This window comes from Cebidichthys violaceus, unplaced genomic scaffold, assembly GCF_023349555.1.
Source record: "Cebidichthys violaceus isolate CVI_PGR_0920_01 unplaced genomic scaffold, fCebVio1.0.p SCAF_8, whole genome shotgun sequence".
NCBI lineage: Eukaryota > Metazoa > Chordata > Actinopteri > Perciformes > Stichaeidae > Cebidichthys > Cebidichthys violaceus.
Genome location: NW_027176964.1, coordinates 3,412,969 through 3,556,017, shown reverse-complemented (window position 1 = coordinate 3,556,017; position 143,049 = coordinate 3,412,969). Strand labels below are relative to the sequence as shown.

Here is a 143,049-nt window from a genome sequence, read left to right as displayed (position 1 = left end):
TGACAGATTGTTTCCCTTCACTTTGTCCATGGAGAAAGTGGGAACCGGGCAACCAACTATAGACCATGCAATTAATGGACGACTACCAGCTGACTCAAGGAGTTGGTAACACATTACCAACTCCTTGAATACCTCCGCTTGGTCAGTGGCCCTACACTTCAAACTATAACGCTCTAGGTTTCCCTTCTCACGTTAGTTTTGGACGTGTTTGTTTCCGCTTGTTACAGTGTCTTTTCAAAATAAACGTCCACTTGGTTAGGTTTAGGAAACATTGTGGTTTGGGTTTAAATAAGTATGTATGCTACTCAAAATAAGTTACAAAAATGACGTTAGTTGTGTACATAATTTACGGAACAAAGCTAAGGTAAAATAAGTCAATGTAGTCTCCTGGGTGAAAGTCCTGTGTTTGTTTGACCCATCCAACCCCCTACCCCACCCACAATAAGTGGACTTTCAAACTGTACACTTTAGTGTAAAACAACGTAGTCCAAACCAAGACAGCAAACTTTACTGGTCCTTTCAACCTTGTCAATGGCAGCGCAGACCAGAGCCACTCCTTCCGTTCTTTCCTTTCACAATTTTTAGTTTTGATTCAAATGTAGTCTAAAGTAGTAATATGAAGCAGATGGACTCGGACGAGTCTCTGTTTGGTCTAGAGGACGTTGTCATCAGTTCTATTATGATGAAGCCTCTTGGGGCATATGTGACAAAATTCTGCACTACAAGATATCCAGATGAGAACCTTTACAGAGATGATGCTGAATTTAATATACTGGGTAATTTTTTGCACGTGAATAATTGTTCCATACATAATTATTCCAGTGCCTAGGCCCGTACACGACCAATCCTTAGTCAACTAACCCTCATTTTGACGATACGTTGATTTGATCAACAGATCTGTAAAACTGAGTTTTTTCTCAAATAATTACACAAAAGCAGCACCTAAACTCGTGTGCTTACCAGATGTGAAATAGGTCATTCAGCATTAAAAGTCACAAAAATAAGACTTATCGACAAAAGAAAGCTTAGTCAACTACGACCACTATGACCGATTTACCAGTTTCTATAATATGCCGTTTAGTCTCAAAACCAGTGGACATAAAAACCAAGCTCATGCACATGATAGAAATGCACAGAACAGTGTACAAAAGAATAAAAAAGCATTTCTGTTCCAGGTGCATAAATGCCTAAATAATTATGACGTGCTTAGGACAAAGGGACACACCTCATGGTACTGGGGCTGTGCCAGGTAAACTAAGGTCATCCTACCCTTACCTTAATCTTGTTGTTCACAGTGTGCATGCAAATAATCCACCACAAGAATTACAAAGTCATCATATGAACATCCCCCACATATAGCGGTAGATGCACTGTATCCTGGCAAGTGGTTCAATCCTTTTTGGTGTCTAAACATTTGGGCATATATATGATAACAATGTGAGCCCAACACCAAGTGAGCGATTGTGCTGCGTAATGGTGAAATGGTGAATTAAAGTTTGGTTAAAATAGGGGGTGCTTGTGTAGGTGTGGCGCTGTCCATAGTGCTGAACTGGAGCAAATGAGATTGCTAAACAGAGCAGGTCTGGGTTTCTTAGCCTGCTTGCTTTTTATGGTTGTAAACTGAACTACTACCCCTAATTACGTTTTCCCCCATATGCAGCAATCTATTGACAGAAGGGAAACAGTGTGAAGTGAGGGGACAGTCAGAGAGAGAGAGAAAGAGAAAGAGAAAGAGAAAGAAAGAGAGAGAGAGAGAGAGAGAGAGAGATGCAAACCTGCATAAACTGTTTTTACGCCCCTCCCCCTGTTGATTTTGAGTGATTATTGTGAATGCTCTGATGAATGAATGTAAATAAAAGATGACAGTTTTTGAACAGATGCTTTTTGGATTTTTTATGTGTTCCATGACTTTTTGTTTTCCACTCACCTTTCACCTGAGTTTGAATTTTATTTCATTGCAATTTATTTGTCTATATTGTATTTTTTTGTATTGTCATACACTTAATAACGAAAGTGCTATACAACATAAGTTTAATATTTTCATTATCATCATAACTTAGCTATATGTATCTTCCAGTGAGCCATAAATGGCTCCCATCCCCTGCCCCCCACTGTGGCCAACCTTGGTATATATATCTGTGCAAACCCAGAAAACTGATTGCACCGATTCACTCAGAGATATTTCTGAGGCCATGAACCCCAGCAGAATAATCAAGGTGTGGTCCCATGTGGGCAGGCAGTTCTGTTTGCGGATAAACACATAGCTCAGGTCAGCCCGCACATTGTTCCAACGGAAAGCTGTTTCTACAACCCCCCCCTTTCTATATTTTATGATATGAACATGCAGTTGTCATGGTTACTGTTGTCACTCAGCCGTGGAGAGAGCGGCAATGTGTGTTACTGTGGGGCACGGGGGGGGGGGGGGGGGGGGGGGGGGGGGGGGGGCTGTAGTGCCAGAGAGGGGAAGTTGAAGAGGGAATCCTTTCATTACATAATATTTGGAGTTAACACAGAGGATTAGTCATGCCTTTCTCTATCATAGCGGGCCAGGATCTGTAGAGCAGCAGATTAACGAAAAATTTTGTTTACAATCACAACACGACCCTCATGTTCATAAACTCCAAACCATCTTCAGTTTCTGTCTCCTCTCCTCTGCCATCCTCTCTCTCTAAAACAGTAGCCTAGTCTGTGAAGCAGAGAGCCCATGGAGACTCATCAAAGCCCCTTTCATATCCTGACCGCCCCACACACACACACACACACACACACACACACACACACACACACACACACACACACACACACACACACACACACACACACACACACACACACACACACACACACACAGTAAATGTCTCCAGTTTGCCTTTGAAGTAGACATGGCATTGTTTGCCATTTTTTGTGGCTCTGCCGCCAATTCTGGGTCATCTGTCCTCTCATTAATATCATTTCCAGATTCATCAAACAGGAGCGGACATAGACAAGAAAAGACTGCAGGGAGGGGGCACCGTTAAAAAGACAGTATAGCAAGTTAGATAATTCCAGACTCATTATTTAGTTTTGCCCACCAGTTTTGATCATACAATGACCAGATAGTTTAACACAGAACCATATGCGAAGCCGTCATTGGAAGCTGTTTGGAAAAGGGCAGGCACTTTCAAAAAAATACTTGGCAGGTGATTGGATGAAACATCTGTCAATCAAACTTTTACCAAAGCCAATCTCACTTGGGCAGAAGTCTCCTTAGGTTTAGGCAACAGACTTACTTAGTTGGGTTTAGGAAAAGATCATGTTTTGGGTTAAAATAAACGGCAAACTTCTACCGTTGTGCGAGAAGAAGTTTAAAGATGATCAACAGTTCAGAATCTTGGAGCCTTGCCAACACAAACATTGTTTGTCATACAAAACAACTGGAAAAAAAACCTAAATATTTTTCATGGACACATTTTGTTTGTGATTTCGTCTTCTTTTTCTTAGTCTCAGACATCCTCTCTCCTTCCATCACTGCAGCTGAGACACTGAACAAGACTGTCAGAGACTGTTGAAGGGCCAAATGTCCAACAAAGACCATCCAGCTAATGGTTTGTGACAATGAGGACTCGCACAAAGGAGTCACAAACAAACAGCCAAACATTGTTACATAAGGCCATCACTAGCCAATATCACTCACCCCCCTTTCAAATGCGGCAGCACTGTCTTGCAAATTATTTCTAATAAAGTCGTAATTCATAATTAAATAATTAATTATTACAACAAAGCACCCCCATCCTCCTGCATTAAAGTTTTGTAATACCAGGTAAATTTCTTCACCTTAAAGGAAGTGATGAAACTGAACCAACATAAAGTTGTACTTTGGCATCTTTAAAAGGTATAAAATGTATTAATGAATTAATCAATGTGAAACGTTAACATGCTCACAATGGTAATGTTAACATGCCGATGTTTAGCAGATTACAGTTACAGTCATTTAGCAGACGCTTTTATCCAAAGCGACTTACAATAAGTGCATCAACATTGGTAATCAAAAGAACTATTAGTCACCAGAAGTCATAAGTACATTTCCTTTTCCAAACAAGCATCTAAGAGCATGAAGCAGAGCATAACTCAGAGCCAAAGTACAGTGCAGAAACAAGAAAAACAGTTAGTGCTATAAGTAATACGAATACAATAAGTGCAACAAGCTAGTATGAAAACAATAAGTGCTAAGTGGAAGGCTCAGGGTAGCACTTCCTGAAGAGGTGGGTTTTCAGCCTGCGCCAAAAGATGGGCAGCGACTCCGCTGTCCTGACGTCAGTGGGAAGTTCATTCCACCACTGTGGGGCCAGGACAGAAAACAGCCGTGACCGGGTCGATCGGCCGCCAGGACCTCTGAGCGACGGGGCAACCAATCGCCCCGAGGCAGCAGAGCGAAGTGGTCGGGCGGGGGTGTAAGGCTTGATCATGGCCTGGAGATAGGAAGGAGCTGTTCCTTTCACTGCCCTGTAGGCTAGCACCAGAGTCTTAAACTGGATGCGAGCTCTTACAGGTAGCCAGTGTAGAGAACGGAGAAAGGAAGTTGTGTGGGAGAACTTGGGGCGATTGAACACCAGGCGAGCTGCGGCTTTCTGGACAAGCTCCAGAGGTCTGATGGCCGACGCCGGGGCTCCGGCGAGTAGAGAGTTGCAGTAGTCCAGGCGGGAGATGACAAGAGCCTGGATGAGAACCTGCGCCGTCTCGTCAGTCAGGAAGGGACGAATCCTCCTGATGTTGTAGAGCAGGAATCTGCAGGAGCGTGTAACGGATGAAATGTTTGCCGAGAATGACAGTTGGTCATCCAGGGTCACACCCAGGTTCCTCGCAGTCCGAGTCGGCATCACCACGGTATCATCAATGGTGATGGACAGGTCCCGGTGCAGGCAACCCTTCCCCGGGAGGAACAGTAGCTCAGTTTTGTCTAGGTTGAGCTTGAGGTGGTGTGTCGTCATCCACTTCGAGATGTCAGCCAAACACGCAGCGATGCGCGTCTCCACTTGGGTGTCACCGGGGGGAAATGACAAGACCAGCTGGGTGTCATCGGCATAACAATGGTAGGAGAAGTCATGCGAGCGAATAACAGAACCCAGAGATGTTGTGTAGAGCGAGAAGAGGGCCCAGAACTGACCCTTGCGGAACCCCCGTAGTCAGCATGCGTGGTTCCGACACGGCCCCCCTCCAGGTCACCTGGTAGGATCGACCCGTCAGGTAGGATGCAAACAGGGAGTGCAGAGCCTGAGACGCCCATCCCCTCGAGGGATGAGAGGAGGATTTGATGGTTCACAGTGTCAAACGCCGCAGACAAGTCCAGGAGAATCAGGACAGAGGAGAGAGAGTTAGCTCTCGCGGCGTGAAGTGACTCTGTCACCGCAAGGAGGGCCGTCTCTGTCGAGTGACCCACTTTGAACACGGACTGGTGAGGGTCCAAAAAGCTGTTTTGGTGGAGATAGGAAGACAGTTGGTTAAAGACAGCGCGTTCAAGTGTTTTGGATAGAAAGGGTAGAAGAGAAACCGGTCTGAAGTTCTTGACATCAGAGGGGTCAAGTGATGGTTTCTTCAGAAGGGGGGTGACTCTGGCGGCCTTGAAGGCCGTGGGAAAGCATCCTGAAACAAGAGATGTGTTGATGAGGTGGGTGAGGAAAGGAAGGAGTTCAGTCGCAATAGACTGAAGAAGAGGGGAAGGGATCGGGTCAAGGGAGCACGTGGTGGGGCGGTTAGATGTAACAAGGTTGAGGACCTCGTTAGGGGAGAGAGGAGCCAGAAAGGGTAAGATGGGGCGTGGAGATGGGAGGGAGAGCTGTGGGGGCAGGATTGGACAGGGAGAGAGGGGCTGAGAGAAGGAGGATCTGATATCGTTTACCTTCTTGTCAAAGAAGTTGGCGAAGTCATCAGGGAGAAGGGAGGAAGTAGGAGGAGGGGGTGGGGGTTGGAGGAGTGAAGTGAATGAACTCAGCTTTCGGCACTGCCGACTGGCAGTTCCAGAGTCCCCCCGCCACCACTTGCTCGCCCCGAGCTGAGAGAGTAGGATAGATGAGGTTAGTGGGGTCGCGGCTCCTGAAAGCTGCCCAATGTCTACGTGACCGCCGGGCAGAGGACCGGACAGAGATGGGATGCAAACACATGGTAGTACACGCTCGAGAAGTCTTAGCTTGACGAAGTCGGGCTTGAAAAAGTCGGCCTGTTGCCTTTGTTTGCCAGACGCTTGAAAGCTGACGCTTCCAGCAGTGGTTAAGTACAGCTATCTACTGATTGCTCATTGTCTGCCAGGAGTGGAAGCTCCTCCTTTGCAATCAGTGAACCAGGCTTGATCAAACAAGCCGTTTCAAACAAGCAGAAACTCAGATAGCACTTCACAACTGAGGCCACTGAGACAGGCCTAAGTACAGCTATCGAGACAGTTCAAAGCAGGTTACTTTAAAACAGGCCTAAGTACAGTTTAAAGAGCAAGAACAAGATACTTATCAAATGCAGGTGAGTTTAGAAGTTCAGCTGGTCCACCAGGAGATGGATACACTGAAGTTAAAACTCAAACTGGATTACTTATATCCTTGAGAGGTGGAAGCTCCTCCTTTGCAATCAGTGAACCAGGCTTGATCAAACAAGCCGTTTCAAACAAGCAGAAACTCAGATAGCACTTCACAACTGAGGCCACTGAGACAGGCCTAAGTACAGCTACAGATCATGTTAAACATGTTAACTGTAACGGGTGGTGTATGGACCCAATTGCAGTACAAAGGACTCAGAAGACAGAGGTAAAAAGTTCAACGTTTTACTTAGACTCCGGCAGACAGGCAAACGGTTTAGAAACCGGCAAACAGGAATCAGGAGAGGAGAGGCAAAGTTCTTGGTCAGGGACGGAAGGCTAGGTCGAATAACCAGGAGGCAGATGAAGCAGGGAATCAGGGACAGGCGAGGTCGGTACCGGGAAGACAGGCAGGAGAACGCTGGAAAGACTTGCATGGCAAAGAACAATCTGGCAAAGGAGTGAGTGTGGAGCTGGTGACTATATGCTGGGCTGATTGCATGTGATGAGAGGCAGCTGTGTGCACAGGTGAGTGGAGTGAACTGACGAGGTGGGCGTGGCTGACAGGTTGAGTGGGGCAGAGACAGGATCAATGGAAAATTACTGATGGCTGGATGACTGAACTGTGACATTAACCATTTAATTTTTTACATTTGTACAGCTGAGGCTCGTTAGTTTTAGATGTTTGGTCATAAACCAAAGTATTGGACAAATTAAAAATGTTGATCTGGCATTCAGAGGAAGACCAAGGGCAACCAAATTACACGACAATCCATCAATGTGAAGACTTGAAACTAGCGATTGAGACCATAAACTTATGCTTACAATGTTAATAAATAAATCAAGTGAGAAGGAGGGGCCTATATCTCATAGACTTCTATACAATCATATTATATTAAGGCTAATATGTAATTATGAGTTGTGAGAAAAAAATAACACTCTCAGACATCTGCAAGTTATGAATATTTATTGATAAAATTATTTTCCATTATGACATGACAGATTCACAAACGGTTTGCACCGGTAATGTGACAGCAGTTTTTGTGTGACAAACTTCAAAGGGTTACAGCTATCTCACCATAACCCCACTCTAAAAGCTGATTGTTTCATAACATTGATATAAAAGCTAAAATAAAATAACATTTCGCTGGTCTCTTATGAATATCTGCGACTTCATTTAGATGGAGTGATGATTATAGACATTGCTGACAAACTATACAAATTTAATGTCAAAATCTGACCTATGTTGATACTGTAGTGTGGGTTAATCTATAGTCATAAATTGATTTCAGTTCTTTCTTTCCAACTTACAGCTTTGTCTTACATGAGTCTTAAAGGCAATGTTTAATGCACTGTGGTGATAGGTAGTTCAGTTGTCATAGTTTTTATAAAAAATGGACTGACACTTTTTCTGTAGAGTCACCAGAATGAGGTGAGCCATGACCACAGTAATGCAGATGTCTCAGTGAAGTTCTGGCTAATTTTTGCAACAACAAAAAAAGCTAAATTTTTCCAAATGGAATGGAAGGCCAACAACTGGTACATTCCAAAGCATTACCATCATGAGATGATCATAGTACTAAAAACCTTTCTGTGTACAAGTGCCTGCCAGATGATGGTTGGTGGCCACAGTACACAACTGTAGAGTCAACACTGCGAAATGTTACGCATCAAACTCAGCGTGATCACTTTGTTCCAAACTGACAAAATGAGGCATCAATAAAAACTTTAGCTTGAACAATCTGGCTGCAGCACAATTGTCATCACAATATAACGTATAGCAGCAAATCAGCTTCAGGAAGTTGATGAAGGCTTTTCAAACAAGGCAAAGCATACTGTGTATAAATTAAAAATAACTGAGGAAATATTCATTTATATTATGGGTAAATATTCCTGCATGTAATCCAGGCCTACATCCAAGTCCAATAGGCTAGGCGGCCTTTTGCCTATTACTGTACTAAATAGCACACATCATCTAATAATAGAAATCTGCCTAAGAAGTCTTTCTTTCTTTATTTTTACCTTAAGTGCATTAATGCTAACTTCTACTTTCAGAATATTTGATATCTATTTTGGATAGATTTTGTCTATCATAAAGCAGACTGTCTTGGCATCTATCATTAGACACTAGAAGTAAGAAAATAGCTAATTAGTTTGTTAGATCACTGGTGTGTTCAACCCAGCCGCCAAAAAAAAAAGTTAGCATTGTATGTCTTTACAAACCACAGGATACATTGAATTTGTATCTTTCGGAACCAAAAATATTCTTCATAAATATGAGCCTTGTGTCAAGCTGGTGGAAACGCACAATGTTAGAGCCGTGAAGATGATACAACTTTTGTCTCGCTTATAATTCATTAGTACGATTCATTCATGTGTTTGCGTTAGCTGATGGATAGTTGTTAGCTAACGTTAGCTAAACTGCAATTGCTAGAATTAAACGGCTGAAGTGCAGAAGATATTCTTCTCCCTCTGGACAGGAGGAGGGCCGAAACTGAGTTGCATGTTGCAGAGAAAACGAAGACGGATGTAATCAGATTTGTATCTGTGGATAAGTTTAAATGAAAGTACCCTAAATATCACCTGGATTTTATCTGGATATAAATGTGACCCATTTCTTAACAGTGTCAAAGCTTAAAAATGCCTCAAAGTTCTTTAATTCAAGATACATCCAGTTAGTCTATGTCATCAAAAATGTAAGCAGAAAGGCTTGTATTCTACTTTTCAAGTTAATATCAATAGGGCTAAGAGAAGCTGAGTAATATAAGCTAAGGAAAGACTGCATGTGGAGGAAAATGGCAGTAATACGGGACGGATAAGCAAAGGGGGCAAGGAAGCCACGTAGATGAAGCAGGGGTTTATTTGAAGGAGGCGCGGACCTGGCGGCCCTTCAGAGCCTGACAGGGCCGGTAGTTGTCCACCATGCAACATGGAGCTTCTCCATCTCCAGTGAAGAGGAGGCCGCGGAACTTGGCCATCTAATGAGGAAGGAGAGACAAGGAGAAAGAGGATTAAGGTAAAAGATTCCCATGGACTAAGTCCCATTAGCGGTCGCTGAAATCGAAAACGCTTACATTAAGTGAGGTATCACATGTGTTGTTTCTAACAAGTATAACTCCATTAATCACTGAGAGCACAGTAGAATTACCAGCCGGAGCAGATGCTCGGGACCGCATTCGTGCACGAGGAACAGAAAGGCTGCTTGACGAAGATGCTTTTCCGCTCGCAGATGCTGTTCTGTGCGCTCACATCACGTGCTAATTATACTCCATAGCTGGGCTAGCAGCTCTCCTACGAAAGGCTCTGTGCCGGTATAGTCCTGCTGTTTGTCACGGTTAAGTTAACGTTACTGTTTTGTTAGCAATATCTTGTTGAGCTCTGAACAAAATGTAGCAATCGCATGAGCCATGTGTTATGTTTACTGCCATTAAAGAGGAATACATCTCCTATGTTGTTGCTTCGCAGCAGGTACGTGTAAGAGCCTGGGCCTACAATCAGCCACTGCTCTGCTTTTATACTCATATATCTTATACTACTTTTATTGCAGAATTTGAGATTATGTGTACAGCACAAAAAAGACAGATGTCCAACACCTGCCGTTCATTCAGAAAAAAATATTTTCTGTGTCTGCAGAATCATTTCTCTATGGACATGGAGTGTGTGTTGCTTAGGAACCAGAATGATGATACGGTCCCATGAGCTCTTGTATCCTCAGTTGGCCAAATCATAGTGCACTTTGATATACGTAGGAAAAAACAGGTTGGCAATACAGTGGCGTTCCCTCGACTGCTACATAGTTGCTAGGACTGATGCATACAGTACCTGGATCATGTTAAAGGGGACATCTTTTGAAAAACACACTTTTTCAGTATATTTAATGTTCAAATAACAAATTATTTTTTTCAGTCTGTCTGAATACACCTGTATTCACCCTTTCTCTGAAGCGTTCCGTTTTAGCGCCTGTGTCTTTAAGACCCCTTCACAAAAAGCCCAGCCTGCTCCGATAAGCTTGCGAGAAAAATATGGTGTAGTTTATAAAAAAACTGATTGGGTTGTCTTATTTCACAGTTTGCGTGTTGGTGCACTCCAGATACTTAAAGCGTGTGAACATGTTCTAGTAGAAACCCCAAATACAAATATGAACCTGAAAATGAGCATGATGCAATAATCTGCTTCACTTCTGCCAGAATATCTTTAATCCGGTGTTAATACAGCACAGCCAGCCTCACAACCTCCTGTTGTGGTTGTTATCTAGCATGTGCACATGGTGGTGCAAAAGACAGCCCTGCTGACATTGAAACTAGTCCCATATCGGACATAGTGCCATTAATATGTAGAAGGAAATTATGCCACAGTTGAAACAGCCTTAATGCCCTCTGCAAATTAAGCCAAATCACTGAGCTACTGGTAACAAGTGCACATGTTAAGAGGAATGGTGAGATGAAAAAAGCTTATGTGTGTGTGTGTGTGTGTTTGTGTGAAGCGACTAGAGCAGCAGTGTGGCGTAAACAACAACTCCTCAGGGAGCCATTTGGCCTTTAGCTAGCTGGTGAGCCCGGATTAATTGTCCCTCAGCAGGCTCACTGTCCTTCTTCTTCTTCTCTACATAAGCACATGTCATAGATGAACATCTATCATTTATCTAGGGAGGTAAAACCTAGCATTAAACCTTTAGCGAGAAAAGTCCTAGTGGGTTTTATGTCACATGAGGGTATGGGGTGTTAGTCATGTTAAATAGGTAGAGTGCAAACTGCTCACTGGAGATACAGGCAGTCAGAGTAATCTAAGTGAAACACAAGGCCCTGAAGGGACAGACCCACCCTGCTCTAAAGCATGATATAACTTCTGACAGTTTTGATCTTTACAATGTTTGGACCAACATTCTGGCTCCTTAAACCATGTAGAAACACCGAATGAGTTGATTAGCAAATCAAAGTCTTAAATGCGTATGAGGGTATTTGAAAATACTGTCAATTGAGGAAATAACTCCTTACTTATGGCTCTCTTTATTCTACAGTAATTGGCTAGCTCTTTCTTTTGATTTCTCAGACTCCCTGAGGCTTGACACTTCATGCCCTTTATTTTCTCATTTTAAGTTGAACTCTTTCTGCTTCCCACTGAGAATCCAGCAGCAGTCTCTCCAGACGACATGATAAAAAAAGCCAACCCAGGTGGGCTGCTAAGAAAAATGTCTGTTTTTAGCACTGCCACAAATACACACAGGATAATGTGTGTACGTTCACGCACATAGATACATGTACTTTATACTTGCACTGAAACACCCAGAGCCATATGACCTTCCTATATTTAAATCATATCTAGTGTATAATCCAGTAAACTGTAATTCAGTTGAGTTGTTTTAATGTTTGGCCCTCACACTAAAGTTCAATACTACATGCATTTGTTACTTTATTTTGTTATACAGTGCAGAATTATGGAGGAATAAAGCTGCATTACAATCAAAAAAAGAATAAATACAAAAATGACTCAATGGACTAATTAAGCCTCAATTATCAAATATATGTGCAGATGAATTTGAAAATAAATAAATAAATATACACAGAAATAGAACAATTGAATAAAAAATAAAAATGTATTTCAATATTTGACAAACTACAAATTGTGTGCATTTATTTTCACATTTGTTTATTTTCAAATGTATTCATTTTTGTCACGTTTATATTTATGTCTCTTTTTATTATTTGTATTATTCGTTAAAGTAAATAAATACAAATACAGTTTACTTAATCATATCACGTATTAGCCTGGTGTGCACATGTATACATAGCCTTGCTAACTCTGCTGCTAATAATGTACCTCCTATTATTTATTTATGCTACTCTCTATGTTTTTTTTATGTCCTTGTACTGCTGCAACAACCGAATTTCTCTTCTGGGGATAAATAAAGGTGTATCTTAATTTTAAATTAACTTAATTTAACTATTTATTTTCATATTAACCTGCACATTTGTTTGGTGATTGAGGCTTTTCTCTCTTAATTTCTTTCCTTATTATTTTATTTATTTATGTAATGAGTCGTTTATTTACTGATTCATCCTATAGAATGCCTGCTTTAGTCCTCCATACAGATTTAATAATCAATTCTCAAAATGTGTAACTTGACAGGTGATATAACTCATTTAGATTTGATGAAGGTAAAGCGAGAGAATATGAAGCAAAGTTAAGTACTTGTGCAGGGCTGACACTGATTGGCTCCTTGAGGACAATCCAGGTGACACTTTCCAACAGGGGAGGTGTGGTCAGAGAGCCATCATAGGTCCAATAATCCAGAGAACCAGGAAGAAGAGTCTTTGAGTCAAAGTTAGGAAAGGTGGTCTGCTTTCCCTGCAGGTGTCAAGAAGCAAAGGATGGAAAAGAACGAGTGAGAGAGGGAAGCCATTGTTACTCCTTGTTAATCTTGTCTCCCAAGCATATAAATTGCTGTGCATTGACAATATTGGCACATTTGTCCTTACCTTGGTCTTAACAGCATCCAAGGCTTCCAGAACTTTCTGAAGCCTGGGGTTGGCAGCACCAATCTGGAGCACAACACAGACACTCACACATAATTATACATAATTATATACACAATTATAATATTCAAATACAGCAATCATTATTATGCTTATCTCTTTACCATGTCCCTCAGAGGGCATGAATACTTAAAGTATGTTCCCACCCCTAGACTGGAGTGCAGTCATAGACTGATGGTTTGTCAGTGATGAATCACTGGTGACTCACCTTGAGAAAGACCCCGACCACTGCGAGTCCATCGGGCTGGCTGGCTGCCTCTCCGAAGCTTGGATACTTAGTGTTCCAGTGCACCAGGTGAAGCTAACAAGAAAAGAGAATTTTGACTTTGAAGCAGTCAGTAACCTTCGGTTCTGAAAAGTGAAGCCGATGCAGAAGTGTCTTAAATTTGCATTCTTTCTAATGGCCATCACTGGGCGACTCTTCTGGTTGGAATAGAAGTCTTAGAGAAAATTACTCTACTTCTCTCTTGATTTATTATCTCAGTAAATATTATAAATATGAGTGTATGGTCTCAATCTCTAGTTTTAAGTCTTCCTCAATACAGCATGATGTTCATTTAGTAAATTATGCTCCATTTAGAGTCAAATAGACCATAAAGCAGGGTATGCTTTAGGGCACGGCTACCTTGTGATTGACAGGCCGCTACCCGAGCCGTCAACTGTGTCTTTACGTCACTACTTTGCATTCAAATATGGTCACTTGTGTTCTGGTTGCAAAAAGCCAAGATGGCGACGACCAAAATGCCGAACTCCAGGATTAAAAAAAAACACAGTCCACAAACCAAAGGGTAACGACGACTATGTCCACTTCCTATCTACAGTCTATGCTTTTATGGCACAGGCTAGACTGTGTATTCTCAACCTAATTCCCAACTTGTCACATACGGACTCTTGGTCAGGACCCCTTAGTGTCACTTAGGTTTAGGCAACAAAAGGATCCTTGTTTGGGTTAAGGCCAGCAAGTTTGTCACGTAACTTCAGTAATGTGGCCTATGTTACGTAAGTTAAGTGCTTATCGCAACGTACTAACGCAACTTGAAAAAAGTCAACGTTGACTTTTGGTTTCACATGGGACACGGACAGCAGCCTCCTGAGTGAAAGTCATGTGTTTGTTGAAGTACATTTGTTACGTAACTTCAGTTATGTGGCCTATGTTACATAAGTGCTTTTCTGTAAAATATTTACATTACATTAAATAAGTCAACGTTGACTTCTGGTTTCAAACAGGACACAAAAACGGTCTCCTTGGTGAAAGTCTAAGTTTAAATACATTTGTACATAACTTAAATTATGTGGCTTACGTTATTATGTGATTTAGTGACATTTTCTGAAAGGTCCAAAAATGTGGGAGAGAATAGAGTGGGAGAAGCATCTGTAATAATTTAGGACTTTATCTGAGCAATTCCCTTGCTCTTAAATGCCCCATAGTGGCAGAGCTCGGTCAGGATTGTAGAGATGCTGAGATCACGAGTTTCAGTTTTTATGTGTTGATCTGTAAATTCTGTCGCTACTTAAAAAATAAATAAAATGCTGTTAAAACCTTTTCACATTGCAAGGAATTCATTTATGGTGGGGGAATTCAGAGTTATGTATTCATTTACTTGTTTATTGATCTACAAATAGTTCAATTTGAATATTTCGGGACTAAAGATAATGGGAATCAACCAATTAATTACCGACTAATTGTTGTATGTAAACCCAAGAAGTTCCTCAAATACAGAATGAATGACTTCAGTCTGTCTGCCTCCAATTTCCCTGTGATTTTGTAAAATGCTCTGTATGAATTTTTTTTTAAAACATTATAGTTTACTATGTTACTTTCATATATATTCTACCTAAGCCTCTTGAAAAAGATAGGCTAGTACCACCATTAACACCACACGACGTAACCATTTATCACATAACATGAATTAAGGGCCTGTTACTGTATGTGGTAGTTGTTAGCAGAAGATCCAGTAGCCTCAGTACCTCACAGGGGAACTTGATGCCGTTGACAGTGTGTTCAGAGCCTCTGTCATCACTGGCTCCCCAGTGGAAATGAAACTGCTTCAAACGGTACGTTCCAGAAATAGGACCTCCGGTCAGGGCTGGTGACAGCAAAACATCCAAATCATTAGAGACACACTCAGGGAAAGACAGATTTAACATCAGGAATGAAGTACGTCTATGCTACTCAGTAACTTGTACATTAGCATGCAGTCAGTGATGACATTTTGGGACTTTGGTTGTATGTGATCCTATTAGTTCTACTTTACATTTTAATGCTTATATTCTTTCTATTTTATTTCAACTGTATAGCATTTGTTGTTGTGGTCCTGTTCATCAAAGCAATCAGCTTCTCTCATTCAGAGGTGCAAACTTAAATTATATAATTCATTTATTTTAACCATAAAACACAGAGAATCATGATCTGTGAAACATCACTTTCAAGACATCCTCTATCAGTGAAAAATGATGTCCATCACTGTGACGTCTTAATGAGGGGGCACTCCACTGACTCAGTAAAGTTAGTACTACTCAGCCTGTGAAAACAGTTGTGAAATATCTTTAGTGGCACTGTAGGAGCTTCGTCTTATGCAACAAGTCATCCAACCCAGAGCACCTCATTGATTGTTTCTTCCTACCCTCTATTAAGACAACAAAACTACTTGGTTAGTTTAGGCAGCAAAACTACTTGTTTAGGTAACAAAACTACTTGGTTATGTTTCAGCAGTGGCTCAGGGAGTAGGTAAAGCTGGTAGTCCTTTAAGAAACTGCACCCCAAGTTGCTCCCTGTGTGTTTTACAGCAGCCCACTGCATGGGTTAAACACAGAATCAAATTTCATGTATGAATAGGCAACTTTTTATGCAAACATGGAAATGAAGTCCAAAAAGACAGAACAGGAAATAACAGAAATTTATATTGATATACGCTGTTGGATGAATGTCGGATAAACAGAGTCAGTGCAGCAGGGTGAGGTGATGCCAATGTCCTGTTGGCCTCCAGATACGCTCTTATCTGCCACAGTACATACAGCAGGGGTGGAGGCACAAACCAGACTGATAGATAAAGTTTACCGCTGTAATACTGTAATACTAATGAGCTGAAGAGTCAATAGCATTTCCATTTAGTGTGGTTTTACCCATCCATCCAAAGATGCAGTTTTTGGTTTCCTTTGAGATCAGCATTAACTCATTATCTGTTAACAGGCTTGGGAATAGTGTTTGATTTCACTTCAAAACACATTTATTTTTAGTTTAGAGGGTATGATTGTTTGTTCATATTCATTCTTATTATCTACCCAACATCTTCCTCATTTCAGTGTTGTGGTTCATTTTGTTAAAAGAAAAAAAAAGGGTTCAATGAAATGAGGTAATCATATGTGGAAATGAAGTAAATATATGAGATGTATATATATATATTGTCTTCTCTCTCCATGTCTATGTAACACCAGGAGCTGAACTGTGCTTACTGGAGCTGTCTATGTCGTCCACATAGTCCACCTGGAAGGAGTGTCCATTGTTGAGAATGCTGTTGGCGTTGGACGGGTCATACTTGATTTTCAGCGGCTTCAGAGTGGAGTCATATTTGGCCTCCTTAGGGACAATGTTGATGGGAGACTGTCTGGGCCCATTAGCTATAGGAAAATCTTCTCCCCATTTGTCAGGTCCTGCAAATGCATATTCCAATATTAAATATGAAATAAGTATATATTAGTAGCAAGTGCTTTGTCCTATTCGTTTATGTCCTGTGTGTGGAGCACTTTTACACCAACCTCTTCAAAGTTTCCCTGTAGATTTATGACAAAAAAAAGTCAGTCTCTTTTCTTTTGCCTTCTTCGCCTTGCTTTATCAGGTAGCAGTGCAGAAACAAGTATTCAGCTGATTCACATGTTACCACAGTTGAAAATAAACAAAGGTTCTACATTCAAAAACATCTTCCCAAGTTTACTCAGCAGTAGTGGGATATCCAGATCCTTTACTCAAACAAAAGTAGCAATACTGTGCATCTAAAAGTAAGCAAATATCCAAAATTAGAAAAATGTACGTATCAAAAGTAAAAGTATTCAAAATGCAGAATGGGCTATTTCAGCATGATTTTGTAGTATTGCTACTGTAGTCAAATTTAAGCAAACTACTTGAGTAAATCATAAATGTACCTTATAGTGAATGTAACCACTGACAGCAGGTAATAATTCTATTTTTACTTCTGTTGCTTTATTAAAAGCCATGTTCACACCCTTCACACGATAGTTAAAAAAAATGTTTTCTTTTAGCATTACATTGATTTTGTTGCTACATTGTCTGTGTTGCAGCCAGTCCAAGTGATGTTAATTATATGGGGTAGTTCAAACTGTAGTATTTTTTAAAAGTTGAGTTTCATATACGTTTTGCACCTAGCTGGTGCAATGTTTGGCTGTTTAACCAGTGCAGTCATTTTCACTGAAGGTGTGCTTAAGTAGACTGCTGTCATGTAAATTATTTAAGTTGTTACATTGTTTTTGTGGAATGGCAACTTACTGACTGCAGCATACTGTCTACAATCGTGCAACACCGAGGTGAGAGTTTCAACCTGTTACATATATAACCTGTTCATCCGGTACACGCTGAGAGATCCTCACCGTTAGTTGGTCCGTATCCCCATCCGTGAGACATGGCTGCCCCCGCTGTGTGCTGTGCTGATAACACAATACAATGATTAATCCAGGGTCTGGTCGGAAAGAGGCTGATTATGGATGGTGATGATGATGATCAAGTGACAGACACTCAGCTGAAAGGCTGCTTCTGCTGGGCTTTATATATATGCAGGCTCACACCGTGTGGGTTTGGCTTGTCGTTCCTTCAGCGGGCCGGTCAATCAGGAGAACGGTGCAGCCATCCAGAGATCCGATGGTGGCGTCCTCCTCTCCTCTCCTCTTCTCCGCTTTCCTGCAGCCCTCCCTTTGTTTCGGAATATTCTGAATATTTTTGTTATTGTCTCATCCCCGAGTCTCTCCGCTCCCAGGCAGAGATGGACGCGCATTTCTCACATCCATCCTACAGCACCCGGTGCCCCGCGCTGCTCTCAGCTATTCCAGGATCAGCGCAGGTTCAGTGTTTGGAGCAGCGCCGCGTGAGGATGGTACGGTCCAGCGGATTTTAGCGCAATATCCTGAGGTCGACGTTTTTCTTTTCAAGTCTTGCCAGCCTTCTTTGACCTCGGCTATCCTGCTGGGCTGCTTTATGAAGGCTGCATGCGGGATGGGATGTGCGTGCCTGTGGATCTCTGCACGGCCGGACGGAGACATTTTAGGGCCTGATGGAGAACACCACCCCCACCCCACCCACCCCCAGTCCTGAAGTGTTTCATTGATTATTATTCAAATTTATTTAACCAGTAAAAAAAAGAGTTACAAACTCATGCTGGCCCTTCGTTAACGGTTTAGCATTGAAAAAAAACCCTGACCTATGTAACCCCCTTACATTACATTACATTACAGTCATTTAGCAGACGCTTTTATCCAAAGCGACTTACAATTCAGTATCTATCTACACACCATAGACGCAGCTACGGGAGCAATTTTGGGGTTAAGTGTCTTGCATGAGACTAGTAGAGCAGGAGCCGGGAATCGAAACCGCCGACCCTCTGATTGAAAGGCGGTCCACTTAGCCACGGTCACCCTTCTCAACAATATCACTGATGCTTGGTAGAGGGGTACCAATGATGTTACCGACATGTAACCACTTTCGGCGAAAGAATCAATATTTCTAATATTAACACTTTTTGTGTCAGTTATTTGACTGTACTAAGGTGAAGAAGGCCCATTCAACATGATTACCCGCAACAGCGACACTCGTGTTGTTCTCATCCTGTGAGTGTGTGTGTTAGTCATCATGGCAAAATGTTGTCCTGGAGACACCTAGTATGTACTTTGCCAGGTTTTTATATTTACGTCTGTCTGATCAAAATTAGGGCTGAGCTTGATGATGGGTGTGGTATACGAGCAAGGGCGCAGGAAGTAGAGGGGTAGGAAGTGAGGAAGGGCCATTCCCCCCCACCTACCCTCTACACACACACACACACACACTTTGTGCCCCTGGTCGGATTCGGCATCACCACTGATCCAATCACAAGATGTTCTCAAGTTTTTACTATCACTAAAAAAACTCCCCACCGACACACTCCTTGAAGGGACAGTTCACTCGAAAATCACAAATACGTATTTATCCTCATGCTATGGCATGCGGTGCCAGAAAAATATGTTTCTGAAAATATGTTCTATCTCAAATGCATCCCCCTTGTTGACCTGACATCCTTCCTTTTCCATCCCCTATTAGCAGAAGGTGTGCAGGGACAGCCTCAGTCAGGTAGATTAGATACATTGATATGTACAGTTGTGAGTACTTTTGTATTTTTACTTACTTCTAGCGAGTACTTTTGCACTGTATTGCTACTTTAATTTAGGGATAGGATCTGAATATCACACGGCTGCTGATTATATTGAATTTGGAACATTTGTGTGATATCATATCATCTGTGATATCATGTGAAGGATTGGAATACTTAACTTCCACCAGATAAAACAAGTTAAACAGGGCCAAAGTAAGGAGAATTATTTTCTCTGTATAAATCCAGTGAAACATTTTAAATATGTGGGCGTGAAAGGGCTCCACACTCAGAACATAATTGTCTGGAAGTCATCATATAGGACACGTCATACAATCTCACCAAAAACTAAATTAAACTCACAAAGCTGTCTGTCCGTGTAGTAGTGTCTGAGTTGGAGCAAGATACAGCACAGTTGTGTACTGGTAGTACCATTAGCTATTTAGTGGTTAGCCAAACACACCGTCCAAAACAAAAAAAGTGAGCCAATCTTATGTAGGTGTTGATGTTTCAGGATGTGTGAGGGCTGAGTGGAGGGCAGTGGAGACTGCACCACTCCTATAGTTGAGGTAACCATTAAAGGTGCTGATTATGACATGTCGTAATAGTGAGGTACAAATTAGCTGCTAATCAGCTACATTTTGAAGACAAGGAACCATCAACTCCACGTTTTCTTTGCACCATAACACATCCAGGTTTGTACAGACTCAGATTGATCATTCCTTTCTTTGGCCCCATCTGGTGGTGGCTTTAAGAGTGTTATTATGGGGCAGGGGGCAATGCACAGAGTATCCTGGCCATATGCACACATTAAGTACATGTTTTACATGTGGGGTTTTAATGTCTTCACGTGTGAAATAATCATGTGTGCTTGCAGTTTACATGTGAGATGTCCTGTTGAACTCCAGATACGTTCTTATCTGCCACAGTACATGCAGCAGGGGTGGAGGCACAAACCAGACAGACAGATAAAGTTTACTGCTGTAATAATACTGTAATATTGTAAAATTGTAATGCTGTAATACTGTAATATTGTAATACTGCACTGTTCTCAGATGTTACAGGATCGGAACGGATTCAAAGTCTGGAGCAGTGGCATGTGTATATAGGTCCAGTCAACATTTTTCTTGCCAGCCTTCATTGACTTCGGTTATCCAGTTTCCTGGTGTACACCTTTATGAAGGCTGCATGCAGCAGGGGATATGCTTACCTGTGGCTCTCTGCAGGGCCGGATGGAGACATTCTATCTTGAATTGCAGTAATAATACAATATTATAGTGAAATAGGGTGTTCTACACCTCTCCTATTGTTGCGATAAGTATTAAAGGTGCTGATTATGAATTGTTATAATACTGAGTTGCAAATTAGCTGCTAATCAGCTACATTTTGAAGATAAGGAACCAACAGCTCCACGTTCTCTTTGCACCATAACACATCCTAATGGCTTTAAGAGTGTCATTATGGCAGGGAGCAATGCACAGAGTATCCTGGCCATTTGCACACATTACGTACATGTTTTACATGTGGAGGAAAAACAATTGATGAAAAACATGTAGAAAAAAAGTTCAAATGTGTAGCCTACTCTTCACATGATGGATGTCCACATGTGGTTTTCAAATGTCACTGTATCGTAAAGGATTACGTTGTGTTTATTATATATCTTGTCATATTGTCTATTCATGTCTTATATGTAAAGCATGTCGTTGTACTAATAAAATTGTATTGTCATGTCTTTAAACATGCAAAGTATCATCATCCAGTCTGGTATTAATTGACATTATTGGTGTACATATATGTACACCAATAATGTCAACAATATTAAGAAAGACATCATATTTTTCACTTGGTGTCCATCTTAATCTTTATAATAACTAATTTAAAGCATCACAGTCATGCTGCCATCTTGTGGCCCAATCAGGTACAACTGTGACACTTCTCATTTCTGATTATCTAACATAGATTATAGCTATAAGAGTAGGAGTCCAGCTTTTCTTCATTCACAGATGTACAATAGGTAAATTTCTTGACAGACATTTATTGACTTAAATCACCAGAACATCTTTCTCTAAAGGCTTCTTGTCTTTGGCCTCATCTTCACAGGGGGAATAGGGAATTCTTTCCCTTCATCTGGAAGCCGAGCTTTCATTCACCTACACAGGGCAGACAAATAAGAGCTTGTTTCCACATAGCGCCAGCATCTTCTTTCAATGAATCAATTCATAATAGTCATTCGGTAGGAGTACTACTGACTGGGATAATCTGGACCACATGGTTGAGGAATTGGGGGGTCTTGTTTTCCACTTTGTTATTTAATTTGGTGATTAAATAGATAGATAGATAAATAGATATAAATAATATAAATAGATATGAAATAGATAGATGGACCTGCTGACACACACCTAATGTAGAAGTTGATATAGTTTATACTTCATAATTCATTTTTTCTGCTTTTAGTTTAAATTTACTTTATGCTCATTACATTCCAATGCATATACATAAGATAACTACGGAAGCCCTGAGAGGCAAGTGAGGAAAAAAGTCTGATTTAAATAGTTCTCTTTTCTGTTTCAATTTTTTTGTTCTACCCGTTTTCGAAGCAAACATTTTTTGAAAAAAAATTAATTATTTAAATAAAAACATTTCAACCTGTTCTTTTGTCATAAACACAGGACAAAATAAATTAGCTCAAACTGAGATAAGCTTTAGTTTCATACATGAACAATATGTGAACAATAATGAATGAAACATTATTTCAAAGTTTTCTGAATCTGCTCTTTTCATTTAAGGAATTTAAGGAAATTGATTTTACAGGGCAAACAATGCCAGAAAAAATTAAATGTTCAGACGAACGCTGTGATATACAATAAAATAATTATTTAACTACAGCAAGCCTTGTCTTTAAGCTTTTGGCTGTTATATGTCAAAGTAATGGTCTAAAAACATATATAATTGCATATGTTGAAGGCAAAACCCTTGAATGACCCCCAAACCTGTTAACTATAGCTTTTATTCACTGTAGAAATTCAGAATGTGTCTTTATCTTACTGCACAATATGTACAAATATCCTGAGTGGGACACTGCTGCTAAAAACTTCACAGCCTTTCTGTCTGGTTGGTGTTGATTCCCGGGTGCAGGCATCTTATAATATATTCTAACATAACACACAAAAGCACTTTAAGTATTAACACTGTGAATAAATAAACAAACACCATCTTAACCCTATTGGATTAAATAAGAACTGACACAATATGACATGCTTAAAGAAATGATAAATAAAGAGGAATCAGTAGCAAGAGATTGCCGATACACATGCCACCATGTGAAGCTACGGTGTTTCCAGAGTTAAAGATACAAAACAAAACAAATATCTATCAGGTGAACAGCAAAGTAGAGTTTTAAACTGTGTTCATAAACCAAACAAAGATTACAACCAAAAATTACATCTATTTGCCTAAATAAACAAAACCAAGACTGAAGTACAGATGGGGTTGAACCATTTAGCTCAATTTATTTGAGTGTGTTTTTTTACTATTAATATGAGAATGATGTAAGGTGGGAGCAGGTGCCATCTTTCATCAGGGTGAGGCCAGTCAGTTTTTTCTTGAAAAAATGTAACAATTACCAGAGAATTGAGAAGGAGGCTTTGTCGCTCATTTGGGCCCTACAACATTTTAATGTGTATGTAGGAACAGGAGGGCAGATTTTGGTGTACACAGATCACAATCCTTTGACTTTTTTACATTCCATCAGATTCCCAAACCAGAGGCTGGCAAGGTGGTCATTGTTCCTTCAGGTTTACAACCTTGACATTAGACATATTAAAGGAACAGACACCATTATTGCTGATGCGTTATCACGCGGACCTCTATATTGATTAGTCACCAGGGTGATACTAGTGTGACATTTCCAATTCATATATTGCCATGTTGTATTGTTTTATTCACCTGTCCTTCTTGTGTCCATCTTCCTAATTTGCTTCTCAGGTAACGGGGTTGCTGATGATGGGGTGGGGAGTTACAAGAAGGGTATTATGTACAAAGGCCTTATATTATTTTTGAAATTTTTTCCTGTTTGAGTAGTGCTGCTCTGGTGGCTTGGTAGAATGCCGGTGATCCTTTGGGACACCGACTTTAAGGGGGGGATGTATGGTTTTGTACCTGTGTCCCTGAAGGAGTCACAGGATCGTGGCAGATTACCTGATGCAGAACATCTGGTCCTGGAGCTCCTAGGGCATAAAAGCCCGCTCCAGTGCTACAATGGTAACTATTTCTTTATTTAGTTATAATAAACACTTTTACTTTACCATCATCCCTTGTGTCCTTTTCGTATTTGTCATAGCCTAGGAACCGGGTTGTGACAAATTTCAATAACACATGCATAAAACAAAGTTGTGATTAATGTAAACATATATGTCTTCTAAATGGCTGATTTACCTCTTCAAATGGCAGTAAAGATGGTCAGGAATATCCTTTTATGCACAAATTCGTTCGCCTCATGATGTCATTTTTAAAAAGTGAGTCGCTGCATTAAAGGGCTCAGTATTAATGTCAGTTTTTTAACTTGCTCTTTACAAATTGTTTTATTAATTATCATTAATAAGTGATCGGTTTTGATCACTTTTCCACAAGGTATGTTCCACAGATTAAAATGTAGCTTCCAGTGAACCAAACTGTTCCAGTAGCGTGTGGATTTGGCATTTTACTAAATTATTATTCTCACATTTTTTGTTTTATTTGCCGTATTCAACTCTTTTTTTGTTTTTGTTGTGCTAACAACCAACAGAAAAAGATGGGGAAGTCTCCAGTTAAGAAAGAGAAAAGCTCTCCTCAAGGGAGCTAACCGTATGAGATCACCGAGGAACTCCCTGTTGATACGCCTAAGAGGCAGTCCACCCTAACAGGTCAGGGTGGGAGGATTCCGGCCGAACACATCAACACCAGTGTGTGGACGAGAATATACAGACAACTCAGAAAATTGTCCTCCTCAGCCGGTAGAAAACCCCTCTCCAGAGCGGAACGAGTCTGCCTCGGGTAAGCGCCTGCAAGGAGACTCATACGCACACTGAGTGCTCAAACTTTCAACGCATAGTTTTAGAAATCTTCCCCCCTGAAATACAAGCTGAAACATGGTGAAGAAAACCAGCTCCAGTCTGACTTTTAGTCCTCTGTCTTTGTTTTGTTGAAGGTTCCCCAACCTGGCTCAGACCTGCTACATGAACTCCACTCTACAAGGCCTCCTGGCGCAGAGACCTTTTGTTCAGGAGATCCACAAGCAGCAGATGGTGTGGAGTCCTCACCCCTTATCTGACCTTTTCAGGTACAGCACATCCACACACACATACTCAATTTTACAGGTCTACAGGAAGAAACAACAGGATCTAAACAAAGCATATCTCTTTCCAAGGGGTTTGTGGAGGTCAGACTCTGCCACTTCAATGACAACGCGGTGGAGAATAGAAGCATCCTGACTGGTTTTAAAAGGACTGTCGCTGTTTTTAACAAAGAGTTTTCCATTCAGTCCATGCAGCAGGGGTCCTTCTCGACCCTGCCAAAGTGAGTAATATCATCCATCACCATAGTGCAGTCAGGTGTCAGGCAAAGCAGTTTCACCTTCTTCTGTCTTCCTCTGTCAATCTGAGATGTGACCCTCTTCCTCCACGTCTTTCCTGTCAATAGTGCTGATCCTCCACCTGAAGAGATTCAGATTCACCCCATCATTAATGACTGCCCCCGTCATGCTATCAAGGGAGCTGATGGTGAACTCCGGATCCAGCATCAATAATCAGGTAAAAATGATGTTCAGTAAAAGAAAATGCGACTTAGAAGAAAGATTCGAAGAAAAACACAGAAATCAAATATTCAGTGTTGTCAAATAAAATGTGGCTGCATGTGTTGCTAATTGTTGGTACCTGTGATCTTTTCTTGATGACAACTCACTACTCTCTGGTGTAATTGTAATTTTTCTCGTAGTATATATTTCTACATACTTAGTATATATTTCTACTCAGTATATTGTATTCATGCATAAGTAATTTTGCTCTGAACTTTGTTGAACTTCACCGTGTTGTGTGAGAATGTTCCACCGCCAAGGCCATCCTGCTGCTTGTTTTGGTTGCTGGCCGTTTGTTTTTGATAGTTGTTCTTAATCTGACACCAAAAGTCTGAGACCAAAATGTCTGTAACATTGGCCATCGGCCCCCACCGTTGCTCATTCTGTATAAAGAAAGTGCGTTCACTTTTTTCTGGGTTCTTCCTCACTGAGACTGTACGCAATCTGTTGTGATGATTGAACCTTCTCTGCGCAGAGAATAAATACTCTTTATATATTTTATAAATATTTTTTCCACCACATTGGTGAGCATCGTCAGCCATTTGGGCCCCACAGCTAACTCTGGTAAGTTGTTAGGCTGCGTTTGGCGGTCGCACTTGTTGTTGAAGATGAATCAAATTTCAAGGCTTAATAATCTATTCTTCTTCAGATGTACCATTAACACATGTTTTCTCTCCACAGGCCATCACATCTGTGACGGCGCCTACAGAGATCAAAGACCAGGTGACACAAAAGACCGCTGGCTCACCTACAATGATTTTCATATTTTAATATTTATTATTTTAAAAGTTGGTATTGTTACTGCCATTGTTGCTGTGTATCTCTATCTGTGTTTCTGTCTGTCTTTGTCCTTCTCTTTAAGCCCAACCGGTCGAGGCAGATGGCCACCAAGTAGAGCCTGGTTCTGCCCGAGGTTTCTTCTTCATAAAGGGAAGTTTTTCCTCGCTGCTGTCTCCCCCATGAGTGCTTGCTCATGGGGGAAATGTTGGGTCTCTGTAAATTGTTGTTTGTTTCAATGTTATATGTTGATTATATATATATATATATATATATATATATATATATATATATATATATATATACTGTTAAAATGTGGCATTTATCAATATAAAATGAAGTAGATGTTGGTTGACAATGAAATACTTTGAGGGACTTGGGGATGTTGGAAATGCAGAACTGTCAGCAGGCTGCCACACTCTCACACACACACACACACACACACACACACACACACACACACACACACACATGCTGGCACACTTTTGGAACAGCAGCCCCTGTGCTGTCTGAAACGTTGAGCAGGGCCGAAGAGAATGATGACATGAGACAGGACGATCTGTCGCAAGTCGATTCTAGTTTGAGTGTCAGTGAGACGCGATCATCCGGGGCTCAGGTTCATTCTGCCTCGCGGTCCTGTCAAGCATCCACCATGTCCTGCAGACGAGCCAGCTGCTAAACTGAGACAGTGCGGATGTGACTGTTCCCTCCTCCTGTTTGTTATCGCACCCTCTTTATCATCAGGAAGGGCATTCACAGCTTCGCTTCAGGTGAATCCGGCTCCGCACAATAAAGTGCTAATTGCAGTGCGAATCATTAGCGCACCCTGATCTAAACACCCCACTTCATTTACCCCCCTGCTGTCATCACAAGATAGACGCTGCATCCTGGATGAACCTGCAACAGATGCGAAGTGAATCTGACATGTATGAATTCAGTATGTTTTTTTAATTATATTATTATTATAGGTTGGGATCTAAATGTATGTTTGCTGCTACACCTGAAATATATTACATTACATTTGATGCTTTAATCCAAAGTGACTTCCAATAAGTCCATTTAACTGTTTGGAAACAACCCCACCAAAAAATGCATTAACTTTATCAAATAAAAAAGAAAGGGAGTTAGAATAGGAGGAACTGTTCTCAAACATAATACAACGGTTTGTATATCTACGAAAAGGGTACTCCTCATTTATTGTACGTTTTGCGTGCTCAGTAAAAGTACTGCATTACCATTTTATAATTTTAACAATGTTTTCCTCTGAAGTAGAAGTACACAGTAAGTAGTGTACAGTTGATTTTCATATTTTGTGAGGGCTTTTGGAGCCTTTTTTAAAGTTATTGGGAGTATAACATAATTCAATCATTTTCATTTTTCGTGCATTTTCCTAAAAAAAGTCCTCTAACACGTGTCAATTTCCTTTAATTACATGCATGCAGTCTTTTCAAAATAAATTTCCGTATACACAGGAAACAACTTCATTAGGTTTAGGAAGGTTTGGGTTTAAATACGTGTGGATGTGGCGTTACTAAAGTACGACAGTTACGTGACAAAAACAATCAATGTTGACTTCTGGTTTCACAAGAAGGGCGTGAGTAACAGTCTCTTGGGTCAAATACCAAATCCACAGTGTTCCGTGAGATATCTACAAATGACAGCGCATTCATTTTTCGTAGGTACAGCTACAAATGCTGTATGAGACCAGCCTGCGTTCTTACCCCCAAGACTTCAAATACAGCCGCTCGGTCAGTTGCCCTCCACGTCAAACTATGATGGTGCACATGGCCGCGGTTATGGTGGCAATTAAGGAGGAAGTCAGGTGACGTAGCATAAAGAGCAGTACATTCCAGGTCAGGATGAGGTTGGAGTGGATGGTTTGGTCCAAAATCTCAGGACTTTCTCCCAGAAGACCAGTGATTGTGTCCCACCTAAAACCAAAAGTCATCGCTGACTAATGATAAGTTATGTAACGTTACTACGTCGCTTACGGAACGTAACGTATGTTAAGGCATAATTACCATGAGAGACACAATGTACTTAACATTACTTAACATCTGTCCAAGGTGGAGCTTTTAATTCTATGATGCTGGATAGATGAATGAACAACAGTGCATCATATTTTAATTGTTGTATTCTGTGAGTATAATCTGGATCTGCAATGTGATCAGTAGCATTTTTTTGTCAGGTAGTACTACAATGTTTTCCTCTGAAGTAGAAGTACACAGGAAGTAATATATAGTTGAGTTTCACATTTTGTAAGTTCTTTTAGAGCCTTTTAGGAGTTTCTTTGAAGTACAGTGACTGAGAATAGTGACACAAATCAATCATTTTCATATCTTAACATCTAAATATGAAAGCAAGGAATCCCTGTCTGTCTGTCGGTCTGTCTGTCTGTGTGTATGTGTGTGTCTGTGTGCGTGTGTGTGTCCTTCTCATATCTCTAGAACCGTTCATCTGATCTAATTCACACTCGGTGGGAGTATTGCTGTGAACATAGGGATATGCAGTGTTGAAGTTGGTGCAAAGTGGACAATAAACTATACTAATAAATAAAACATACTAATAAACTAATAAACAAGTGACAGCAGAGCCCCCTTAGCTTCTGGGCTTCAGGACTGGGTCTAGTGTGTCCTCTCCTTCACAGGCGACTGTTCATTGATTGCAGCTCACTTTTGCTGCTGGATGCTGGATATACTAACGTTACAACCACAGACTGTATATAAGAAGTGGACGTAGTCATCGTGACGTGACCTATTGATGTGTGGACTGATGTTTTGAAGCCTCAAGTTTGGTGATTTCGCCGTCGCCATCTTTGATTACGGCCGTCACCATCTTTGATTTTTTGCACCCGATGAACAGAAGTTACCATATTTGGAATGCGGAGGAGTAACGTAGAGACGCCGTTTACAGCTCTGGTAGCAACCTGTCAATCACAGTAAGCCCGCCCTAAAGCATACTCTGCTTTGTGGTCTATTTGACTCTAAATGAACAATAATTTACTAAATGAACATAATGCTTTATTGAAGAAGACTTGAAACTAGAGATTGAGACCATAAACTCATGTTTACAATGTTTACTGAGGTAATAAATCAAGAGAGAAGTAGAGTCATTTTCTCATAGACTTCTATACAACCAGACTTCTTTTTGCAACTGGAGGAGTTGCCCCCCTGCTGGTCATTAGAGATAATGCAAGTTTTAAGACACTTCTGCATTGGCTTCACTTGGCAGAACTGGAGGTTGCTGCCTGGTTTCAACAAAACCCTTCTTTATTTTCTAAGCTATCGGCCCGCTCTCAACAGGGCCTGTGTTCCGAGGGGCCACGCCCTGACATGACCACTGTATTAGTGCGCTGGTGTAACGTTGCATGCTAGGTTTCTCCACCTGTATATATCTGGCCACTAAATATTGGACCACTTGCTATATTCCACCCATTCACTAACTAGCACAGGAAAGTCTCTTTGTTTAGGCTTCATTCTCCATCTTTGGTGGTTAATGCCATTACATAGCTGTAAGTCATTGTTGTTTACAAACTGTAAAAGGGTCTATACATTAAAAGGTAAAATGCAATAAAATGCATCTGACCCGACTCTCTCGTCCCTCAAAACATATAGAAGAGGAAATAAGAACAATGACAATACATTCTTCAATAAGGCTTATTAATGTGCTAGCTGTTCACCACTAGCCTGGTTGTGAAAAGTGTCTTTGAGGCAGCTGTCTGAGCTCTGAAGCTCTGTAGGTATTTTCCTGAGGGAAGAAAGGAGGACTTCCTCCGCCAGCAGGAAGTGGAAATGTCCAGAGTCCATGGCACACTGAAGTGGTACTTGAAGCTGTTCTTTCTGTCCTGTTTTCCTGTTTGTGGTTCAGTCATGTTGCCAAACCACACCAATGTGGGCATTCTACATGTTCTGAGGCGCCACAGACAGTGTAGTCTTTGTTGGGCCTTTCCTCACAACACAACTGATGTTTAGAAACCGGGGGACAGAGTCTGAAATGTGAGCGCCTTACAATCTGATGTCATTCACCATTTCGACAGAGCCGTTGATATAAACTGGTAGCTTAGCAGTTCTGGACTCCCAACATTGAGGTAGAGGATGATAGGTCTCTCTCCTCCATCCAATTGGCGTTGTCATTGTTGCCATTTGCCAGTCCAATCACTGTGGGGACATCAGCCAATTTCACAATGTTGTTATTATGATATTTGAGAACCCCACATCAATTGAGATGGTACATTGGCATAACAGCGCTATGATGTGGATGGACAACATTCTGACATAGAGGATGTTTTACCACGGCGTGCAGAGCCGGTGATAAGCTCCTACAGATCTATTTGACAAATATACAGTCTCTTGAGATGTGGGGAGCATCGATTCTAAATTCCCAGGATAATAGAGGGGCATGAAAAAAAGGCTGTAATGAGATTATTGTGTGACAGTCTGGTTCCCTCTTCCAGGAGCACCAATTTTACTGGGAGGAAAGTCTGATTTAGAAATACTACAGTACAAAAGAATGAATGCAAGGCACAATTTTTGTTGTTGTTAATTTGACCATAGTTCGTGAAAAAATTAGCCTCATATACTATTGTGATTTCCCCTCAAGCAGAACACATGCAGAACCTGAAATGAATCAAAATGATTCCATCTCTGTTCTCACTAGAGACATGACGAAGAAACGTCGCTCTCACGCCTCAAGCCTCTCTCTCAGTCGGATGAGTCGGCCAGAGTGAAGCCCGCTGTGGTGACGCAACTCTACTTCCGCTTTTTCTTTACAAATTAAATTGCATAGCATTATGTAGGCTATCTGTCGTAAAGAATAATGATAATTTTCGAACCAATGCCGAATGTGCCAATTAACAGAAGCCCTGGAGGTCAGATGGTCATTGCGTTATTTTAAATGATTTGATTTTTAATTGCAAATGCTTTTGGTAATGTGCCACTAAAGTACAGTGTTAAATAAAACAATAAGGTTCTTTTGGTGGCTCCTGCATTTTTTTTTTACTTTACTTATCTACTTACTTATCATTTTACTCGAAAATTTGTTGACATGGTCCATTTCTGTTTAACAGAATTACCGGCAACTAAGAGACAGAAGACCTGGAGCAGGTAGTATCACTGTGGGTAAAATCTAATGAAGCAGCAATATGTTGCTTGCTGTGTGCTCTGTCTCTGACAAAAGACAATACACAAAAGGGGACGGATGGGGCCTTCCCAGCTTAATCTGTCCCTGTTTGGACAACACTTCGGTTTGGAGAAATTTGTGCTCAAGCGTAGATATGCTATGATTAAAAAAAATGTAAAGATTTATAATTATACTTCAAACAACTATATTTAACAAGGTGTCAGCCAGTGCTGTACTAAGGCTCTTTGAGGGGCAGGGGCGAAACATTTTTGGGGCACCAGCGGCCTGTAGGGCGGCTCATATCGCACTTCATCACATTAGCTCTTTAAGAGCATCCAATAGGGCACTTTATATTGTTTTATCTATCAGGGGGCATCAATCAGGGCACTTTTGGTGCGTTTCTTCCCGAGTCCACCAGTGCTGTCAACATATGAAACAAATCTGACAGCTACATATTTGTCCATTACCTGGAGGACTGATCTTGCATAACCTCACCTCAGTCAAATGATGACTTGAAGACATGGGAGGAGTTTGATTTAATATGGGCTAGTGAATTTGCCACGTTATGTATTTAAACTCAAAGAGATCTTAATCAGTTAACCAGTTGTCAATAATTCAATTCCAAACGTTGTTTTTTTTTACATTTATGTCACGAGAACCGTATGCTTTTATTTTCTAGAACCGAATTGTCTGGTTTCCGGTGTGATTCTGACTAGCTGTGGTTAACTTGTCGCAGTTCACGGACCACAGGCTTGCGCCACTTGATGCCCCCACATTCACATGCACTCGCGCACACGCACGCGCTTACACACACACACACACACACACACACACACACACACACACACACACACACACAATACAAACACACACACATTCCAACAGTGACTCTCTGCTGTGGTCGCCTCGCTTCGAGAAACGGACGTGCTTTTTGGATTTATCAGCCGGTGCCTCCGTTCAGCGATGGTGTGAGGAGCTGCTGTTGTACGGCAAAAGGTAAGCTGGGCTTTAAACCCGCGTGTTGTAAGATGCGGGGTTCGAGCGCGCGACGGGCTCCGGATTCAACAGCCTTATCAATGCGAACCGCTGCCCGTTGACAAAATGACTCACAGCGGTAAGAGGGACCACCGGTGATGGAACGTCCCTTTTGAAATGTGCTTTTGCTCTCAGCTGCATTGACGTTAACGGGAGCTTCAGCGGCAGAACCCGCCGCGCCGTTGACGCGCGTGGGGAGACTAACGCTGCAGTTTGCCATTCAAATTTCTCGCAATTTAACGTGGCCTTAACCTTGCTAGTTTTACAAATGTAACGTCGCGTAATGCCACATACAATATGTCGAAAAACCTTCCGAGTGAGCCCTCAGAAATTCGTCTGTGTAGCTACTTAACGCCCCCCACATTCAATACAATTTTAAAGTTTCTGGAGTGATGGACGCGGCGACAGCTCGTTTTTTTCCACCGAAAAAATACAGTGTTGACAAGGTGCAGTGGTTATGTGTGGTTCGAAATGAACATGGCTTTCTTGACAGAGGTGTTGATTAATCACCTAAAGATACGGGGTTTGCGTCGGAAGCTTTACGAGCCACACCGTTGAATTGTCGGAAATCAGAGGCGACATTCGCTCCATGTCACACAGACATCATAACGCGCGCGCCCCCCCAACAACACATACTGCAATACCTCCTTGATTCTGTCAGGATGGAGCGCGCGCACACGCAGGCGGCAGCTGGATACGGGGGGGTGCTATGGAGTAAACGCACACGCTCGCTTCACCGCCAGTTAATTAATTTACAGCCGACAGATGAAACGCGAAAGGGGTCGCGTGAGGTCATAAAGTGGTGTGCAGAGTCATTTTGTTTTTGGTGAGAGAAGTTGTGAGCTCAGAGACACCAGCGTCAGTGGTCGCCCGTGGCTGAGGACGTGCAGATCCTCGCGTGTTTCTAATTCAAGGAGACCTACTGGTGACGACGAGTGCGTGGGCAGAGTGTCAGCTGGGGAAGAATTAGATTATTATATTCCCATCCAACGTGGAGAGGTGATTCAGTTCCACGGCACATCACCTTCATACAAGTTTGTTTTTTTTACAATGCTCTATATCTTCTGTCTATGCATTCATCATAATGGAACAGTGTATTCTCATCCTTCAATGCTTTTCTATGCAAAGTGATGATTCGTAACTTGCTAAACAGGGTCAATTACATTTTGTGTTGTGGTCAATAACGTAATTGCTCTTGCATTTATTACAATAATGATAATAATAAAAAGGACATCATGGGGAAATATACAGGAAACAAGGACACGCCTCCTAACAACGGGAGTAAAACTCCCACCAACACTAAGTAGTTCCAATGTCAATGTGAAGTCTGTGGATGATTCAGAGTTAGAGGGACATTTCTTCCATGAAAGACAAGTTGCTTTTGAGGTTTTAGGTTGTTTGGTGTGCTGCTGAAACAATGACTGGAATATCAGTAATGTAATCATCAATTTTGTATTGTGTTATTGTTTCAGTCATTTATTGAGGAAAATGTGACAACCGTTCCTGGTTCCAGCTTTTTCAAATATCTTGATTTGTTGCGTTTATTTTTTTTTAATCACTTATTGGATGAATTGAGTAATTTGCCAGATTCAACTATTTCTGCCTTGTTGAAATGCTATTTCAATCATATTCCACAACAACATGGTTTTATAAAACTGCTTTTTAATTTAAAAAGGATTTTTTAAATTTCAAATGCCATCAGAAGCTTTAATTTCAAAATGTCATTTTCCTCCGTTTTATTTGTAGTTCATGACACTTTTTATTTCATAATGTCACTTTTCACAATGTCACTTTTAGTGCAGTTATTGGCTCTTTTACATTACAAAAAATTGCCTTTTAAAAAATATATTATTTTAGAACAAGATACATTTAAGAACAGGATTATAATATATTTGTATTATATAACTAAATGTTGTCTCTACAGCAGCAACAGTAATGTTTAAAATATAAACTCAATAATATCTCACTGGAATCGTATCCAAAATGTCAATGAAATAAATCACATCTCTGTCGTCGCAATACTGAGTGAAGTTTATGAAGAAAGAAGAACACAGACATCGTCAGTATCAGTCCTTCATCCTGTCATCCTCTGTCCTTCTGTACTCCTCCCTGCCTGCAGCGACCAGCTGGTAGAGGCAGGAGGGTAAGTTTGTCTCAGCCAGCGGCTCGGTTTACAAGAATGAAACAAACTAAACTAAAACTAAACAGTTAGACTACAGAGTAAGACGGCTCTTGTTGTAGCTTGCCATAGCTAGGCCATAGCAATGGTGGATGAGAGACTGAGATGAGAGAGAGAAGTTTTGTGGCGCTGCCAATAATCGCTTGATAACCTTATTTTCCGCTATGGCAATTTCAGTTTTGTCCACTATGGAAATCTCACTCATCTCTTCAGTAATGATATCAGAACAGTTAACTTTATCAATACTTAAATAAATACTACAGTTTTCACAAATTTAGGATTTTCAGGAGGTTCCTGTTTAGAACTGGGTTTCGGGGGTGCACCCCTATTTACAAATCCCCTGCCCCCATACAAGAATTAGCCAGTTAGCTCCTGTTAGCTAGAGCAGAAGCGTCAAAGTCATTCTGAATCATCCTTCTAGTCGCTGCAGTTCATAAACATAGTACACAGAAGCTAACATCTCTTATTTGTTCAGCTTAACAAGGCTCCACATGCTACCTACCTAGCTAGCTGGTTCACTAGCTAAGCATGGTTCTGATCTTAGTTTATTGCTCATTATTTGAGTTAAGAGGCAGTGTTAATGGTTGTGGGTAACTCTGAGTTAATGGGAGAGTAACCTTTTGATTCTTGTGGTTGTGGACTGCCGTTATGAAGCCTTGAGTTTGGCGATTTCACCGTCACCATTTTGGATTACGACATTGCAGACAATGAATGGAAGTAGGGCTGCAACGAACAATTATTTTAATAATCGATTAATCTGTCGTTTATTTTTTCGATTAATCGATGAATTGGCGGGGAAAAGGCGAGTGAATAAAGATGTGTTTTTAGTCTTGCAAACTATACCACCCCTGCTTTACTACTGTTATTAACGAGCTAAAGCTAACTTGTCATGCTTGTCAAGCAGTATAACGAGTAAACAGCAGCACCAGGAGAGCTACTGGAGGGATGTTACATTCCTCCCTACAAAACGGAACAACAGTAGGATTCTGTAGTGACTAACCTGCTGTTGAACTCCCTTCCTCCTCCTCAAGGACTCCAACATGTTTACGTTTTAGGTGCTGAATCATCACCGTGGTGCTCCCGTGTCGTGCCATGTCGCTTTTGGATATCGTGCACACTTTTTCGTTTTATTTAGTGAGAAATGCTGCCACACCTTGGATGATTTAGGTCGTACTGATTTCTCTGCCTCCGCCGTGTGTTTCAGAACAACGTTACGGGTCTCTCCGATGGTCTTTCCTCTACCTCCGCTCTGCTCTGCGCTCAACTCAACTTTTTTTTATACTCAAACATCTCCGCGACTCATTGAGTGGTGTAATAATCGCGCGACACAACGAATCGATAATGAAATTTGTTGCCAACGCTTTTAATAATCGATTTTATCGATTCGTTGTTGCAGCCCTAAATGGAAGTGACCATATTTAGAATGCATAGGAGTGACATAGGGACGCCGTATACGTCTCTGGTAGCGGCAGCGACCTGTCAATCACAAGGTAGCCCTGCCCTAAAGCATACTCTGCTTTATGGTCTATTTAACTCTAAATAGAGCATAATTTACTAAATGAACTTAATGATGAATTGAAGAAGACTTGGAATTAGAGATTGAGACCATAAACTCATGTTTACAATGTTTACTGAGGTAATAAATCAAGAGAGAAGTAGAGTCATTTTCTCATAAACTTCTCTACAATCTGACTTCTTTTTGCAACCAGAGGAGTCGCTCCCTGCTGGTCAGTAGCGAGAAGTTTTAAGACACTTCCGCATCGGCTTCACTTGGCAGAACCGTAAGTTGCCGCCTAGGTAAAACATGTAAAAATTACATCATGGTTCTAAAGCTATACCTCAAATACTGATTCCCATTTTAATACACATGTCTGTTCACAGAAGTGGTATCCATAAAATGTTGAGAGCTAGAAATAACAGGCAGTCTTGATATGCTTCTTGCATGCGTAACTCGGTAGCTGACCTTTGGGGTTTGCCTGTGTCATCATGAAAGTCGATTGATCTATTAAGTAGGGGGGCCTCCCACTACCAGCATTAATTCTCTGCTTATACCATAAAGACGAATGCATGAATAAAAATGCTCAGGAGAAATAGCTGTGTTGATTAATCTGCTCCATTTTTAAGCTCTTTGTGCTGCTGTCTTTTGCCATAACAGTTCGTCTTTGACCTTCTTCAAACTGTTTCAGTGCATTAGCTAGTTGATGAAACACTCATGGTGTCAGAGTGAATTCCTGTTGGTGCTTTCACAGCTCTTGGTTTTGATGTACTGCCTAGACAGCACATCTCGTGTGAACACAATGAGTCGCTTGACACTTAAAATATGATGTTACAAGTTCCGTCTGAACAGCCTGTTACTCCTCCACTCTTAGTTCCACTCCATGTGTGATGTTTATTCATGGAAGTCTTTTTTGAGTCTTTTGGTTCAGTTTTGCAGTTTTGCAGGGGTGAATAGGATTTTTACTAATGGACAACAGGCTTACCTTATGCAGGGTTGCCATGCATTATTGCAAAGTCATTCCAGCACTGAGAACAGCTGAAAAGTGACATAAAGAGAAAAAGTCAATGGTCAAGAAAATTAATTTTCACATATTTGTACACTTCCTTTCTGAGTGACAATCGAACTGAAAGGGTTGAGTTCAGCACAAGGTGAGGGTCGAATGGCGGTTAGTGAGTCACACTGTTTGGAATCGGCAGCATTTAGAGTTGTAAAACACTCTGAATTGACCGGCGTCGTGAATTACATGGGGGCATCCCAGGTTGCCTTCATTGTGTGAGGTACCGTAGCTTGCTCATCCACCAGAGCAGGACACAGTTAAAACACTAGACAACCGGTTTGACCGAAAGGTAGCGAGAGCATCGTGGAGAGTAAATTAGATAATCCCTATTTCCAACATTTGTGGTAATGCTAAATGCTGAGGTTGTGTGCATTGGGTAGGACAAAGTTTAGTCCATTTATTTAGTTGTTATCTACAAGTATCTAGTTATATTATTCTCTCTTCAGCACTTACACCATTTTCTTAAAATTGATCTCCTGAAAAGAGTGGGCACTTCTGTATGATCCTTTTTTACCATTAAACCCATTGTGCAGCGGGTCCCAAACTGTGTTTTTTTTTTTTGCAGAACTGTTTCATGAGGGGGGTGCACCTGACTAAACTGAAGACTTTGACTTGACTTTTCAAGTGTCGCTATTAACCTTTTTTTTCAGCTGCATATATTGCAATATTTGGATGGATTGGAGCCATATTAGTTCCACCTGTGCCTTACCTGAGATGTTGAAAGAAGTCAAAATATATACCATGACAAAAGTCTAACAATCACATTCATTTGGGAATGATATAGAAGAGCGTTCTCTGATGATGCAAGGTTTTGACCATTGGAGATGATGTAAGCCGACATTCAGGGCCAGAACCACATCTCCAACTGTCCTCTTCTTGTCATGCATTTATAAATGCTTTACTGCCCTGCACACCTATACATTCTCGTTTTCTTTCTCAAGACGTCCAATTCGCTCTCAGCGTTGTTTCTGCATCAAAATTTTGCTACCACCAATAATTAGTACTAAAATGTTTTAAGAGAGATGTCTTTTAGCTGACCATCTCTCGGTGGACCTTTTTTCCCCCACCCAAGTTCTACGTGGATCTTGTGAGTCCGATTTTCCACAACCTGTGTAATCGATACCGAATGCATCAGGGTTCGTAAAACAGAATCGTCTATGAAACATTATCTCGTGATTACTTAAAAGGATGTAAGGATATCCTTACATACCAGAGAAGGAGGATAAGAGTCTGCCACATTAACCCGAGTCAATCTTAAGTAGCACACACAGTGAAATGAGACTTGACCTGAGACTTGACTCAGATTTGAGATTAGGGACTCATAAACAATCCTTCATCATTAGATCAGTACATAATTTTCGTCGATACATCGGTACCAGCTGCGTTTTTTCCTCTCTCTCTCTCTTCTCTCTGACAGCCAGCTGATACACACAACCACACACTCCACTGCAGTGCCCACACATCCCCTCGCTCACTCCCTCCCTCACTCACTCGCTCGCTCACTCCCTTACTCACTCGCTTGCTCACTCACTTACTCACTCCCTCACTCACTCACTCACTCACTTACTCCCTCACTCACTCGCTCCTGTTGAATAATAATTTGCGGGCCGTCATTGTCATGTTACAGCTTCCAGAGTTTCCCGTAAACTATTTAAACAGACTAGGCCCACCACAGTTTCATAATGAACCAAATGTATTTGAACATTTCAATCTTGGTGAATCAGGGCCGGCTGCTCAGTGTGGGAGGTTCCCCTCCTGGGACCTCTCTGTGACTCCATTGCCATCAAGGATTTTAAAAATGTTCCCAGTGGTATCAAAAATATTGTATTTTATACAAATATTAATATTTTTCAAGGTATTGTATCAAAGTTAGAAGTTGTATGCCAATAGATAAATAAGTGGTGATAGTACAGCACATGCTTTGAATTGACTTGACTTGGACTCTCAATCAAAGACTTGAGATTTGACTCGGATTTGCCTCCCAAAGACTTGAGGCTGGATTTGGACTGTTGCTCAAAGACTTGAAACTTGACTTTCCCTTCACTGTAAGGTTTTCTGTGGCTTTTTCACAATGTGGACACACAATAGTTGATATTATTGGGATTAATCATTTAGGGATAAATGGATAAAGTTGTTTCGAGGAGACTGTTATTGAAGTGACAAAGCATAATCTGGCACATAATCTACCGTCTGCCAACTAACATGCAGATAATTGTTAGAATGTAGTTCCCACTGTTTTTAATTGTTCAAATCCCCATTGCACTACACAGTGAACTCAGCTGTATTTCTTATATTCTTGTCCTGAAGAAACTACCTGGCTGCTTGCCTCTCTGTTTCTCTCTAGCCACCTCCCTCACACCCATGTCTTTGCTTAAGTGGGATTATTTTGGTGTACAGTTATAAATTATGCATACCCTCAAGCTGGTTGGTCCATTCTTGCATTTAATATTCCTGCCATACTGTAGATTGACTCCTCTGCCCTGCTCTCTGCTACACTGGAGCTTTCACCCTCTATTTGCCCCTGCTGTCTTTCATTAGGAGCATTAAAGCTGTGCAGCTTTATTCATACAATTCACATCATGTTTATGATGTTAGGAGTGACATCCTTCTGTCTTTCTCAATACAGCCAATGGACAAATGCTGTCATTTAAAAAGTAATGAAGCTGTCAAGCACCATATAGAAGCAGCACTCGGGGAGGCTCCACATGGCGCTGCCTTAGGGCTGGATGATATAGCCAACAATGTTATCACGATATTATTTTTATATTTTCATCGTTTTTTGTTTTTCTTTTACCAAAGTTTCATTGGTTAATGCTACATTTTCCCCCTTTTGCATTCATTATAGAGGAAGTACATATAAAAATCAAATAACTAAAATATTGCGTTGACAATACTCATATACATCTGTTCACTTAGGTCAGTGTTTTTCAACCTTTTCTGAGCCGCGGTACATTTTCTACATTAAAAATATCCCGCGGCACACCAACAACCAAAAAAGTTACAAAATGACACATTGTAGCAGAATACAGCATATACTATGCTGACAATTTAATGACAAGTCTTTCAATGTGTTGATCCTTACTCAGTGTGAAACATGGGCCTGTTTGGATGAACACAAAGCTGATATCCTGGCAGAAACTGAAGAAAGGCTCACACGAAGCTCTTCTTCAACAGCTCTTAGTCTCTCTCTGTTGTTAGTTTTGTTGTCCAGGGCCAGTTCAGAGTCTGGATTTTTCTTTTTCAAATATTTCTCTATTGCTGTTCGTCTTGTCACCGCAACCTCTCCCGCGCATCATTTAATTCTACTGTCCTAAATTAAATTATTGCACTACCTCCTGCCACCCACTGGCATGGAATAGTATTTAATTACTCAGCCAGCCACTATATTGCAGACTCAGACGCTCAACAATGGCAAATTATTTGCAGCAACTAAATCATGTTTTTTTGGACCGATTAAGTGAAATTGGGCATTTTCCCACGGCACACCTGACGCACAGTGGTTGAAAATCACTGACTTAGGTAATCACATGCTTTATACTGTAAATATACATTAGAGTTGCACCGATTGATTGGCTGCCTCTTGAAACAGCATGGTTTTCAGCTGATCGCTTATGACTGGTTGGTGTAGAAGTTCTTCAGTCTGAGTGAAGAAGACATTAAACTCGCAGTGTGTCACAGCTGCAAGTCCAAAATCAGTAGTGGAACAACTTTAAAATAATTTTGAACAATTAACTTATTCAGTCTTATATTGTAGTTCATTCCTATCATGCTGCTCTTAGTAACCACAGTGACCGGATCATCTGCCGACAGCAAGGTCTCTCTCCTGCTTAAAATGGAGCTAACAGCTAACGTTAACGGAGGTTGCTTTGACGCGTAATTATGAATCTCTTTTCTTGGCAATACCCATCCTGTGCAACATTCAAGAGCTAGGATTGTACAGGCGTCCATGATCATCGAGGTACCCTGATTTGTTCTGATCCTATGCCCTGACCAAGGTCTATCTTGACCCTAACTACTCAAGGTCAACGCCTAACCTCTCTGCCTCAACCAGCTATGCAGGGCGGGTTTTGCCAAGACGAGAGGTGGGATTCATGATTGCGCTGGATTGACTGGCATTATGATGTGTTTAAGCTCTATTCAGAAAAAAATAGTATTGGGCAAAGGTCAATTATAATGCTATCATGATATGTTCATGTAATCTTGTATGTTTAAAAAAAAAGTTGAACACAGTCGTTTGAAGGAGATCCTCATGACGCTCAAAACTATTCATCCACTGTTTTACAGCCACAAGGAGGACTGTGGCTCCACACACACCTTCGTTGTTGCTAAAAGTTGCAGATTGATTGATGGACGGGTGTCACAATATTATTGGTTAAAAGTGGCTAGTACTAGTTTGCGTAAGCCACTACGGTGAGCATAAACCCGGTTTAACAATGACCTAATCCTGCTTTGAACCGTATTATTGGAAATGTTCCTTCTTTAGAAAATGGGGCAGAGTGAATCGTGGGGATAGCCGAGCCAGATGGAACCACTTTGATGGATCATAGTGCATTCTGTATGCGTGTGTGTGTGTGTGTGTGTGTGTGTGTGTGTGTATGTGTGTTAGACAGAGAAAGGAGATTCCCCAATTGACAGCAGGTGCTTGTGTTGCCCACTGACCCTGGGGAAAAGAGGAGTATCCCATCTGAAGAGCAGCCTGTTCCAGTGACTAACCATTACAACCATGAAGCCAGTTGAATTAACCAAGTCAACAGGAAATAGGTTGTTGCTGTGTGGAAATAGTATTCATACCTGCTTTGGATGAGATGGGTAGGATACTTTTAATGGGCTGCTGATGCATCATGCTGTTTGTGTTATAATGAGCTCTGAACTGAGCAAATGAACTTTGGAGGTTGTAATTGTGTATCACAATATTTCAGTTCATCATGATGAATCCCTGTTTAAAGGGATGTTTTGTAGTGTGGTTGTATGAGGTTCTTCTCCATAGTCAGTGTATTACTACAGTAGATGGAGTTCAGAGAAACAGACAGGAGAACCAGCACGGGGGCAAAGGAATGTACTACTGTGGACGTGTTTTGGACACCAACAAAAAAAAGATATTAATATCAGTGTACACTATATTCAGCCTATTTTAACAGCTTTATCCTGCCATCTGGAGCTAAGTGCAACCGAATGTTACAATTACCTTCCATGAACTGAAAACACACTGTGAAATGATGAAGGATCCAACACCAAAACACTGACAACTCCCAGACAGGACAATGCCATAGTAGCAAACTGTCAATCCCAAGGTAGCCCCGCCTTAAAGCATACCCTGCTTTATGGTCTATTTGACTCAGAATGGACCATAATTTTCTAAATGAACATCATGCTGTATTGAAGAAGACTTAAAACTAGAGATTAAGACCATAAACTCATGTTTACAATGTTTACTGAGGTAATAAATCAAGAGAGAAGTAGAGTCATTTTCTCATAGACTTCTATACAACCAGAGGAGTCGCCCCCAGATGGACATTAGAGAGAATGCAGGTTTGAAACCCTTCCGCATCAGCTTCACTTTTTCAGAACCGGAGGTTGCCGCCTGGTGGTGATTCATTAAAGTCACACAATAACATACTTACTTATTTATGGATAGACAACCTGTATCAATAAAAAGACCCCAGACTGCTAAACTGTTTGCAAAATTCCATTGTTTTCAATTCATTTCATAGAAATTCTATATCATAGATAGGGATATCAAAGAGCCATTTTTCCCTATTTTCCACCAAATAAATTTCGTCTGGCCGCAAAAGCTATTTGATATTACATCTTTTTATAGTTATATTATATATATAAAAACTATAGTTTGTTGTATTTATGAAATTATAAAACAAGAATAAAGACAATTCTTGACATGTTGCTATTTCACCTGTTATAACAATATCAAACTCTTATGAAGAGGAGAAAAAAACTTGCTCAGTTTGCTGCAGCAGTTGAGAAATCGCTCTTTTTCGCTCATCTCCAGCGTGATACTTTTCAGCATATGCTGTGTGCTTGATCTTGACCTGCGGTGAGGTTCGTGGCTGGTGAGGCACTGACTGCACGCTACATAAGTCAGATTTACAAATATATGAACCCAATAGAGTAGCTTAAATCACCATTCAATTGGCAGCTTGCACATTGACTACTGGTCGTTTTTCATATTTCATATCAGCATTCTTTACACACACATAGGTAAGGTACATATTTGATTCTACCGGGAGCGTGTGCCCCACGATCTGTCACATCAGTGGTTGATGTCAGCAGTGAAGGTGTGAATATTCACTGCCCTTCCGATTTGAAAATTCACATCTCAAATAATCACTCCCTCACTTTTCTATACTACTGCTCATGGCTACTTTTTCATCAGTTAATCCAAGCATTCAGATAAATCTGAACACATTATTATTCAGGAAATGCTGTAAAAAACTACAACAGTCTATAATTTTAAAAGCTGCGTCTTTTAAAGCGGTATGTGTGTGAGCCTCCTCAGTAAATAAACATTACAAAAACTAAATGTGAATCCTTCTGCAGTGCATCACAAGAGTGCTGTAATCTACACAAATCAGGTTTAACACAGCAACTCAAGACAAGACACTGAATGCTATATAGTTTTACACTGCAGGCGACGGCAAAACACAGCAAAGATTGAGCTGGACTGACACCAAACTCCTGATTATTTTCTGGCACGATGCAGAATTGTCAAGGCATCTCAGAATCTCTTCAGCACCATAGGATCACAACTATCTTTTCGGCAACTTGATTTTTACACATTTTGAAGACCAGTGAAGTAGAAAGAGTAAGATCTTGATAAGTTCACTGGCTCAGGATTGTTTTTCATCTCCATATGAGGAGCTGTGAAATCTCCCTGGAAACAGTCCTCTACGTATTTGAAGCAGCAGGTCACAAGAACAAATCAATATGTTCTTCTAAAGGAACATTTCTCTGCATCCTGTCATGCATGGCTTCAGATCTGATACCATGTAGTTTGGCTTTGCATCTGAGGATAAGGTGAGGTTTGGCACGGGCAGTAGAGTAGTAACGTTAAGAACCGTAGAGAGCCAAAAGAGTAAATTAGCCAAACGTAACAGCTTAATGCTTCATCCACAGAAAGCACAGTGCTATCGCCAGATGAGTGACTTTTGTTGGTTCATTTTCTGTAGACGGTGTAGCATTAAAGCATGGTGGATTCACCATAACAACTAACAACAATCACCATTTTCTTTTGCACTAGTCAAACGACCTAGGACATTTGTGCGTTCTACTCCGGATCTATTTTCACGCTCATACCTCTGCATCTCCCAGCATAGCAAACACTGGGTATCGAGTGAATTTAAACTCCCCAGTGACACAAGTGTGTGTGCGCACTAACGAAGGCTGTATACATAGCTTTGAACCCTGCGAGATCAGCTCTGGTTGTGTCGACTTGTAATGAATTTCAAACACAAGACAACCGTTACTTCACAGGATAAAGGTCACTTTCTCTCTCTCTCTGGCTCAGGAGATAAAGTGGAGGTCATCGTGTGAATGTCATGTGTAAGGAGCTCTAAACTGTGCCATTAATTTGGCAATTATCCACAGCAGGCATAGGCCTGGGAGGAGATTTTATGTTCGGTCATGTGTGTGCGTCTGTCCAGCGGTATTCCTGATTTTTTTTCCCATCAACACTGAGGAATATGACCATGGCTCAAGAGGGAAGGGCTAGGTGCTTAGAGTGCGAGGGCTGCATACTTATGATTTGGGCTTCCCACAATTAAATGATGGACTGTGATATTAATCACATTTTAGAATTACGCTCATAGAAAACGTTGCTGCATATCAAATCAAGTGCTTCCTAAACTAACAACTAGCCCCTAGGGGGCGATCAAGATGTTTTGGCTTCACTTTTACGGAGCTGTACTGAATGTTCTGGTGGCAGTCTAGAGTAGGAAAGTAATATAGTGTATGTGTGAAAGGCAAGATGAAAATGCACTGATTTCAGGTAAGGAGGATCTTTTTTTAAGTCTTATTTTGACGTAAAGATGTGTTAATTAGCAGAAATGTAGTACAACATGAAGGCGAAAGCAGTACTCTCGTGATTTAAGAGAGCATGAGCCATTCAAATATTCATAAAAACGACACAATAGACAAATGAACAGTAGTAACGTTACTGCAGATACAGTCCATCCTCCTTTCTTTGCTTACAAAGAGTTTAATTCCACGGTTGTACAGTACATCGTTTCAGCTCCAGTAAGAAGTCCTTCTCGATTCATGGATGCCAGTGATGACAGTCGAGCCTCCCCAGTTGTATTTCGCTGGTCTGCGGCGGCCGGTTTGCAGCGGGGCCGGGATCCCACCTCTGCCCGGTGCACCCGCCGGCCAGACCGCCCACCCGCAGACCGTGGAGCTCCGTTTCCATGCGAACGTGTTCGTTGGTCTATAGATCCATCCGGGTTTCTCCAAAAGTTTTCAAAAGCACCGTAGTGTCCTGCCGTGCTATGGCGTCCTCAGCTTAGCATAGTGTAGCTCCAAACACCAAGACGCTCAGTTAAAATGAAACACATTCCCAGCCAAAAAATGTGCGACGCTGTCAGCCAGGAACACCCTCGACTAAATCCGTTTCTCCTCCTCCTTCAGCCATTGAGTGTTAAAAAAACAAAGTTAGATAAAAAAATAAATAAACTGCACCAAGCAAAACCCTAAAAATGTCATAATTTCTTCCATATCTTTCAATGTGAACTCTTCTACTCCAACTAACTTCTGCCAGCTTCCTTAAATTTCGCATTAGTCACGCGCTCGCCCACTGACCAATTACAGCGCACTTTAATGCAGACGTACTTAGGAGGCTACCTCGGTACCGCTGGCACGTCAAAGAATACGCCCAACATTTCAAACTAAAGATCTGATTGGTTGAAGACTATGTCAATCAACAATATCGTCCCCATTTACACTGCAAAGGCCCTCTAGCGGGCATTGGACTTCTCTTCGGACATAGAGACATAGAGGCTAAATCTGATTGGATAACAGCTCTCCTTAAAACAAGCTGTGCTGGAAACAGAGCTGCAGGCTGAAAACAGAGCAAAAAACAAATTATAATACATGTTGTGTATTTGTGAAAAATTATTAAATTATAAAATAGCTATAACTGTGTGATTCTGTTTAGGCCAGCAGAGAATACAGTATTGTATGCAAGATAACAGGTATGTTTATGCATGGCAGTGGTACTAATAGGCCATCACTCATTTTTGTTTCCACATTTATGTTTAAAATAAAAATGTCAATTTGAATAGCTTGTATGCATGATTATCATACAAAGTATGTTTATGAATGGTAGTGGCATGGCCACCCTACTCACATGTTTAAAATAAAAACATTAATATATGAACCTGTGTATTGTTTGAATAGCTTAGTATTGAATGCACAATAACAAGGTATGTTTATACACGGCACTAGGCCCAGTTTAATATAATACACAATTTTATACAATATAAACAATCAGTTTGGGGGTCCTTGGCCTGAAAAACTTAACTTAACCCCTGGGTTACTGTATATCTAACTCTGCTCTGTGTGTAATGATAGTAATTGTTATATACATATGTGTGTGCGCAGTTGCTAGTTAGCATGCATCATCTGGAGCTGTTTTTTTGTGAGTGATTGAGAAGAGAATGTAACAAAATGGAAATGAATGTGCTTTTACTGCATCAACTAATAAATTACAATATGTTATTGCCGAGTAGTTGAGTATTTAAAACTTGCCACACCACAACAAGCTGCAATATTAATGTTTTGTATTCTGTACAGTAATGCATCAATAATTATGATGTACTAATACATAATAAGCTATTTAATAATATATTATTTGGATATTGGCCATTCTGCATAACGAGTACTCTTGCTTTTGATACTTGAAGTATATTTTGATTTTAATAATTTTATACTTTAACTCTAAGATTTTGAATGATGGAGTATTTTTTACACTGTGGTATTGCTATTTTTACTTAAGTAAAAGTCGAGTACCACTTTTACAACTAATTTCCAGGAACAACTTACTACCCCCCAAAAACCAGCAGTGCCCAGTGTTCACAGAGAGATCTAATGGTCTGAACGAGGCTAAGGCTAGCGCGCGGCTAATTCACCACATTAGCATCCTTTTCTCTGGTATCGACAAAGCTAAAGTCAATGATTAAAAAGTATTTTCTGTGAGAAAGTTGAGAAGTTAGACTTTAGTTTTACGCCATTAAATTGACTGTAAAAGTTACATGACATCTTTTATATTAATAGAAAGTTAGCCAACATTATACCAGACGTACGTCACCACCTCCGTGTACATATAGCCTATTAGAAGAAAAAAAGCATAGATTCTTGCATAACCTGCAGGATACTGAAGTCCTGCTCATGTTGTTTTTGTACAGCCTTTTTGTATCTACACAGTGATGACCTCTTGTAAGCTAAAAGTTGACAATGTTTTGGCTGTTTTGTGTCTCAGGCTGTTGAGCTGAATCTTTTTTTGTGTCAAGATGTTTTGGCTGAGGGCAGGGATTAAAATGGTTTAATGGATTATCATATCAAGCCACTGAGATGATTAGCTCCCAAAAGCATCCCTGTCTGAAGCAGATGCCTCTGTGGTACAACAGTAACAAGCCTCAGACACAAAACAAAAAAACAACTTCCACTGGTGGCAAGGTCATTGCCATGCCTGGAAAAAACGAACATGAAAAAAAAGAATTAACATTGGCAGGAGAAGGTAGGGGGGCAAGAAACGACGAGTGTAGCATTACAATCACAGCACAGCACTAGACATTTCTCTCTTTTCTGTTGACTTGGAATTAAACCAATCCACACATTACAAATCAGTGGTAGTGAATGATTATCTGGCAATAGCAATGTGTGTGTGGTTGAAGCATTAAGTTGTTAAATTGTACTTATTAATGGGCTGCTAGCTAGCTAATTCCACCATGATTTCATGCTACATAACAGAACATAACGGAACATAAAAAAGTGCCACCTGAACATTACTTTAACATGAATCCGGACTGCTTTGAAATTTCTATTCATGAAAGCTTCTTTCTTTACAATCTTTTACATTAGATTACAGTCATTTACATTACAGTCATTTAGCAGACGCTTTTATCCAAAGCGACTTACAATTCAGTATCTATCTACACACCGTAGACGCAGCTAGCAATTTTAGGGTTAAGTGTCTTGCTCAAGGACACATTGACATGAGACCAGCAGAGCAGGAGCCGGGGATCGAACCGCCGACCCTCTGATTGATAGGCAGCCCTGCCCTCCACTTAGCCACGGTCACCCCAATTTTGATTTTAAGCTTTATCTTAATCGCTAACACAAATGCTAAACACGAGCGGTAATTGCTAATGCTTATCGTTAGCATGCTGACTATTGTTATTGGTGTTTAAAGCTGCCTCCATATACGTTAATTAGGGGTGTAACGATACACATATTCTTATTGAACCGTTCGGTACAGGGCTCACAGTTCGGTACACATTACAAACCGAACAATACGTTTGAATGATATTAAATAGTTTTTTTTAAAAAAAACTGAAATTGGTGCAGGCACTGCGCCTAAACATGGCAACCCACCCAACGTAACATGCTATCCTTCCCTGATTCGCCACGTTCCTATCACGTGACCGGATGTTCACAAACAACAACAGTCTTGATTACCGATCGACTGGAGAACTGATTACAGGCGTTGTTGACCTTGTTGTCTTTACTAGCAGCTGTTGTTCAGTTAAAGTCTGCATTATTACGGAGGAAACAGCTGTTAATGGAGCGATTAGTGAGCGGCGTGTCCAGCGGAGGTATCAGACCTACGGAGCGAACGTCTAAAGTAACGGTTGGCGGCTTTCGAGAGGACGGACACAAAACGGAGGACTTTCCTTTTCTTAATAATGTTTGTTTTGTTCTGTACAATTATGTACAACAAGTTAACACACATAAACTATAAAGGAACAAAACATGAATTGCTCTCCAGTACAACAGAGACTTCAGCAGAGCTACGAGTGAGAACATACAACAACGAAACAGAGAAAACGAGTGAGAGACGAGTGTTGACCACATTTATGGACCCATAATCTAGTAAACCTTTGTGTGTAAGTGTTGATTTTAAAGTAAATATGAGGTGAGAGAGAGAGAGAGAGAGAGAGAGACCCGCAGCACTGTAACTAAGTCTGAAAAATAAAACTTCTAAAACTTTCCAGGAAACGTGTCTGTTTGAGTTCATAGAGGAAGATTTTAGAGAAGATCTTAAGTATCAAACACGACCTTTCATTATTAAAGACTATTTGAGATTCTCACCAGCAAGGATTTGACATTTCTGCTTTTTTGTATTGAACCGAAGCGAGAATTTTGTGAACCATTACACCCCTAACGTTAATACTTTGCACTAAAATGTCAAGATTGGGACTTCAACCCACCAACAAAACTACTAAATATCCAAATGCAATACAATATAGTGAGTGGATAGAAGTTTGTCAACCGTCAGAGACTTTGCCTTTCTGTCTACCATGGCAATTATCCTTTTAATATCTCTCAATATATCTGGTCAGATTAGGCCATTGTGGGTAGTGGTTTAATTTGTTGTGCAACCTTGTGCTCACCGGGTAAAATGACATACGTCTGCTTACGCTATTGATGCCAGGCCAAAATTAAATATGTATGGTACTTGTGTTGGGAACGATCAGTAGTGTGTTTGGTTATAAATTGAGTATCAAAATAATCTCCAAAACAAAGCAGATCTTTATCACCGCGGTGAAATACGAATATTGCTTTCTTATCACCCCGGAATTGGCCGGCGAATTGAGGTTCGGCCCGCCGTGGTTTTGGTCTTTAAAGTAATACAATCACAATCTCCAAATCCACTAGCAGTAACTGATCTAAGGCAACACGGTTACAGCAGCAGAAAATACACAGTATAACGGGACTCAGCGGTCCGCGATGCCTACACGAAACATGTTATAAACACTACAGTAACTTAAACGAAACAAGCTAAAGGAATAATACACTAAATGACCAAACTATGCCCAGACACCAAATTAACTCTTACTATGAGATGATTTAGTTGTGGTCAGTTTGGTCCTTTGAGTTTAAGGTGAAACTCAGCTCAGACTTGGTATCAGCATATGCCCAATATTCTCAGTGCGGGGATTCAGGGCCCAAAAAAATGTAAATGGTGTCACCAAATTTAGTTTTGTGAGGTTATTGGGTGTATCTGTTACAGGCTCACACAATTCATTCATTCATTCATCTTCGTCCGCTTATCCGGGATCGGGTCGCGGGGGCAACAGCTCCAGCAGGGGACCCCAAACTTCCCTTTCCCGGGCCACATCAGCCAGCTCTGACTGGGGGATCCCGAGGTGCTCCCAGGCCAGTTTGGAGATATAGTCCCTCCACCTGGTCCTGGGCCTCCCTCGGGGTCTCCTCCCAGCTGGTCGGGCCTGGAGCACCTCCCTAGGGAGGCGCCCAGGTGGCATCCTCACCAGATGCCCGAACCACCTCAACTGGCTCCGTTCCACGCAAAGAAGCAGCGGCTCTACTCCGAGTCCCTCACGGATGACCGAACTTCTCACCCTATCTCTAAGGGAGATGCCAGCCACCCTCCTGAGGAAACCCATTTCGGCCGCTTGTACCCGCGATCTAATTCTTTTGGTCATGACCCAGTCCACATGACCATAGGTGAGGGTAGGAACGAAGATTGCCCGGTAGATAGAGAGCTTTGCCTTGCGGCTCAGCTCTCTTTTTGTCACAACGGTGCGGTAAAGCGACTGCAATACCGCCCCAGCTGCTCCGATTCTCCGGCCAATCTCACGTTCCATTGTTCCCTCACTCGCGAACAAGACCCTGAGGTACTTGAACTCCTTCACTTGGGATAAGGACTCATTCCCTACCCGGAGTGGGCAATCCACCGGTTTCCTGCTGAGAACCATGGCCTCAGATTTAGAGGTGCTGATCCTCATCCCAACCGCTTCACAGTCGGCTGCGAACCGATCCAGTGAGTGCTGGAGGTCACAGCCCGATGAAGACATCAGGACCACATCATCTGCAAAAAGCAGCGATGCAATCCTCAGCCCACCGAACTGTAAACACTCCTCCCCACGACTACGCCTCGATATCCTGTCCATGAATACCACAAACAGGATTGGTGACAAAGCGCAGCCCTGGCGAAGGCCAACCCTCACCGGAAATGAGTCCGACTTACTACCGAGAACCCGGACACAGCTCTCGCTTTGGGCATACAGGGATTGGATGGCCCCCAGAAGTGGCCCCCTCACCCCATACTCCCGCAGCACCTCCCACATCTCCCGGGGGACCCGGTCATACGCCTTCTCCAGGTCCACAAAACACATGTAGACCGGATGACCGTATTCCCAAGCCCCTTCCAGGATCCTTGCGAGAGTGAAGAGCTGGTCCGTTGTTCCACGGCCAGGACGGATTCCGCATTGTTCCTCTTCAATCCGAGGTTCGACTATCGGCCGAACCCTCCTTTCCAGCACCTTGGAGTCGACTTTACCAGGGAGGCTGAGTAGTGTGATACCTCGGTAATTGGCACACACCCTCTGGTCCCCCTTTTTGAACAGGGGAACCACCACCCCGGTCTGCCACTCCCTAGGCACCGTCCCAGACCTCCACACAATGTTGAAGAGACGTGTCATCCAAGACAGTCCCTCCACACCCAGTGCCTTCAGCATTTCTGGACGGATCTCATCAATCCCTGGGGCTTTGCCAGAGTTGTTTGACTACCTCAGTGACTTCCACCAGGGAAATTGATGATGCTACCCCATCAGCCTCCAGCTCTGCCTCTACAATAGAGGGCGTATTAGTCAGATTCAGGAGTTCCTCAAAGTGCTCCTTCCACCGCCCGATTACCCCCTCAGTTGAAGTCAACAGAGTCCCATCCTTACTGTATAGAGCTTGGATGTTTCCCCGTTTTCCCCTCCTGAGGTTCCGGATGGTTTTCCAGAAACACCTTGGTGCCGACCAAAAGTCCTTCTCCATGGCCACTCCAAACTCCTCCCACACCCGCTGCTTTGCCTCCTTCACGGCAGCGGCTGTAGCCCTTCGGGTCTGTCGGTACCTTGCAACTGCCTCAGGAGTCCTCCGGGATAACATATCCCGAAGGCCTCTTTCTTCAGTCGGACGGCTTCCCTGACCACCGGTGTCCACCACGGTGTTCGAGGGTTACCGCTCCTTGAGGCACCTAAGACCTTGAGACCACAGCTCACCGCTGTAGCTTTGGCAATAGAAGCTTTGAACATTGTCCATTCCTGTTCGATGCCCCCAACCTCCACAGGGATGCTAGAAAAGCTCCGCCGGAGGTGTGAGTTGAAGATCTCCCGGACAGGGGCCTCCTCCAGACGTTCCCAGTTTGCCCGCACTACCCGTTTGGGCTTACCAGGTCTGTCCAGAATTTTCCCCCACCCTCTGACCCAACTCACAACCAGATGGTGATCAGTTGACAGCTCCGCCCCTCTCTTCACCCGAGTGTCAAAAACATACGGCCTCAGATCCGATGATACGATAATAAAATCGATCATCAACCTTCGGCCTAGGGTGCTCTGGTACCACGTACACTTATGAACATCCTTATGCTCGACATGGTGTTCGTCATGGACAATCCATGACTAGCACAGAAGTCCAACAACAAACGACCGCTCGGATTTAGATCAGGGAGGCCGTTCCTCACAATCACGCCTCTCCAGGTATCCCCATCGTTGCCCACGTGCGTGTTGAAATCCCCCAGCAGAACTATGGAGTCCCCCACTGGAGCCCCATACAGGACTCCAGTCAGGGTCTCTAAGAAGGCCGAATACTTTGAACTGTTGTTCGGTGCATATGCACAGACAACAGTCAGAGTTTTCCCCCCCATAACCCGCAGGCGTAGGGAGGCGACCCTCTCGTCCACCGGGGTAAACTCCGACGCAGCGGCACTCAGCCGGGGATTTGTGAGTATCCCCACACCCGCCTGGCGCCTCACACCCTGGGCAACTCCAGAGAAGAAAAGAGTCCAACCCCTATCCAGGAGTACGGTTCCAGAACCGATGCAGTGCGTAGAGGTAAGCCCCACCAGATCTAACTGGTAGCGCTCCACCTCCCGCACAAGCTCCGGCTCCTTCCCCCACAGAGAGGTGACGTTCCACGTCCCCAGAGCCAGCCTTTGCTGCCCGGGTCTGGTCCGTCGAGATCCCTGGCCTTCACTGCCACCCATGGGGCAGCGCACCCGACCCCAGCGGTTCCTCCCGCAAGTGGTGAGCCCACAGGATGGAGAGGAAGGAGGTGCCACGTTGCTGCTTCGGGCTGTGCCCGGCCGGGCTCCGTGGCAAACCCGGCCACCAGGTGCTCGCTGTCGGGCCCTCCGACTGGGCCTGGCTCCAGACGTGGGCCCCGGGCTTCCTCCAGGCAGGGTCTCCTCGACTCTTCTTCGTTCTTTCATTGGGGTTTTTGAACCATTCTTAGTCTGGCCCTTCGCCTGAAACCAATTTGCCATGGGAGACCCTACCAGGAGCTTTAGGCTCCAGACAACATAGCCCTCAGGGTCATGAGGGCACTCAAACCTCTCCACCACGTTAAGGTGATGGCTCCCCGGAGAGGGGCTCACACAATTGATACTTAACGAATATCAGAAAAACCAAGTGGACGTTTTGATTTGAGTTTTTTTTGTAATACACAACAAATATTCAGTTAAGTTCAACAGTAATCGACTTGAGTCCAGCTGAGTTGAGCTGTCAGCAAGAACACTGCAGTCCCAATTGTAAATTAAAGTAGACACATCATTCTTATTTTCAGGTTCATACAAAACGGGCTATTTTTCTCACACTGTCTGCCTGTTTATAGCTATATTGACCCTCTCTGAAACACTCCATCTTAGTGCCTCTCTTTAAGGCAACCTCCCAAAAAAAAAAACCAGTCTGCTCTGATTGGTTAGTGTTTACGGTCTTATGCATCTGTGTTGTCCGAGTCATTGTGAATAATTCCAGCCCAGGAAACTGTAACTCTTTGGGGGTCTCTAGACACAGCGGGGACACATATTTATGTTGAAAAGCCCTGAGAGTGCATTTATGTCCCCTTTAAGCATACTCAACTTGCAAAGTTTAAACTCCCTAGAAAGCCAGTTTAAACTTGGAGCACTGGTAATGAGGATAGGCCTCATGTTTCATGTCGTAAGGTTTTATTGCAGACTGTGGGTAATATTCATACTGTACATCGCAGTAGATAAAAGCGGAAACCCACAGTGTATTTTAAAATTACAAAGCATGGCTTTAATATGTAAATAAGCTGTGTATGGTGGAGCTTTCTTGTTTGAAGTGCAGCAGCTCTCTGATCCTTTTATCACACCCACAGCATAGGCCCAGATAGGCTAAACACACGTCTGCCATTCAAACACTGGGTCTGCTAAAGCTGCACGTTCTTAATGAGCCTGTTTCCAGGCAACAACTTCATCAGGTTTCCACCAGAGAAAAATATCTTAATTGGACCCCCGGGTGTCATTTCCCATCATCAGTTGCGGGACAAATCTGAGACTGTTAACAAGTTAATCTGTGAAACAGAAGAGTTAGAAATTGCTTATTTGTCGACAATTAAGCACCTGCTGTTGGTGTGTGTGTCTGGGTGGATACACCAAACTAACTTCTCCAAAATGGAGAAGCAACATTTTCAAGAAGTCCTGACTGCTCTCTAGGAAATCCACATGCATGGTGTCAAATGCGTATAAATTCAGCACTCCACATACTGTGGAAAATGCCTCTTCCTCTGGTTTTACTATTTAAAGTGTTAATCTCCGTGAGGCTAGCTTATGTTTCTGATGACAAAGCTATTGCTCTTAAGGCCCTCCTTCCACCTCCTGCTTGCACAGTGTCAAATATTAACTCTGCTGACAGCTTTCATAAAGCCTTCATCGTTGCATCTACACACAGCAGTAACCAAAAACCACACATGTCTACGGATGATTTACTAAATAACCATACCTATACATGTAAAGTTTAATAGATTTTATAGCACCTGCAAAAAGCAGGTGGATCAAACCAATGCTGCAGCACGCAATGTTTAAATAACAACTAAGAAATAAAGAGAAAATGCAGAATAGAAATGGAAATTAATGGACAGTATGGTGATGTTGTATCTCATTCTGAAATAACTAATTTCCATTTATCAAAAGCAGTTGCCATTGCAATAAACCACAACCACAACTGACTGTTTTCAAAATTATCGACATTGTAATTAACCCTGCTCGTAGTCAACAATCTGAAGCCACACCTAGATCTTTTAGCAATGTTGGTCCTTCTTCACAAACAAAATAATTTAAATCTAACTCTGACTGTGTGTCAAGTTGTTCAGAAATGAAAATAAATAAATTGGTTAATTAAAATGAATTGTGAAAGAGAATAAGGGCTAAGAACATTATGATGAAAGTATATGATTCCATTACCATGCTAACTTATATCCCATAAATTGTTGCAGCAATTGTTGCCATTGCTAGCACTGTTCACACTGTTAGCACCGTTAGCTTCTAGCAGCCCAGCCATGTCTATCTTCGTGTGCAAGGCAATCCTGGTTGTACGGGTTGTAGCTGCTGTGGTAGTGGACCAATCAGCAATAAATTGAAGAACACTTGTGGGGATTGGCTACGAACAAATCCATACAAATAGGGACGACTGTGGCTAAATGGAGAGCAGGGTTGTCCTTCAGAGGATCGGCTAGTCGCATGTCGATGTGTCCTTGAGCAAGACACTTAACCTAAAAATTGCTCCCCTGTGGTGTATGAATGTGATAGTCTGATAGGCAGGTGGCACTTAGCCCCTGCCATCGGTGTGTGAATGGGTGAATGATGACAAGTAGTGTGAAAGCGCTTTGAGTGGTTGGAAAGACTAGAAAAGCGCTATACAAGTACAGTCCATTTATCACTTACAAATAGTACTTTTTTTCTCGATCTGGCCCAAAAATCAAATGTAGGTATTGCTTGATTGGAGAAGTTTCAAGACTTTCGAGTCAATAGCATGAAGGTATGGAGTACCGACACCCAGCCCTAGTGGTTAGTGATGCCTCCTCTCCTGCGGCCCCTCTGACTTGTGGGTTTCCCCAAGGCTCAATTCTTAGCCCCTTGTTGTTCTGTCTACATGCTGCCACTGGGCAGAGAACAGAGCTTATTTATAAAACTTGTTTTATCATTAATTTATCTGTATCTTATCTGTGTGTAGGATCAAAGCAAATCAACTGCAAAGATCATAAACACAGAGAAATAAAATTATACATTAAGTATAAATTAATACAATACTATTGATTACTCCAAATACACCAATAATACACTAAGAATTAAGTTAAACATTGTAACATCTAGTTTAATAAAATACAGTTTACAAACAAGGTTAAGCTCAATAATTAGCCTCTTATGTGATGTACAGACCACATGCATCACAGTAAAAATAGCTCACACATGCAAAATGCATGTGTCACCTTAGATTTCCAGCTCTGTTTGAGCCCTTTACTGTGGCTCAACATGTTACATACACAGATTTTGTCAGTGTCAGCAGTGCTGCTGTCAACCGCAATTGTTGACAGCATTGTAGCGGAAGCCTCGTAGGCTTGTTGGAGGCTTAGTTGTGCCTTCCACTGATGTCAGAATCCATTACTGGAAATCAGACGTCTGTTAGGCTGAGAGGTACAGTAGGCGTTGAACAAATACTAAAAGGCAAATGGAAGTAAGGTCTATAAAGGAATTCTATCTTCCCTTTTCAATATCACTCTTAATCACTTTCGCAGAAGAGAATGTGCTCATTTTGATCAGATAATGAAAAAAACAGCTTGCTCATGTGGTTTATTACCATCATGCATTGCCGTCTTATTTGCCAAGGAGAGAAACACTTTTTGGAGTATGATTGAAATACTTGGAAAAACGTTGTGCTCACCATAAGGTAATTATAGTGGCAGTTTTTTTGCAATGTTTCATTCCTTACATTCCACAAACCTGATGCTGCAATGTCTTATCAGCATACAAACAACCACTGTAACCATCAAGTTGTCTGGTTTGACAACAAACTGTAGAATCTTATCTCGACAGCTAAACATTATCCAGTCACAAAACCTGGCAATGCATGTACACACAGAATAACTAATTTAATGTAGCAGGAAAACATTAATCAGCACCACAGCAGGGTGGAGAGCTCCACCCCAGAGGGTTTAGACATTTTTCATTTTGATATTAGCTACTACAGTAATACTGATACAGTCCTAACATATATCTAATATTATTAAGTTAGCGTCACATATTCTTTAGAATCAATGTCTCGAGAGTCTCACACAGCTTTAGGAGGTACTGATATTACTCCGACTCGACCCTTCGCTAAGCCCCGCCCCCTGTTGCTACTCCGTCAAGCTGTTGGAGCTACATTGGAGCACACACTGCCACTAACTGCACTCCCTGAAGAAATATTATCTAATTTTTGGAAAAACAAATAAAGAAAATAAACAAACATACTATTATGTTAATTAGATTGTCATATTGATTATCATTAATGCAGTTTAAGTTGGATTTAGCGCTCTGATGCCATTGGCACAGTTTGCTGATGTAGTCTACTTTTTAATTTGCCAGAACATGGGAAAGTCCCCCGACAGCTGGTTCAGCCGGTTTGCACAAAATCAAAGTGGTTTCAGATCATACACCGGACCAGAATATGGAAATATACCCAACTCAACTATGAATTAGAACTAAAACTATTGTGAACATATTCAAACAAATGCAAGGCACAGCATTTTATTGTTTATCATACGATCAGAACCAGGTACACAAAATGCTGCATGAGACCTGATGATGTTAGCAACAACCTGATGCAGATTCAGCATTTACTTTGATATATGAAATCAATTTCACTAAATCTTTCCACAGCACTCGTGCTTCTTGGCACTTTATACCGCTGCTCTTACCTCGTCTCTTACCAATGTTGGTTTGTTCTTACCAGACAGAGGTCTGGCTGTGCAAGATAAGGAGACAGGATGCAGCTCACATGATCTACTGAAAACCAATATTTCACATGTGCCTTCTGTAGTAACTGTATAGGAGGCGACCGTGGCTAAGTGGAGAGTGGGGCAGTCCTTCAATCAGTGGATCAGCAGTTCGATCCACTGATTGACCCCGGCTCCGCTAGTCGCATGCCGATGTGTCCTTAAGCAAGACACTTAACCCCAAAAATGACTCCCGTAGCTATGCCTACGGTGTGATATAATCTGAATTGTAAGTCACTTTGGATAAAAGCATCTGCTAAATGACTGTAATGTAATGTATATCTATGTGTGTGTGTTGTGTCCTTTCCCAGATTACTGGAGTTAATGTGAGACCAGTTATACAGAGATGTCAATCCTTTCCAGTTAGCGACAACTCTACAATGATGAGTATATAAAGGAGGTGAGTGTGCATGGAAATAAACACTATCTTATTCTCAAAACTTAAAAAAAATAATTCAAAACTACACACTTTTGACTTTCTAGAAAACAGAAAAAAAACTAATTAGTTGTAGTTTTTCTTATTTTTCTCTCCTTCTCCATCCTATTTGATGAGTGAAAGAGAGAGCAGTACATGTACATTACATAACTGTTTGTGATACAGAGATAACCGCCATCTTTATGCAGAGGCAAGTTTGGCTTCTCCGGTGTCATTAATTGAGTCTCACTCAGCAGAAAGTGGTGTATAATTATCGGAGGGAGAAGATTCATGTCCGTGTCGCATGAACTTTACCCTTGACGAGTACTTCTGTAGACCAGGACGAAGCACCCTTTTGATTCATTCAGACAAGGCTTTCCTCAGAGATGCCGGGTTTCCAGCAGGTTTCCTGCGGATTCCAAGTTGAAGCAAAGCACTGAGTGTTTCTGGTGAACCGTGAATTCCCTGGAGCTCTCCAGCAGCTTGTTGCAGATAAAGGTGTTGATCAGTCTGCTCTGTAATAGAGCACTGACAGCTCTGTAGCAGCGCTGTGCCTGCTGAACTCTACTGTTAAGTAACTTGGACTAACAAAGGTAGCTTTACCATTTGCTTGCTGGTATCAGCCTGAACATGGGTTTCAAGTCTTAATTTTTAATAGGCAAAAGTGTAACCCCAACTCAAAGGTTAGATTACTCCAGTCGATCTGATGCTTTTGTTTGCGGTTAGCTTCAACAATGGAGAACAGTAAAACACCCACCTATGCTCTCCTAGGTCTAACACCTGAGTACAGTAACCCTCTCAGTTGTCCCCATTCGGTCAACATAAATACTGGCAGGCAATTGTTCAAACCCAGAGATCATCAGCCATTAATAGTAACAATTGCTCTTTATGTTACAGTACCTGTCATGTACACATCACTCTCTGAGAGTCAGGGTTGATCTTTGATTATATGACAATGTTTCTTTCTGCATATTCCATTTGAAAATGTGGGGGTTGTTTTATATTTGAAAAAAAAACTGTTTACATCAGATTATTTAATTTCTTTTGTTCTTACTGAAATTAGGGGCCAATACAGAAATATCCACCTGCCAACAAACTTTAGTTTTGATAGCGAATATTCTGTCAGTGATAGAGCGAAACAAAATGACCACTTCTTATATCAGTACTCTGTGATAGCAATATCACAGACTATGGCTTGCATATGCTGGGCATCCATGACATTACGTCCCATAACTATAATGTAACAATGCACGATGTAACCACTACCCAACCAACTAGCCATTTTGGCTAGTTGGTTGGGAGGGTACTGTGAATTATCAGGAGCCTGCTAGCCTTTCCTCACTCGGGCCACTGATGGGTGGCGGTCCCTTGGCATTGTTGATGAGGCCCAGAGACCTCAGGGTTCCTCTTGGCGTATAGGTCCTGGGGGGACTGTAGATTGCAGCCAGTCATCAAGCGATCAACCAATCATCTTCTCCATCCATAGAGCAAATGATGCGCTGCAGTTTGCCCTTGTCCTTGGCAGTGGCAGCGGCTTACCAGAAGGTGATGAAGGAGGTGAAGATGGTGATGGCGACGTAAAAGTGCACCGTCATTGTCTTTGGGAGGTTGAACTTCTTCAGCTGCCACAGAAAGTACATCCTCCGTCCTTTTCTCCATGCTTTTTTGGTGAGGGAGCTGATGGTCAACTCCCACTTCAGGTCCTGGGTCCAGGAAGCTGAAGGACTCCACAGCATTGACTGGAGAGTCACACGTGGTGAATGGGGCAAGTTGGGCTGCATACTTCCAGAAATCCACAACCATCTCCACTGTCTTTAGAGCGTTGAGCTCTATGTTGTTTTGTCTGCACCAGATCACCAAATAGTCAATCTCCCAGCTGTAAGCGGACTCAGGGTGATGTGGTGACTGGAGGTGCAGCTGTTGGTGTACAGCTGTACATTAGCCGTACGGCAGTGGAAGCCAACACGCAAGGTTAGCAAGGTTCCATCCCAATCCTCCAGAACAGCTCCAGTGCTCCTTGTCCATTATTCTGCATTCTTCTCTACAGTCTCTACACTTAGTTTTCTCCAGTCTGTACATTGGCCAATGCTGGCTTACAGTTAGTCCTCTGAGACCAGAACATAGACATGTCCACCAACCCTGAGCTACAATCAGCCTCTTAATTCATCTGAGACAGATACATTGCTCTAGTGTGAATTGTCTTGTTGATGCAGAAATGCTGTAAAAAAATATCCCTGCAGTCTGAAGTAATCAGTCTACCATAGTTTGTGAGGAATATGACAGGAGAAGATAGGTGTTAAAGATATGATTCACACTTCTTTCGCAGTCAGCTGGTCGTTTTGGTCCCCACCTCCTTCACACATCCCACCACTGAGCTGTTCCGTTCTATCTGTCTGTATGTTGTAGGCTTCCCGGGCATGATGTACAAACCCAGGATTTAATTTCTGAGAGAGAGAGAAAGAGCAGCTCTGTGCAGAAGGCAAGCAGGTACTGAGAGAGAGAGGCAGAGAGAGAGAGAAGTAGGTTTCGCCCACGCTCTTCTCTTCTCAACCCTGCTCTAAAGGCTCAGTTGAATCATAACAGTCAGTGGGCGAAAAGAAAGAGAAAAAAAAATCCTTTCCACGCAGATTCTGACGTATGTGCATCTTCAGTCGATCAGGGGTCGTACGAATGGGAAAATGGAAGAGAGGGAGTTGTTGATAGCCTCCAGCAGTGCTTAGTCTGTCCCTCTCTCCATGGGACATTAATGGCTGTTTTGTCTCTTCATGAAATCCATCCAGCTGGATGAAATCCTCACAACTTTCCTCAACAGTTCAGTCAATACTTGCTTCAAGGAATGACATGTTCATGACAGGTTATAGCAAATCACTCTACAGGTAGATTTGGCAGCAGAGGCTCTTCTCTGGGAGGGAGCTCAATCTCATTGTTTCTCCAGTTAGACCTTTGTGTGAATGAATGATGGTTTTCTTCCAGTTTTGCGCTGGCCCACTCGCTCTCCGGGCAACGAGCGGCTCTATTCACACATGGGTCACCAATCAGACATTACACAGACTTTGTACTGGAGAGCTGGCCAACTTAAGTTGTGTTGCATTTAATTCCAGTATCAAGGTCCACCGGAAACAAGTCTTCTCCAGTTCAGAGTTGGTATGAGGAACTTTAAAAGCAAAGCTCTCCTGTGATCTGTCGTCATAATTGTTCACTTTGAACTTCACTATGGATGTTAGATATCTAGATCTTATGAATGGAAACAGGTATGCTGATTATGAGTCCATGTTAGTGACTGGGGATTTTTTTTTATCTCAGCCAGTCATTAGCCTGTGGATCATGCGTTCAGTTTTGTGTGACTGTCTGTCTGTCCACGGCTAATCTCACACACTAATGGTCCCATCACCCTTTTAATTTTTGTGTACATTTATGACTTTATGCTCAAGAACGTCTTGTGGTTGTGTTGATTCACACTTTTTATACCGTCATTGACAACCGACTCCTTTCTCCTAATAACTGGCGGGTATTAACTGCAACTGATCAGTTATTAACGGCTTCAGTAGCAAAAGGCATCTCTGGAAATCGCCTAGGCCAAAAACAAACCAAACCTAGTCCGTCGTGGCTCAAACACTAACATCCATAGAAAGATTTTATCTAATTTGAAACGGAGCATCTGCAGATTAATTCCATACCTGATATGTTATGATCAACTAAAGTCCGGTACGATGAAAGATGAATGAATCCCTGTTTCTGCTATCTTCGTCTGCATCTTTTTTTCTTTTTTTTTTTACTATATGTCATTATGCTGCTAAACAGAACAGATTGTTCAAACAAAGTTTTGTTGTATAACATGCAATGACAAATAAAGAAATCTAATCTAATCTAATCTAATCTTGACTGTATGGGAGCCGGGAGGGACAATTGAGTGAGATTTACCTCTTCTGTGTTTGGGAAAGGACAGGGAGACACACCTGGTGGAGATCTGCACTCTACTGAGTGCAATTTTCTATTTGGTATCATCTGACCTTTTCATATAAAATGCAATGGTGAGTGCAGAATCTTAAGTGATGACTTGAGTGGCACTCATGCCCAATGGGTTGAAGATCCAATATAATGGATCATGGGGAAAAAAAGGTTTCTTCAGTTTTCGAAGCTGACACCAATGAGTATGTAGTGTGGACTTGGAACAAAGCGTTTGTGTTTAGTGTTAATTAGCTAACTTAAGATGATGGACATGGTAAACATTATACCTGCGAAGCATCGGTCTCACAGATCTAGTAGTGAAGCAACCGATTTTTAAGCAAGAAAAGAAAGAAAACTTTTTCTGGTGGACTGCATGGCTCACTGCTTCATCTTCAAATTGTCAGTTCTTAAGTAAAGATTTCCTGCCAACATATTGACAATTAATTTTGGGAAACCAGGGAAAACCAGATGAGGTTGGAGGTTCATTAACTGCAGCTAAGAGAAACCAGATCTTGAGTAGATGACTAGATTGACCAGTACGACACTGGGACCTGGGAATCAGATTGAAAGCCAGTGATTGACTGTTTAAATAGAAATGTTGCATAATGCAAGTTAACTCCTCTCCTGTCCTTCAGGTGAGCTGGATCCAACAAGTGAAAAGCACGCGCTACAATGGCTTCCCTCTAAATTTCACCTCACCTTCGCCTGCCTTCTTCATATACAGCACCAGCATTCATAACGTTTCGCACACACTGCTGAGTCCTTGATAGATGCAGTGATATAAATATCTGAGAGTAGCTGAAGGGGGGATAAATAATCGCGAGTGATGTGACGCTGTTTCCTCAGCAAGAACTCTACTGCAGTGAATTTGTACAAAAATCCAACAATTGACGTAGGGAGAGATCCACAGGAGAGTAGAGAGTGCATACCTTATTTACGTTAAAACAGTATTCAAAGTATTACCTGAGATATTTTTCACTTTCTATCATTATCAAGCACAAAATAGCTTAATCTCAGTACTCACATGAAACTCTTCAGAACTTACTTTAATTGCACAAAACTATTATACAGAAAAAGAAGTAAAATTCACATAAGGGCGGCTACACTTGACACAGCTACACCAAAATGTAACAACAACGTTCTCTTGAAACGTTGTTGTTACTCTATGACATGTTTCGCCATTCGGGAAATATTGATTTATTGTTTATATCCTTGTTTGTAACGACACAGTGAAATAGCACAGGCAGCTGAGAAAGAGGGATGCTGATTGGCTGCAGTGTTTGATAAGATCACTGTAAACTGCTTTGTGGGCGTGGTCCTGTCTGTAGTGTCGAGGTTCATCAGTACCTCCACTTTTAGTGAACAAGTAGTTAGCCATGCTCCTGTGTCACAGAAGGGATTTACGAGCACTTCTTACTGGCAAATGGTGGCGGTGGTGTGTTTCACAAATGATTAACTGATGTCGCTCACTCCTTAACTACTTCCATCGTCAGCTCTGAAAGAAACGACATTCTATGAGTTGCTAAATTTACTAACTTCCGATGGTTTGTTCCTTAGACCGTCTAATAATGAGGAAAATGGGTTTACATAACAATTTGTGATGCTTCTGGAGGTTTGTTTCACTCGTACTGCAGGCCCTGTTTTTCTGATACATGATAGTCACAGTCGGTGCAGACACCGCAGCACTAACTCTGTGCCTTTCTATTATTCTGAATCTGGCTATTCGATGATCCACATGGGTCTGCAGTGCCATGCTACCGACTGACAAACTCCTACACAAATATAGGAAAAGTGCACGGCTGGCACTAGTGGGTGTGACTCTTTCAGTGTCTCACCATTCAGTCGTGATTTGACCCCAAATTGATTCTCGATTCAAAATCGATTTCGACATGGTCGTGTTAATTTCAGGATCTGCTCCAGTTCACTTTGCGCAATAAATTCAGTGTGGCAAGTTACGGCAGTGATGGTGCGACTCCTGTTTTAACTCCTGGTTCTACAGAAAACGTGAACATTACAACAGCTACATTTTTATTCCCCACAACGCAAGCTAACTTTACATGTTTTCCAAAATGCTTCGTTGGTGTGTCTACAAATGTGGTCACTCTGAAATGTTTTTGGGAACGAAATATGGCCACATTGTTCGTACAAGCTAAACTACAGGGCAGTAGGTAGCGACAGTCTTTCTTCTTCATAGGGCTGCCAAAAATCTGCATCAGTATAACGTCTCATATTCAGTCAAACTCATCCAGATTGGGTTAGGAAAGCCCTCCTGCCTAAAGCTGTCAGACAGTGGTTTCTATGGTACTGCTTGAATTATTATTAGCATCCAAAGGACAATACATGCAGTGTGTGTGTGTGTGTGTGTGTGTGTGTGTGTGTGTGTGTGTGTGTGTGTGTGTGTGTGTGTGTGTGCGCGTGTGTGTGTGCGTGCACCCGTGTGGGTCTAACTGGAACGACAGTACTAAGCGCTGTGGAAAGTAGGAGGTATAATGATTGCTACTCACTTATGTCTGTTTCACATACTGTCGTGGTTGCCATGGTTACACATCCTTCTCAACTAGAGACAAGGGAAAGGGAGAGGAAATCTCACACACACACACACACACACATTAGACTGTGTATGTGACGTTGTTTGAACATGTCTCCTTCCCAGCGGATGGTCACACGGTGGCCATGTTTGATTTATGCTGCAGCTGGAGCGGGAAACCCCGAAGACGACAGGAGTCGATTCAAATTGGTGATTTTATATTAACTAGCTGGGTGAGCTCCACATTTCACAGATATTGAAGGATCATTTAAGGTGCGCTGGCATTGCAATTATCAGTCAGGACATTTTATGACGTTATTATTGGTCAGGTTATAACAGTTTTAGCTTTATTACATTTCAATAAGGATAAGTGCAAATTTCCTTACAATTTTAGAAATGTATATTACTGGTTGTTAAAAATCTCTACAGCAACTCAGTACCTGGTGACCTTAGACTTAGTTTAACACAACTTTACATTTAACCAGGTATTTTTATATACAAATTATATAATTATATTATATACAAATTATATATATACATCTAAATGAATGAATATTAAAATGTATGCATAATTACCAGTAAAAAGAGGGAAGAGAGTTTGCCAGTTGTCTGTCACATTTGCACTCCAACTGAACCTGTAAGCATAATATTCACCACCACCAGTCATGGTGGTGTGGACCAGTGGGAATCAAAGATTCTGTGAAGACCAGAGTGAAGACACACAATGTGGCTGTTCTGCTTCTTTGCTGCAGTGAAACTAGTTCACTACAATAGCATTTTGGCTGCAATGTTGGAAAAGCGTGACTCTCTATTAGCCAGAGGGTTAACTGTTAACTGGTTAGTGACAAGCACAGAGACACAAGACAATGAGATAACCATAGCCACAGAGGTCGGTTTTGGGAAAAAGAGTATCAAACCAGAAGAGAGAGAGAGATAAAAATATATATATATCATATCAGGGTCCCCCTCTGCTCTTTTCAATGGTTTTACCACAGGTCCTATTTTGTATTGATTTTCCTCAGCCTGCACATTGATGTTTGAACAATGACTGGCTGACAATAGCAGTCCTCTTAAGTGTAGTCAATAACTACTGGCCATTATAGCTGACATTAAGCCAAATCCTGCGGAATTATAGTCTGAGTCACACGGACATGTGTTCTAATCTGGGCTCTGTGTGCATTTGGTAATGTCAGTGTTTGTATTTTAAAGCTTCTTGTCAGAATTTCGACACATTCTTACTCCCAACTCGTCAGTTTTGGACTTCTCTTGGACGATGTGTCAATTTCCACTAATGTCAACATGAGTTCCTCTGACCGTCTAAAAATGGGGAAGATGGGTTTACATCGGAGTTAGTTGAGAGCCTTGTGCATCTCATACAGACACTAATGGGTTCCTCAGTGCGTCTGAATCAGACTCTGAGGGGCCTCTGACCAAGCGACTGTATTTGATGAGTTTGATGAGGGTTGTTTTTGTAGGTCATTGAAACGCTTATGTTATTGTTGTCTAGATGCATTAAATGTCTGCCAATATATGATGATATGTTGACGTATTGAACTACAGCGGAAGTGATGCTGTCGTTGAATTTAGAGGTTGTAATCAGTTAGCTGCCATGTCTTCTTGTCTTGTGGTTTTTTTTTTTCTGAAAGCAGAACACCGTTCAGCAGCCAACTGAGCTTTCTCAGATTTCACAGCTTCTCACCAGCACATTACCACACCATCAGTAGTAGACTTTCAAATCAGCGCTAATTTACTTTTAAATGCATGACCACTCGAGGACCACAGTGGCAGCGGTTGTCACGATGAGTAATTAGGAGTGGGTGATATGGATAACATTTACTGTATGTGTCATTTTATATACTGTATGTGTCCAAGACAAATTTCCTTCGGGACAATAAAGTCTATCTTATCTTATCTATATTGTGATATAATCCATATATTTGTGAGGTACGTTTTCCGTAAAATTTATTGAGAAACCTTTTATATTGGCCAGACTGGAATGTCTGATTTGTCGAATGCAGCAAATTAAATACCCAATATATCCCCATTTGATATGTAGAGGTATTTTATCGACTGTTTGATGAACAATAACCTGAGAATTTTAAGGAATGGCAGCTGAGTGGCAAATCTTCCAATGGTACTCTGCCGTTCCAAAGTTTGGAATCGGCTGTTATATTGATATTTTTCTTCTTTCATTCAATAATGTATTTTTTTATCAGCAAATAATTCAGAGACTAAATGTTTTATTTACTTTTGAAAGAGTTTTGGCTCCAAATAAGAAGAATCAAAGGATTAAAGCTTTCATTTGAATGTCCCCACCGTGCTACATGACAGGGAGAATACTGTTGGAATGTGGAAGCTGAATTAGTTTTCCAGTCCAGAAAAGCTTCAGTGACCCTCAATCATTATTGAACTCTAAATATTGAGTGAGTCTCTCAGATTCAGGAGGTTTAACCCTACCCTAACCTTCTATTTCTATTGTGAAGTTTGAAGAAGAGCTTTGCTAAAGCAACACGTTGACTGTTAATTGCACTTTGTTCTAGGCTGCTTTTATTGTGAAACTCTTGACACTGGAACAGGAAGCTGTTCCCATGTAGGAAGCTGTTCCCATGTATTCCACACACATTGATGTATTCCACACACATTGATTCCAGTTTCTTTTACCAATGACTGCTGATTTCTTCTCTTCTTATTCAACTGTTGCTCAGATGTCTTTGTCTCTTTCAGTCGTCAGTCTGGTGGAATTATTGTTGTATTTTTCCTTCTTGTACAGAACAAACACTTGACACAAAACAAAATCTATTCTTATAGAGGACTTTCTATAACCTAAAAGCTTGAAAAGAGCATTCAAACATACAGAATCTGATTGTACCCAATCAAACTTTTGTGGCACGTGATTCCAAACTTTTGGGATCAAATGGCTTATAGTAGCTTAGGCTATACAACAATTGAGCTGAGACAGACTGCCAGAAGCTGCTCTGGATCAATAGGATCGTGGGATTTGATCCTCTGGCTGCATAAATCTATTCAAAAAGTGTTCATCGCTGCCGGCATTAATAGATTTTATGGGAAATATTAGCAGTCAAGCATTCAGCGGTTTGTAGTCGCTTAATCGTTACGCCCTTGTTGCGTTTAGGTCTTAAGGTGGTCAGAATGGGTACCAGACCTTGGGTCTCACCTCAAGGGTTCGCTCATGAAAACAGTTTTCTGGAAGAAGTTTTAAGCATTAAAATATGGACTCATCATCGTCCCCATTGTCACCTTTCAATGTTCTTCATCTTTCCGTCATCAGCCGCAGTGTGCCCCGGTGTAGAAGTAATCTGGATACATTCAATGCGTATCCTGTCTGCCTTCGGTGCTGGTATCCACCCTCAGAGTGTGACTCAAAGGCTTTTTGTTCGCCAGCTTCCATTTAGCCTAAAATAACTTGATCTCAGCCCTATTTTCATTTCTCCTTCCGCCTACACACAGCATCAACCCAGCCTGCCTGGCACATATGGCTCTTTGAAAAATGCAGCAGGAGGTGGTGGTAAAAGACGGGTTGGGGTGGGGTTCAGCCGTCAATCTCTCATTTGTTTTTCCATCCCATCTATAAAATCTCTCTTTTCTCACCTCTCCTTCTAGAAATTTACATTCAACTGTCAGTTGTATAAATAGCTAATCTCCGGTTCTGCTCACTGAGATCACTGTGTAACCGATAAGTAAATCTTAGCCTACATTCTGCAAGGAAACAAAAAAATAGTCATCACGACAGCAGTTTACGGCCTGGTCCAATTCTGATAAGTGGCTTCGGTTGTCTTCTTTCTGTAGCTTTGTTAGATTCTCCCTCATAGTTAGTTGCAATAGAGGACCTGTCCCACAGCTGGCACGAAGCAGCGCACCGCGCTCGTTTCAGACCGCCACGGTTGTCATTTTTACATCCAGCATGTGTAAGTAGCAAATTAACTTTCCCTGAAAATGATTTGTGGTCAGGTTGCGCTGTTGGCGCATTGCAATCTTGCAAAGCAGAAAACGCCATGCACTTTCGAACATGTGCTATAAATCTTTTAAATAGGGCCCATAGAGGATCATTTCACTTATGATCCAGTTGCTGCCCAAAATAGTTATTCAACATGAAAGAACAACAACAAAAAACATTTGCAGTTTTAGGGGGAGGAGCATGTTCCTGGTGGGAATTCAGTGAGGGATCGTGTACTTTGTATGACTTTGAGTTCTTGAAAAACCCTATACAAATTGAATTTATGATAATAATAATAATAATGATTAAAATAATTATAATAAAAAATAATGCTAATGATAAAAATGGTAAGATAATGCCAATAATGCCAACAATGCTAATACTGCTAATAATGCTAATAATACTATTATACTATATATATATTATTATTATATATTATATAATAATTAATATTATTATTCATTATAATGTATTATTATTGTTATTGTTACTGGTAGTTATAATCTCTGGGACACTGTTTGCCCTCTAAAGTTCAATAATACACCTACCAAACCCTTTAAAGATCTTTAACTCTAATATATGTTGTTTGTTTAATCTGAACCATCATTCTCAACTCCAGTCGTTTTAACATTTCTCCTCCATTTTCATGCTAGGCTAGGCTAATCTTGTCCTGCCCCAGCTCTCTGCTTACAGACGTGAGATTGTTACCTTGAGATCTTTTCACCTCACTCTTGAAGGTCATCTATTGTATCATTCCCTCTTAAGTACTGGGAATACCTTCATTCAGATTCTAATTGACTCCCCTCCATCTACTCATACTTTATATTTGCTCCGGTCCTTTTTATAAGTCCTATTTTATGTAATCAGATGTATATTGGTGCTAGTACACAAAAAAGGCTGTGTTTAAGACCCTGTTATTGAGTCCTTGTACAGCAATGTCTGACTTCACTAACGCATCATTTGAAGGGAATCACTTCCTCCCTCGATTCAGTTGCATTTTATTTTTAGACACAGTGTTGTGAGTACAATGTCTTTTCATTGAGACAGAGTAATTCAGGACTCCCAACCCATAATTGTCCAAAGAACACACATCCAGTATTTAATCCAGGGTTCTTTCACATCTAAGGCAACATTAATGGAAAGAAGAGAAACTAATGATGTTCATTTACACTCCTCATTATATAAGTTCAGTGAATGAAATATATCTAAAAGCCTGTGGCCTCTATATTTCGTGTCCTCTATGAAAAAGAAATGTAGTAGTGAGTAGTAGTTCTGTGGGTAATCATGATATAGATGCTACTGTACCTCCATGTTTTTACTGTATAAGGCCATTTGGTCGATTTGGTTTAAGTTGTTAGCAGTAAGGATTCATAAATAAATTGATAGTTTTCCCACACATGTGCAACAAAGGTTGTCAGGGACTCTATCGCATCTCTTTTGACTGACATTAAGCCGTGACCTTGACAGCAACAAACATGAACGTACATCACTCTCTCGTTCAGTAAAAACTCACAGAGGATACGAACAGTGGTCTCCTGGGTGAAAGTCTACGTCTTTCTCTCTACGTGAGTTGCTCTGACCGGCTTATAATGACGATGGTGCGTCTCATACAGACGCAAAATGTACCTCCGAAGTACAAAGTTTAAAAACGTCATGTTGTGGTTTTACGGGATTTTGGGGTATCTGTTGGTTTCCCAGGCATTCCCAGATATTTCAGGAAGTCACTTTCCCCCAGCTAAGAAATACCACGCCTCTAGATGGTTACAAATTGAAATACAGTTCTCTGAACTTGTACTGTATTGTAACGATTTGACATAACCAGTGATGACATAACAGTAGTGGTGCAACGGATCGGATCACAGATCGGATCAGCACAAAAGGAAAAAAAATGGAGCAAATATAACTTTTAGAGATCCCTGATCATGTTTTTTTGCCGCCGATACTAACAGCTGATCATTGATAATCTATATGTACAGATACAGATCCCTTTGTTGTTTGATTATAGCAGGTGGTCTACAAGGCTCCTGACAATTTATTTGTTGTTTTTTTTGCAACCATCCTAACGATCATTTCAAGCGTTCTGAAGTCAGTAAACCATCAACAATTGTAAATGTTATCCTTTTACTTTGTTTGTATAGTGTTTTTTTTCTTCATAAAAATACACAATTCAAATGATAAGGAAATAAAATATTGTATATTTATGGATTAAAACAAATCTTGTCATTAGTTGTTTTAATGATTTTTTTATAATCACATCATGATAACGTTATAATTTACCTTTGCCCAATTCTTATTTTCACTGAGCAGAGCCTGAACGCATCATAATGTAACTGAACAGAACCTTTGTTCATTGATCATTAGCGGTGCTGCTAACATTATTAGCTCTCCTTCCTGTCAATTACATGTTTACAATGTAACATTATCAGAGATCAGCGACTAGAAAAGCATAAATGATGTCCTGATCTCATATTTTACTGAATATTAGTGGATAACGATCGTCAGTAAACTTTATTTCAGTCTGTGATGGTTAACGTTAATCTGTGTAATTAATCTGAGGTTCACATGCGTGCCGAACCATGACGGGGGATCCGTACGGATCAGGGGTCCGTTACACCACTATATAACAGTATACTGTATGTGTTAAAGACATTTGACAGACTATATGTTTTATTTTTAAATACATCTTTTCGAACAAGCAACCAAAACTCACAGTCAATATGTGATATCTGTAGGATTTATTCTGATGGAACTCCAGAGGGCAAGGGGGAAGGATCAACTGGTGTGTGTGTGTGTGTGTGTGTGTGTGTGCGGCTTACCTACACTCACTGGGAGTTACTGTAGCTTGTTAGCAGCCCTTCTACCAGTGGAGCTGTCAGATTGTGTTAAGCAGTGGTGTCATGGGCCAAGTAGGACAGACGAAACTCACACAGACATGCACACGCACCCACCTTTCCCACAAGGCCATCGCAAATGCAAGAGTGCGAGTGCACTCACAGCCATGCAGCATACACATCAACACTGTGGCCCTGCATGGCTGTTCATCTGTGATGAAACTGCCTCGCGAGCAGTCTGAACCCTGCAGCCTGAGATGTGAACTCACAGTTATATAAGATCCGAGTGAGGGGACTTCTTACTAAACTCTTACCTGCACTAATACTAAGTGCAAGCTGATTGGATGGATTGGCCTCGTCCACTAAGTAGAAAAAGAAAAAGGACATTCATGTTTATTACTCATCGTCCCTCAGCTGCCTGTGTTTATGTTTAGATTTATTGGTTCCAGTTCTTGAATCAACTTCCTACTTTTTCTTTTGGTGTTGCCCCAAAGCAACGGCTTGTTATTGGTTACCAGCTGGACCACTCGGAGCCCTTGTGTGTGGGATTTCAGTTGATGATAATATGAGATATGGTCACATTACACTTTCAGCAGGCCGATCCAAGTAGTCAGCTCCAGCAGACTTGTGGATCAGAGTTCTCCTGTATTCAGCTTTGACCATGTGGAGGTGCACGACCAACCAATAGAAACACTCATGCTAGACGGTGTGTGTCATCACCCTGTTTAGTGCAACATTACACAACTCGACTAGATTCTGCTGCTCCGTTGATCGTAATTTTGAGACTGTCCTCTTCAAAAAACGACCCCATAGGTCGTTCGTACAAGCAGCCAGTATATTAGGTGCCAGTATGAAGTGTGACTAAATCCTAGTAGGAAATTCGATTCGGGTGGATGGATGGGTCAAGCAAACACAGGACCAGGAAACTGCTGTTTGTGTCCTGTGCCAAACCAAAAGTCAACATTGAGTTATTTTGTACTATTTTAAGTAGTATACTGAATTTACTTCACTTACGTGGCATAGTTTAACTGACGTATGTAACTTAAGTTATGTTACAAACATACATAGTTTTCTTTCCTAAACCCAACCAGGTAGTTTTCTTGCCAAAACTTGATCTAGTAGTTTACTTTCTTAAACCTAACCAAGTAGTTTTCTTGCCCAAACCTAACCAAACTGCGACCACTTTACAATGTTTACCACATGTTTTAACTTTCATTAAGGTATGACGAAGTTTTGATGTCCTACCACCGGCAGGGGCGCTAAATACTAATTTAGGAAATTTTCCAGTTGGTTGTATTAAAGAGCAGGGACAAATAAAGTTATGCAACTTTTTTGTGGTCAATAACCAAGCCAATGAGGGCCATTTGTGGGCGAGATTAAAGGTGATGATATAATCCAGGCCAACAAGGTCCATGTAGCAAATAAAAAAAGCGCACCCGCTGCACGTAAGTTTTGATTCAATGACCACTCTAACTGCTGTTGAATGATACACTAGCATCGTCCCTCTGCTTTTTATTATCTCATTGGTCTGCACTCTATTTGTTTGACATTGTTTTTTCACGATGAGCACCAACTCCAGAGTCGCCTGAAAAGGAGTGACAGGGACAACATTAATACTTTTCTGAACAGTTCAGAGATTTTTAACTAAAAGCGCTCCAAGCAGCCACACCAATAAAGATGGTGTGCTCTGAAAAATAAAGATGCTGGGTGCAGCGGTCTTTCTCTAATTGGCTGTACACTCTGTCTCCTCATTGGGATCAATTGAGAAAAGATGCTGGCGCTCAGAAAAAAACACGCTATGGACACTCAGGCTTAGCCTGCCAGCCTCCACCACACACTAACTGTAACCACTGTGCATTTTCTATTCTGCTGACATCATGCCGCACAGCAGTTTGATTTCAACTCATAATAGGGTTATCACTGGCACAGCATAGGTTCAAATCCCAGAGCTTTTCTTGATGGAGTTTGCATGTTCTTCATGTGTGTTTGTGGTTTCGCTCTGGTTTCTCTGGTTTCCTCCTACGGCCCAAAAATGCAAGGGTTAGGTGAAATGCCAGTAGGTGTGAATGTGAATGTTATTTTGCTAATGCGTGACAGACTGGCAACCTGTTTAGGGTTTACCTTCCTCTCACCCAATGTATTCTGGCATCCCACTCACTCGATCCTTCACACAATAAGCAGAGCGTTGAGAGATGAATGAATCCGAAATCAAAATGAAGTGATATGTCTAGGTTTTGAAAAAATACTTGTAATATTTCCAACACCTTATCTTGTCTCGTATCACAAAACTGATATTATGTCGATATATTGCAGCCCTAAAAATCAAACATGTTTGTTCTTCCTTAAATGGTTTACTTTTTGGGAGACTGTGGCTCAGGAGGGAGAGAGGATCGTCCTTTAACCACAAAATTGGCGGATCCTACCGTCTGCGTCCGTGTCCATGAGTTAGACACCGAACCCCAAGTCGCTCTCAAGGTGCTTTGCAGCAGTGCACTGATCCTAAAATGCTAAGCATGGACTATCCGAAAAAGGATCATCAAAATCTGAAGGGAGGCATGGGGCTAAACCTTGGTTCCATTAATACAGGACTGTGGGGCATATTAGGATGCTATAATTAAAGGTCAAAAGTTGAAAGGTCTTAACATCTACAACACTAATATGATTTAATTAAACCCACAGGGCTTGTCACTGTCATGGACTGTTTTTTTGTCTGACTTGTTGACTTGGATTAACCGTTTCTTGTTGTTCCTCTCTCTTCCTGTCTTCCAGAGTCTGCAGCTCTCCTCTCAGGGACAGTCTTCTGCAGCCCTTCTCTGGTCACAGGCCTGCCTGGCATCTCTCATCCATACCATTCCTCTTTCCATCCACCCATCCTTTCCCCCTGTCATGAAAGGCCTGTCCAGTAGTCGGAGTCACCATCACGTGGTCTCCTATGAACCATCGTACGATCTACTGGGTCACCATGTTGACCGCAAGCCATATTTAATCAGTCAGAATGACATGCCTGTGCCCATTCCCATGCCGCATCAAGCTGAGCTGTCCTACTACAACGCTCAGCGTATCCCGTACCCCTCTGACAGCAACAGCATCGTCCCATACGGAACCTTCCCAAGGAGGTGCCACTCCACCTCCTCATCCCACCATCCTGAGGTAAAGGATGAGTGTATGGCCATGGTACCATATGTAGGGGGGGGAGGAGGAGGAGGTGGAGGAGGCTATGGGGGCAAAACGCCCACCCGGGTACCAGCAAACTTTGCGGACCCATTTGAGCGTCAGCCATCGTTCTCCAGAGATGGCTACCACACACTGCAGTACAAACGCGGAGTGCTGGCCCACAGTGGGGGAATGGGGGCCCAACATAACAACAATGACAGCCCAGGGAGAATTCGCCACCTGGTCCACTCAGTCCAAAAACTCTTCACCAAGTCACATTCATTGGAGGGGCCACACCACACACAGTCCTCCAAGGGGGCCAATAACGGGAGTGTTAATGGTGGTGGTGGTGGAGGAGGAGGTGGTGGTGGTGGTTCAAGGGCCAGCCCGGAGGGTGAGACTCCACCGGTGGGAGTGCGCCAGCGGAAGCGCAGCAAGAGCCGCGAGCGCTGTCGATCTGCGGAGCCCAAGCATCGAAGCCACCACCACCACCACCACCAGCTCCACGGCTCAGCGTCTGCTCCAGGCTCCGGGTATTGGAGCTCAGATGACAACCTGGAACGGGAGCTGTGTCTCTACCACCCTCACCACCACCAACCTCCGCCCTCACCCTCACCCTCCATTTCCCCCTCGCCCATCGCCATGACAATGGGCCGGTACCCTGGCAACAGCCACGACAAGTTCCATCAGACTCCCCTCCCCAGTCTCTCCTCCTCGCAGTCCCAGCAATACTTCATGATGGACCCTTACGGCACACTCAATGAGCACACACACAACCACACCCACGCACATCATGGCCACACGCACCACCACTCTGCACTCAAAGCCTCCCGGAGCAACAACGATGTGAAGTATGCAGCGTCGTCGGCATGTGTGCCAGTTAGTGGTAGCAGCAATAACAGCGGTGGCGGTATCGTTGGAGGAAGTGGCCCCTTGATGTCTCTGGGCCTTGTGGACGGGCCCCTTGTGAAGAAAGGGGCATGGTCATCAAGCCTAACGGTGAGCAGGGCCAGAGAGGTCTACACCAACAACAGCAGCCACAACCAGCTTCGAGCCAGCGCAGGATCCGGTAACCTAAACCTAGATAGAGCTCTAGTCAAATCTAAGGGCAGTCAGCAGCAGGAGCGCTCTTGCCATTTCTTACAGGTAACTAATTCCTCCCCGACTCCCATCCAAAACCAGTCGATTCACTCTCCTCCCCCCTCTTTTTGCTTCCCTTTTCTCCACAACTTACTTTCCTCACCAATGTTTCCTTTAAGTCAGTGGTGTCCAGTCTTGCGACACTCCAGGTTTTCAGTCCTACCAAACACTACACTCTCTGACTATGCTGAATAACAGCTTCAGTTAGAGAAGGGCAAACCAATCGGTGGAATCCATTACTGGAGTGGACAGGTGGCCATTCTAAAGTTTTGTAAAATTTGGCCACGAGTTCCAAGGCGTACACAGCTGCTGTACTGGCATCATTTTTTTATTATATCATGAAGTACTAGTTTATCAGGGATAAGTTGTAACAGTTTTAGGTCATCCAAATGCCAAATTTAACTCAGGACACTGGATGTTTGCTTCTTTAAAAGTTCCCAGAATTATTTATTGATTGAGTTTTTAGATATATGAACTAAAACCAGAAACACTACAGGTGACAGTATACAGATGCGGATATACAATAGACAAATAGAAAAGACAAACTACATTGTGCTACAAGTTAAAATGAGTCATAGTTCTAGTTTGCCTTAAGGCATTGCTTGAGATGGGTCTTAAAAGTGGAATATGTTCAGTAGGACACAACACTTATTGCACATGGTAAGCCATTCCAATGTTTACATCCCTTTACTGACAGCACAGTGTTTCCAAATGTGGTGTGCCTCTGTGGAACCGCACAATCCCCTCTAGTGGTGGCCCTGGTACCAATGCCACTTTCAGCCTTCTGTTAAACGTATTCATTTAGAGGAGGTGGGGCGAGCGCATGCAAACCCTCATACATAAAACAAGCATACTTACATGTTACAATGTCAATCAACAACTTTTACAGCTTTCTTTTAAAGTATTCCTATTGATTTAGGTATTATCACACAGTTGGTAAAACTATACTTTAATCCGATTTGATACACAGCTTCAGACTTTAATTCAGGAGCTGTGTACAACCTGCTATGACGGAGCTAGAAAGGCCCTTTGGAGATGCGGTGACGCCCCCTTACAGTCAGTGAGCAGAGTGAATAACGATTTCGCTGCCTCTTTAAATGTATTCTGGGAATTTTCCAGGCAGCCAGGCATCCAGAGTATTGCAACAATTTTGGTATTGTGACACTCAATTACTATTACAGTTCCTATGATCCTCTCTGTCTTCTCGGACTACATGTCACTTTGATCATGAAGGTGACACTATGATATGAAGTACTGTATATAGGCTACAATATCATTGAGTATTCATATTATATAGTTTAGAGACTATTGCCAATATATTATTAATCTAAGATATAACTGAGAGAAAAAAGCACAATTACAAATCTGTCTCCTACTTCAGCACCACGGACAGCGCCCTACACTCGCTCTGCTGTTATGGGATTGATAGTTATGGGATTGATAGTTAGGGTGGAATGTGGAAGGGGGATGAAAGAATAGCCCCTTTATGCAGCTTTACATGACAACCCTTACAAGAGACCATGGATGTGCATCCCAGTTCTGTGGGCTGCTCTGGGTCAAAGTCCAGGGTCTTCTCTAACAAAACTGCATAACTGTATTGCTTTAGTGTTTGGCTGGAATGACAACTGCAGATTTACATGGCAGGAAACCATGACTGGATGTCACTGGCTAAGGCTGGGGACACACTAGAACTGGTAATAAGAGGGCTTTAGGCATGACTCCATCTTACATTCGTCAATATACAGAACGATTTGAGCCATTCTGATAAAATACCAGAATTTTTTTTTTAAATAATATATATATATATATATATATATATATATATATATATATATATATATATATATATCTTATACATGCAACAATATATTTGCAGGGTTCTTTCAATTCCAGCAATAGATCCTTGGATTTTAGAAATGTTTCATTAAATGTACCAAAATCATTTATTAAAATTAAAATGATCTTTAGCAGATAGTAGTTATATTAATTAGCATTAGGGCTGCAAATAACAATTATTTGTGTTATTAATTAACTATTATGCTGAGTAGTTTTTCCATGAATCAATACTTTGATTTGCAAAATATCAGACGACATTGACAAATTGCGCTTCACAATTTCCTGCGGCATAAGGTGATGTCATCAAATTGTTTATTTTGTATGACCCAACTGTACAAAATCCAAAGATTTTTAATTTTACAATCACACCAATGAAAAAAAAAACAAATACTGGCAGTTCAGGAGCTGGAAACTGAGGATATTTGTAATTTTTGTTGAAAAACAAACAAAACTGAAATGATTAAAGCTAGGTTTGGTAATCTTGAGAAACAAGCAAGATTACGCAAACATTGACGCTCAATCTTTTTGAAGATTACCAACCCTAGCTTTAATTATTCATCCAAATAGTTTTATATGATCTTTTTTTGTTAAAACGACTAATCAATGAATCATTGAATCATCTAATCATTTTATCTCTAATTAGGATATTTTTGGATGATGTGTTAATAGAGTAACCAAACCCAAAACGTTGTGGAGCCTCAACGTTAGCTTTCTAAGAAAAGCAGATTCAAAACTGAATGAAGAGTCTCTTTTCACCGTGCTTTCAATTATTACTATAATTTGGAACAATTAGCTTGGTACACAATAATAATCCCATGTCATGGAAAACTGGACTGATGAGTCTCCACTGTTACTTTGTATTTTAAATGAAGAAATAATGTGTCAACGCGTTTGGAACGACCACTCAGACAACTAGTGTTATGAAATCACATTGTTATAAAGCATAGATACCAACACACTGTACAACACAATAGAGACAGATTTGACACAGAAAATGTTTACTAAATATGTGACAAATCAAATAATTTCATCGTATTAGCCGTCTTCCCATTCACATATTTTGATGTGCATTTGAAAGTGTCACATTAGGCAACGGCAAAATTCAACAAAACTTCCTCAATTGCGCAAAAATGCTTCTATGCTCGCTTTTCTTGCCTTTGTCGAAAAAGAGTTACATGGATTATGGAATGCTAAATTCTTCTGTAGCAAATTATCCCCACATGACTGATGAGCTGTTTCTGCTGTCGACATCCTCCCGGATATATAACGTGCGAATGCTTGTCTTCGTCTCCAAACTTAATTAAACATGGCCAATACTGGCTGACATGAAAGAGTAAATTAAACTTGACCAACTGAAACAAATTCCTGAAGACTTTCTAATTTTTTTTCTCTCAAACAAGGCACTTATTTTAGTACTTCTTCTTCTACTCCATTTACCTGCAGATCACAGCCATGCGTAAAGCGTAGCCCATACCGTTGCCTTCTGACCAAGCTACACTGTGTTTCTTCACTCCAAACCAGTTTGATGGAAACATGCCTAATTCACGTCTTTTTTGCATTTTTAAATGAAGTGTCTGAAATTAAATAGTTGAGGGGTGCACAGTTACAAGAGGGATTTCAATCAAATCCTTTGCGTTCTATCGGACAGCTAAAAGATAGGCAGGCTTAAAGTTCGGCGTGATACGAAGCTACAGAGGACTGTGGCTCCGCACACACACCTCCCTCACCTGTCTTTAGTTCAGGAGGACGATGAGGGAGGGATGAAAGGAATACATTTCTGAATCTCAACCATTTCCGTCCCCGGCTCCCCACTCAGTTGGTTGCATCACATTTTTGTAAATGCCAAAAACAGAAACTAAAGACACTCCAACTTCCACTTCCTCTGGGATTTTAAAAGTTGCTCGCGATTGAATGGAAACACGGCTATTGATGCAAAAAGTCATGCTCAGTGATTTGGAACATTGCCTAGAATTGTCTAGTGGAGTCAGATATATCAAAGAGACGGAGACCTTGATAGAAACAGTGTAACAAAAAAACTGAATGACTAATCTCTTGAACCACATAAAGGCCTCACAGATTTGGGTACTTTTGCACAAGTGAAAACAACCTGCAGTGGCATTGAACCGTGCAATAATCTGAGTCTCCAAGTATCTAAGAAGTATATACATGACAGAAAGAGATTATCTGCTCAACATGTATTAGCGTGTGCTGATATACAAACGCTGTAGTGCGTCCACAGCCTTAGAGGGAACATTGCTCCCCACCACCAGTCTGCTACTCTGATCTCCCAAGAACCCCACCGCCACCTCCTCCCTTTCCTCCACCACCCCCACCCCCGACCCCTCCCACCTTTCCTCCACTCATCCAACTCCTTCCCCCCCCAGCCACCCTCCAACCCACCTCCACCCCCTTTTTACTTCCTCTTGGTTTGGGGAGCCTCCCTCTTCCTTCTCCTCTTCCACCTCTTTCCTCCTTTTGAGTTGAAGAGAGAAGTAAGTGCAGAGCCAGTAGCAGCCTTACTCTCTGAATGCTAGGTTTATGACATGAACCCATGAAGAACGGCATCCTCTCCTGTTTGTAGACTTCATTTTTAATTTAGTAGTGCTTCCCTTCCTGCCTCTCAACCAGTTATCTCGCCTTTCCTTTTTTTTTCTTTTCTTGCTGTGCTGTGCTGTGCTGTCCTTTGAAGTTCTGTGTTGGGCAAAGTGTTGGGGAGGCGTTTTCCTGCATATGGGAGGTAGACAGGTTTGGATATTTTTGGCATTTCAGTGGTAGTTCAACTAAATTTGAATAGGGTTTATTAGCATTCCCTTTAATAGAGGAGCCCACATTGTGTTCTTTTTTTTGTTCCAACAAAACACGCCAAGATATGCAACAAGAAGATGAAGAATGCAGCTCGTCAACATGGATGTAAACAATGCACGATTTAAAATACTTGAACAAAAATGTGCAAACGTTTTATGAATCTATTTGGAAATGCTCTCTAAAAGACCTCAATGATACATGCAAAAAGTCAGTGAATCATTCAGCTGATCTCGTTACGTCTGTTTCAGTAATCCAGACCAAACTCATCACACAGTACGATGAGGTTTAATCTCAACAGTATTGACTGCCACCACTCATGAAAAATATAGTGTAAAAATAAGTAGCTGTTATTTCAATGTGTCCAATACTTGTTCTGTTCTGTTCATCTCAGATTCATATTGTGCACAATAGTTAGGTTGCTCAGCAAACAAAATGTTATTATAATATTATAAGTGTCAAATGAATCTGTGACTTTGAGTTACTTCTAACTGAACTACCAAATGTATTCAGTGAGGGATTTCAAAGGATTCAATACTGGGCTCAGATGTGATGAAATGGTATTGAACCAACCCTTCAAATGGAGGACTGAAAGAAAGAAAATGATCCCCCATTTCAAATCATTTTGACCCTTAAATGGAGCATTCTGGGAGACGAGCACAATCAATGGTTGAGCTGCATTTCTATACTGACCATTGACAGTACAGACTAAATCTGTTTCAGTGGTCACTCTAAAAACACTCTATATCTGGGAAACACTGAGAAATCAAATGGGGAATGTAGTTTGACTTGTTCCAGTGTGTAGTAAATTAAACAGCCTCCCCAGCACCTGCTGGTGTTGTTTCTTTGTTGTATTTGTTTCTTGCTGTGCTGTGTGGGATTATCTTTTGTTTGAGTGTGTGTGTGTGTGTGTGTGTGTGTGTGTGTGTGTGTGTGTGTGTGTGTGTGTGTGTGTGTGTGTGTGTGATTACTAATTATTGTACAGCACACATGTATTACATACATTAGCATTACCAACACAAGAGTCAACATTCAAATGACTATGCCACATAGTATAGTAAAATACTGGCTGGAGCTTATCTTTATCTCAGCTGCAGAGAGAACCAGGCCTTTATTGGAGACAGGCTGTCAATCCTAGTTTTCTCTTTGTGTCTTACTGATCTCCTCCTGTTTTCATTTGGTTTTGATGCTATTTGCTGTCAATGCAGACTCAATACTTTCCTCCATGTTTCCAAGCACTGTCACTCCCAACTCATTAAATACTGTAGCATGGTCAGTGACCTTATGCTTCAAACTGGGCTGGGCCAAATATCTTATTAATAATATTGGTCAAGTTTGACTAATTATTCACACAACTGAATAGCAGTTTTATTCTTTATTAGAATTTTTGTATTTATTTAATATTCATCTATTTATTTTTGACAGACTGACTCACTAATTGAATGTGAAATTCACCGTAATATCACTTTTATTTTCCAGTCAGCTCTTTGTTGTTTTTAATAAGCTCTAGGTACCCCTCTAGCATCAGTTTTGCTCATGTCAGCTCGTTACATGCATACACTGTCTTTTCAAAATAAGCTGTTTTCACAGAAAACAACTTGGTTAATTGAAAGTGCTAAATACCAGATTGAGAGCATGTACTATTGCCTCCACACGGCTCTCAACACGCCGACAGCTGAGACAACAGCTCACAGCTACCAGTGCTAACAGTGCTAACAATGCAAACAGCGCTGATAGAGCTAACAGTGGACCCGACCATCCACCTCAACCTCCTCCTTTAATCCTCCTTTAATGCCACCTGACTTCCTCCTTTACCTTCGCCATAACTACAGACACTTAAGAGTGTCATCAGTTGATGCATAGGGCCACTGACCAAGCTGCCGTATTTGACGACTTGGGAGTGAGAAAGTGCTGTATAATCAGTCCAAAAAGTGGTGTTATACTCACCACGTTGTGGTTCTCACTTGTGGGTCTGCTTTGCAGCTTTTTTAATCAGCATTAAGTTTCCCGTCAATAAACGTCAAAACATTCTGAACAGATGTGTCGTATTAAAAGCCTTCCAGCAGCTCAGAGGACATAAACAACAGCTGTTTTTTGGGGGTTGTCCATCCATTGAAGTGCTTTCTACAGGGTATCAGAAGACCCAAGCCCAGTTTGTGCATCTCTATCTTTTAGCAAAACCACTGGTTCCCTCTTTGACCTGAATGTATGCTACTGCGTGAGAGGCACATACTGGCGCTCCTCTGACCCCAGCTGATGGGATGGATCATCAGAAGTGCTGTCTATTTCAGGGTCCAGTAGACCTGAGTGGGCAAGAGAGAGAGAGTGGCTCACACTCTCTTTATCTCTTTGCCTGCTGTCAGTCTCAACAAGCAGCAGTGTGACTCATTTATTAACTGTGATCCAGACATTTATTATTAAAAAATACTGCAATCATGCCAGGAGCGGGGACACAAAGGGAAAGCACACACTTTGTGTTCCGTTTTTGAATGTCTGTGAAGCAAAGAGCTTATTTTTTTGGCCGTAGCTAACAAAATGAAGATCTAGATAAAGACATTTTGTATTTGTTTTTTTACAAATATTTAAAAAAATGTCACATCCATGTGAGATCCATTTGTTAAATCCGTCTTCATTTGGAGTGGGTGATATAATCCTCAATCACTGTATATGTCTAGAGACACTGATAAACTGTGATAAGGTGGACACAGATAGGACAACAGGGGCTATGTGGACATGTTCTCACATATGCAGTCATTTACTGTTGAGTTAGGGAGTGTGGAAAAGCCCCATTGAGTTTAGTCCAAATACAACACAGATGACGGTTGTTTCTGCAGATTAGACTGCTAGTGAATTTGATTTCAGTAAACAGTGCTTTCAGACAGAGAGAGGTTTTCAGGATTTCTTTTTAAAACCTGGAGCACAAAGATGAGCCTGAGAGTACAAATTCAGAAAGCTAAGCATTAAAGCCACGACCGAGGGGATAAAAACAACAACTACATTTCCCTTTCAAACAATATCTTCGCCTTTGATTGTGGCGAACGGAACACAGGGAGCTGTATCAGTCGTGTCAAAGCAACAACATTAAATCTGTCCCCGTTCTCCCCTCGGCTCTGTTTTTTTTTTTTTGCAAAATTATTATCTTCAGCATCTCGCCAGCGCGGCTGTTACGGCACTGTACCTGTTATTTCTGATGCTGCTGCCTGAAGCCATCAAAACAGCCGAGCGTTGCCAAGGAAACGATCTACAGCCTGTAATATAAAACACACGGTGGATGCTCTGGATGTACTGTACACACGCCGCCACTAAGAATGTCTCAGTGACTTATTTCTTAAAACACGGGCGGACAGATGTTGTCTTACACCTCAAAACGCACCCAAACATTTGAACAGACAGCATCAGAATGGCAGTGTAAACCATAGCAAGCAGCGCTCCACTCCTCAGCCATTACAGTAGAACCATCATTGAGCTGCAGTGGAAGTGAGGCCCGTGCGTGGGTGAGAGGCGCTGCTGATGCCACTGCAGCTGGTCCTTTCCCCGCATTCTCTTTTTATAGCCAAACTGCTCATTTGTGTCTCTTTGACGTCACACATACAGAGGGAAGAGAGAGAGACACACAGAGAGAGAGAGAGAGAGAGAGAGAGAGATTGAGCCCGGGCAGATCGGCTCAGCCTCTTTCCCCATCTCTGATTCATATATAATTAGTCAGAATGGCGTTGCAATCCTCCTGCTGTCTGTCTGTCTCTGTCATTTTCTGTCAATCTCTCACACTGGCCTCTACAGTCTGAGGGATTTGCTCCAGCTCGCACAAACATGCTAATTAAAACTAATGATCTGCGGTGGGGGTTATATGTATCGACTATATGCTACATGTACAGACATAACGTAACTTGATCACAGCTTAACATATATTATTATTATCAGTGTCAGTTCAGCAGCCTTGTTGAGGCTGAGATTGATTTTAAAAGGAAAGAACCCGACAGAGAAATAACACCTTTTTCTTTACCTTTTGCTTCATCTGTTTGTTTTTGTGTCTATCCAAGTCTCGCTCATGGAGGGGTCTTGTTCTGAAATGTCAGTAGAGGTGACTTGTTGTTGGAAGATGTGAGTCATAGTTGGACAGAAGAGTGCCAGTGTTGTCAGAGTTTGTTGTGTTGGAGTACAGAAAGTGTAGATTAGTGTTATCCAAATGTTTTTTTATGCCATGGCATCTCGCCAGATTTCCGAACGAGACTTTTCAGGGCAAGAGGTTTTATTTCTCTGTAGGGTTCTTTATATAATGTCAGAAACTAATATACGGTAAATATAATAACAATCTGAGCCTGCAAGTGGAAACAAGCACTTTTGGTGGACGTACATTGATGGTGCGGAATAGTCCTGAGCTGCAGCGTCCTCACTCAATACCACAGACTTCACCCATTGGTTTGTGGACTACCGTTTTGAAGTCTCGAGTTCGGCCATATCGCCATATATTTTCTCTCTCGGCTTCACTTGGCAGAACCGCATGCTCGATACTGGACAAACTCCAAAACTAATTGTCCCCATTAGTCACTTAGACACAAAAACATGGGAAAATATTGTCACTGTTGAAACACCAAAGTTACCCTTTAAGTTAGGGAGCTACGGGAGCAATTTTTTTGGGGTTAAGTGTCTTGCTCAAGGACACTAGGAGACTAGTGAAGCAGGGGCCGGGGATCAAACCGCTGACCCTCTGATTGAAAGGCGGCCCTGGTCTCCACTTAGCCACAGTCACCCTATTTAAAGACCCTTGTCTCGCCTTACATTTGGACTTGTCACACACAGGTGTAGCTTAATAACATTAATAATAGCTGCCGATCCCAATGAAGGTGTGCCAGTTCCAGGATTCTGTTGTTGAGCCTGCTGGCTCTCTTTCATGGCTTATTGACACAGCTAAATGGAGTCGAGTCTCATTACAGCTATTAGTTCCACCTGTGGTGAGAGAAAGCTATGGTAACGCAGGACTGCATGAAAAAGCTGCAGCCTGTAGTTTTATTAGCCACCTCTCTGTTATTTGGACGTCATTATCTTCCATGATGTTGGAAAGAAGAAACAAAACCAAGACACTCTGTATAAATAATTTTTAATCTTTTCTGGTTCAACTGTTAGGAGAAACACATGTAATAGACCATAATGAACAATTTAAAAATCAGTACATTATTATTTTTGTTTTGTTTTTAATAATTTCATCTCCTGTATAATATCCCTATAATATTATTATAGGGTATTTCTAACCATACACTATATTGACTATGTGACTTAACATATTTCATATTCTTGTATTGCTATTATCTATTTTTCACATTTGATATTGGAGGTACTGTGACATTTATAAAGTACCGTATATGGTTCTTACTTTTTATTTGGACAAGTAATTGGTGTCCATGTCAAACTTATAGAGAACAGTTTTATATGAAAGTAGTTATTAGCCAATTGCATCAATTAACCGTCCTCAAAGCGCAGGCCTCTCATGAGTTTCTGTATTGTTTCCTTTTTCTTGCTGTATTCTCTACGTATCATTTTGTTTCCTCCTTCAGACAGGAGGAGTGTGAGAACTATCCCCTGTGAGACGTACCAGACTACACACAGTGTAGAGTTACTGCACTGCTCTCTCATTGTTGTCTTGCTATTTTATTTTGAGGTTTTAATGTAGCATTTCTACATAATTATAACTATCAACATTTAAACATTATTACCTCAGACTGTTGGACAGTATTATAACTGCAAGCAAATAGAAAATGGTTTTGTTGGTGTTTTAAAAAAAAATCTGACTGAATGGATAGCTACGGAAGCTCTGAGAGGCGAGAGAGTAAATCAATGGTGGTCTGATTGAAATTGTTATCTCTTCTGTGTTTTTGAATTAAGAACAAGTGAACAAATGTTTTGCCAGGATAATCTTTCTAAGTTCCCTTATTTTTTCACACTTGAACAAGGTGAGGGACAAAAATGTATTGCTCACTGAAAAAAGTCTTGCCAGAATAATTTTTCGACATAACTTATTTAAATTTCGGCTGTGAATAAAGGTTTCCCCCAAAAGCGTATTCGCCATCAGACCGATAGCCGATTGGTACATTGTGTAAATTAAAACTCACCCGGAAAAAAAATGATTTCAGCCTTATGTAGAACATAGGGTGGTGGTGCGCTTCAGCATCTTGTGGCCAAAATGAGTATTACAACACTGGTCCTGACCCCAAAAAAATAAACCACTTGCCAAAACTTTTCCCCTCCTGTTTCACAGACAAAAAATTTATAATGAAGGAATGTTTTTAAAGTGACAGTTCAACCCAAAATGAAAAATACATATGTTTCCTCTTACCTGTAGTGTTGTTTATCAATCGATGGTTTGGTGTGAGTTGCCGAATGTTGGAGACATCGGCTGTAGAGATGTCTGCCTTCCCTCCAATATTTTGGAACTAGACGTCATTCTGCTTGTGGTGCTTGAAGCAATTTAATGTAGGAACTAATTCAGTTCCTACATCAAACTGCTCACAACAAGATCTGTGGATTATCTTGAGTAATCGGGTCATGATATCTGGAAAGAGACACTACAAGCCGAGTATCATTGAGTTCCATGATAAATAGCACTACAGGTAGGAGGAAACATAGGTATTTTATATTTTTGGCTCTTTCCCTTCAAGCTTTATCCAAATGTAGAGAAAACTATTTAGATCACATTTAAAAATGGATCATCAAATGTGTTCTCGCTTGCCTCTCTAGGGGCTTCCATAGGCCCACGAGAGGGAAGTGGAACATTTTTTTTTGTGATTTCAGTGAACTTAAGTTAAATTAAGTGACTTATAGACTTATAAGTCACTTCTGAAAAACATTAACATCCTGTATAATCTCTTTACCTCATTTTTGTGATTCTACAAACCTCCGTAAGTGTTGGTTCTATATCTTTATGTTAATTTGTAAGTCTGTTCACTTCATGTGTTTACTTCATGTGTTTACTTCATGTGTTCACTGCACAGTCGGTATCCGACCGTATATGACAAGTCTTTCTCAATTAACAAACAGACCCCGGGGTCAGATCAGTGCAGACACATACTGTACACACACACACACACATCCATGCACATGAATGCTCTCACACACACACACACACACACACACACACACACACACACACACACACACACACACACATTAGGCACCCTCCTGTGCTCATGTATGGACACAGTCCTGGAAAGCAGATGTATGAATTAGCCAGAGAGAAATTTTAGACTCAAAGCACATACACGTACTGTTCCATGCTAATTAGCAGACTGCACCACAGCAGTGTGAGAGCTGTGAATGGATGTGTGTGTGTGTGTGTGTGTGTGTGTGTGTGTGTGTGTGTGTGTGTGTGTAAAAGAGTGATGGATTAATAGAAATGCAAGCCATCAGTTTAGTCTAGTCTTTGTTTTTGGATGCTCGATCTCGCTGTGTAACCCGTCTGTTGTTGTGCGGCATGTTAAGCTCTGTTTTCTTAGCGTCCATGTACCATCAGGGCAGTTTAGTTAGCCAGTTTGGTGGCTGGGACTCGGACAGCAGCGGAGTGGATCCCCCTGACGGTGTTCCTCTGTCCCCTCCACCCGGTCACCAGGTGCCTCAGGACGAGTGGAGCGGCTTCTCCCCGCTGGGGAAGGAGGACGACATCCCCTGTCGGAGGATGAGGAGCGGAAGCTACGTCAAAGCCATGGCCGAGGATGACAGCGGGGACTCTGACGGGAGTCCCAAACCCTCCCCCAAGATGCAGGCACGCCGGGCCAGCTACTTGAAAGCCACACAGCCATCACTGACTGAGATGACCACTCTACAGTAAGATTTTATTTCTGTCCTTTTTGTCACCTATATATTAACCATGGATCTCAAACCGGCATCTTGTCCACTCACAAGTCATTTCTTTTCCAGTATATTCTCACCCTTGTCTCATGTTTAAATAAGACTGAAATGTGAAAGTGGTGTATATTTATTTACCATGCATGTGTTTCTAATACACATGAATGGCTCTATTATTATTTTCTTGTTTTGCTCAAATATATTTTTTTGAAATTTTAGTAGGCTACATTTTGAAAGGACAAAGCTATCATTTAGCAGCCTTTCTTGAAAGGGACGGTGCACATTGAGCTCCCGAAGTTGACATTGTAGCCTCCAACTGCTGCCAAACTGGCAGGCAAAAAATATGTTCTCTTTGCTGCTAGCTTGTACTGTATGCATTAACTGACTGCCGAGGTTCACATCAGATATGTATCAAAAGTTTCAGAAGTGTGTGGAGGTGTCTGTATCTGCAGAGACCCTGTACTATTCCTGTTGTAAATTCCCTAATAGTTCCATAAATACAGTTTTTTATGTTGTTATTTGTAGTCAGGCACCCCCTTTGGCCTCCCCAGGGTCCTAGCGTTATTCAGGTTAGAACAGGGGTTATATCCATAACCATTAGTGCACTACAGAACCCTTGTCACTATACAGAGAATGCGTTATTATTCATGCATATGGTGACGATTGGTCCGTTTTGCTACCATCAGCCAATACTAGATAAAACAACGTGAACTCTTCTCTGTCTGCGTCTAGTCTCTGATCAGAGTTACTGTTGTGGATGAGGTGGTCCCAGCGTCATATATCACAAACTGAGTAATCCTCAATACTTACTGTATTTTCTCTTTTCTTCTTACTTTTTTCTTCTCGTCAAAACACAGCCCTGCAAACCAATATACACCCAGTGTAATGCCTCATTTTGCCACCTGAAAACTTGTATTTCCAAGTTGATAGTGGTTAGTTAAAATAAACATTGTTGTGTGGCAAAATTTGTATTTAAATTTTATTTAATTTTTTCCTGAAACTAATATTTATTTGATGTCCATTACAGTGTGTTGGCAGTCTAAAAGGGCTGAACCCAATCCTATTCTCAAATTCAAATATTTATTCTGTTAGTGAAGCAACGTAAAATCTTGTGGCCCTGATACAGCTGCTAAAGGTAGGCTCGGTGAGTCTGCCCCTGAGAGAGGAGTGATTTTCACTCTGATCTACAGCAGGGAGCCAGAAATATCACCATTGCCTAATTAAGCTTTCACACCTCTCTAAATAGTGAGAGTAATTACTGTGAGTAGTCGAGGGACGACCGCTCTGCCGTCTCTCTCTCTCTCTCTCTCTCTCTCTCTCTCTCTCTCTCTCTCTCTCTCTCTCTCTCTCTCTCTCTCTGTCTGTGTTCATGTATGGACTCGCCTCCGCTGTCCTAAAATCAGCACACATGTAGAGAGAGATGGATGCCAGCAGTTCTGCTTCTGAGGGCTCGTTTAATTTATATTTAAAACGTGGACTGATCCCAACCTCGGGTGCAGATGAAATTTACACTAGCTGTGTGGAAGACAGCCTCTCTGCAGCGACCACTGCACTATTATGTCATTATATGAATACAACCCACAATAGCCCCCCCCCCCCTTTTCTAGAGACTAATGGGCTGTAACACGTTGTAAAACACACTTCATTAATCTATTATTAATCTATTTATTAATAATAAATACATATTTTTTTGTTACTGCTACTTGCTTTTATTATTTTTTTATCTGTAAAAACAGGTCAATTCAAAATAATTTTGTCAGGCGTTTGCTTTATTTATTTGTTTGGTCTGAATCAGTGTTTATTGTTGTCATACTCATTCCAGCCACAATAGGCTAAATTGCACCTCTACCCAATAGAGAGTCTAAATAAGACTAAAAGCTAAAAGGTCCAAATATGTATTACAACAATGAACACTTGGAAAAACTATACTGAAAAGAAAAATTTCACCTGACAGAAATGTTTTCATCTATTTTCATCTGTTCATCAATTTAGACCACACTCAGAATATTTGCTCACTTGCCTCTCAGGGTTTCCATACTATCCACTCCCTTTAATAACATATCATCATATTGTTGATGCTTCCAGAGACCATGGTAATAGAAACTACATGCATAATGTTATGGCCGAAAATGCTGAGTGCTCATTATAGAAGTGTGTGTGGGAGAAGTGCTAAATATGCGCTGAAGAAAATTGGTATTCATCCTAAATTACATACACACAATCAATGATTAAATCCCACACATTCTACACATAGTTTGCTTGAACATGACCATGATTAATTAACAAAATGACAAGACTTAAATTAGTCCTATACTGTGTGGTAATAACAACTTAATATCCTTCAAAATCATACAAAGCTCCTTACCTTTTCGTTGTTCTGCTGTAAATCTCCGCTTAATTCCATCAAACATATTTCTACGTCTATCCGGTGCGTCTCTGAAATGTCCCCGTGTAGAAACAAGGGTCTGTCTAACTAGGGGCCGTGGGGGAAGGGATTTGATTTTCGGAGAATCTTTACGCACGTTTCAGGGGACGCGCCACGTTTTTAATCCTCACTGGCTAACGATTCTGTCAATCAAAATCACAATTGGTCTGTTCAATAGAATGGACTCAGACGCTTCTAAGGAGGGTCCATTGACTGAAAGAGACATGGACTGGAAGCCAGATGAGAAAATCCCATGGATGACAGACATAAACAGGCTCAGAGAGGATCCAGGCTCTCTAAATGATGCCAAACTGCTGCATATGGATAAAATGAACACTATTAGTCATAAAAGAAGTGAAATATATAATTATATACTCTATAAAATTACAATGGAACAACTGTAACAAAATTACATTTTGGTTGACCTTGGCTGAAATCTCTGTACTTTAACCTCTCTAGCTCTTGAATGCTTCACTTTATCAAAGAAAAAATTGTGCAGAGACTCTCAACCTATTGGGCTATGATCTGGGAGAGGTTTGAGCTTTCAACTACAACATTAAAAAAAAATATCTTATCAAAATTGGATTATTTTATAATCAGAGATAAAAGATTTAAATTTGTGCTGTGTGCCATCTTAATGTACTCTTAACCAGTAACATATATACTGATATTTACAAATCTGAACAAATCTCACAAGTGTTAGCTTTCTAAAATACCAAAACTATTAAAATAGACCTTATATTTAGACGAAAATCACTCTCTTTACTATGGGTATGCAATTTTCGAGGAGAGGCCTACAAATAGGCTTAGGGCTTAAAGAAGGACATTATAATTGTTACAGTACAGCAAATCTATATGTATCATTTAGGAACTTTCATAAAAAAAGGTTGGATTTTTTTGTGTCATATTTCTACAAAAGAAAATGCAAATGTTTTCCTAGGGACTAAATAAACATAATAATTGATTTCTACGGACAAAGATGTCAAACGAAATATACAGACATTAACATAAGAGGAATGAATGTGGTACATATTTTTTTGTAAATGTGTCATATATTCCTACTGTGTGAATAGCTGTGACTAGAGGAATGAGCAGGTATGCGAGGAGAAGAGGGAGGAGGAGAAGGATGAGGAGGAATAAATAAATAAATGGTAATATAATAAAACTGAAAGGTAAGTTTAGTGACTACATAAATAGTGTTTATTAGTATTATTATCATCAACATCATCACTGATAATAAGATAAAACAAACTAGTAATAACATTGGGATTTTATAAATGATTTTATGGAAAGATGGGGACTCTACAGTTGGTGTTGGTAGCATCTCCTCCATGTAACCAGCTACACGCTCTGTAACTTCCCTCTCAGTGACAGCAGAAAGCCGTCACTGTGAGCCGTAGCACTGACATCGTTCTCCTTGACGCGCCTCGCCACCCACCAGTGTTCTGGAGCTGTGCATCCTTCACGGCTGACAGACTGAACATTATCCTCCAGACACCGTTTGCATTTCACCATTATGTTTTATTAACGCCTTGCTTATTTGAAAACGTAACTAAATAACAAATAAAATAAATTTGAATTGCAAACTAACCAACAAAAAACCTCATCTGAGTACTGTAACACAATACTTTGTGATTGGCGACTGGCTCAGTGGTAGAGCAGGGTTGTCCTTCAATCAGAGGATCGGCGGTTCCATCCTCGGCTCTACTACATGTGTCCTTGGGCAAGACACTTATCCCAAAATTGCTCCCGCAAGCTGTTCCTGCGGTGTATGAATGGCTATAAATGATTAGTTAGAGTCCTGATGGGCAGGTGGTACCTTGCATGGTAGTCATGGTAGTCCCCTGTCATCAGTGTGTGAATGATGACATGTAGTGTTAAAGAGCGTTGAGTGGTCGGAAGTCCATTTATGAAGTCCATTTACCATTTAATGCGTTACTCGCAATGCCGCAAATTATGATGTGTATGCTGACTGAATCACAGAACCACCCGGTTTGAATTATGTGGCTCTCTATACAACATGGCTGCTCCAAACAGACTATTGCGATGTTGACCTTGTGTATAACTCTACTTCCCTGTCGTCCCTTTGGTCAGGATCTCGACGGAGCACTCCCCCAAACTGCAGATCAGGAGCCACAGTTACCTGCGTGCGGTGAGTGAGGTTTCAATCAATAGAAGCCTGGATACCCTGGACCCCAAAACCCTCCTCGACCCCAAATCGCTGCTGTCCTCACCCCAATACCGCTCACGCAATGAAAGCTACATGAGGGCCATGAGCACCATCAGTCAGGTTGGTTGCCAACACTGCTGCCTTTATGTTGTCAGGATGCTCCACCCAGTCATGTTACCATAGATACACCGAGGCTTGGAAGGATGTGAATATGTGGGGAGTGGTCAACCACATTGAAAACAAACTTTCATTTAACGCCATTATTTCTCTTGTATGATTTGTTCATCTGGGAGGTGACTCCAAGCACATGCAACCTATTGGCTGTATGACCAGCTGGATTTCTTTCTTTCACGGGTTCACTGTTTTCCAACACTGATCTTATTAAATATTTACTTATTATATAAAATTAATTTCACCATACCTCATTTTTGAGAAACCTGTTTTGTGCCTCAACACAATCCGATGAAGTAATTTTTCAACTACCTTGAAAATATGGATAGTCGTTGACAAAACAACCGCAACTCAAGGTCCACTTGCTCATATGTTTTAGAGCATTTGACTATACCACATGGTCGTGAGTTTGTTCAGTTGCCAAGGATCTGTAGAAGATGAACCAATCCATGATGGAAACAATGCTTTTTACATGTGAACATGATATTCTCAGGGTCAGAAGGTCTAAAGGATTGAGAGAAAGCTTCTTCAGCGACTTCTAGAGAGTTCTAAAAACTGAGGTGAGTTTCTGGTGTGCCCAGAGCTGCAGCGGTGCATGTACAGTACACAAGTATATGGCATATATCCACCTGTGGACAGGGGGATTTACTCTACACCAACCTAAATATAGCCATTGATGTGTATCAGTGTAAAGCAAGGCTGCAGCCAGTCATGTTAATCTTTCAAGTAATCATAGTAGACTTTGCTGTTCCCAGACTTGAGCCTTGCTCTTTGAGGCAATAGTTATCGGCCGATACCGAGTACCAATCAGATCCCAGTGTTTCATTAATAAGCTGTTTGCCTCACTGTGTGGAAGTGACCGGGATAACATTTTGAATGTGTAAGGCAACATTAGGTTTCTCTTAAATACTGCCTTCCTAACTTTAAAACAAAATGCAACAAATAAATACATAGATATTTATTCAACAGTTATTTGATATTAAATTAATAAATCAAACCCCAGCACCTTGGTTTAAACTTTAGTTTAGTAACAAGTGTAAACCCTTTTTAAATCGGCAACAAATAAGTCAAAAACTTAAACAGGAATTAAAATTCAAGTGTATAATGTTTATGGTGTTTGAACATAAAATTGAATTGAACATCCAATTGGACTCGATGAACCGATTCGATTTTGGAGGTCAAAGGTCACCGTGACCTCACAAAAAAACATGAGAACTTCACACAAAACTCTTTTGGCTTAAAATGATGAAGTGATGACATGGTTGTAAACTGCAACTTGATTGGTCGGCAAAGGCAGACGACCGCAAGGCGGTAATTCTATTTTTTCATGCAGTGCTGGTTTCTGTCTGAACCCAACCTGAAACAGCACCAAGCCTGAAGGAGAAGCTTCGTCTTGGAGGAACAAAACGTCCCTTCCCTCTCTGTTGCTCAGAAGGATAGATGTACTGTGTTTAGCTAACTAACTTTGAAGACACCACTACATCACTGACATGATGCAGTCCAGGTTGAAAAACAGTGCACCCGTCATTGTTAGAAATGCAATCTTAGCCCAGGCCTGTGCACACTGCATCACCACTCCATGTCTCCAACTCCACAAATCCATCCATCATATTACAAGTGCTTACTTCCAGGACATGTCTGGATGTGTTCTATATTTTTCTTCTTGTCAACAAATCCCATGTGCAGACCCAAACCAACACTGAATGTATCCACTAACGTGTATCAAGGCCTGATATATCTTGATCTTCTGTGCCATAGATCTCCATTGTTGTCCGAAATCAATTAAAAACACATCAATGAGCCACAATCTTAGTTAGTTTTTATATTAAAGATATGATTGTTTGTGCAACATAACCGGCCCAACATGTTTTCACTCCCAACTCGTCAAATACGGACACTTGGTGTTTGGCCCCTTGCTTTCCCTTGGCACTGAATCCCAACTGGTGCACCTCTTCAGTGAATTGGGCTGCTAGAAAGAGTTAGGTAAACAGGGTTGTTCTTGAGTATGAGAAGCTTTTTGAGTGATACTCAGTTCTCCTTCAGAGGTAACTTCCTTGGCAACCAGCAACCGGAGTTCCGTGTGGCACCACATCCCCTTTTCTGGGCTCCGCCCTCCTCAGGTGGGCTGACTTCTACCCCAGTGGCACCGTGTGGGAGCAGGGGGTTTCATTATGCTAACTTGTGCTTCCTTGTGTCCTCTCTCCTCCTGTGACAAGGAGTTAGTTCCCCCAACATGGAGGATCCCTGAAATGCACCTGGAGAAGCGAGGAAACACGGGTGTATCCTACGTGGAAGTGACGTGATGTATACACCTCTAGTTTAGACACTATTGAACTAAGGATTTCTCATTTTGGCAGCTTCGGCTCCTCCGTCCTCCTGTCTCTTTCTCATGTTCTCGCTGGGAGGAGCTAAGACGGGAGGAAGAGGACAAGTCAAGGAGGAAAGGAGACACGCTAGCATAATGGAAGGAGGAGAGGAGACACGTTAGCATAATTGAAGGAGGAGAGGAGACATGTTAGCATAATGGCGGAGGAGAGGGGACACGTTAGCATAATTGAAGGAGGAGAGGAGACACGTTAGCATAATGGAAGGAGGAGAGGAGACACGTTAGCATAATGGAAGGCTCCCCCGGTGACAAAGGCTGATCCCGCCCCCTGTAGCAGGAATTTTTGTCCTTTGTGGTAGACCTAACCCAGAGCTAACAGTAAGGGGTGCCCCTTGCATACAAGGTGGTACCTGAAAATGATCCTGTGGTCTAAAAAGGGGTTTTCACAGACCATGAGCAAAGCAGATAGAATGAAAATATTCTGGAAGTTTCCCTGATGTCCATCCTCTTCATTGTTCCCTCTGTTTCTCCCCTCTTCTCTCTCTCTCTCTGCCTGCTCCCCCTCTGTCGTCCTCCCCCCTGTTCTCCTCCAGCTGAGTGAGGTGGAGGTGAACGGGCAGATCGAGCAGGTGTGTGAGCAGGTCTACAGTGCGATGCAGGCCCAGGCCATGGAGGCTGCCATGGACAGCATGGAAACCATGGACACCCTGCCAATGCCAGGGTGCTTCAGGATGCGGAGCCACAGCTATGTGCGCGCAATTGACCAGGGCTGTTCGGGGGAGGAGGAAGGAGAGGGAGGGAGGCCGCTGCTCCTGCTGCCATCCTCCCCACCACGCACATCTGCCACCACCGTCAGGACCATCCAGAGCAGCACGGGTAGGGCAATTAGGCAGGAGTGGACGTTCAGTAATTTTTCCCTTTAACACAAGTGTGTCTAAACTTTTCATACAAGGGTTCACATGGAGATAAACTCTATAGTTCACAATATTCGTTGGCCAGGACAACGATCTTTATCTGTCCACGATAACAGAACGATATTCAGTTATGCAACGCCTGTTATGAATTAACGCTATATTCAGTCCCTTTTTTTCTCTTTTTCAAGACTGTACAAGGGCAGTTACTACCAGGTGATTGATCTTATTTGTTGATCTCAGCATGCCCTTGTGTACTTGGTACTTCAGGCTATTGCAACATTTGTATCTCCAGTCCATAGATATCTATATATCTTTTCCGTCTCTCTGTTCAACTTTTTTAGTTACAGTAAGACAATTTTATCATTAGTACATTTAACTCAGCTTAAATATCACAACAATGATGCTTGTTACCGGACTGAAGAATTGCTCAGTAAGTGTTTGTTTACATATGCATGAAGAGTCAAATAAGCGGAGCATCCTTTTAGTGTGGTGCCCCATCTGGGTAAATCTGGACTTGTCCAAACCCCTGTTGATAGTGGGAGCTGTTGGTGGAGACCTTGGAGAGTTTCAGATTTAATTACAATACACCCCAACATGCACGTCCTCCTGTACTCTTTCCACATCAACAGAGATACTGTTTGACAACAGGTTCATGTCCTTCTCAGTAGCAGCCACATTTTTAAATCCTGTGATCAGTGATGTGAGCACAGTCACATATTTACCCATTTTTTTCAGAAATGTTGGCGTTTTATTTGTCATACCTTTTGGAAGTTTTCACTTTCTGCCATCTCGACTTCACTTTTACAAGATTTAAGTAAAATGCCAGTCTTGAGTCAGGGACCCCTTCAAGAAGTTGATCAAATACCCTGACTCTCTATATTTTGACTTCCTCAACTTTCCTATTCTCTGTTTTGTAGCTCAATATTAATCCTCACATGTGTCATACTTGCTGAGCTGTTACATCATTGGCCAATCATTATGAGTAACAAGCACTCTGCTGCTTTAGTCTGGGAATAGTACTGTGATAACATGACGAGCCAAATGAATCAGCTCCCCATTTCTCTCAAGAGAGCTGACAATTATCTGGCCTCCATTTCCACGTGACTTCTTCCGGAGGAGTCCCATGAGATGGACTGTTAGTCACAGTTGCCGCCTGCATTACTCTAGACATGGTAGTTCTAATGTTGAAATATGTAATGTTAATACCACAAGCTACTACAAACTCAAAAGGAGCTGCAAAAAACACATTAAAAAACTGTTACATGCAAAAAAAAGATACAAAATGTGTGTAGGCCTGACCCTGCAGACAGCAATGAAGTACTGTTTTTTTTTACTGGAAGTGTTTTTTTTAAACAGCTAACAATTAATTAATACAAAACATGTCTGCGCATGAATGAAAATCTGTAAGACTTGCCCACCAAAGCCAGAGGATCCCTGGTTGAAAAAGACAAACAGGATCGCTCTTGAAACAATGTAGGCCACTGGTTTAACGGGGATCAGTTCAAAACTCATTATGTTATTTTCTTCTCCTTAATCTGGACTACAGGGAAAAAGCCTGTCACTTTTTAAAAGAAATCTTACTCTTGTGTCTTGTGTCTACACTGGATCAGCCACAGTACTGCTGTGTTACACACATAACAGGAAGAAGAATTATAAAAACGCTCCGGGTTGCAGTTACGTGCATAACTGCACTCTGCCTTGCGCTGTAACAATGAACCAGAAATCTCACAGAGATAATCTTGTAAAAGTACCCAAAAAAAGGCTGTCTTCATGCGTGGTATTCAGATGAGAACATGCCAGAGTGGATGCCACGGGGGACTTTGTGTCGGCTGTTTGGTATTAGGGTTGCCTTTATTTTCAAAGTGCTCAACTGGAGGTGACCTACATTCTCTGCTCCTCTGGGAATTCTTGTAGAGTTAACCAAGAGGATAAATGGACACACACACACACACACACACACACACACACACACACACACACACATGTAGATAAGCACAAATGTGTGTCTATATACTATTCACTCATGTGCACACCCGCACAATCTTCTGCAGTCACACAACACAGTACAGTAGATGGTTAGCTCTACATCCACATGACTGGAGATTGTGCTGAGAAATGTTGGTCCAATGTCCATTGAACTGAGTCATCCACTCAGGCCTATTGTGCAACTGCATTATTATCACCACAGGACTTTTAACAGCTGCATTTGGCATTTTCCTTTTTATTTGTTCACTCATATTCATCTGTGGTATATTTGATCAAACATGGGTATCAACCCAGAATGCAAGAAAACGCGAGAGTTTCACTGAAAAGATTATCCAACAGATGACCCAGCAAGACATTTGTTCAATTGTTTCAGCTTGTGAGTCTGTGTGTGAGTCCTCATGGCAAAATGTGATTCAGGAGATACCAGCTGTAGCAGGAAGTACCAAAGAAGAGGTTTTGAGGATTTTGCCAGGTGTTTCTATTTTTGTCTGTGAACAGCAACTGCGCAAGATGCAGTTAAGAAACTTTACAGGTGTTTAGTTGAGATCAAAATGAAGGCCAAAGTCAGAGGATGGGAGTGGTCCGAGGAAGGATGCCGGAAGAAGGGGGATAGGAAGCTGGAAATGCCCCCCCCATTTTACACCACTGGATGCATTACTGTCACGTTTGGTGTGATCTCTCGTTTAAATATTGAACAATATCATGATTTTTTGTTAAGCTTAACAAAAATGGTTATATTGATTAAATTCACCAGACATCCTCTTGTGCTTTCACCATCGGCCATGACTACCCACACACTCACTAGTATATAAAAGTATATTAAAAACAACTCAAAAGTATAGTTTGTCATTTTGGGATATATGATTTTGCTGAGAGCTAATGTTCAGACTGATGCTACTCTCGCGTGTTCACTAAAATGGAGTCCCCAACCAAAAATGACAAAGTCGAATCTGATTGGTTAAGTATTGCCTATGAGTATATAAGTCTATGACTGATCGTAGAATTATGTTCTTTTTTAATTTGCTCATTGATCCCCCCTCTGTGTAAGCTTTATGTACAGTATCAATAGAAAACAAAACAACACCATTAATAGCTGAGATACGTGTGTGTGTGTGCGCGCGCGTGCGTGCGTGTGTGTGCACGCGTGTGCAGGTGCAACACTGTCCAAAGCACTGAAGCTGAGCTGCTTTTCGTGGTTGTAAATGATGGAACTTTCGGTCTTCATTCATCATAGCAAAATGTGGTCCAGGAGACGCCAACTGTCATTTTCACAGTTTGGTTTTTGTACAGATCAAACAAAAAATGTCTAAACTCACTAATTAACAAGTTAAATCTTGTTTGTCTAATCTGCACAAAAAACAAACCCTGAAAATTATACTTTGCCATTTTTCCGTCTCTGCTGGCCTGGCAACTGTTTTTTACACTTCAATTTTGCTCCACAATACAAGAGAAAATGAAATTAACACAGCAAATCAAATTCAATAAAGCTAGACAAAAATAAACTGAATGTATCTATTTATGCGATAAAGTTTATCTTGAATGTCACTAACTCGTCAGGATGTCTTAAAGAAATGAGTAGGTTTGAGGAAGCGCTGGAAAAATTAAATGGGTTTCTTTCTGAGGCCAAATTTGAAGCATATTGTCATTTTATATTGGATAACTTGACTTAGGTGATGACAGAGCAGTCCATTAGAGCTGAATCAGTGGAGCCTGCATGTCTCATCATGCACTTTAAAGAAAGGTTTCCTGCTCTAGTTCTCAGCTGAGAGAGCCGTAGCTAAAGCAAAATGACGTTTGTGGTTAAAGAGAGAATGAATAAAGAGGAAAGACTGAAAAAGAAGGGGTGTCCAAATGATGTTGATTGTGGGCCATGTCACGGGCCAAACAAAAGTGAATGTGTAGTTTTCAACCAGTTACAGGGCAATACAATTAGTGTTTCTAGAACAGAAAACCCCATGTGCTATAGAAAATTCATTTTTTTATCAAAAATACTACCCAACACGTGGCCTAAGGGCCCACTAAAAATCCGATGATGGTATGTTTAAATATGTAAATAAGTCAAATTAAAACAGGCAGAAGCATCCAAATATTGGTTTCTGTTCATAGCCTTAGCGCCCACTTAAAAGATTACAAAGTAAATGTAAATGTAAGGTGTGAAGTCTAATATTAAAATGTAACAAACAGAACAGGCAGAAATAGTAAAATATTGTTTCTATGCCAAGAGGTTCAGAATTTTACTAAATTTAGTCGACATCTAGTGTTTCAACTAGGATATGAAATATACATAAAGTGCATTTTCTTAGAAATATGCTTAAACTAATCTCTATTTTATTCAAAGAAATTCACCATAGTTTGGCCACCCTAGAGATAGAGGTACCCCAAGAAAATGGTCTAACACCAGAATAAAAAAATACACCACATGGAAAGAAATACTGCATACCAGCATGACTGAGGGAGTGAGAAAGGCAGAGTCAGAGGTTTCTACAGTAAAACGCCACTTAAATCAGGTCAGTCTGAGTAAAGCAGCTGAGCAGGCTGATGAGCTGTGTATAAACCCAGTTAATCACCTCCTCTCTTTGTGCTTCCTCACAGATCCAACTTTCCCACCAGCTCCATTCAGCTGCTGAGGGCCATATAACATCATCCATATTCATATCAAGACAAAAACTTCAGCCTTCATGTAATGCTCTCTAAAAAGCCTTTTTGGAATGCTTTCTCTCAGTGATGTTTGACCTTTGCTGAATGTAGTTAACACCACTCCTTTCAGTCTCTCTCCATTGTGCACCATCAGATATAGGCAAAAAGGCCAAGGCAAAAGTATCTACTGTATAGTTTTAGTGTGTATATTTATAGACTCAGTTAACTTTTCTTTACACCAATTAAAAATAATGCAGTGTAAGTCCAACAACTCTGCAGTAAATCCTATCTTCATGAAGGCTCAGTTTTGAGTTGAAACTGTTTCAGAGAGATGTTCATTCATTGGACTGTATTTTACTGAGGTTTGTCTGTTCACCTCATTTGTATCAATGAGAGACAACTAAATATACATTAACTTTAGCAAGGTGCACCTAATAAACAGGCGACTTTGTGTATATTTTAGTATTTTCTCACTTTGGAATCAGATTAACCCACCGGCAGGCCACCATCAATTATTTAGCTCACTATGATTTTGTTGAAGGGCGTAAGCTGTTTGCTTCATTGCTAATGTAGCGTAAATGCCTTCATTTGTATTTAAGGTTTTGTAGAATGCTTGCACTCTACTTTGGGCCATCAGAAACAATGAGTATTTATATAAAATGAATTAACTTGCATTAAATTCACCTCGGTGCACCACCCTTTGAAAAGGAAATGATGATAACCAGTTAATTAATTCAGTGCAAATTGTGGAGGTTGCTACAGAGTTCTTGACTCGATAACAGTACTAACAACTTCAATTCAGCCCCAGCGCCAGGAGTCACAACATGCTGCTGATCTGGCAGAGCAGTCCCCTGACATCAGAACCCCAGGTTGGGGCTTAATTCAAGTTGTTCCATAGCCTCTGACTGAAGGTCCGTCTCCCGGAGCTGCCGCAGGCTCTTCTTCTGGTGAAGTAGTCTCCTGGCGGCAGAGAGGACGAAACGAAAATAAAAGTTGTTTTCTCATTTCTGCCAATTTGGATTAATCCAATAAACAAATTATTAAAACCTACACGAACCCTGTATCTTCAATGTGACTGACGAGTTTTTGAATTCATCAAACGTCTTTATAGTACCATCCTTTAAAATCTGTCCAAACTATATTGAATCCATGAGCAGTTATTCTCATCCACTTCAATGTATTTCTCTACAGATGCTGTCTTTTGGGGGTTAAAACAGGAGAGCAATGCCTTCTATTGGTTTGTAAAATCAGCCACTGGTGCAAAGATAACCCTGCCCAGTTTGTGATGTCTTACTGAGGATTTCAATTAGTTTGACCGAAACCTCAGCTAAGTGTTTCAATGCCAACACTTCCTTTTTCAGTTCAGGTTTTGTTTTCAATCCACCCATTCATTATCTTTGCTCGTATATACACTTGCCACTTCTATAATATACTAGTGTAAAGTACTGTTATCTGTTTGCTTGTTACCATATTATATTGTACATTTTAATATTGTTCAATTATGTCTTGATTATTGTTATGCACCAGTCCCCAAGTCAAATTCCTTGTATGTGTGTCATACTTGGCAATAAATGGTTTAATCTAATCTCATTCTATCGCTCACTACCCAAAGCTCATAGGTGAGGATCGGAACGTAGATGGACTGGTTAACTGAGAGCGGTCTGGTACAACGCACGCAGCACTGCTGACACAGCACCGAAGCGCCTGTCCATCTCACGCTCCATTTTCCCCTCACCCATGAACAAGACTTCAAGAGTCTTGAACTCCCATTTTTAGGGCAGTAACTCAGTCCCAACCTTGAGGGTACAATCTACCCTTTTCTGGCAGAAAACAATGGCCTCAGACTTCGAGGTACTGACTCTCATCCTAACTGCTTCACACTCTGCTGCAAACCGCCCCAGTGGGTTCTGAAAGTCGTGGTCTAATGATTTTGTTTTCAATGCCACATTTTATTCATAATGCCAAAATCTAAAATCACTGTCCTGGCTCCATATGAATAGGAGCCCCCAAACCTAAGCAACAGTACGGCAATGTTCTACACACATCAGCATTCATTTAAAATGGAACTGTTTATAATGTGCATTACGTTTTACTGCTGGCTTATGATGACTACTAACTTACAGATGGAGGTGGCACAACAGCTGACATTGACCTGACATTGATACCGATGGTCATCCAGGCTAGCTGAGCAAATGGCATTTGGCCAAGTTGGAAATAAATGCATCTGAGCAGTGGAGAGGCCAGGAAGTGTAGCTGTTACAGATGTCCATGGTACAAGGTCATGCCCCATACTGGGAGACTCTTGCAGGTCAGAAAAAGAAAAAAAGGTTTTGCATAATGTAATACTTGATAGTGTAGTTTCCCATAAAAGTTATGCTTGTCATATATTTTAAGTCACCAAGTTCACTTCCCCTTGTGTGGGTTTCAGGCAAACGTTTTCAGAGACTGCTGAGGGCTGACGAGAAGAGAAGCAATGTGATACTAAAAGTACCCAGGCTTAAGGAAATCAGGGCAAGGGGAGAAGCTCAGCCGCAACTCAGAGCTTAGTATACCCTATCTTGTTCAGGGACCAGGTCCCACACATTTGACTCTGGCAACACTGCAGTTTTATGATGCCAAATTGAAACATACATTTGCAATGCCCGTTGGGAGCTTGTTCCCAATTGCAATGGGCCAATGGCTTGGCTCCCGGTATTGCTGCTTGCTGCGTTGTCAGGGGCCATGCCCCTTTGGGGCCTTATACATTCAGAGTGCCTGCCCGTTTGGAGCCAGCTGATTACTTTGCCCCCAGAAGTGCTGCTTACATCGTTGACGAGAACCACTCATCGCTCGTTGTCTCCAGGGAAGTGAAGAAGAGTTTGGTTGTCATGTTAGTATATCCAGCATTCTGCAGCCAAAGTGATCTGCAGTCAGTGATCGTCAACCTGTGCTGATTACATGCTCACCTCAGTCTGCAGAGCCTTGAAGTCTCACCAGTGTTGCTACATAGCTTGTTATGTCCAAATTGCACCAACCTCAACACTGCACATCCTTGGTTTCCCCAACAATACACTACAATACAATCACCAAGTGTGAAGTAGATCAGATCAATGGTTCTCTAGATATCTCTAGAGATCCCTTGTTTTAAAGTTAGATTCTCATTTCAGATATAATTTTGATCAAGTTGATATCTGACCGGAATCAATCAGTTGGGTTGTGTCACCCAGTGCATGGACACCTTTGGAGGAGTTCTCAAATGACAGTCATTCCAATCCTCTGCTATGGTCCTCAACCGATGCTGACTCAAGTGACATCACTTGAGGACATTTATCAGACTTCACACAGCTCCCCTTGGGGACACAAAAGGCTTCATACAACTTTTTTTCACATGCAGTGGTACTCCCCAACACCTTTTGATACAGACCAAAAAAAACCTGAGCCTATCCTTTGACATATAATCAAGCAGTCTGGCAGTTTGTCAACACATTACATGTCAGTCTTAGAAGCTGACTTCCACAAGCAAGAAGCTTCTTTTTCAAATGAGGCCCCTGTGAGCCTTTAACACACTGCTGATGCATCAGAAACCAAGTGATGAGCTGCCCTGACCCTGTCCAAAAGCGACCTAAACATTCTGCTGAAACACTTGAATTACGACAGGCCAGCTCTGTCTGGGGACGAGTGGAGGCATAGGAGACCGGCTCACCACTGTGAAAGACTGATTTAACAGAGACAGGAAGGTAAATTCACAGGGTAAAAACCTCCCTCTATGAGGATTATCCTCATATTCCTTGTTTGGCCCTTAGGCACCCTTCCAGCCAACACACAAAGTTTGTGTCTTAAGTATTACAGAGACAGAGATGGAGGAGGCTAAAGACAGATGTGGGCAATGACAACTTTGATTTATCTATAACAACATAGAAGAGTTCGGGGTGATTAAAGTACACCAACGCTGCCTCCTAACCTATTTGCAACAGCAAATAAAGCTCTAGCTTAAGTTCAGTCAGGAAGGCTATACTCTTGAATGCTTAGGTTTGTAGTTTATTTTGTAAACATCTCCCATTCACTTCTCACGCATGCTTGATCATTATTTCCTTGCTGTCATTGTTAGAGGCTGTCAATCATGATATCAGCTCCACATTCATTCCACTTCAAGCCGCTCATCAATCAAGCTAAAGACCTTATTCAGTATGTTGCACCCAGACCGTCTTCTCAATATTGTCAAATATTGTCAGGCTGCTTCGTCAGTAGTTTTAGGCATTGTCCAAACCGTAACATTGTTTAATTTTTTTGGTGTTCCGATGTTCAACGGGAGAGCTATTACTGTAAATTCTATAATAGCGGTGGGCCTTAATTAGCCTACCTCTACTACAAGGGTATCTATAAGGCTCGTTTGAAGCAGGGGTATTAGACACACGCAGTTAGGACGCATTTAATCCCTCTGTTTCCTCAGGGTACTAGAATATCCAGCGTTTGCAGTGTTTAATTGTCATACTAAAACTTCATGACCTCACAACCTACAATCACACATCCTGTTCCATTAAAGCCCTTGTCAGGCTCTTAGGTGAAACTTGCAGAAATTGTCATAGTAAAAATAAAAAAACTTGTAAGGTTCTCACCTGTACCTTAGTGTAGCCGTCTCCATCCTATGGCACGTGTGTTACATTACTACAAGTACAGTTATTTGGGACTTTTAACTTTAGTACACCGTGAAGTTGTATTATGTTTATGTTTCATGGTTTAATTTTCAATCAAGCAAAGGGAGTACTTAATGCCAAAAGGCACGCCCATTCATGACATGCTCAGAAGTTATCCATAGCAGCGCAGCTGAAGTCTGTAAAAAGGATCACGTCGGCCTCATTCAACAAAGTCAGCCTTTTCCTCATTGCTGACTTCATCACAAACCACAACAAGCATGGTCAGTTGGCACACCGGCAAGTCTCTTCCATTGTGTGCCGGTGTATTCTTGCGACTTATGTCCATCCGTAGGCTTTTGAAGGATATCACGGTCAGCGGTTCTCAGACTCTGGCCTCCCTCTACTCCAGATTTGATATAATCTGCATTGTGTGAGATGCCTCACCGGAAGCTCTCATGTCTGGGGCCAGCATCGGAAACACAAACGATGAAACACAACTTATGAGTAAATTGTCAGCATTTCTCAATGCGAGCATTCCTCTTCACGATTTATGCGACAGCATTACGCAGTTAGCTGCCACACAAGTCCTCATCGCAACCTTTCACATGGCAGTAAAAGTCCTCGCTCTGTAAATTTGCCTTGCTCAGATTCTATATGCATATGGTGGTGGAGTTTTTGCTTCACAGCTACGTCGCTGCCCACTGTCTTCTTCAATAACATGTTTTTTTCTGATCATAGCTGACCTCGACATTACTTTCACGCCTCTCTGGTCACAATAATTCAGTCAACGAATGCTTTTTAAAAAAAATATTATACTCTATTATATCTTGGCTAAGTACTCATTCGCAGTCGCCTTATTGTGTGGCTGGTATTGTTTTCACCTTTTGCAAAATCATGGAAAAAAAATTCTGCAGCAGAACTACCACAGAAGCGGCCTTTTGTACTTTGTCTTGACTTAGCAGCCCTGGTTTGTTCTGTCGTTCAATGCAGCAGCACCATTAGACGACCTGTTAAGTGGAATTGCATTTATTGCAGCAGCATTGCAGCATTGGGCATCTGTTAGCGGAATCACATACGGTGCAGCAGCAGCATTGTGGATCTGTTGGTGGAATCACATATGCTGCAGCAGCAGCATTGGGGATCTGTTGGTGGAATCACATTTGTTGCAGCAGCATTGGGCATCTGTTAGCGGAATCACATATATTGCAGCAGCATTGGGTATCTGTTAGCGGAATCACATACGTTGCAGTAGCAGCATTGGTCATCTGTTAGCTGAGAGCACTGGGTGATCTGTTAAGTGGAATTGCATTTATTGCAGCAGCAACATCGCTGTCCCACGTCAGGTCCATATAGAGTTCCGTCTTGACCTGCTCACTAAATATAAATAAATTGATTGTTTAGGCTCTGTCCATACTTCTTTAAGTGTGCCTTAAATCCCTCGTAAGTCATGTTTTAACTGGTGCTGGAGTTTTTGCTTCTTTACTTTCATTTTGTTGCCTGCTATCATAGTTAGCTATTATTGCATCGTTAAGCATCTAAATTCTTCTGTAATCATGCCTGCCCACATTCTTGATACATGCATATAACTGGTGATGACGTTTTGGCTCAATGGCTATCTTGCTGCTCACTGTTTTATCCGTTATTTCCAGTCAAAGATAACTCATAAGATCTGATTAATATATAATTCAGCTAATCAATAATATTCATGTTTTCACTTAATTCTTCACATCAAGGTATTCAACAACTAGGAATTCATCTATTTTGCCTTCTACTTAAAACCATTGTATTTTGCTAATAACTAATTATGTGTATTCCGCAATTGTTCTATTTTCATCTAATTGCTCATTGGCCAATGGGGGACATGAAAAAAACGTACTCACGCTATAAACGAGTGCCTGCCCCTTACTCTATAGGTACACAAATCTCGTTTGCTCCACATTTCACTGAGATATGTGGTGCAAAAGTGAGAATGCATGGTACTTGTCATTTATGAGCGAAGGAGCTGCATTTGAGATTCAAGCAGTTTTGGCCTTGTGATCCTGCCAGGAAAATATTCAAGAACGTTTTTGTTCATGACTTTACATTCTTTGATACAGGTGTGTTTTTGGAAAAAAAAGAACCACCAAAATGACTAGAAATAACTATCAAATATCTTTACACAAATCTTTTCACAAGAACCTGGAAAGATTATGTAATGAATCCATCTCCAAGTACCTCTGATTCATCATGGCATTTCATTGCAGCTTCCCACCATGAGATGACATTTGTGTTTTTCCTTCTTTTTTTAAAGAGTTTGGGAAACTTGCCTATTACTCTCTGCGATGCTCAGATATACAGTGCCCTCCAGAGTCATTGGCACCCTTAGTAAATATGAGCAAAACAGGCTGTGAAAAAATGTCTTTGCTGTTTATCCTCTTGGACCTAAATATTCACAAAAATCTTACCTTTTCATTGAAGTAAAATGATTGAAAAAAAAAAAAAATGTTGACATTAAATAAATATTTTTCTCCAAAACATGTGTGCCACAATTATTGGCACCCCTAGAAAATATCATGATTAAAATCTAACTGAAGTATAATTCCAGTCATATTTTACATTTGTAAGTTCACCTGTTTGATTAGGAACTCTTAAGTGGTCAACCATGACTTCCAGTTTCTCTGGGGTATATATATGAGGTGACACAGGCCAACAAACATCAAAGGTGGGTTTGGCGTACAGAGAAGCACCTCATACCCACTGTAAAGTATGATGTTGTGGGGCTGTTTTTCTTCCAAAGGCCCTGGACATCTTGTTAGGATACATGCTATCATGGACTCCATCAAATACCGGCAGATATTAAATGAAAACCTAACAGCCTCTGCCAGGAAGCTAAAAATGGGCCGTGGTTGGACCTTCCACCCGGACAATGATCTGAAGCACACCTCAAAATCTACACAAAAATGGTTCACCGACCACAGAACAAAGGTTTTGCCATGGCCATCACAGTCCCCCGACCTAAACCCCATAGAAAATCTGTGGGATGAGCTGAAGAGGAGAGTACACAAGCGTCAACCTCGGAATTCGAAGGATCTGGAGAGATTCTGCATGGAGTAATGGTCTCAGATACAGTGCCATGTGTTCACCAACCTCATCACACATTATAGGAGAAGACTTAGAGCTGTTATCTTGGCAAAGGGAGGCTGCACAAAATATTAAATGAAGGGGTGCCAATAATTGTGGCACATATATTTTTAAGAAAAACATTTGTTTCATGATAAGAATTTAATGTTTCTTTCAATTATGTTACTTCAGTTAAAGGTTAGATTTTTGTGAATATTTTGAATGAAAGATCATGAGGATAAACAATAAAGAAATTTTGTCGCATCTCGTTTTGCAAATTTTTACTAAATGGTGCCAATAATTCTGGAGGGCACTGTATATGGATCTCATGTCTGTGTGTTAAGCATATAACTGAAGTCAGGACATGATTCTTGTTTGTTTAATCATTAATTTAACATAATTGTTAAACCGATCTGCACCCTGCAACCCTTCTGTCTCTGGCTATAGCAAAGTTGGTTTTGGTCTCTGTAAAGGCACAGTGGTACCAAATCTGGAAACCTGACTGTGATGACAAGACTTCAGAAAGCTGTGCACAGTTACTGCACATGACATGAATGCCTATACCAAATTTCATGGCATTCCATCCAATAGTTTTTGAGAAATTTCAGTCTGGACCAAAGTGGTGGACTGACTGACTTTGCCATCCTTGGATCCATAGCACTAGCATGGCAAAAAAGGTCAGAGAGTTTTAACTTTTGCTCTTTTCAGTAGTGACTGTTAAAGGGTTAATATTTCTTAAAGAGGGAGTGAGAGACAGTGTTTTGCTGCCGTATGTTGCTGCGTATTGTTTTTCCCGCTGTTTTCTTCTCAGCTGGACATTGATATTTAGATATATCAGCAGCTAGCTGCGTAGCTAACATGGTGCTTTATTTTCGCCTCAAGCTGCATGCTATTTATAAACACACAGGCATGAATAAATGCAATTTCACGTCTATATTTGGATCTCCTGGAGCCGCTGGCTAAATAAGAAGCATGAACACAGATAAGAAATATAGAGATGGAAAAAAATAAATTGCTGTGTTCCACTGCAGCATGGAGGAAGAAAGAAATGGGTGTATTGTAGGTGGTGTGCATGCTTATAGTGACAGGTCCACCAGTGGGCCTGCAGAGGACAAACTCCAGTTTCAAAGCAACAGTAGTCCAACATGTCTGTTTCCTAGCTTTTTCAAGAGCTTCCAACCACATCTCAGGGACTTCATCAGCAAATGGAGCGTGCTCAATTATCTTTACATGCAACAGCGCCAGATTCATTTCAGAAGTGAATTTTGAAGCTTGGGTCTTAAAAAAGGTGATTGCTAACAAGTATCGAATTGAGACTACAAGACGTTGTTGTGTAAACTCACGCTCATGTGGCCATGGTGTAGTTTCTTTATAGCCTAACGTTAGCTTTTTCCTTCTGCTGATTGCATTCCCGCTTCAGAAATCATAAAAGTGGTGTTCATTTGTCAAGGTTATCTTGCTGAACTAAATGTTTAAGTGTCATAAACGTGTGTTTGCCACAGAGCTTATTTTCTGCAATAATCCTTAACGTGGTGGAGAGCTTTGAGTGCCCCCATGACCCTGAGGGCTATGTTGTCTGGAGCCTAGAGCTCCTGGTAGGGTCTCCCGTTGCAAATTGGTCTCAGGCGAAGGGCCAGACTAAGAATGGTTCAAAAACCCCAATGAAAAAGCAAAGAAGAGTCGAGGAGATCCTGCCCGGAGGAAGCCCGGGGCCCACGTCTGGAGCCAGGCCCAGTCGGAGGACCCGACAGTAAGCACCTGGTGGCTGGGTTTGCCACGGACCCCGGCCGGGCACAGCCCGAAGCAGCAACGTGGCACCCCCCTCCTCTCCATCCTGTGGGCTCACCGCTGGGGTCGGGTGCGCTGCCCCATGGGTGGCAGTGAAGGCCAGGGACCTCGACGGACCAGACCCGGGCGGCAAAGGCTGGCTCTGGGGACGTGGAACGTCACCTCTCTGTGGGGGAAGGAGCCGGAGCTTGTGCGGGAGGTGGAGCGCTACCAGTTAGATCAGGTGGGGCTTACCTCTACGCACTGCATTAGTTCTGGAACCGTACTCCTGGATAGGGGTTGGACTCTTTTCTTCTCTGGAGTTGCCCAGGGTGTGAGGCGCCAGGCGGGTGTGGGGATATTCACAAATCCCCGGCTGAGTGCCGCTACGTCGGAGTTTACCCCGGTGGACGAGAGGGTCGCCTCCCTATGCCTGCGGGTTATGGGGGGGAAACTTTGACTGTTGTCTGTGCATATGCACCGAACAACAGTTCAGAGTATTCGGCCTTCTTAGAGACCCTGACTGGAGTCCTGTATGGGGCTCCAGTGGGGGACTCCATAGTTCTGCTGGGGGATTTCAACGCGCACGTGGGCAACGATGGGGATACCTGGAGAGGCGTGATTGCGAGGAACAGCCTCCCTGATATAAATCCGAGCGGTCGTTTGTTGTTGGACTTCTGTGCTAGTCATGGATTGTCCATAACAAACACCATGTTCGAGCATAAGGATGTTCATAAGTGTACGTGGTACCAGAGCACCCTTGGCCGAAGGTCGATGATCGATTTTGTTATCATATCATTGGATCTGAGGCCGTATGTTTTGGACACTCGGGTGAAGAGAGGGGCGGAGCTGTCAACTGATCACTATCTGGTTGTGAGTTGGGTCAGAGGGTGGGGGAAAACTCTGGACAGACCTGGTAAGCGCAAACGGGTAGTGTGGGCAAACTGGGAACGTCTGGAGGAGGCCCCTGTCCGGGAGATCTTCAACTCACACTTCCGGCGGAGCTTTTCTAGCATCCCTGTGGAGGTTGGGGGCATCAAACAGGAATAAACGATGTTCAAAGCTTCTATTGCCAAAGCTACGGCGGTGAGCTGTGGTCTCAAGGTCTTAGGTGCCTCAAGGAGCGGTAACCCTCGAACACCGTGGTGGACACCGGTGGTCAGGGAAGCCGTCCGACTGAAGAAAGAGGCCTTCGGGATATGTTATCCCGGAGGACTCCTGAGGCAGTTGCAAGGTACCGACAGACCCGAAGGGCTACAGCCGCTGCCGTGAAGGAGGCAAAGCAGCGGGTGTGGGAGGAGTTCGGAGTAGCCATGGAGAAGGACTTTCGGTCGGCACCAAGGTGTTTCTGGAAAACCATCCGGAACCTCAGGAGAGGGAAACGGGGAAACATCCAAGCTCTATAAAGTAAGGATGGGACTCTGTTGACTTCAACTGAGGGGGTAATCCGGCGGTGGAAGGAGCACTTTGAGGAACTCCTGAATCCGACTAATACATCCTCTACTGTAGAGGCAGAACTGGAGGCTGATGGGGGAGCATCATCAATTTCCCTGGTGAAAGTCACTGAGGTAGTCAAACAACTCCACAGTGCCAAAGCCCCAGGGATTGATGAGATCCGTCCAGAAATGCTGATGGCACTGGGTGTGGAGGGGCTGTCTTGGATGACACGTCTCTTCAACATTGTGTGGAGGTCTGGGACGGTGCCTAGGGAGTGGCAGACCGGGGTGGTGGTTCCCCTGTTCAAAAAGGGGGACCAGAGGGTGTGTGCCAATTATCGCGGTATCACACTACTCAGCCTCCCTGGTAAAGTCTACTCCAAGGTGCTGGAAAGGAGGGTTCGGCCGATAGTCAAACCTTGGATTGAAGAGGACCAATGCGGATTCCGTCCTGGCCGTGGAACAACGGACCAGCTCTTCACTCTCGCAAGGATCCTGGAGGGGGCTTGGGAATGCATGTGTTTTGTGGACCTGGAGAAGGCGTATGATCGGGTCCCCCGGGAGATGTGGGAGGTGCTGCGGGAGTATGGGGTGAGGGGGCCACTTCTGGGGGCCATCCAATCCCTGTACGCCTAAAGCGAGAGCTGTGTCGGGGTTTCTCGGCAGTAAGTTGGACTCGTTTCCGGTGAGGGTGGCCTCCGCCAGGGCTGCGCTTTGTCACCAATCCTGTTTGTGGTATTCATGGATAGGATATCAAGGCTTAGTCGTGGGGAGGAGTGTTTACAGTTCGATGAGCTGAGGATTGCATCACTGCTGTTTGCAGATGATGTGGTCCTGATGTCTTCATCGGGCTGTGACCTCCAGCACTCACTGGATTGGTTCGCAGCCGACTGTGAAGCGGTTGGGATGAGGATCAGCACCTCTAAATCTGATCCTGCTAAGCTAGTGTAGCGTAGTGCGCCTCCCAGAAGACACAAGCCTCACCAGAGTACAATATTGTTCTTCCATGGTGACAGCACGTTGTCTGTTAAGTTGGGTGGGTTGCCATGTTGGGCGCAGTGGCTCCACCGAGAGAACATTATATTTCCCACAATTTAAGCTTCTGCATTTTCCAAATGTGATAGTATTATTCAAACTTTTTGTTTTTTATTGTTTAATTCGTAATGCGTACCGAACTGTGAGCCTCGTACCGAACAGTTCAATACAAATACGTGTACTATTGTTACACCCCTAACAACCTTTAGCTGTGGCGTTATAATGAGGTTATTAGGAGGTGGCTCAACTGTAGTAGGACAGCACTGAAGGCCCAGGTATAAAACACACGGCCCGCCACTGGCACAGGCACAGATGGGCAAACCTTTAAGGTGGACCAGCTAAGTGACTAGCTGTTTTGCTCAGCTTTTCTTTTTTTTTCTTTTTTTCATATTTCTGTTTAACTAATAGCATGGTTAAGAGGTTCATTATTAATTAACAAATTGTATTATTATTAATTATTTCATTTGTTACAGTGAGAAAGTGGTGAACATCTGATGAAATAAAACAAAGATTTCATTGTTAAAACTGGTGTTATCAAGTACTTGGCAAATACTCCAATGTAAGTACTTGGTCTGAAAAATTGGTTCAGAAGACTTCTCCACTACAAATATCCTATGTCTTGAGTAAGGCAATGTTCTGTAACAATCAGAATCAGAATCCGATAATTGCCAATGTATGTTGCACATACAATGAATTTGTCATGGCGTCATGTCGAAATGATGTCAATCTATGCACTTAGCCACTCTGATAAGCAGAGAGGGATAATACAGTCTAGGGCACAGTTATGTAGTCCACTAGCTTACTATTTAGGTTGTGTGAATATTATGGGTAACAGAAGGCTGTTCAAAATAGATGTACTAGAACACAATCCAAGTTGTCATTAATGAAATCCTCCCAATGATTCAGTTGTTACAGGAAACTTTCTTAAATGTGTAGTGGGAAAAGTGGCAAAAATAACAGCTGAGCAGGAAGCAAGCAAGAAGAGTGTCTGCGTTGTAGCAACGCAGAAAGTCAAGGTTACACAGGTCCGGTAAACTCACTGCTTTCTATCTCCACACCCCCAGACTTTTCTTTTTCATTTTCAAACTTGTAGTCTTCAGCCCACACAGCTGCCTCTGGAGACACAAAAGGCTTATACAACTTTTTTTCACATAGGCAGTAGTACTCCCCGACACCTGGAAAAACACTTTGATGTGTAAAATCAGTGGAGTTCCCCTTCGAGCAGGAACTTTATCCTAAAATGCATAGTTTTGCAGTTTGCGTGTAAAAATACAAAACAAAACTTTTTATCTGTCAGGAATGATTCCAATAATTAAAGTTTCAGCTGAACAAACAAATTCTTCAACCAAAACAATTACACAGATTGTCACTGCCATCCCAAAACGACTATATAAACGTTCTCTAAACTGACGTTCCTATCACCAGGGCATCAGCTTTACCTCCGCCGAGGAGGTTATGTTTTCGATTCGGTTAGTTTGCTTATCAGTCGGACTAAGTAAAGTCTGCTCGCCCAATTTTTATGAAACTCGGTGCAGCTTTGGCCAAGGAAGAACCCATAACATTTTGGAACGGATCATAATAACGGGGCGGTTACACAAATGTTTCACTTTTGTTAAAATTGCAAGATAGGAGATTGGAGGTCTGCGCTCTCCAAATGCTCTTCTAGTTTATTATTGCCTTCCAAGGCACATATTATTGTTCCAAAAAGAATTCATAGAATCCTTTTCTGAATTTAGAACATCAACAAAGCAGCAAACAACTATTTGCTATTTTAACATAAAAGTAGTGACTACCTGAGCAGAGAATGCTCCTCTTCCTGCGAAATGCGAAAGTCTTTCTCTAAAGCAGGGGTCTTCAATGTTTTTCAGGCCAAGGACCCCCAAACTGATAGAGAGATGGAGCAGGGACCCCCTACTATATACAATATATTGTATAAAACTGTTTTATATTAAACTGGGCCTAGTGCCATGTATAAACATACCTTGTTATTGTGCATTCAATACTAAGCTATTCAAATAATACACAGGTTCATATATTCATGTTTTTATTTTAAACGTGCAAGGTACAGTGAGTAAGGTGGCCATGCCACTGCCATTTATAAACATACCTTGTATGATAATCATGCATACAAGCTATTCAAATTTACATTTTTATTTTAAACATAAATGTGTAAACGAAAATGAGTGATGGCCTATTAGTGCCACTGCCATGCATAAACATACCTGTTATCTCGCATACAATACTGAACTATTAAAATAATGGATAGATTCATGTTTGGAAAAAAAAACCCCTGTTGAAGACCTCTGCTCTAGAGTAAGTGTTTGGTTTGTCAATTCTGGACTACTGTAGAAACATGGCTGTACAACATGGCGGACTCCATTCGGAGGACTTAATTTTAAGCTATGAAATTACTCAAATTCAGGTGAGTATACAGTAATGAAAACATAGTTATGAATATTATATTGCATTTCAGCTGATAGATCCCATGAAATGCTACACACCGGTCCTTTAAGAATATATATATATATATATATATATATATATATATATATATATATATATATATATATATATATACAGTGCTGTGAAAAAGTATTTGCCCCCTTCCTGGTTTCTTATTTTTTTGCATATTTGTCACACTTAAATGTTTCAGATCATCAAACAAATTTTAATATTTGACAAAGATAACCCGAGTAAATACAAAATGCAGTTTTCAAATGATGATTTCTTTTATTAAGGGAGAAAAGCTATCCAAACCTACTTGGCCCTATGTGAAAAAGTAATTGCCCCCCCTTGATAAATCATGAATGAACTGTGATTTTTTGGAAAGCTGAGTTCAATTTCACTATCCACACCCAGGCCTGATTACTGCCAGACCTGTTGAATCAAGAAATCACTTAAATAGAACCTGTCTGACAAAGTGAAGTCGGCTAAAAGATCTCTAAAAGCAACACATCATGCCGCGATGTAAAGAAATTCAAGAACAGATGAGAAACAAAGTAACTGACATGAATCAGTCTGGAAAGACCCCAGAACAACATCTAAAGAACTGCAGGCCTCACTCGCCTCAGTTAAGATCAGTGTCCATGATTCAACAATAAGAAAGAGACTGGGCAGAAATAGCACCCATGGGAGAGTTCCAAGGCGAAAGCCACTGCTGACCAAAAAGAACACAAAGGCTCGTCTCACATTTGCAAAAAAACATCTTGATGATCCCCAAGACTTTTGGGTAAATATTCTGTGGACTGACGAGACAAAAGTTGAACTTTTTGGAAGGTGTGCGTCCCGTTATATCTGGCGTAAAACTGACACAGCATTTCATAAAAACAACATCATACCAACAGTAAAGAAGAGTGGGCCAAAATTCTTCCACAGCGATGTGAAAGACTCATTGCCAGTTATCGCAAACGCTGGATTGCAATTGTTGCCGCCAAGGGTGACAAAACCAGTTATCAGGTTTAGGGGGCAATTACTTTTTCACATAGGGCCAAGTCGGTTTGGATAGCTTTTCTCCCTTAATAAATTAAATCATCATTTAAAAACAGCATTTTGTATTTACTCGGGTTATCTTTGTCTAATATTAAAATTATTTTGATGATCTGAAACATTTAAGTGTGACAAATATGCAAAAAAATAAGAAACCAGGAAGGGGGCAAATACTTTTTCACAGCACTGTATATATATATATATATATATATATATATATATATATATATATATATATATATATATATATATATATATTGTTGCTATGTGATATGAACTGCTGTCTTCAATGTCAAAACCAATCACCCAACTAACAACATTATTCATAATGAGAGTCATTATTTATACAACCACCATTGCAAGGAAAACATAAACATTGGTCGTTTTTTTGTGTGTGAACAAATGTTCCAGAGCATCACCTTAGAGTCACACCATCAAAGTAGTAACCTTGTTAAACCTTGTTTAGTTCAGAGCTAATGACACATTAAGAAATCACAGTTGGGTCTGTCACAATACTTACATAGTCGATACGATTGAAACGATCAAAATCATGTCCTTATATCTTTTATACGTTAGTAACTTCTGTACAATATGTGGACTTGACCTCAATCATGTTTATGGTGGCGACTTATCGTACGATATGTGGACATGACCTCAATAATTTTTATGTTAGCGACTTATCGTACGATATGTGGACATGACCTCAATCATTTTTATGTTAGCGACTTATCGTACGATATGTGGACATAACCTCAATCATTTTTATGTTAGCGACTTATCGTACGATATATGGACATGACCTTGGTCTTTTTAAGTTGAGCCAGAATAAACAGCAGGGTTTTCGCCACCATCATAAAACTTGGGCATTGCACAGATATTCTTTCTTTGAATGGGTGTGCTTTCATTTTTATGCTTATGTTATGATTATATCAGTGGCATAAAATGGTTTTAAAATTATATTTTTAAAATTATATTGTTTATCGCAATTATTTCCAGGACAATATCGTCCAACAAAAGAAGTTATCGTGACAGGACTAATCACAGTCTGGCTGGATTCAGATCCAATATTATGTGTACATCTAACTGAATGTCACTGCAGTACATTTGCAGTTTGAATTGCTTGCAAGTAAAATGTAACTTGAGCTTGTTTAGAATTGGAAGACCAGATCTCATTGTCATATGAGCAGTATAGAATTTTACCACCTCCCCCTTTCTCATTTTCTTGTAGTTTCATCTTGCATCACCACCTATAAGAAAACCCCTCCTCCAGTGCCGCCCCGAACTTCCACCTGCTCCACAGCCTCCAAGCCCTACATCTCCATCACAGCCCAGAGCAGCACAGAGTCTGCACAGGTACTGCACACGTCTATTACATGACTTCGTCCTTCATGTATTCACATAAACACATCTATTTGTGAAATAATATACATTATGAGTAAGGGTGAGACTACCCTGAGGGCTATAGCACTTATGGAAATGCACACTTTGAAATGCGGAGTGTTTCCCTATGTGGTTCAGATTGTTTTGACTGGAAAGAAGTCACTCTGGAGGTAAAAACACCAGGATCAAGATTCTTGAAAATACCTCCTTCCTTTTTCCAAGAAAACGTACTTACTCATGGCAACAATGTCCACTGTTCGGCAAATGTGATATTGTCTCACTCTAAATTGGCTGGATCCGTTACCCGAAATGTTTTGTACCCCGTTCCTGTTGATGGACAACACATTCTCACTCCCAACGAGTCAAATACTGACGCTTGGTCAGTGGCCTTACGCTTAAAACATGGAAGCTCTACGTTCCCCTCTAGTGTTTTGAATGTATCAGGGATGGCAGTTTCCGCTCATTAAATGAAAAGTGTCTTTTCAAAAGAACTTCCAGGTTAGTTTTACCTCAGCTTTTAGGTTTACTTACACAAAAAAAAAACTAGGTTAGGTTTAAGAAAAATATTGTGGTTTGGGTGAAAATAAGTATGTTTGTTACATAAAATGGTCTGTTTGTTTTACGTAACTGGTGTTGGTTAAGTAGAGAAGTTAAGTAACAAAACTACAGGAAAATAAGTCAACGCTGACTTTGGTTTCACACGAGACACGAACAGTGGTCCCCTAGGGGAAAGTCTGTTTGTTTCACCCATCTTACCTCAACCCACCACCCGCCCTTTGTGGACTTGTCGCACTTTATACAATGTCAGTTGCTCTGACCGTTTAATAATGACACAGATGAGTTAGCTGAAGGCCCGGTGAGTCTCATACATACGCTACAGGGTGCCTTGGTGCGTTGGTGTCAGTATTTGACAAGTTGGGGTTGAGAACGGGTTGAAAATGATGACCAGTATCTACAAAATGTTCCACTCTGAAGGAAAGTAAAGCCAATATTCACTGTGATCATCCCAATTAGTGATTGCTGTAAAGCACCATCTTTTAGTCTGCTGTTTCCATGTTCACTGGCTAAGGCTGAAATGTCAAGAAGGAATATATGACAACAGGACAAGGTGGCTTTCAATGGTTCTTCCTAATGTAACAGAGAAATGCCGTCTTCTTTTGCCTGCTTATTAGGATCCAGCTCCTTTGCAGCCATCAGTTTTCAAATCCACTGTGCATCACTCACTTGCTTAAAGAAATACCCGGTAACACTTTATAATAACTACACACTATGAAGCATTAGTTAAATATGAGTAAACACTTAATTCATCATTTATAAAGCATTGTTCACTCATTAACAACAGTTATAAGTGTTTTATTCTTGATTAATAAGCTGCGCTATTATGTGTTTCATGATTGTGTTTTCATACTTTACAAATGATGGATTCCCCATTTGTAAATTAAGTATTATATATATATTACAAACCAATTATTAAGGAGTTGTAGATGATTAATAACATCCTTTATAAAGTGCTAGTAAATGATGAAGAATTTATTTAGATGTGCATTATTCATGCATTTATATATATAATGATTTAGATATGCACTAATGGTTAGGGACTATGTTAATATATGCTTTATAAATGTGTATTAATACTGCAATTCATGATTAATTCAGGTAGTTACTAGTCATTTATTATTCTATTCTAGTATTTTGTGTGACCTCATCTAAAGTGTGGACTATCTATGCTTTACAAAGCATTTATAAATGACATTGAAAGACTCAAATCAGTGTTACCTTGAATTCTTGAAGAAAACTTACTTTTTTTCCCATGCTTCCATTGGGAACGAAGAATCAAAAAACAGAGAAAGAAAATGAAAAAAGTAATTGAAGTAAATGGGGGCCTTTATATAGCAAAACTATATCAGGTTTTAGCAAAGATGGATGTATTTGGGAGATTGTGAGCAAACCATTGGATTTTTTAAAACTTCAATTATACTGCACAAGTTACGTGAGAGTTTGTAAAAAGAGCTAATGATAGAGACAATAAAAGATAGTTGTTTTTATTTTCTATGTATTCATTATTTTTACTGCCCATAGTCTGAACAGATGAGTTTTTAGTCTGGAACGGAAGATGTTTCAAACAGTCATGACTTTTTGCACCTCCAGCTTTTTTACATAAAATTTGATGTGATTTAATGGTCATAGTAACGCTTTGTCTTGAAAAGCAATGTTCCATGTTTTCTAAAACCAACCAGGATGCATACATGGAGGAGGAGGGACCCAGAGGTGACATGACCATCCAATCAGGGCTCAGTAACTCAACAGAAAGCATCGACAGCATGAAGGCCCTGACAGCCGCCATAGAAGCAGCTAATGCACAGGTTAGTGCGTTGTACTGATGCAAATCAACATTAACAGATTGTAACTTTGAAAAAGCTACCAAAAAAACATTTCCCAATTTTGAGAGGTGACTTTTTGTAAAAAAAGAAAAAAAAAAAAAAAGACACTTTTCATTGCTTTTGTAAATAGTGTATTCACAATGCACTTTATGTATCTTATTATTATTCCCATGTAGGTCCATGGACCAGCAAGTCAGCACGTCAGTAACAGCACCATGACAGTCAGCACCCCCACCCCCTCAGTCCTGAGCAGGGGGCCAGTTGTTGAAGACCACCGGGATGTATACAGGAAAGAAGCACTCAGGAAGGGCAAATGTCTCTCCATAGGCATCCAGGTATGTGTGAGACAGCAGTGAAGACGGAGAGATGAAATAAAGCAAATAATGTTGGTGATTATAATGGACTCATCCTGTCTGTCTCCTGTAGGTGGATGGGCCGGAGGAGGTTCCAGATCCAGAGGACCCATCCAAGTTTACCTCTGTAGGGGTGCAAGTGGAGGATGACAGGGGGTAATCTTTTTCATTGTTGACCTTTAAATAAAAAAGGATTTGACCATTTAACATCCACGAGGCACATGAGCACAACTGGACATTTGGTTTAAGAACAAGTAAGAAAAAGACATTTATCGATGAATATAGTCTGTTTGAAAATAATAGTCAAATGTCCATATAAACTCCGAAACAGGTTTTACACATTTCCCAAGCTGGTTGGAAACGTGAAATTTAGAAAAAACCTCCTCAATTGTGAAAAAAGTTTTTATACTCACTTGAGGTAGTTTTTGCATTTGTTAAAAAACAGTTGATGTGATATGTTGGATATGGAATCATCTTTGCCAAATAATTTCGAATGTAGCAAAAATGTACCTCACATGACTGATCAACTGTTTCTGCTGTTGGTGTCTTCTCGGATGTTCCTATACCGTGCAAATGCCTGTCACCGGATAGCATGGAATATGTCCAATACTAGCTGACATGAAAGAACAATTAAGAGTTGCCCACTTGAAACATTGAAAGTTTTCTCTCCAAGGGTTGGTATTTGACGAGTTGGAAGTGAGTATATGAACTACGCAGTAGTTTATTCACTCCAAACCAGTTGATGGAAACCTGCCTAATTTGAATTTCCTTTTTACGAAAAAAAAAAAAAATAATAATAATTTGTTTAAAAAAACACGGTAACTGCCATTTTTCCCCATGTAATACTGGCCATTAAAAGATCTCTTTCTCATGCACTCAATGTAAATCCACAGGAAGTAGTACGCTTTTTGATTGTTTAAATCAGTTCCCTTTGCTAAGCCCCACCTCTACTGCTCCGTCAAGCTGACAGAGTATTGGGCCTACACTGTCACTAACTGCACTCTGTGAATAAATCAAATACATTTTTTGGAAAAGCAAAGAAGAGATTTCAGAGATAAGCAGGCCAAAGGGTCTACAATATGTGTTTGAAGGATTTACTCAGGATGTCAAACTAATTGAGCAGCGAAAGCATATTTAGAAACCTAAATCTTCTTCCAAACTCTCTGGTTAACAAGTATCACTCTTACACAACGTTTAACCATGACTAGCTCCAAATCCACTAAACCAGCCTGAAGATGAAGAAAATCTGAAATCATTGCATTAAAGTTTATGGGGCAGAGTCGGATAGTTGTTGGACCCTGGTCAGAGCTAGCCGATGCTACGATATAATTGGCCAGTCTACGTTCAAGGGGCGGGACTCAGGAAAGGGTCAATTGGGATGTTCATTTTGGCTAACAAAAAAACAGGCTTAAAACAAAATGTACTTACCGGAACAAATGGATAGCCGACTCCTTGTCGGTGTGTGTTTTAGTACAAACGAACGCTGATCATCGCAGTGGTAGCAACGCAGTGGTAGCAACCCAGTGGTAGCAACGCAGTGGTAGAAACTTTTCGATCACAAGGTAGCCCCTTGGCTATTGTACCCTAAATGGGATTATAATGTTCTAAATGAGCATCATGCTGTATTGAAGAAGACTTGAAACTAGAGATTGGGACAATAAACTTCTGTTTATATAACTACACTTGAGTTTTCTCATACAATTGGGTAATTTTTTCATAGACTCTACAATCAAACTCCTTTTGGCAACCAGAGACCATTAGAAAGATTGTAGGTTTAAGGCCTCTAAATGAAACATCTGCTTTTTTGTTGGCAGTTTTGTCCAGTGTTTCTATTGGCGATAATAACATAAGCTTACTCTGAGTAAAGACTGTTGTGGTAGCCACAGTACAAGCATATGTTCTTGCATATACTGCAGATTTTTGCACTCGTGAGCTCCCCGTGTAAAAGATCACTGGCTTATATTTAAGTTTTTTTAGTTAGTCACAAGTTTTTGGTACGGCAACCTGATTAGATGATGTGTTCAGTTATTGACGTTATGCTACATGAGGTGTATTTTTCCTCAGACTAGCTGAGTCATATCCGGCTGTCGTTTAATTATGTCTCTCTCTCTGGTCACAAACAAACCACAGACCCACAGACTCATCTGCCAAGGTTATCCTCTGGGATAAACTCAAATAACTGTTGCTGAGGACCAGTTTCACCGATTTCTAAACTCAATGCAGTTTTCATCAGACCCCTGTCTGCTCAGGCCTGGCACCAGGAGGTGCCCCAATTTACATGTCCATTTAGGCTTTGTGAATTGACCCTTAATTAAGTCCCACCCTCAAAAGCAGACTGGCCAATCATAGAATTGCAGTGGTCAGCTTTGACCAGGGTCCGACAACTATCCGACTCTGCTCCATAGACTCTCATCAATGATTTCAGATGTTCTTCATCTTCAGGCTGGTTTAGTGGATTTGGAGCTCGTCATGGTTAAACATTGTGTGATAGTGATACTTGTTACCTGGAGAGGTTGGAAGGAGATATATGTTTCTAAAACATTACGTATCAACATTAAAAACCTGTGGAGCTAACATTAGCAAATCATTAACTAGCGTTAGCATTTTTATGCTACGTTAGCTACTGAAGGTATACTCTGAATGTCTACACATACTGCTTCTGCTTTTTAATGATTGTAACAGTGAATAAAGAGGAACAGTGTTGTTTCTTTATTTCATTGTCTTCAGTCTGGATCTCCAGGTGATGTGGCAGTTCACTTTTACACTGTGACATGTAGCTTTAGTTTCTATCTTTATCTTTTTAACCTGTTTTCACTGCTGAATCAGTTTGACATCCTGTATATATCAAACACATATTGTAGACCCTTCCGTCTGCTTCTTTCTTAAAGGACTCTTCAGTTTTTTACAAGATTTTGATCATATTTCTTCAGAGAGTGTAGATAGTGACAGTGTGGGCTCTGGCAGTTTGATGGAGTAGCAGCAGGAGCGAGGCTTAGTGAAGGGTCAATTGGGACCTGTAACCAATTTAAAAAAAATAGAAGCCTTATTTCATCAACCCCACTTGAATCATGAAATTGATCACTCAGAGCAGACCTGAACAAAATCTTGGTGTTAAGTGTTTTCGGTCTCTCTCTCTTGTCTTCAGGTATCGTCGGTTCCAGCGTTCCAACAGTGTGACAGCAGCTGTACAGGTAAGCTTCCACAACTGCTGTTTTGTTATCGAGTTACCCCACTCAAATCATTACCTCCTCCACAGCACTTGTGTTTTTTGTGTCTGTCCACTGTCTGTTTATTAGTTACAAAAATGTCTATAGTTAGACAGAGTTAACAACTGTGTGGGTCCTCTCAGATCATTTAGTGTGTGAAGGATGAGGTTGTTTCATTTCAGTCCCTGATAGTAGATACATAAACAAAAATTACATTTTTTTTAAGCATACATTAAACACTACTTAACTGTCCACTGAATGGGGCACATTTTCCTTGCAAAGCTTTCAGACTGTGGTTATGAAGCTGCGGGCAGTAAGGGACCAAAATTGGGAATCCATCTGAAATGAATCTATATCAGCATGGGATGCGCATAAAAACTTAAAAAAGAGGAACTCAAGGACAGCTGGAAAAATAGACCCGGAGTCATTCAACCCTATCCAAAATGGTGCAGCACTACAATCAAGTTCTACCCGGGCCAATTAGACTGAATATAATTAGGAAGCGAGTGGTCAAACAAAGACTTTTAAGCCCGAGCGTCCCCCATTTGGGGGACGTAGTACATAAAAACTTAGAGAGTTTTGTGTTAAAAGTAACTGGCAGAGAACCCACGAAGAACGAATATAATGATGTTATAGTTCTGCAGAAACCTCAGCGTCCTGGGAACAGCATGAACTAGGTCACTTCTACATGAGACAAACACATCTCCCATCAGCCAAGCAAACAAATAACAAAATATCATAAATCATAACTCAATATGACTGGAAAAGACCGGAGAAAACAGCTGCTACTGTCCGTTAGCAATGTGCTACCGACGAACATGCAGATGAAAAAGTATGTCTGCTTGACGGAGATTACGGACGTATCTTCCATTTCTCTCTCCGGTAAACCATCGCAGAGATATTCAGCTTCAAACACAAAAAGTCACACAGCTTTCATCGAATATTGTACTCACTTTTGGTCGAATCTCAGCGAAAAAATGAAATATCTCCGTACTTTCACTGCTTGGTATGTCCAGCTGCATGTGCTCTGTGTGAATCCGTTCGATTCGTGTCTCTCCGACACTCCTCGGCTTCTTGGGAGTGTTGGAAACTCAGCAAATTAGATTTCAGATCTGCCATCAGATGGGACGTTTATCATTCTCATTGGCTAATAGTGCTGTCAATCATCTAGCTTTCAATTCCAGGCAATTCTATTGGCTTCTACGGTTCGAAGGAGGTCTCAATGGTGAAAATCGGAGAAAGGGGGGCTGAGATACAGCCTTAAACAGAGAGAGTGGGCTGAATCTGAAGCAGTATGTGACCATAAAATGACCATAAAAAGGGCTTAGAAAGAGCTTAAAACACTCAAAAAAGCCCAATCTTCTGTCTTTTGATTCATTCAACATCAGGAGTGATAAACAGAAGTGATATAGAGTGTTTTTTAATTTAAAAAATATTTTTTTATTCAAATATTGGAATATTTCATCAGTTTTGCAATTTTATATGCTCTATATTTTATGAATGTTTCACTGTATCTATGTATAAATGTGTATAGAGAGCCTTTATCAGTTGTTATAAGAGCTGGGAATATTTTAAATCTTGGATTTCCATAATTTCCAAAAAACAATATCCTGAAATTGCTGTTTTTCCAGGGCGAGCTTTAGAATTTTCCAAGTTGTGCTGTGTTCCATCTTAATCTTATGTTAACCTGTAACATGTATGCTGATATTTCCATGACTTTTCACATCTCAAATATATATGCATTTTTTTTATTTTATTTTTTATTTAATTATACACTCACTTAGGTATTTCTTATCTTTTTTCAAGCTGAGGCCTGAAAATAGGCCTCGTTTTTAAAAGGTACAGACTGTTACCACTCTCACAACTCATTGAGATTTATCCATTGTTCCATCCAGGCAGATATGGACATGCCGGACCTGCTGGACACCCCTCTGGACTCCTCAGACACCGACATGGAAGTCCTGTCGTCCGGTGCCCTCTCTCGACAATACTCCCGCGATGCTGCCACCTCTACCGTCAGCATCCAGGGCTCAGGGAACCACTACCATGCCTGTGCCTCCGATGACTATGATGATGTGGGCTTTGACCCGTCCATTCTCCCCCCTCCAGACCCATGGATAGACAGTGTAACGGATGACTCACTGGATGTCAACTTCAACAGCTCTGCTATTCTAGAGGTATGTGGGACCATGTTCAGTGATAACCCAAAGAAAATGAGAAAAGCATCAATATGTGGATCAATTACAAAAGAAGTGCCTGGGCATTTCCTTTACTAATTTAATATTTACTCATGATTACATGCTGGTAAAAGGATAGGCAATTTTTATAATTTAACTTAGTCTATTCATGCATCCATCTCCATATCTCTCCACAGACATCTGGAATTTATCTTGATATGAGACAACTGAAATGACAAGTGTAAATAGTTTTTGTATTATTTCTTCTCTATACTCAGTTTTTCACACCAGCTCTATCAACATATCCATATACCTCAACAGTTTGTATGATATCTTACGGAAAGTTACTATTTTTCGTACGTTTTCTGACAAAAGCCAGCAAGGAGCTTCAATTTTGGCTTTTTATATACATACGATCTTTTCAAAATAAACTTCCATCTTCACAGGAAACTAATGCTACTTGGTTAGGTTCATGAAAAGATTGTGAAATATGTTGTGAGGTTAAGGTAACAAACCTACTTACTTAGGTTTAGAAAAATATCGTAGTTTGGGTTAAAATAGCCACGGAAGTGCTGTGACTGCATTTCACAAGTTACATGACAAGTAAATCAACATTGACTTATCGTTTCACATGAGGAGCAGACATCGGTCTCCTTGCTGAAAGATCGGTGTTTGTTGGACCCATCAGCCTCATTCATGATAACGTGGATAACATACAAAATGATTTCATTGGATACCTACGAATTACGGTGTATTATTTTTTCGTAGGTATAGCTTTGAATGCTGGATGAGATCAGCCTGGCATCATTTAGTTAAGGGCATTAACTAAATGATGCCAAGTAATCAAAACATAAAGAATCATAATAGCAGCATATTAACAGCTGACTCTGTGTTGAGTACCACTTCTTAGCAGAGGGGGCTAGCTGCCCCGGGTGGTCCAAATGTTTCCATATTTTCAATGATGTCATTCCTATTAAAAATGTAACTTGTTTTCATCACCAACATTGATTTTGATGATAAGAATATATAATTGCTCCTTTTAGATTTCATGATCACTGCAATAACAAAAAACATGAAAGGAAGTTTTTTAAAAAACATATCGATTCAGTGATATGTTTATCAATAGGTGTGTGTTCTGAAATGAACACATTGCTGATATAATTTACAGTTATAATTTGGAAATATATATAATTTTTTTTTCTTGTACTGTATAGTAGACACTGAATCAAAAGAAATCACTAAGATACATACACATACTGTATATTAATATTGTTAAAGATTTAAATCTTTTACCAACTGATCATAACTACCAAATATGAATTAATTTGCGGATTTTAACTCTTTAATAGTTTTTATGACAAAAAAAATTCCCACAAAAATGTAATGTCCCTAGTGGAAATCAGGAAAATAGCATGTATTTGCCTCATAGACAAACAAAGAAAATGACTCAATCTGATGAAAATTTGTAAAATCTACAATCCTAAAGCCAGGTCTCTAGATTGAATACCTGATATAATCTGAACTATGTTGTTATGCTCTAATGGCTATCGAACCAAACATTGTGGTTTTAATTCTTGAAGGATCTCAGTGTCTTCATTTTGGCTACACTGTTTATTTTAGACGTTGTGGATCAGCTTCTTTGACTTTATGACTTTATGGTAAAACTCAATACCTAACGGATGGTTCAGTAACTGTTATCTATCTGACTGGTAGTGAGACACCACAGGATCTCACTATTAGGAACTCAGTAACGAACACCCACAGAACACCAAAGAGATTGGATTTACTTCAGTTCATGCAGATTTATTTACAAATAAAAAAGTATACAAGTAAACCGAGCTGTCCAGGGTCAACTAACTTCACAATAGCATTGTACATTATTTTATACCTCCATTCTACCCTAAGTCCCCCCCCCCCTCTTCGAAGATGTCCTCCTCCTCTGAACTTTCACTTCGACAAGTTACACAGGGTACCTCGGACAAGTCATAACAGAGGGTTTTTTGATTAAACATAGTCTCCTTCCCCACTCGTCTTCTTCTGATTCCGCAACCGGCTTCCATTCTTCCCCTGCGTTAGAAATCTTGCCCTACTTATTTATCTACGTCACCCCCCCCCCATCTTCACCAGGGCTCAAAGGCCGCTATACTAGACACCCTGTCTCAGTGACGTGAATAACCTATGACAATGATACAGGCCAATATCACAGTATGAATGTGAATTGATACATTTCAAATTATGGATATGATTGATTTGACATAAATATATTTGTCTAAATGAAATTCTAAATGCTTGAATGGCAGGTGGTTCAGCGGTCAGTGTGTCACAGAGATGGACGCTGGTTTCTGAAGCTGCTGCAGGCCGAGACCGACCGCATGGAGGGCTGGTGTCGACAGATGGAGCTCGACCAGCGGGACAATGACCTGCCTGAAGATGGTATGTCTTCGTGTGTGTTGTTCGTTATGTCTAGGGGTCCAAGGATGTACGTTGCTACGTAGGAGAGGCCTCATTTAATTTGCCCTAAAATCTGACAATAGTACATTATTCTACGCTGGCAGAAAGAAAAAAATGTAAATTGAAATGAATTATGAAAAAGTAAGCATACAGCAGTGGTTCCCAACCTTTATACTTATGACCCCTTAATATGAAGAAATGTCCCGTTACAGAGTGCATACATGCGTTTGAACACTTAAATCAAAATGTATTTTTGGATTTCCTATCCCAATAACTTTTTTCGTGGAGACCACTGACTCTGAATACGTTTTTAATAAAATTATGAAGTCTTAAAGTGACACTCCAAAATCCAAACTACATATGCTTCATCTTACCTGAAGAGCTAAGATGTTTTCAAACTGAGTTGCCGAGCGCCTTCTCTCCAGTTTCATGTAGCCAACAGTAGTGCTGTGCAGAAGGAAGTGTGCATCTACTCATGGGCTCGTGCTCGTGACAGCTCAAGATGCAAACAATAACGGCGTCCTCCTCAGCTGAGCTGTAATGTAAGCTATTTGGTGCTACGTGACCTAGTATAGATGCAAGCTTCCTTCTGCACGGTGATAAGGTTGGCGGGTGTAGTTCGGTAGAAAGAAAATAGTTCCTAAAACAGAACTTATCCCAGCAAGGTCTGTGGATTATCTTGAGTTTTTCAAATGTATTTTTTTGTCACTTTGAGCACCACAAGCCGAGTGTCATTTAGTTCTATTATATGGGAGAGAAGACAGACATCTCTACTGCCACTATCTCCAACACTCTGCAACTAACAGTAAAAATAGAAGAAGCTCCCAACGTCAAAGACGGCTAAATGTGACATCAACTTTTTATGTCACTTGCCGAGTAATGGTGTTGTCAAAAACAAATAATTGTACCAAAGAAATCCTGAGTTCATCAGCACATTAAAAAGCTAAAACATGTGTAGAATGGTTCCTTGTACATTTTCTGGAGAACAGGATGGATAGGTTTGTCTCATTCTAAACTCTGTGTCTTTGCTCACAGTCCTCGGGAAGATGAGGAGTGCTGTAGGAAGTGCTCAGCTCCTGATGTCCCAGAAGTTCCAACAGTTCAGGGAGCTGTGTGAGGAGAATCTGGTGAGTCTAAGACACTCACACTGAGAACATGCAGCCAGTCATTTACACTGTTACACCTTTCACTTTTTGTGTGATAGTCTAGATAGTCAACTAACGATTTGGTCTAATAATCTGAATCAGGATCAGAACCGTTTATTAGCAAGTATGTTACACATACAAGGAATTTGACGTGCTTAACAATAAACAATGAACACAGTGCAATAGTCAATACATAATTTAAAAATAGAAAAGATAATATTCAAATTTACAAAAAATATGGTAAACAAACAAACAGATAACAGTACGTTAAAACAAGTATATTATAAAAGTGGCAGGTGTATTTTAATATAGAAAGGATGTACAAGGCTGTGTAACAGTACAAAATTGTCCTGGGGATGTAAGATGTCATCTGATTCAACCATATTTTACATTTTTCCTCTCAGGGCTTCCATTGGAACACTAAATCTCTCTAAATATTTTGTCTTGAGATGTCGGTCAATGTCAGTCAGTCATCCAGACTCAAAATGTCACAAAAACTACTGCATTGATTGTCATGAAATTTTATAGAGATATTCATGCTCCCCAGAGGACAAATCATCAGACTTTTATTGTAGTGCCACCATCAGGTCAAATTTGTTGGCGATAATAATAACAACTTTTGTTCTTTCACAGAAAAGTGCCAAGAGACTGTTAATACTACAGGAAACCACAGTTTTAGCACTGACGTGGTAAAAGACCAAAAATCCTTCTGATATTTAATATATTATAATACATGTAATAGTATGAAATTTGATGGATATATGGAGTTTTGTAAAGTGTAAAATAAGATTAAAGTTAGAGGTAATCCTTCCACATAATTTTGGATGGCATAGAAACATGTCTCCAGTTACTAAAGACAAAATGCTCACTATGTCAAATCCACCAATGGTAACATGTATGTGCTACTGTTAAATATAGTGTTAGAAGAAGAAAATGAACAAACCTATTATTGCTGTACTAATGAAACAAATTTTGATCAACAAGCGAAGTTTCGAAGAATAGTTCGTACTATTCCCAAAGAAGGTGTGGTCTTATGGGACACCCCTGTCTTATACCTCAAGAAATAATGAAACACACTAACCAACCCATAAATGGAGGCAACGAATACCAGCCAATCAGAGGCAGAGTAGGGCGGGTCATGACTTGAAAAAAGAATGGAAAGGTCTGATCACATCACGGCCGTTTATTTTCGGGATAACGGGTTATGGGACAAATGGGCTTTGGGTCCAATGAGACGTTTTTGGGACTATTGGGGTTTTGTAATAATGGGGTCTGAACAATGGGCAGTCCCGATTTGAATCCTCTTCAGCTATATAAATGTTTTGACTTATACTGAGTCGCAATATGAACTACACCCTTTAAAATACAAGGGGGTAATGCTAATTTAATGAAACCTATCTTACAATGACCTCTGACCACTAATACAATATATATTCATCTTTTTTTCGGGACACATAATGGGGCACTTTGGGCTTCTCTATAAATGAACTTGAAGATGACTTAATGTGTAAAACTCTTCTCTCTTCCCTGGCTTTCGTCTTTGATACTGCTTCTTCCCACCTTCTCCTCCTTACCTACTGTCATAGAACCCCAACGCCCACCCTCGTCCCGTGGCCTCAGACCTGGCTGGTTTTTGGGATATGCTCCAGCTATCGATCGAGAACATAAGCCTCAAGTTTGATGAGCTTCACCAGCTCAGAGCCAACAACTGGAGACCCCTGGATCCCCCTGAACGAAAGGTACACACACATACGCATCCACTGTGCTGACTGATTGACCAGGGATAACACCTTCATCTGAATAGATGATTTAGTGTGGTGCTAGTATTTTTGCTGTTTGCCTGTTCAACATTAGTTTATTGAGCCACTGTAACAAGATATTCATTTTAAGGCCCCTATACACTGTGAGATTTGGTGTCTTCAGCCCCTTTCAGACATGCACCTGTTTATGTTGATCTGATTGCAATTGAAAGTTATATGGCAAATCTGAACAAGCACCCAGGGAACTTTTATGTAAGTCAGTCACTTTTCAATCCAAATTTAACGTTGTGCCATTCAACGACCGGGTCTCGTAAAAATAACGTTCCCATACAATGGAACTGCATTGTCAAATACATTTTGAGCAAAACGTATTTTCTCCTGAAGGAGGTCGGGGATGTATTGATGGGTCAAACACAAAGCTGCCACCCAGTAGACCGCTGTTCGTGTCCCGTGTTGACTTATTTTTGTGTGCTCAAATTAAATGGTGAATGGACTGTACTTGTATAGCGCTTTTCTAGTCTTCCAACAACTCAAAGAGCTTTAACACTACATGTCATCAATCACACCCATTCATAGACTGATGGCACAGCCCACAATTTGCAATTTGGGATTAAGTGTCTTGCCCAAGGACACATCGTCACCGACTAGCGGAGCCAGGGATCGACCCGCCGGTCTTCTGATTGAAGAACGACCCGCTCTATCACTGAACCACAGTCACCCAAATTCCGGGACATATGCACTTACTTTAAGCTAAACCGTGATGTTTTACAAAACCTATCCAAGTAATTTTGTTGCCTAAACCTGACCTTTTGTTGTATTTGGTTTAAATTCACAACGTTAACTAAGTATTTTAAAACTGCGACCATAAAATGATTCCCCCGAAACGTAATTGAGAATGCAGTTTGATTGTAAGGGAACGTAATTTTTAGGATACATGATTGCTTTCAGTGCTTGTGTGCTGTTGGACATCATAAAGCGAGCAGCAGAATCTACTCTCAGATGATGTTACATAAGGAAAATTATGTGAAAATGTATCAGTGGGTTCACTATGAGAAGAGGGGTGAGCTTGTGATGGTCATTAATTAAAGCTTCAACAGGAAAATCTACTTGAAAGTTCTTCAGTGCCTGCTGGAGAACTGGAAACACTCTTGATCCTCCTTATCATACCATTTTAATTCACCTCTCTCCCTTTTTCACTTCTCTCTCTCTCTCACACCAGGTGCTAAATATCGCACCAGCATTGTGGCTCTTTCTGTAAATGTCCTCTAATGTCTGAATGAAGCCATTAGGAACATTAAGGTGAAAAACACCTCTGTCTGAATGACAAAAAGCCACCACGTAGATGAAGCAGACAGTGTTACATATCACTGGTTTTAGATCAAAGTTAACAACACTGAGGGGACCATGGGGAAATCTTTAATCGTCCGTAACTTTCGACTACTTCTGATTTAGAGCTTTTGAGATGAAAAAAAGCCTATGTCACAAGTTTCACAAATTTCAGACTGCTGCTGTAACTCGCGTCTACAACAACACACACTGATTGGTGCCACGTTGTAATCACCCAAAGACATAAACTGTTAAGCATATAACAGTATAATATAATATATAGATATAGATATATATAAATATGAATATGCCCTCTCACAGTGCACTTTACAAGCTCCAGTTGTTTTATCTGCAAGACTCATCCTTTTCACCCTGAAGCTCTTTATTAGCTCATAATTAGATTGTAGATACACCTGAGCTTCCTGGCTGGAAGCCTTCCATGTTTGTTTGACATGCAGGTGGTAATGCCCTGTGTTAAAGAGAAACTGTGATATGTGTGATAAGTGATATTTTCCAACCTGGAAGTTGGTCCAATATTGAGCGAGAGCTCTGCAGCCATGAAACGGACTGCAATGTAATCCTTTGGTGCTATTCCGCTCGCTCAATCTACATTGTTTTTGCAACAGAAATCAGCTAAAAATTCAGCCATGACATTGAAGATATTTTAGATAACACTCAGCTACACTTTGTGTATTTCAACTCAACAAACTTTGACAACACCACCACTCCTCTCTTCAACTCTCACTCCACCGTTTCTCGCAAGTAACATCTTGCGAGATTTTAGAACGGGACTTCTCCTTAAGTTAGACAAGGCAGTAACCTCTGGTTCTGAAAAGTGAAGCCAATCACACAGAGGCGACTCCTCTGATTGTATAGAAGTCTATGAGAAATTCTCTTCCTCTCTTGATTTATTACCTCAGTAAACATTGTAAACATGAGTTTATGGTCTCAATCTCTAGTTTCAAGTATTCTTCAACGCAGCATGATGTTTATTTAGTAAATTATGGTCCATTTAGAGTCAAACAGACCATAAAGCAGGGTATGCTTTAGACCTTGGGATTGACAGGTCGTCATTGTCCATATTTTCATCTTAGAACTTTGACCCTTTCCCAGTGTGTTGTTAGTCCATGACAGTTAATTGTGACATTTTGGTTGCCAAAAAATGTCTTCTTAGGGTTCTGTTGTATTTAGCTCCACCCTTTTATGTGACTTCTGGTTGCAAAAAAAACAAAATGGCCACTGCCAAAAACCAAAATGGAGACAAAAAGTTGTTGTCCACGTTTTTCACTTAGACACAAAAACATGGGAAAAGAGGGTCCAGGTTGGAAGTTATCCTTTAAAGTACAGGCAGCTGTCATTCTGAATTCTGAATCTTTCATTCATGTTACAAAAGAACAAGTAGTTAAAAGGCAGCTTAGGTTTGCATCGCATCACTTTAAAACAATCTACACATACATGCCCACGACAAACACAAAGAAAGCCTTGCTGTTAATCTTGCAGTGCATGGTTGTCTGCCTTGGTCTCTGTGCTGATACAGATACTCTGCATATCTTTAAGTGTATCTGTAAATCTCTTCCAGCTGTCCTCTGCTTGCTCCGTTGCTCTCTTTCAACAGTGTCTGTTGTGGCTTTGCATCATTGTGAATACTGACTCTGCTGGCTTCCTCATTCGCTCTCATTGTTGTCTTTTTCTTTCTTTGTGCTTTTTTTTTTTGCTGACAGTGAAGGCGCTCGCAAACAGCCACGCATCTATCAGCATAACTGCAATGCCAACAACACCACGGGGCCTTGACACCTCTGGGCCTCCGTAGATCCATCATGTCTGTCTTTTCCATCCATCTGCCCATGCTTCCTCCTGCCCTTCCTCCCCTCTGCCGCCTGCAGCCACCTCACCGTGTGTGGCTTTTTTGTTGTGTGTGTTGGACGGGAAAGAGTGTGGCTAAGATTCTTGGATCAAATTAGAGACGTGCATAACACTAGAACACCAAACAAAAACTACAACAACAGGGAATCAGGAGGCAAATTAAACCAAATGTGTTAAAGCACCAGTAAAAAGGCCAGTTTGCTACTGAGAAAATAAATTAGCAATGTTTTTGTGTCAGTAGAAAGACACAAGAAATGATGTGTTCTGCTTAGTAGAGAAATTGGTCTCATGTTTTTATATGTACAGCTAATGAAAACATAAAATAGATGCAGGAAAAGACCTTTGCCACAGGATAATCTTGCAAACAATACAGTATATTTATGTATTATTTTACTAGTATACCTAGCTATCATGCATATGAAAGACTACACAAGGTCCACTTGGTACAATTACAGCCGTCCCCATGCAGATAGATTGTTGTACAGCAAAGTTTATATAATAGCGGAAATAGAACAAATGTGAGAATCAATGCGTGCAGGGAATGAGTTAAGATTCCAGAGTAGCTGCACTGACGCAGTGATGAAGATGAAAAAAGTAAATGATACGGAACATCTAATTCATCTAACCTCTTCCTTACTTACACACACGTAGACGTGCAGAGGCTTACAAGCCACTAAAGATGCAATAAAGATGGCAGTTACACTGTGCATCACAGGCACACATACACACATGTCTGTCTTTTTCCTGAAATGTTCTCCCCCACCCTCCCTCCCTCCCTACCGTCCTCTCCCCCCAGGAGAGGAGGCTCCCACCTCCGGTGCCAAAAAAGCCACCCAAGGGCCCCCACCACCACCATCCCCCTCTGGCCAGAGACCGCTCGCTGGAGAGCTCTGAGAAACAGCGGCAGGAGGCCAGGAGGCGCCTCATGGCCGCCAAGAGGGCGGCGTCCGTGCGGCAAAACTCGGCCACGGAGAGCGCAGACAGCATCGAGATTTACATCCCCGAGGCTCAGACGAGGCTATGAGGACACTACCGGGGGGACACGCACAGGGTTGACATGCAGTACACGGGGAAACACCGTGCGCCACACAAACAGATGTACAGTTGTCCACGCCAAGGTGTAGGGGTGTAACCAAATACCAATACGTTTGGTTTTTGGACTGATTTTCTTCCAGGTCATAACTCATCAACACACAGATGACATACACTTCTTACGGTCAACTGAATTCCCTCTTTACAACTGTGTCTCTATCTCCAATATTAAGAAGGCGCTCCTTATTACTTCATCAGATCTTCTTTCATAATCATCAGATCTTTTTCCTTAGAATATTATACGTTTTAAGCATAGTAGTTGCGGGGTGCAGAATCAAGGCTGACTGATGTTCCACAGGTGTTATTTCTACTTCATAATCAGATATCAATGAATAGTAAGGATATTTCCAAATGTAATTTATTTTAATCTGGACCTGGCATGCACAAGTCCTCTTTAAAAGATGCAATGAGGCCCCATGAGTTGTTTTTTTGTCTCCAGTTATCAACACATCCTCCAGTTTATAAAGAAAATCATGCAATATGGCCCAATGCCCCCACCCCTCTCCACCCCAACATATTATTGTAAACATAACTATATAAACTCACACTCACACTTGTGCTTGTTATAGACACAAAACAATGTGTTTTTTAAATGTAGAATTTAGGGGCATCTATTGACAAAAATGGAACATAATATTATTTTTTATTTTTATTATGAATTTTTCATAATTATTATGTATAATCACCTGAATCTAAGAATCTTTGTGTTTTTGTTTTCGTTGAATGAGCCCTTTTCATATTCATAGGGAGAGAGGATGCTCTTCCATGGAGTCCACCATGTCCACAAACCAAACACTGGCTCTAGATAGGGCCTTTCCTGTCAGCCACCGTAGTTCTCCTACATGTTTGGCACACTGGAGAGCTTTCAGTAGGTTGCAATCTGCACACTCACCGTTAGATGACGACAGACCCTACACACTGGACCTTTATGTTTTGAAAGTTTACAAAAATAATTTTCAGATTTATCGCCCTCGCCAACAGTTTAATGAAATATCCGCCCTTAGCTGGCAGCTAAACTTCATAGCAGGCATAAAAAGCAGTGTTTTGTTGCTCTCTTTGGTTGAAGGTGTCAGATCCCACCCAGCATCAGTGATAGCTGTGGTTGGGTGTAGTACCCAACAGGGATTTCATGAGTTGACATTTTGTCAGTAGAATTAATGCTGGTATCGAAGAAAAATCATCTGTAATAGTACTCTGTTAATAGAAAAAACATGAACTACAAGCACATGACAAATTAATAATACAGACGTCGGTTCCTCCCGAGATATTGACTTTGCGTTACACCCCTACCAATCCATGTGCATTTGAACCCACAAGACCCTAAATACTGCACCCTTTTGTGGGTAGCATCAGTTGACCATGACCTGTAAGAGCTGTCCAAACCTCTAATACACCAAGACTTTACAGTGTAGACCCGTCATTCAGACACATGCAGCACACCTGTGATGTTGGAACACTGCCTTCAGAGACATTGTGTCCAACTTCTAATAATTGGGGCTTTGTTCCAGTGGTTCTCCACAGCATGTGTACAGAATCACCTCCTAGAGTGAGCTGAATTGAAATACAAATGATTTAAATTTGAACTGATTACTTTAAGGACTCCTTTTCCACCTGTTGAGGAAGATCATATGATTATTCATTGTGTCTGGACTACGAGGACAACACAAAAGATATAGAGTTGTTGGGGAGAGATCAGGGAGGAAGAGGGCTGCAGAGGAGGCTGTGATGTCAGGCAGCTAGAAGCACTTCAACTGTAGACATGGGCGGATGCCGTGTATTGCAGTCTAGTTCATTTGAAGTAGGATAAGCTCCAAGTTTGACCAATGGTAGGAGGCGAGAGTGTCAAAGTCAGACATTTTGTTCAATCAACAATTCACTTTTACATGCTGTATGGGACATGCCAACACGTTCTTACTCCCAGCTTGTCAAATACCAACGCTTGGTCAGTGGTCCTCGGCTTCTGATACCGAGGCAACCTTCAGCGTCTGTATGACACTAACTTCCAACTAACTCCAATGTAAACCGTTCAGAGCAACTGACGTTGCATAAAAAGCGAGAAAGTCTGCGTAGGGCAGGTTGGAGATGTTTGGTTGGCTCAAACAACCAAACCAAACAGGACTTTCACTCAGGACCGCTGTTAATGTCAACGTTGACTTATTTTACTTTAGTTTTGTTATGTAACTTACGTACTTCACAAACGTCATGTATATAAGCTACGTAACAATCCTAAACCAAACCAAGTCAACCTAAAAATATTTTTGTTTATTTTGAAAGATACTGCATGAGGCTCACTGACCAAGTGGCAGGCGGAGTGAGGACGATATGCTACAGTGTGTTCAGCCTCACAGTCTTTTCAGATCATACAGGAACTGGTTTGACTTTTGGTAGATGTTTTGTCTCTGGGTCTTTGGTTAATATTACACAAATGCATATGTACAGAGGTGATGGACAATCTTACACAGTAAACACATAGTAAACACACAATCATCAACTTGTGTCATATGACAACACTTGAAATGCACACTGGTTTACACTCGCAGGTAATTCTTTCAGGTGTCGTGGCCGTCTGAACAATGCAGGTTGTTGTAATATAGAAACTGTCTCTCTCTTCCCTCTGGAGAAGAGGCCGCCATGATCACTGTTGATCTTTCATCTTTCGCCCCGTCTCCACGCCACATCAGTTCTTTATTGGACTTAGGAGCTTCATGTAACAATCAGCTGGAGTTTTCTTCCTCTATGGTGAACCCTCTTAATAACAGAGACGATATTTTAATAGAAATATCTGTTGTTTTACAAACTTAGGTGTATTTTCACAAGCTTTTGATTCTTTTTGGTTGTGATCTTTTTTTTTCACTCACAAGTCGAGTCAGAGGCCAGCACATGTCACCTCATATAAAAGCCACCAGCCAGTTAATCAAGTTTTGTAAAGAGCTTAATCAAAGATTTGTTTCCAACCGTCCGATGGCTGGTGAGGTTGCGCCCTCCGTGTTTTAGAAAAACAGCTTTTGATGACCAAAACTACTAAAACTAAGTTGTAAATAACATAATTTTCTTTTAACTCTGTAACATGGAAAGCCATCAAGTGAATTATGAAGTGCTGAAACTGTCAAAGACACTATGTTACATGGAGAACAATGCCTAATAATGTTGGGGAATGAATTGGTTTGGGTCTGTGTACGATCACCATTATTTTCTCCTCTATGGTGTGATCTTCAACTCTGTTCTCCTGCTTGGAGTTTTAAGGTGATTTTTTATTTTACAGGGTACATTTACAAGCAATATTTACTGGAGATAGTGGGCTTGATGGACGTGCTCAAAGATTTACTATGTAACACAAGACCCTATAATAATGAGATGGAATGAGTCTCTAAAAAATGTGCGTCTCTAGTTGTGCGATTAAAACATTGAATTTAACTGTATTATTTTAAGATCTTCAAATGCGTTGTTTTCTTCATTAGATAGACAGTTGTTTAGATAGACCATAGCTGTAAAAAATAACCCCACCGAAACTGTCCATGCAATTTTAGAATGACATGAACAGAAATGACAATATGGCTGGATGTGAAATATTCTTGTTTTGTTCATAGTCACAAAACTAAAATCGGACTTTTGTTTTTTGACTTTTGAAGAGGTGCATTAGGCCGACCAGAGTAGCAAAAATGAAAGGTCGAATTTTCATTCTAAACCCCCCCCCCAAAAAATGAATAATTAATTAACAAATTAATTAAAACTGTTACTAGCAGTTGGTCGGCAATGCATTTACCATAAAAATTTGATGGTAAAAACTTTGGCCCTCCTCATGAATTCCACTGTATTTAGATTGTATTTACAGAAAGGAAATATACTGTCAAACGCTCCATCTAAAGTGCTTTTAAATTATTTTAAAATATGTTATTTGTTAATTTACTTCCTCACCTACACAGACCTGTGTGACAGCATCTGTGATTCATCCAACCCTGCAAAGTAAACCATGTGGTCCCTCAACAAAAACAAATCCATAATTTTTTGTAAATTTGAGACTTTCTAATCTCAGAGAGTAGTCAAATTAGTTTTCTTGTTAATCGGTGAGTTTTTTTCTCGTAAATTTAAGACTTATATAGAGAATATCCAAGTTTTTTTTTTAAATATTACCCCTCTCCCCCGGCTCTGTAACTTTTTTGTTTTTACCTACAATACGCCATCATAGACTTGTTATATACATATATATGGTATATTTTATTAATAGTCTTACGTTGAGTATTACATCTTATAATGTATTTCTTAAAATTGAACTTTTACCTCTGTGCTTTTTACTTAATAAACAACCAAGCCAGACATGTTATTTTTTATATTGCCATGGCTAGCATAGCTAGCTTGATATCAGAGCATTGCTTTTGTTACTATAAATCTAACAACAAATATGTAATGTATATTCTTGATACTGCAACTTTTTTTTAAAATCCAGCCTCATTGTTGTTTCTGCCACTGTCACTTTAAAGGAACACAGTGACCTTACACGTTTATTTGACAATTTGATTCAGTCTACTCTTCTTTTTGAGCCCTAATCAGCCAGTGAAAACAGTCTCAGGAAATAACCCTGATGATGTCACAGTGGTGTCACTTACGTTATCTGAGTTTGGGCTTGGAGAGTTCAAATTTAGAACAGAAAGTTCTACGAACTGGAGGTGTAAAGTTAGATTGTGTGAAGTTGTGGGTGTTTATCAGGCAAGAAGGGTATAATAAAGAGGCACTTTCAAGTTGCGTTATGGGAAATGTAGGATCCAGCATTTTGGAGCTTGACCCCCACGAAGGATAAAAGTTTGGATACCTCAGCCTCTGCTGCTTCTATTTTGACGACTCTTTTTCCGTCCGGCCCCTGAGAGTCTCCCAACTTAATGCAAAAAAATCCCAAGACAAAATAAAAAAAGAAGCTGTTAAAAAACACAGCAAATATATGATTAACTTTGGACTCATCAGAGACAACTCCCAGTGGACACACCAACAATAGATTTAATTTGGTCACGGACTCTTAGACGCTTCCTGACCAGAGTTCGAAAGTGCCATAAGAAGACATTCCAGATCCATATGTCATACTCCACAGCTGAAACAGACCTGGTTTCGACAGTGGCAAAGAAAAACAAGATGATGTTTTTTGGGCCACTTCATGTTGTTTATCTGTGATAATGCCATTTATACTATTACTTATGCCATCATTTATTGTGACAACCTCTTATATAACTGCCATTCATCTCTCCAGAGCAACACTGGAAATCAGGAGTAGGATTCACAGGATTCTATTCTACACTGACAATAACGTGTTGTTGATGAAAGTATTCAGTATTTATTTTCTTCTTTTGTAAAGATCAGTTGTGAGTGTATGTGTGTGTGTGTGTGTGTGTGTGTGTGTGTGTGCGTGTGGAGGGAGGGGGTGGGTGTAATTTTGTACAGGATCTAATTACCTCTGTGTTTAAATGATGATGATGACAGTGGCAATGCAGTGAGCCATATTCAATGTGAAATACCCTTCTTATCAAGAGGAAAGGGCCATACAAATGCTGAAAGTTTTCTTTTTCTTTTTCTTTGAGCATTTACTGAATCATCTATTTCGTGTTCCAGTAGCAAGCTTACTGTCTGTGTGTTTGGGAGGAACAGTAGAGCAGGAACAACATCACACGAACCGGGGAAAACAAGAAGATATGCACATTGGGAATCTTTAGTGTATATCAGAAGCTTCTCAGATAAAAGCCTTTATGACTTTCAGACATGATGACTCACATTAGAGTAGAGGCACTGGCCTCATGGTTGGAGATGCAAAATGTCAGCCAGACAAACTTGAAGCTGTGGTGTCAAAACTGACAAATGTGAAACATGAAAACAAAGAGGATGAAATCTATGAAAGATCAGGGATGCCAATATTGAAACAGAATTGTTATCAAATGTAATTTCCTATTTGTTTGCATGTTATCAGTGACAACATTAGAACTACAATTAAAGAATTTAAATGTTATGTTTGAAAATGCACAATTATTGAAATAATTCTGTGTATTGCAAAAATGGAATTAATACTTTCAAATTCGCAGAAACTGTGCCACCAAAACCTGAAAATGAAACGGCAAACTGGACTTAAGTTTGCTTTTATGGTTTTTTTTGCACTATGAAAACTGCATAAAAAATAGAATAAAATAATAAAATACATTTTAAAAAACTAAAGAAATGTATTAGATTAAAAAGTTTGAATCAATATGTTTTTAATTTCTCATCATTGGAAATGTGTGGGGTAGATTCCATTTACCAACACATAATCACCGAAGACATTTGCTCTTTCCTGCATCAGGAGTTTGCTATGACATGACATTTGACTTTTAAATATAATGAAATCATCTTGCAACTCCCTTTCGTCAGTAAAGTCTGGATGGGAGAAAATCATATTGATATAATCAGCAACCAAAACTTGATTAGATGCCAGTTTTAAGCTTGACAATTATCTGTCAACAGAATTAAGCATTTTCCATTTTAAATGATACATTTATACATGCAACGTGTAAATGATTTTAAAGTTATATTTAAATTTGGTCATATATGATGCACACAAAAATTCAAAATGTTTTTAATTAAATTGGCAGTGTTGGACTTTCATAGGGGACAACCTTGGATGTAATGCTGCTGCTTTTCCTCAGGAAGAGATGGGAAATGTGGTCAATAAAATCAGGGTCTCCCAGACATGTTGGTCTGTTAATCAAACTGTGTGTGTGTGTGTGTGTGTGTGTGTGTGTGTGTGTGTGTGTGTGTGTGTGCGTGCGTGCGTGTGTGTGCGTGTGTGTGCGCGAGAGTCAATGTATATATAACCATTATGGAAGATGCACTGTGTGTGTGTGTGTGTGTGTGTGTGTGTGTGTGTGTGTGTGTGTGTGTGTGTGTGTGTGAGGTCTCTTTAAAGTGCTTCCTGAGTCCCTTGTTTTCTATGTCAGGCCTTTCCTCAGTACGGTCTAGTAGCCTCATCGAGTCATTCTGTACATTAACTCTCCTCTCGTGTTTGTACAGAAAACGTTTGAGGGTGTTTCATGACGCATGCAGACACAATATTAGTACTTATGAATCTATATCTAAGTTGAGAACATGTACTTGGTTTATTTATGCTCTTATTTATTGTTTGTTTTTTTAACTATGACATTCTGTTGAAGTGGTCTGTCATGCTCTTCTGATCTTATGTTGTATTGTAAAGAGATGATTATACGTCCATAACTATTGATGAACCCATAATAAAATTAAATATCAACTCTTCTTCCATGACTGATCTCTATCATGTGAAACATCAAGGCAGGGCAGTTTTATTTGTGTGGTACCTTTTAAATACAGAGGCAGCTCTGCCTGCTTTATATAAGTCAAAAAAATACATGAGATAGAAACAGGTCATATATAAAATATAATAAGTCAAAATAACAATTCAAAAGTTTATGTGCAGCAACAATATATCAAATGTTCCAATCAGCATTAGTTTTTGGAAGAG

The 143,049-nt window shown here is 41.1% G+C and overlaps 2 protein-coding genes across 5 annotated transcripts; one reads left to right on the top strand and one right to left on the bottom strand.

Moving 5' to 3' along the window:
* Positions 1-7,488: 7,488 nt before the first annotated feature.
* Positions 7,489-18,304, bottom strand: cahz (carbonic anhydrase). Of its 2 annotated transcripts, XM_068701431.1 has the most exons (8): positions 17,869-18,304; positions 17,674-17,730; positions 16,525-16,722; positions 15,040-15,158; positions 13,280-13,372; positions 13,015-13,077; positions 12,728-12,883; positions 7,489-9,516 (listed from the first exon to the last, which is right to left on the bottom strand). In XM_068701431.1, the coding sequence occupies exons 2-8, from the start codon at positions 17,705-17,707 to the stop codon at positions 9,397-9,399; spliced, it is 783 nt and encodes a 260-aa protein (XP_068557532.1). In that variant the 5' UTR covers positions 17,708-17,730; positions 17,869-18,304; the 3' UTR covers positions 7,489-9,396. The 2 variants fall into 2 exon arrangements, with proteins under 2 accessions (XP_068557532.1, XP_068557531.1); XM_068701430.1 differs by lacking the exon at positions 17,869-18,304 and having other exon boundaries at positions 17,674-17,846.
* A 13,746-nt stretch (positions 18,305-32,050) lies between these two features.
* dlgap1a (discs, large (Drosophila) homolog-associated protein 1a) lies at positions 32,051-142,792 on the top strand. 3 transcript variants are annotated; one of them, XM_068737670.1, is made up of 16 exons: positions 32,051-32,139; positions 58,233-58,321; positions 74,367-75,749; positions 88,129-88,343; positions 92,884-92,941; positions 96,050-96,332; positions 117,658-117,782; positions 120,047-120,172; positions 120,367-120,525; positions 120,617-120,699; positions 123,689-123,734; positions 125,645-125,926; positions 128,227-128,359; positions 129,413-129,504; positions 131,109-131,261; positions 135,268-142,792. In XM_068737670.1, the coding sequence occupies exons 3-16, from the start codon at positions 74,484-74,486 to the stop codon at positions 135,493-135,495; spliced, it is 3,249 nt and encodes a 1,082-aa protein (XP_068593771.1). In that variant the 5' UTR covers positions 32,051-32,139; positions 58,233-58,321; positions 74,367-74,483; the 3' UTR covers positions 135,496-142,792. The 3 variants fall into 3 exon arrangements, with proteins under 3 accessions (XP_068593771.1, XP_068593769.1, XP_068593770.1); XM_068737668.1 differs by having other exon boundaries at positions 92,884-93,079; XM_068737669.1 differs by lacking the exon at positions 58,233-58,321 and having other exon boundaries at positions 32,056-32,139; positions 92,884-93,079.
* Positions 142,793-143,049: the final 257 nt, after the last annotated feature.

What these genes read in the sequence shown, in the direction of transcription:
- dlgap1a (XM_068737668.1), top strand. Translation starts at nt 74,484, where the DNA reads ATGAAAGGCCTGTCCAGTAGTCGGAGTCACCATCACGTGGTCTCCTAT. An exon ending in TAGAAGCAGCTAATGCACAG is followed by an intron (nt 120,173 to 120,366) that starts GTTAGTGCGTTG and finishes ATTCCCATGTAG; the next exon opens with GTCCATGGACCAGCAAGTCA. An exon ending in AGCTGTGTGAGGAGAATCTG is followed by an intron (nt 129,505 to 131,108) that starts GTGAGTCTAAGA and finishes CTACTGTCATAG; the next exon opens with AACCCCAACGCCCACCCTCG.
- cahz (XM_068701431.1), bottom strand. Translation starts at nt 17,707, where the DNA reads ATGTCTCACGGATGGGGATACGGACCAACTAACG. An exon ending in TGGTCGGGGTCTTTCTCAAG is followed by an intron (nt 13,078 to 13,279) that starts GTGAGTCACCAG and finishes GTTGTGCTCCAG; the next exon opens with ATTGGTGCTGCCAACCCCAG. An exon ending in TCAGTGTCAGCCCTGCACAA is followed by an intron (nt 9,517 to 12,727) that starts GTACTTAACTTT and finishes CTTCCTCATTAG; the next exon opens with ATGGCCAAGTTCCGCGGCCT.